This window comes from Balaenoptera physalus (genome assembly GCF_965194825.1).
Source record: "Balaenoptera physalus genome assembly, chromosome: 7".
NCBI classification, from domain to species: Eukaryota; Metazoa; Chordata; class Mammalia; order Artiodactyla; family Balaenopteridae; genus Balaenoptera; species Balaenoptera physalus.
Genome location: NC_138886.1, coordinates 13,303,360 through 13,447,538, shown reverse-complemented (window position 1 = coordinate 13,447,538; position 144,179 = coordinate 13,303,360). Strand labels below are relative to the sequence as shown.

The following is a 144,179-nucleotide window of genomic DNA, read 5'->3' as shown; positions in this document are numbered from 1 at the left end:
AGGTCTCCCTCTGCTGCTGAGTGGAGGGCCAGGAGACACTGGGCCTATTGGTACTTCTGGTAGAGTCAGCTGCCTACTCTTGCAGGTGCTGCTGGTGCAGGCAGAGCAGGCCAGCCAGGTACAGAGTGAAGATGGGGTTCCCCACCAGGTCTCAGCTGTGCTGCCTCTTTTCTGGGCCTTCAGCCAGAGAGAGCTGGCTTTTCCTAGAACTTTTAAAAATCTACACCTTCTGGTGGTTTGAGTTGTGGGCCTTCTTCAGTGCCCAGTCTGGGATATATGGGAGACAAAAAGAAATCTCAGGGATTATCTCACCACCATGTTGTTCCTCAAGTCCTAAGGTCCCTAGCCAGCCTGCTTCCTCTTTCCACTTTTCCGAGTCCTTTTATGGTTGTCTGTAATTATTTCCAGGATTTTATTTTATTTTGAGGGAAGTAAAAGGGAAAGTGAGTCTTTGTCATCTTGTCTAGGACCAGAAGTTGCAAAGAAAGTAGGCTATTTTATTTTATAGTTCATTTCCTAACATTTTATTATAAACAGCAAGAGGGAAGCTTAGAAATCTCCTTATCTACAAAACCAAGCTCATTAGGTACATGTTCCGTTTTCCACATAACTGAAGGGGGCAATGTTGTCATGCTTTCTGTCACTACATAACAAAGATCCCCCTTCCTACAGTTTCCAGTAACATCTTCCTCACTTCCTTTTGAGCTCTCACTGACAGCATCCTCAAAGTTCAGATTTCTACTAACAGTCCATTCAAAAAAATTTAGGCTCGCTCTATCATGAGTTGGAAAATCTTTCCAGGTTCCATTTACTGCCCAGTTCCAAAACCGCTCCCACAATTTTAGTATTTTTCATGGCATCACACCACTTTCAGGTATGGTATCTGTATTAGTTATCTATTGCTATGTAACAAATTACCCCAAAACTTAATGTCTTAAAGCAGCACATCTTTATTATCTCACAGTTTCTGTGGTTCAAGAATCTGGGCATGGGGCTTCCCTGGTGGCACAGTGGTTAAGCATCCGCCTGCCAATGCAGGGGACACGGCTTCCAGCCCTGGTTCAGGAAGATCCCACATGCCGCGGAGCAACTAAGCCCGTGTGCCACAAATACTGAGCCTGCGTGCCTGGAGCCTGTGCTCCGCAACAAGAGAAGCCACCGCAATGAGAAGCCCTCAGCAACTAGAGAAAGTCCACGCACAGCCATGGAAGACGCAACGCAGCCAATAAATAAATAAATAAAATAAATCTATTTTTTTTAAAAAAAAAGAATCTGGTCATGGTTTAGCTGGACCTTCTACTTCTGGGTCTCTCACAAGGCTGCAATCAAGGTGTTGGCTGGAGATAAGGTCTCATGTGAAGACTCAGCTGGGGAAAGATCTGCTTCTAAACTCACTTACATGGTTGTTGGCAGAATTCACTTCCTTGAGGGTTGTTGGACTGAGGGCCTCAGTTCCTTTTCTAGCTGTTGGCTGATGACTGCCCTCAGTTCCTTGCTATGAGGGCCTATCCAACATTTCAACTTGCTTCATCAAAGACAGCAAGAAAGAGCGTCTGCTAGTAAGATGGAAATCACAATCTTATGTAACCTGATCATGAAAGGGACACCCCATCATCTTTGTTATATTCTATAGATTGGAAGGAAATCACTACATTCAGCTCACAATGCAGCTGGACAGGTGGGGGGGGACTACACAAGGACATGAATACCAGGATATGGGGATCATTGGGGACCATCATAAGGTCTTCCTGCCACAGTCATCATCAATATTCCTTATAATTTTAGTGTTTTCAATAGCCAATAATCCTTATCTTTTATAGACTACTTACTAAGACTCAGTTTTTCTCCCAAAAGAGAGGATTAAACTAATAACTTATTTTGACATTAGAACCTCTAGCTCTTATAACTATGCTATAATGCCTCACTAGTTTATGGAAACATAGTGGATATGACTACATAAAGATTCTTATGAAGATGATTACTCCCCTTCCTGAACCACCATGCGTTTTAGCCGTGTCTTCCTTATGAGTTTTTGGCACTTTTAAACTTGTAAAATAGATATTTATGATTAGTTTTACCTCCCTTGCTAGATTGTAGGCTGCTTGAGGGCACATTATATATTTTTGAAACATTTTTTCTATCCCTGACTGCATCTAATATACTTACCATGGAATTCAGTAGATATCTAAATTTTTAAAATAAAATTCTTGCAGTATTAAAAAAAAATGAACTCAATATCTTTATAACAGTAAAAGTAAGATACATATTTCATAGAATGTCTTTAGTTCACTTAAATTCAGTCAGGCACTAGATAGACTGAATACTAATTGTGGAGATTAATCACGAGCAATATATATCCCAACACTAAAAAAACTGAGTAAATATTTGATGAGTGAGTTGATGAATATTTTTTCCCTTACACATATCCCTTTGATTATTTGTGTGTATATCTATCTGTCTATCTGTCTCTCTGTCTATCTACCTATGTACCTATTTATCTATCCATCTATCTATTATTATTTTTTGAACTACAGTCTGGATGTGTTTCTTCATGAAACATTCATTTTATGTCTTCAAAAGCATTTTTACATTATTTATAATATATATATCTATATTTTATATATAATAACATCACTATGCATTAACATTAAATTAATAACCATTTATTCTTAATCCAGCATAGGTAGATTTAGATGTTTCAAAATTGGAAGGAGAAAAACAATTTCTTTAGGAAGATTGCACATTTTTGTAAGTTTCTAAAACACTGAAAATTTTGAGTTTTATATTTGAGGAATTATTGTAGTGAACTTGTTAATCCACAAATCTAATAATAATACCATCAAACACTTTTTGACTGCCATGGTACCTTAACAGATTTAATTTGTGGAGGAGTTCTAAAACTTGAATCCCAATGGTATTCTGGTGATAATAATTTAGTGGGTTTCTTAATAAAAATATATTTGTTTAGGTGGTGTTCATATGTGCTGGTAAGTCTATTTTTGGTGTCTTGATTAGCTCCTTTCTCATATACTTTAAGGAGGTTTAAAACCTCCTGGACTGTGCCACCAAAAATTGCACTATGGTAATAGAAATCTTCCTCTTCAAAAGGGATGAAAGCTGCTGATTTACATCTTCTCTCATAAGGGAAAGTTTTACCTTTTTTAAAATACCACCATGCACTAAGTTGAGCTACAGATTTTCCCAGGGTTTCCACTCCAAAGTCATCCTTGAAGATCTGGTTTGCAGTCATAATGAAGAGAAAGTTGACTTCATGCTGGATGTGTGTTATGATGTAGTCAAGTAAGTTCTTCATGTATATGAAATGTAAGTCTTCCCATATATTTTCTTTGATCACCAAAAATACTTTAAATGTTCGAAGGGGACCTAACACTACGGGAGGCAGCTTGGAGAAGCTATCCAGCAAGATGTAAAAGATAACATTGTAGCCAACCATAAAGTACGTATTAGCAGATTGGATGAACTCTTGCAAGTTCCGAGCTGAAAACCTGTGGAACATGAAAAACAAACAAACAAATACACAACAGAAAAGACTTGTTTTGCTAAAAATCATCAGGAGGTTACCTGTCATTTAAACATGCTGTCTAACACGTGTCATTGTTGCTTAAGAACTATCAATAGGTAAGAGTAGAGCAGTTGGGTCTAGAACTTAACGGTAGTGGTTAGTGAAAGAGAATGTAGTGAGCTTGGGAGCCTGAGAAGAGCCATAGAGTTTGTTGCGAAAGCTAACTGGATACTAATGAAAAGATTCCCAAATAGTTTGAAGGACTCAGACGCAGCTGAAGAAAATAATCACTAAAAATAATTATACAGTCAGCCAGATATAATGGTTAGAGTTAAATGTGAACGGCTCTGTGAATGTAGAAAGGCTGTGGGTGCTCACCCACACGTCCCAAAATAAAAAAAGGATGGCTGTTAGTAGCACCTACTTTCTGGGAGCACATATTACAGCCAAGCCCATGGTAATGTTCAGCCTTTTGTAATATTTTTCCAGGACCTGTCTATTGTAAGTTCCTTCCCATAGGACTGGAGCAAGCCAGTCAGTTGTTGTTATTACATCAGGACGTTTTCTGCTGAACAGACAAGAAACAAGTTACGCAGCTACCACTTTATTATGACAGGAAAAGTTGTTGTCTAAGTGATAATAGCTAATGATTATCAAATACTTACTATGTTCCTGGCATGGTGATTAAGTGCTTTCCATTACTCATTTAATCCTTGCAGTGTCCTATAAGTATATTGTTATTATTTTTTAAAGTTCTACGATTTTTATTTATTTATTTATTTATTTATGGCCGTGCTGGGTCTTCGTTTCTGTGCGAGGGCTTTCTCCAGTTGTGGCAAGCGGGGGCCACTCTTCATCGCGGTGCGCGGGCCTCTCACTATCGCGGCCTCTCTTATTGCAGAGCACAGGCTCCAGACGCGCAGGCTCAGTAGTTGTGGCTCACGGGCCTAGTTGCTCCGCGGCATGTGGGAGCTTCCCAGACCAGGGCTCGAACCCGTGTCCCCTGCATTGGCAGGCAGATTCTCAACCACTGCGCCACCAAGGAAGCCCCTATAAGTACTATTATTATCCCTGTTTTTCATATGAGGAAATTTAGGTCACAGATTGGTTGAGTAAATTGCTTACTATCACACAGCTAATAAATGGCAGAGTCAGGGTTCAAGATCAGCCAGCTGGGCTTCAGAATCTATACTTTAGTCATTAAGACATACTGCCTTTTGAGCCCAGGGATTATTTTATTTGAGCTCTGACTGGAGCTTAAACTGAAGTAGCCTGGTGTCTGAACATTTCTCTGATTGTTGCCTAAAGCAGGCAGCACCACTGTCTCCTTGTATCTTCCTTTCTCCCCACCCCCCCCCCACTTCTCCTTTTCCTCTTTCTCCCTCCTCTTTTCCTAGAAGATCCAGAGTATCTCTTTTCACCTTCTCCTTAATGCTTTAGGCCCATCACTACAACCTGGAAGAAAACGTGATTAGTCCATAAAGGAAGAATGACATTAGATTTGCTTCTAATAATAACAAAATGACAGCAGAAGTAGCAGTGTTCATAATAATAAATAGTTTGGCTAGAGGAAGGGCGTTAAACTATTAAAGTCAATCAAGACCTTCATTTTGGAAGGAATTGAATACAAAGTGAGAAGCCATTTTGCTATTAGTGATCGCAGGTTTTAATCACAAATCCAGACCCAGACAAGTGTAGGATTTGGCAACACTTAATAGTATATTAATAATAATATGATAACAAATTCTTCTAAAGTGACCCTTTTACTGTTTTAGCTTATACATTTATTTATTTTTTATACATTTATTTTTAAACCCTCTCTGTTCTTGGAATTAATAGTCATGCACTTCTATTGGACTGTAAGTCCAAACTCTACCTTAAAACTGGCCAGATGTATCCTTGTCACAGTGATGATACTTAGAAATTAGGCATGCTACAGATGCAAATCAATATCTATTTAAGACAATGAAAGGGTTTGAAGATTATCTCTCTTTCCTCATTAGATCTGATTAAAGATTTGCTACCATAATGAAAGAAAAAGAGTCTCTGAAAGCAGAAAACAATTAAAAACCTGTGTTTAGAAATTGTTTGATAAAACAGAAGAGGAAGAAGTAAGAGCAGAGACTTAGAGTCATTAGATTTATACTCTAGGTATGAAACTCTTCGCCTGGGAGGTAAATCTGACCAGAGGATATCCTCTGCAAAGGTGGCTTTCAGTAGTCAGGTCGACAAGATGATCTACCCTCTGGATGTTAGCAAGATGCCTTGCTTAGCCTCCCTTGTGGCTGGCTTAGCGTCTATATACAAAGAGGCCCCAGCTACTTGGACTCTGGTGGAGATGATGATGGGCTCAATGACATGAATATCTCCCAGTGATGAGTGCCCAACCTGCCAACAGCAGGGGCCAACTCTGAGCCCACTATATGACACCATTTTTCAGGGACCAACAGCCAACTGATGGCTGCTTGATTATATTAGATTCCATGATGAAAGGGACAGCAGCTTTCCCTCAGGGAAATGTTTCATGTTCAGGATAGGGATTGGCTTTCCCAGCTTACAAATCTGTCAGCTTTGTTGACTTGCAGATATCTTATTCATTGCCATTATAGCACACGTAACATTGCCTCCACCTAAGGTATACATCTCAGGGTGAAATGACATTTGGCTCAATTCCATGAAGTTCTCTTGTCTGACTATGTGCCTCACTCTCTAGAGGCAGCTGGCCTGGTAGAAAGTGGAATGGCCAGGGAAAGTCTCAATTTCAGTGATAGTTTGGAGATAATTCCCTGAAAGGTTGAGGTACTATCCTATTGTATACCATTCATGTTTTGAATCAATGAGCGATATGAGATACCATTCCTTCCAAAGCTAAAATGCATGGTCCGAAAAGCAAGATGGGTGTGGAGATGTTCCAGCTCATGATTGCATCTAATAACTCACTTACAGAATGTTTACTTGCCATTGTTGTAACCTTGGGTTCAGTGAGTTTAGATCTCCTAGATCCCAAGGGAGGAGTTCTTCCTCTAGGAAATAAGTCGTGGTTCTATGAACCTGATAGCAGGTCACTTGGGGTTCTTCATGCTGCTTAGCTAAGAGGCAGAAAATGGCATTACTGCACTGGCTGGGGTGGCTGATCTTTATCACCAAGAGGATATTAAGATGTAGTTACACAATGATGGCAAGGAGGGCTGCATATAGATCCCAAGAGATTCTTTGGGGTGCCCAGTAGTACTCCCATTTCTAGTAATAATTGTCAATAGGAAATTGTGGCATCTCAATAAGTTGGTACCACTAAAGGACTCAGAATCTTCAGGAATGGAGGTTTGGGTCACCCTAACAGATAAGAAATCTGGCTGACCCAGGGGGTTAGCAGAGGATAAGGATACCATGGAGCAGTGATTATTAACTACGTCCTTTTATTACCAACATCCTGAACAGCTACAGAGGTGGGATTGTAGCCATGATTTATTATGTTAATTATATTTTTCCCTTTCTCTGCCACTTTATAAGAAGACCACTGGAGATGGCTGTTACAATTTAGGTTCCAGGTGGGAATATGGCTGAATTGCCATAACCTCACCTCTTGACAACACCTTGTAGCTGATGGGACTGTGTTTCTCCTGTTTGGGGAACATGAGCTTCTTCATCTAAGTGAAGGTTGAGAATTGATGCTAAGAGGCAAAAGGGGGGATTGTGCTAGTTATTTACCTTCTCCTTATTTATCCTTAGACCTTCTCTGCCCGGTGTTATGTCCTGGAAGCAGACCGGTCATCCAGTCCCCTGCTCTGTGGCTTCCAACTGGTTCTTCTAATGGGAGGCCCCAACACAAGATCAGAGGGCAGGAAGAGAGGTTACCTATTCTCCTCTCTTTCTTCCAGCTTTGTTGAGATCTTGACAGTGGCTGTATCCATATACAACTGCAACTTCTATTGGGTGACTCTTTCATGGTTTCAGGAATCCCTGGTCTCCAGGAACACCATTCCTTCCCTTGTCCCTTTAGGCTTAGGGTGGTCACAGCTTCCTGCTGTTGCAAGCCCCTGTGTGCCTCCATTTCCTTTGCTGTGCCCCAAATCTCTGCTAACAATCTCTTCATTAAAGTTTCTTCATGTCACTTGAGTTGCTTCTTTTATACCCTGATATATTCAGTATCTGAGAAGCTTAGACAACACCTCATGAGGCCTGAGCAGATAGTATTCAGCAGGACACAAAGTGACCTGCTCATGAAGTATATTGTTTACAATGAAAATTTCCAGAAACAAGATACACAGCTAAAATTCTGGTCTCATGGTACTATAGACTATCATAGGTGTAACATAGAAAGAAGCACAATGATGAGGGAGGGAAATAATATGTATGGCCTAAGATATTTACGTTCCTAGAAAAGAGAGAATAGGTATTAAAATGATTTTGATGCTAGAATGTGTCACTAAAATTTGATGAGATGTGAATCATGATAATAATATGGGAGGGAATAATTTGTTCAAAAAGTGTATCTGGAGAGAGAAGGTGGGGACTCTTTCTATAAGTCAAGGCTATATTGACCTATATCTAGTCCTAGGAAACTGAGTATAAGTCTAAAAGGAGTAAGAATCAGAAGTGATATATTGGAAATAAATTTACTATAAATGGATAGAATCATGATAGAATAGTACTAGAGAATTTCCACCTCTACTCCTGCTCTATCAGTATACAATTTCGCCACCTCCTGGCTGGATCACCATATTAGCAGCCTAGTTTGTGCTCTTTTCTTTTTTCCTCCATATTCACATAATTCTATAGATAATATGCATGTAATATACACATACACATAGATACACATATGTATCCAGGCTTTTAAAATCTTGTTTGCTTTACAATAATGAAATAATGCACATCTTTCTGCATCTTGTTTTTCTTACTCAATACAACCTTGTGAAAATCCTTCCAGGTTATCTGGACTAGTTCTTATTCATTTTTTAAAATGGCTGCATAATATTCCACAGTGTGGAGTTTAGCCACTTCCTTACGAATAGGTATTCATTTTATTTTTGGGATTTTTCTCACTATGAACAATTATACAATAAACTTTCTTAATCTTATGTCTTTGTGTACTGTTGCTGTTATTTTTATCAGCTAGTCCTAGAAGTAGGATTCCTTTTATGTATGTTCATTTTTAATAGATGTTACCCAATTACTTTTTTTTTTTTTTTTAAGTTTTAATTTTTTTTTTTTTGGCTGCACTGCATAGCTTGTGAGATCTTAGTTCTCTGACCAGGGATCGAACCCCGGCCCATGGCAGTGAAAGTGCTGAGTCTTAACCACTGACTGCCAGGGAATTCCTGGTCATTTCATTTTAAACTAAAATCCATGATGCTTAATAGTAAAGCACAAGCCCTCTAATGAAAGAATGCCTTCTACCACTATTATGTAATGGTATGTTATGTTATGAAAATGCTGTCATTTCGGTTAGTCAAAAGGTTTCATGTATTTATTTAATCTACAAATATTGAGCCTCTGCTATGTCTAGGATTCTTTTCTAGGCACTTTCTATTGGGAGAGGCAGATAATAAATGAATAAACAAGCAAATAAGTAGTATACCAGATGTTGATGAATGCAATGGAGAAAAATAAAACTGGGTGAGGGAAAAAGGGAATGGGAGGGGCCATTTTATATGGGTGGTTGGAGAAGGCTTCACTGATAAAATAACATTTGTGTGGAGTCTTGATGGAAGTGAGAGAATGAGCCATTTGACTATACAGAAGATGCATGGTTCATGCAGGAAAACAGAAGGTGCAAAGGCCCTGAGGTGAGAGCATGCTTGGTGTATCTGAGGAGTATCAAGGAGGCCAGTACGATTGGAGTGGAATGAGGGAGAAAAATGTTGAAGATGTTGGGCAGCTATTTTATCTATAATTTTTTTTCACCTTTTAAACTCTTTGAACTCTCTGGAAAGGCATCTTAAAAGAGCATTAGTTCTTAATGTTCATAGCAGCAAAAACCTAGAAACAGTTCAAGTGCCCTTTGATGAAGCAGTAGATGAACAAACTGTGGTATATTTCCACAGTCAATTATTATGCAGCCATCAAAATGAATGTCAGTGATATGCAATTTGGAGATGAATTTTAGCCATCTAATATTAAGGGAAAAAATAAACCCCTGAAGATTACATACATCATGATATCCTCTTTATAAAGTTACTGATATAAACAACTAAAATTTTAAAATAGACTTTTCCAGAATACACATGGAGGATATAAGTTTATACTTTAAAAAATACTGTATGCTAACACATATATATGGAATCTAAAAAAAAAAAAAAAGGTCATGAAGAACCTAGGGGCAGGACGGGAATAAAGATGCAGACCTACTAGAGAATGGACTTGAGGACACGGGGAGGGGGAAGGGTAAGCTGGGACAAAGTGAGAGAGTGGCATGGACGTATATACAGTACCAAATGTAAAATAGATAGCTAGTGGGAAGCAGCCGCATAGCACAGGGAGATCAGCTCCGTGCTTTGTGACCACCTAGAGGGGTGGGATAGGGAGGGTTGGAGGGAGGGAGACGCAAGAGGGAGGAGATATGGGGATGTATGTATATGTATAGCTGATTCACTTTGTTATAAAGCAGAAACTAACACACCATTGTAGAACAATTATACTCCAGTAAAGATGTTTAAAAACAATAAAAAATAAATAAATAAATAAAAATAAAAAAGAAAGCAAGGGGATGATGAACCAGGATTCAGGACTGTGGTTATTTCAGGGACTAGGGCAAGGAAACAGAGTGGGGGTATTGAAAAGAACACAAAGCTAGATGTTGACGTTATAGAAGGTTGTAATTTTTGCTTCATTAAAAATAAGCAAGAAAGCACACAAATAAATAAAATAAGTGGATTTTGCATGAACTAATGATGAGAGTAAGTCATGAAGCAAGGATTATTATTCATCTAATTCTCTGCACCTGCAGTCCATTAAAAAATATAAATATAAAAAAGAATTCTGATAAGATGAAATACAAATAAACAGTAAACATAGAGGATGCTCAAATTAAATAATAATTACAGAAATACAAATTGAATTGAGATATTTCAACTAAGTTTTTCAAGTAATAAAATGTTTGATACTACTAGAATAAAATGTAGATATATAAAACAAAAATTATTAACATTTATCCTCTGTAGATTAGAAAATAAATAGTATAATTGTTAAAGGGCAATTTAGCAGCCTGAAGCAATATTTAAAATGTTCACAACCTCTTAAACCAATGATGCCATAATGGGAATTTATATTACAGATAAATTCATGCAGCAGTTTACAAAACATATGTATAAGGCTCTTTGTTGAAATATTACTTACAGTAGCCCCCAAACTGCAAACAATACAAAACCAACAGTGAATGGCTAAAACTTAAATTATGGTATACAGCCATTATAAAGAATGAAATTCTCCCCCGAATGTTAATGCCAAAATCAAGAGGAGTCATTAATGGCATTTTTCAGGCTGTTACTAAAGAGATTTTTTCTTTCTCCTAATAAAACCAGGAATGTTAAACCAGAAAAAATCTTTCTCATTATGACCCTTAATTGCCTAATTCTTGATAAATAGGTCCTAGGATTGTATATAAAAGCCTTAAAAGTAAAAATTCCAAGTCCTGGAAACCTCCCAGGTTAGCTAAAATTTGATGATGAAAAAAAAATCTTCCCCATTCAAATAGAGTTATATTATTATTATTATTACTTTATGAGCAGAATTTTTGGTTCTTACTTAGGATTAAACCAGTCTGAGAGCTGAGGTTCTCCTGCTTCTTGATCCCTGGGTACAAAATGAAAATCATGTTACGTGTAATCTGCTCATTCAACAAATATATGTTGCACCCCTATAATATGACAGACACTATTTGGTGCTGGTTCTATAACTATGAACATTTAGATAGTCTCCTGTCCTCAGGAAGCTGATAGATGAGCAGGAAAGATGATATTAAATAGATAATTACAGTACAGAGTGATAAGTGCTAATAGGGAAAACAGAGCATATAAATGGGGCATCCAACCTAAATTTGGGGTTAAGGGAAACCACTTGGAGAAGAAATAGAAACTGAGTCTGGAACAATAAGGGCTACATTAGGGTGAAGAGGTTATGATCAAGGGCAGGAAGGCAAGGGACAGTATGGTTTCTTTTGCGGGGGGTGATATATTTTAAAAATTAACAGAGCCAGAAAATAATGTATATTCATAGAAAATACAGATTTAATTTATCAAACATTAGTAGCTTATTATGTGATAAATACTCTTATGTATTGAAATAAAGGGGTTGGAGTAGGGGTCCAGATATTCACCTTTGATTTCCACTTAAAGATAGGATGCACCTAAGGTTTTGTTGTACTTAGTTAATTACATAATTGACAAGGTTATGAGGGAACTTCCCTTTCATAAACTGGGGATTTTTGTAAAATAAGAATAACTTTAAGTGACTTGTGCTTCCAGAAAAATGGAATAGTCCTAATTTTTCCTATTCCTACCCCTAAGTATAGCTACAATCCCTGGACATTATATATAGAGCAAACAAAAGAAGACTCTGAAAGCAAAGAAGCCAGTTCAGGTAGGCACCTCAGAACTCATGGATCGACATGGCAGTGAGTTCCTTGGGTTTTCTGCCACATGTATCCCAGATTGAGTGCAAGAGAAGCCAGCAACCCAGAAATGCCAATGGGTATAGACACAAAAAGAACCCTGAGAAAAACCTGCTCTTTACAACTAAAGGACTAGGAAAAGGGCAGCCTACAAGGCAGAAAACTTTTAGGCACTACTCACTCTACTCCAGCCCAATACCACAGAAAACCTGTGACCCCATATCCATCCCTCCAGCAAAGACCAAGTGGAGAACTGAAACTTCCACCCTCACCAGCCTGTAATGAGGCTCCCCCGACCCTCCTCACTGGTGTGGAGTTGGAGGAGGTGAGTGGGGGTTAGAACCTTCACCACTGCTCAGCAGCTGTGGCCATCTCCCTGTGGTCAGTGTCAGTGGAGACCATGTGGGGAGCCTAAACTCTCATCCCCACTCATTAGTAACAAGGAGCCCCTCCCCACTAAGTTCCAATAGAGGCAGAGTTGAGAACCTGAAATTTCACCTCTCAACTGACAGTAATAGGGAGGTGCCAACGCATTTTCCAGCTGGAGCAGTATCAGAGGATGCCTGTGAAAACGCAAGATTTAGATAAGATCCAGAGTCTCCTAATACCCAAAATATTCAGGTTTCAATAAATAATCACTCATCATTCCAAGAATCAGGAAGACCTCAACTTGAATGAGAAAGGACGATATGCAGATGCCTTGATAACACAGATATTAGTTTTATCTGACAAGGATTGTAAAGCAGCCATTGTAAAAATGCCTCAGTGGGCAATTACAAATACTTGAAACATGAAGAAATAGAAAGTCACAGCAAAGAAGTTGAAAGTCAAAGATATAGAAAATCAAAGATATAGAAGATATAAAGAAGAACCAAATATAAATTTTAGAACTTAAAAATACAATTCCTGAAATAAAAACTCAATGGATAGGCTTCACAGTAGAATGAAGAGGATGGAGGAAAGAGTCAGTGAACTTGAAGACAGAAGAATAGAAACCACTCAAGCTGAACAACAGAGAGAAAAAAAACTGGAAAAAAAAAAGAGAAAAGAACAGCATCTCAGAGACAAGTGAGACTATAACAAAAACCCTAATATTCATTTAATTGGAGTCCCAGAGGGAAGAAAGAGGTGGGGCTGAAAATTATTTTTTAAATGGATGAACACTCCCTAACATTTGGCAAAAGACACAAACATACAGATACAAGAAGCTGGGTGAATTCCAAACAGGATAAACCTAAAGAAATACATGCTAAGGCACATGATAGTCAAATTTCTGAAAACTAAAGATGAAAAAATCTTAAAAGCAGTCAGAAATGATTCACCTATAAGGAAAAAATAATTTGAATGAAAGTGGATTTCTCATCCGAAACCCTGGACCCGAAAAGAAGTAGAACAGTATTTTTCATGTGCAGTAAGAACTATCAATCAAAATGTCCCTCAATAGGTGAATGCTTAAACAAACTTTGGTACATCCCTTCATGGAATACTACACAGCATGAAAAAGGAATGACCTATTAATATAAACAACAACCTGGCTGAATCTCAAGGCATTATTCTGAGTGAAAAAATCTCATCTCAATAGATCATATACTATATGATTCCATTCATAAAGCCTTCTCAAAGAGACAAAATTATAGAGATAAAAATAGATTAGTGGTCCTAGGGTTTAGGGAGAGTCAGGGAGAGGAACTGTGTGGGTCTACAAATGGTAGCTCAGAGGAGATCTTTATGGTGATGGAATAGTTTTGTATCTTGATTGCTGTGGTGGTTACAAGAATCTACACATGTGATAAAATGTCATATAATTATACACATACATTGTCCCAACATTGATTTCCTGTTTTCTTATTAGACTACCATTATGAAAGATATAACATTGAGGGAAATTTGGTGAAAGGTACATGTGACTTCTGTGTACTATCTTTGCAACTTCCTGTGAATCTATAATTATTTCAAAATCAAATATTAAATGTAAAACCTTTAAAAGTGTATCCTTTTTGACATTTCATAGATGATTTTAGCCAAAGATATTTCATTATAGGATTGCTCAATATGTGTGCTCTTTCAAAATCCAAATCACCCAACTTTATTAAAAATATATAATGACAAATGGAGAACTTAAAAAAAAGTTTTTTTTTTTAAGGTTGTTTTCACTAATTCTTGGGTTCTATACAATGGTCAATGGTAGAAAACATGGTTGACTAAAGAGGGCTATCAATCTAAAGAAAAATATCATCCTGGACAGAGATACTTAAACTATAGAAAATGTCAAAAACTTGTCTGGTATAAGCAAATAAGTGTGTCAAGTGAGCAAAATTGGGAGATGTCCATATAAACTCAAAATATTTCTGAACTGATAACCCAAGAAATTTGTCAGTGGTTGCCTCTAGAGAATTCAGTCTAGTTTTCTGTTCTTTCTGACTGCCATTGCCATTAGAATCCACCTGACTCCAGCCAGTTTGCCCTCCATACAGTTTGTAAAGTACTTACAGAACAAAGATTCTTACCAGCAGAGGTTAATCTTCTCTAGGTTCTTCTTTATTCTTTAGATACAAGAAAAAAAGGCATTTTAGTGTTAAATTTGAACAAATGCCTATTGCAATTGAATAACAAAAAATCTAGAATTAAGATCCATTCATTCACTCACTTGTTAGCCAGATAATTACTACAAAACTACTACATGCCAGGCACAATACTCCTGTTCTGGAATACATGGCATCTAGTTCTGATGTGACATTTCAATTCTGGAATCCAGGCCTGCAATGAGCTTACGATCTATTATTTCCTTTTCGACTAAGATAGCACATTATCTTCAAAAAGATGATATTAATACTGTTACAAGTGACCACGAGCCCTTTCTATTAAGGCACAACACCTCAGGAGGGCAAATAACATGTAGAACATGATACCAAAGCAATAGGGTTAATTTTAAAAGACATTAGCTCCCACAAATAGCTGACTTTCAAATAGTGCCAGTAGCATTGCATTGCTTATTTTAAAAAGATCAAAAAGGAAGGCATGGAAGCGGGAAGAATTTGAGTTTTTCTATGTGAGAGAATTTTAGCAGGTTAAAAAATTTGTTTCCCAGTATAGTTGTGTTTCTGTAGCAGGTTACTTTGAATCTTATTCCTATTAGATGGAACTTTGATGTAGTTTAAAATGTATCTGAAATAGCCCCCAATGCTCTATATCCTCTTATCATGTCCAATTTCTTTCTTCATAGTATTATTACATAAAATACAATGCTCCTGACATTATATTGAATATTTCTTTGCTTATCGCCCATCTTCTCCACCTAGAATGTAAAGCTTCATAAGAGTAGTCACTTTGTGTTATTCCTGTTTTCCCAGCACTTAGAACAGGGCCTAGCACCAAGAAGGTGCTCAATAAATATTTGTTGAATGTTGAAAAATGAAAGAATTAATATATTTATGATTCGATTTGTTCCCCAAAGGGGAAGTAATTTCTGATTACTTTAGGGAATATTTATTAATATTTTGGGGCAACACTTAGCATTTTAGATCAACTCTGCCAATCATTAAAGATAACTCATCAGTCTTTTGTATTTACTGAAAATGATGCTTAATCAACATCAAGGATAAAGCAAATGCCATCAATAACAGCATTTTCCATTTGGTATTCATTCCCTCCTAGAAAAAAAGAGGATAAAAAGTTTTGGGGGGAAGTAGAAAACAACCTTCTTGCCACCTTCTAATAACAGACTAATTTGTGGAAGCTTGGCCATCAATCCAAATGTCTGATTCCAGAATGCTCAGCCTTAGGAAGAAGGCAGACTTGAGTCAGGAGAACCACCTATTCTGTTTGAAGTACTGCAGAAATCTCCCTTAGGGTGGGCCCTTTAGGAGGGATCCATTTTAGATTAGGTGCAAAGTGTCTGTGATATTCTTTTTGTATTCCTTTATCAAATTCCACCCTGTTTGTGTAAAAGAAATTCAATAAAACTCATTCTATTTCACTTGGGCTTCTGTGACAATAAAATGGGGTACTAAGGGAGACATCATTATGCATTAAGATATATTCTGCCCCCAAAGTTGATTTATGTATCCCTATCTATCTATCTATATATTTTTTTCCTCACAAAGATATTAAGACTGATAATTTATTCAAAGTCTATAGGACCAGAAACCTAAGAATATATCAGCTCTTTCAAAGGTATAGCCTAGTAAACAGTGATTAAAAATATAAATTAAAGGCATTAAGCTCTAAAATGGAATATTTGTCTTCAGCCAATGACCAAGCTTGTGTTGAAGGTGTTAGGCAGGATTTTCGTTTACAAGCATAAACTGGTTTTCAGTAGGCATCATCCAAAAACAGGTCCTGCTTTTAGATTATATGTTGGAGGAAAATGGAGGTCTCTGATATTTACTTTTTGAACCCTCACTTAATGAGCAAGATGTTTTAGATCTGAACCTTCCAATATGGTGGCCACTAGCAACAAGTGACTAGTGAATACTTGAAATGTTGCTAGTCCAACAGTGGACTTTGAAGACTCACTATGAAAAAATAATGTGAGATATCTCATTAATAATTGTTTATATTCAATACATGTTGAAATGAAATTTTGGATATAGTGGGTTAAATGAAATATATTATTAAAATGAATTTCGTATTTCTTTTACATTTTTGCAGTGTAGCTCTTGGAATATTTAAAGTTACAAATGTGGCTTGCATTATATTTCTATCTTACAGTTCTTCTATAGATAATCCCACACTGGGAAGGCTTTAACTGGGCACAATTTTAGTGTCCTTGCAATGCGAAATGACCACCTTTTAAATTCAAGACCATTAGAAATGCCCTATGTATGTGGTAAGATTCCACTTAGCCAAATTATTTTCTGACAATCTGCCCTCAATGACATTATTTTTAAAGGTCAGGAGTATGTTGATGTGTCACCTATTTTGTACAATATATTTTTAAGGCCGAGGTTTGGGGATGATCCTTATCTGTGATTTTGCCAGATCATCCAAACTTGCATACAGTTCCTTCCTAAGAGCCTTACCTTTAGTTTTGGTGATATAAAGAGAAAAAGTCCTAGGATGTTTCCCAAGCATTATATTTTGGGGTCTCTGTAAAAAAAATCAGATATTGTTTAATACTTTCCTGGTGTTTGAGTCTTATACTAATGGTGATGTCACCACTCTTTTTGATGATGAGAACATAAGAAAGTCATAATGATACTGTCATAATGATACATTTGGTAGGACATTTTTCTCAGGCTACCAGATGGTAGAACTTTGTCTTATTTGAAAAACTAAAGGACTTAAAGAATGGTTTGCTTTTCCTTTCCTTTGTTGTACTTACATTTTTTTGGATGACTTTTGCTTATGGAAATAGATTTTGAGCGGTGTGTGTATATGAATGACAGAACAAGTGCAGCATCTTCTTTTAGGCATTGTCTAATTATCTCAGGTAAAGCTAATTTTTTCTTATGCTTTCTAAGAATATCTTAAAACTACTTATTTTTCTGATTATGGAAGTAACACATTTTCATGTTATAAAATTTTTCAAGTGCAGAAGAGCACAAAGAAGAAAATGATCAAATCATCTCACACTTCCTGAGATATTCACTCTTCGTTTGAGATAAGCATGCACCTTTATTTTGCCTTCTTTATAAATAGTTTTTCTTATTGAAACAGAAAGACACACATTCTAACAGAAAAAAAAGTTATATAATGTACACTAACTCTTCTTCTACCTCAGCATCTGATTTTTCCTATTATCCCATCCCCAGTGACAGCCACTATTCATAGTTTCTTGGGTTTTATTCCATAACTATTCTGTGCCCTGAAAGCATATATACATTTTTAAGTATATAGTTGCCCTTTTCACACAAATGTGAGCATACTAAAAATACTCTTCAGTACTTTCAAACTATCACTCATCAGTGTATTTTGAAGATCATTCCAGTACATCTCATACATTTGACTCATTCTTTTTCTGGTAAACTGTATTTTGTTATATGACTATATCATAATTTATTTCACCAGTTTTCTGTTGCTAGAGATTTTGGTTATTTATTGTCTTTGCTATTCTAAGAAATGCCACAGTGAAAATACTTGAACATGCTCTATGAGCACATGTTGAACTACACTGCAGGATAAATTCCTAGAAATGGAATTGTTGGGTCAAAAGTTAAACCCATTTAAAATTTAAATAAATGTTACTGAATTGTTTTTCATAGGGATTGTTCCAGTTTAACTTTGTACCATCAGTGGATAAAAGTAATCAGTTCCTTGCGCCCTCATCAATATAGTGTGTTGTTATAATTTTTAGTATTTGACAGTCTGAAATGTGGGAATTGTATCTCAGTGGAGTTTTAATTTGCATTTATTTTATTATGGTTGATGTTGAGCATCTTTCTGCATGCTTAAAAGCCATTGTAATTCCTTCTCTGTAAACTGTCCATACCTTTGTTCATTTTCTATTAGGTCTCTGAATTTTTATATTTTTAAATAAATTTTTTTATTTAGACATAATTTTAGATTTAAAGGTAATTAAGACCATATGGTTTTAAGATAGACAAAAAGATTACTGGGACAAGATCAAGAGTCCAGAAATAGATCTACACCTATGTGTACAAGTGATTTTGACAAATAGGAAAAAGCAATTCATTGGAGAAAGGATAGTCTTTTTTTTAAAAATGGCTCTAAAACAATTGGATATCCATATCCCAAAAGAAAAAAAAAAAAAGAGAAGAACTTTGATCAGCACTTTGCACCATACAAGAAAAATTAACTCAAAATGGATTACTGACCTAAATGTAAAATTTACAACAATAAAATGTATAGGAGAAAAAAACAGTTAAGACAATGAAAAGGAAACTGGAGATTGGGAGAAATACAATTAAAAATGGGCAAAATATTTGACCAGACATTTCACCACAAAATAAAACGAAACACACACAGAAGGCAAATAAGTATATGAAAAAACCGTATTAGTCTTTATCGTCATTAGTCTTTAGGCAAATGCAAATTAAAATCACAGTATTTACCACCACATACCTATTAGAATGGCTAGAATTTAAGAAAACTGACCACACCTAGTGTTGGTGAGGTTCCAAGAACTGGAACTCTCATAGGCTGTTGGGGGAAAAGTAAAATGGTACTACTCCGGAAAAGTCTGGCAGTTTCTTAGTAATTTAAACAAGCACTTACCATTCAATCTGGCAGTTCCTCTCCTAGACATTTACCCAAGAGAAACAGAAGCATATGGCCATGTAAAGACCTGTTCATGACTGTTCACAGTAGCTTTCTTGGTAGTAGCCAAAAGGTGGAAACACCCCAAATGTTCAACAACAAGTGAATGTATAAACAAACTGTGGCATAGAATGTCCATAGAATGGAATAGTATTCAGCAATAAAAAAAGAACAAAGTATTGATATATGCAACAACATAAATGGACCTCAAAATAGTTATACTGTGGAAGAAGCCAGACAAAAAAGAACATATATTATGTGATTCTACTTATATAATATCCTTAAATATGCAAAACATTCAAACCATACAATGCACATTTTTATATTTTGGCTGCCCAAAACCTGAACACCCATCATTTAGAGGGAATCCTAAATTCAAGAAACAAAAGCATCTTTCTGTCTAGTATGGAAACTGAAATAGGCAGAAATTTCCTTTCCCTGCCAGTTGCAGCTAAAACATGGGCACGTGATCTAAACAACCTGCCATGCTAATCAGATTCTGCTACCTGGAACTTTGAGACTTAAGGGAGTTCATTTTGAGATTATTTGTAATACAGTCAAGGATTAACATTATGGCAGATGTTTCCAAGGGTTTGGAGGTCAGCAGGGAGATAATAAGTGATGCGGTCAGGGTTGTTGCTCAAAGAGATTTATATCTATGGCATAATCTTATCTGTGCATTTCCTTCCTAAGTCCCTTTATACTTCTTCAGCTGCTGATTGCTAAGTACTGTGAACTGCTTCCTACCATTCTGTAGTAAACATTGCTATTACTCACTACGATCTAGTTCACTCCTCCTTCCCAGGCAGCTGGCATATAGCACTTCCTAGCCCTTTTGCACTTGGCAGGGGCATGCGATAAGTCCAGGCTGAGGCACTGAAAAGTCTCTCTTCCACTGACACTGTGACTAGCAATATCACAAATAGTGGACCCACTATCATTCTGGGTCCCCAAGTGACAATATGGAGCAGATTGCTTGGCTCCAACCCTCACTGGTAATGTATGGTGAGTAAGGAAGGTTTTTTTTTGTGTTAAGATCACTAAGATTTGAGGGTTCAACTTTCCTACCCAACATGCCATTCCATAATTTTTTTCTCTGTTTAGATGAATCAGAATCATTTTCAATGTCCTGACAAATTCAGGTACTGGTACAAGAAAGAGAGGTTGTAGGCAACATAAACTTGGGGAAACTGGGGGACTCTAGAATTGGTTATTAGGCCTTGCTTGGGGCTTAAAGGCAACTGAAAAATCACATTAGTATTCAGAGAGAGGTATGTGGCAGGCTATGAAATATGGCATTAAACAGCTAATTAAATTATCCCTGGACTCCCATGCGTGAGGTGCTCATTGATGACAAAGGCTTTGGGGAACAACAGTTCCTGCCATAAAAATATGACGGTGATGAAGATGATAACCGGTATAACACTGACTTACGGGCCAGGCACTACACTGCATACATGTATTAACTTATATAATGAAATGAAGGACATAAAGAGATCGAGGGCCAACTGGCAGGTTAAATGGCTATATCTAAAGGCACTAGAGAGCTTAAAGAAAAATCACAAAGCTGGAGTTAAAATCTCCTTTGTGAGTCCACCTTCCATCAGATAGCTGTGCCCTTCATAGTTGTAGGGGGTTCCAACTCTCCTGATGGCCCTGGTTTTGGGCCTTTAGTAAGACCACCTCCTTCTGGCTCTTGGGTTGGTCACAGCTTCTCAGTCACCTCACTGTCCCATTGAGCTCCCTAGCAATTCCTTCACCTGTGTAACCAAATCTTGAATTAAAATCCCTCATTTTAAAAACCCAGATTTTTCTGACTAGACCCTGATTGATATAGTTCCTAGTATGTACTTGGGGTACTCTGGCATCAAATAGCTTTTGCTGTATAAACACCCACCCCAAACCTTAATGGCTTAAAGCAACAATGCTTGATTTTTGCTCATGGGGCCATGCATCATTTTTGCTGATCTGGGCCAGGTTCAGCTGATCTCAACTGGGAAAGCACTCATGTATCTACAATACTCTGGTCGGTTGGTTTGGGGATTGCTGGTCTATATTCACGTATCTGGCTGTTCAATACATTAGCTAGAGCAATGCAAAAAGGCCATGGATACAGAGAGCGGATAATAATGTCCATTTTACAAACTATCTGCCAAAGACCCTAAGCAATTGTCTCTCAAAATGGGATTCTGGTATTGGGTTGCTCACCTATTTAAGTTTGACTACCATGAAACTGAAACCACTAGGTGGCATTTCAGGGGGCTCCAAGGAGCTCTGGTTCTTTATGTTTCAGGGCAGAAAGAATTCAGTGAGAGGCAAAGTGATAGATAAGAAGCGTTTTATTAGAATAAGACACATGTGAGGTTTACAAGCGGGCAGGTGAGAGGGTGCCATGCCCTGAGAACTTAGTGGGCTACAGTTTTATAGTCAAAGGAAAAGGGGGGAGGGGGAAAAGACCACTTCCTTCCTCATTCTTGAGTAGACGTCACACTTCCATCATCAGCTCCTGCTCCAGGTTGGGCAGGGGAGTTTTCTTGTCCCTGCATGGTCAAGCTAGGACTGTCATGGCACTATGGAAAAATTATTTCAGGTCTCAGTACAATGAGGGTCTTTCACTTTGAAATGTCACCTTTCCACAAATTATTGTTTTTTATGTGTGCAGAGAGCATGTCCTATGGGTCATTAACTTACTGAGCTCACTGGGCAAGATGTGGGTCTCATGCCACCATTGTTTTCTTGTTTTGGGGCATGTCTCATGCTTCTCTTGCATGGTTTTGTTGCTAAGCAAGCCTGCTTGGTTTTGTGGTTAAGAAAACCTGCTTTCTGGAGTGATCATTAACTTACATGGTTCTCCCATACTTTTTCTTTACTTACAGTCCCCTAGTGGGATTAAGTATTGAATTATCTACTTTGTCCCTTTACTCTGTCCCTATCAAAACCCTGTTCTACTTGTGGGTTACTAGAAATCTGTGTTATATAGTGGCATCACAATTATTTAAATTATAACCTATTATTGCTTGATAGGAAGTGTCAATCAAAGGGAAGACATTATGTAGCTGCTGTACTAGCCCTCATGGTTATAATGAGGACAAGGTCTATGGGATGAGATTGCTGCTTCTGACTGTTCTGGAGAGCTTAGAGAAATAAAATAATAAGTCTAGAAATTTAAACTCCCAGTTCAAGGCATGGGCACAGAATAAGATCACTCTTACGGTGTCATTTTGTGTGTGCGCATGTGTGCGTGTAAGTGGCCATCATGAGGATAAGGATCATGAGCTGAGGATAAGGCTCAAAATCGAATTGTGTGTCCCTATCAAGTTCACGGTTGAAATATTGATATTTAGCAACTGGCAGAATATTTACATCAGTCTCTGACACATGGTGTAAGGGCTACTGTGGTGAGCAGGGTCAAACGGAAGCCAACGTAAAAGGCTCTCCTACTAAATAATAGATCAGGTGGAGACTGTAAAGGTTAGTGCAACGATTAAGGACTTGAACATTAAAGGCTGTTTATCCCTATCACATCCTTGTTTAACTTGCTTCTTTGGCCAGTATAAAAGCCAGATGAATTTGGAGAATGCCTGTGGATCAATATAAAGTTAATTAAGTGGTGACTCCAATTACAGCTACTTTTCCAGGTGTTGCACCTTCTTCCTGGAGCGAATGAACATGGTCCCTGGTATTTGGTCTGTAGTTGACAGATGTTTTTCCTTATATCAATTATATGGATTATCAAAAGCAGCTTGCTTTTACCTGGCAGAGACATCGATAAACCTTAGAGCTATGTGAATTCTCCTGCATTGTCATAACATAATCCACAGGGTCCTTGGTCACCTGGGCAACTCACAGGATATCATTGTTAGCATCATGCTGAATATTTTGAGCAGAAAAAAGCAAGAATCCCAGATGTCATGCTAATACAAATGTATACCAGAAGGTGGAAGAAAAACCCCATCAAAGTTCAGTGGCTTGCCACACCACTGATGTTTCTGAAGAGCATGCAGGGTGTATCTGCTCTGAACAAGTTCCTGCTCATTGCACCACTTACCACCAAACCAGGGCCATCAAGCTCAGTGGGACTGTTTGGATATTGGAAGCAACATATATTGTATTTGAGTGCACTGCTCTGACCTATTTATTGAGAAATTGGTAACCCTGACAATTTTGAGTTATGCACAGGGCGAGAGAAGGCTCTATATAAGGTAGAATCTGCAGAGGACGCTTCTGTGCCCCTTAGCAGATTCAAGTGGAAAATACACTGTATGGAGCATTTTGCATAGCTCAGGTGGCAAATGAATGCTGGACACATGGGATTCTAAATGTGAGTTATGACCTTTCCTACCCACCATGAACTTAATGTTATCTGATCCAACAAACTAAAAGCTTAGCTCTATGCAGCTACAATCCATTATCAAATGGAAGTCATTTCTATGAGAATGTCCTTTAAAAACTGAAAATAGAGTTACCATATGATCCTGCAATCCCACTCCTGGGCATATATCTAGAGAAGACTCTAATTTGAAAAGATACATGCACCCCAGTATTCATAGCAGCACTATTTACAATAACCAAGACATGGAAGCGACCTAAGTGTCCATCGACAGACGAATGGATAAAGAAGATGTGAGATAGATAGATATATATATATATATATATATAGATAGATAGATAGATAGATAGATAGATATATAACTTATTTGCTCCTCAGCTCTTTTATCACCTATATGTCCAGTTCCCTGTGTTTAATTACCACTGTTTGAAATACCTAGAACAGTAGTTCTATTTTCCTAACTAGACCCTGACTACTGATAAAATGTGTATGCATGCAAGTACATGTGTAAGTATGTGATATAAGTCAATTTGTATAAAATAGTATATAAGCATATATGCACGTGCACCCACATATGTGTGTGTATATTCATGTGGTGGGCATATAAATGCATATAAATGCATATAAAGGATATAAAGGATATAAATGCATATAAATGCATATAAAGGATACATATATATATATATATAGGATACATCGAGTGATAGGTTTTCAAAGGGAGAGTACAGGAGGACTTTCAATTTTCTCTCTATATTTAAAATTTTCTTATCATTAGTTTTTACAACAAACAACTTTGCAGTTTCAAAACACATAGTTCTTTTTGAATGACTCAAAGTTTTCTAAGTAACTGTCTACCCCTCTGGTGGCAGCTTTAATGTCCTCAAAATTTTACAGAGAGAGTAGATTAGTATAGTTGCACTGATTTCCCTTATCCACACCTTTAGGCAATCCCTTTCCTTAAGCAATGTAAGAAATATATGTCTACTTGGATCAATGAAAATATTTCAGGTTTCATTTTCTCCTGACAGATTCTATTTTATCCAATGTGATCCAAAAATAATATTTCCTCAAAATTCACACAAAATATAAAAACACTATATTTCCATCTGATGTCAATACATTCATTCTGCAACTGCTATATCCCTTGTTATATGATTCAAAAAGAATGTGAGGAAAAGTATAAATATACTGTGTTGGTGAGCTTGTCATTCTGTTAGTGATTTTTTTTAGTGCTAAAATTTGTCAATACTAATTTTCTAAAGACAAGACAAAATGATGCTTTTAAATTTAGAAACACAAAGGAAGGGCTATAAAATTACAGTTTGTCTAAGATAGTCATAATTTTTAACAGCCCAACAGAGTTTGACAGTGTTAATCTCACTATTAATTCCAAACATATTCCAGCAGTATTCTGGTGACAAGACTTTAGTGGGTTTATGGAGAAAGAAGTACTTGTTTAAGTGACTTTCATCATGCCACACTGCTTCAATGCTATTTTTCTTGTCGTTCAAGATTCCTTTGAAGCATTCCCTGGCAATATTGAGAACCTGAATGGGAGTACCACCAAATACAGCAGCATGGTAATAAAAATTTCCCTTACCAATAGGTATATATGCTTCTGATAACTGACTTCTCTCATAAGGTAACTCTGTAGGACTTGTCTTATACCAATGAGCATGTAACTGAGCTCCTGACTCCCCCAGAGTTTCCAGTCCATATTTTCTTATGACGATTTGATCCACATCCATGCAGAAGAGGAAATCAACTTCATATTGGATGTGATCCACAGCATGTTCACTGATGGTCTTCATGCCCATCCTACTGATAGCTTGCCATCTCTTCTCTCGCTTTATTTCAAAAACTTCCACTGTACGGAGGGGACTCAGCTCTATCCAAGGCAACTTGGAGAAGTCATCTATCAGGACGTAAATTATGACTTTCTGGCCAGCCATAAAATATTTATCCTGATGATATAAATGTGTACAAATAACGGTCAGTGTATCTGTGAAGTAAATAAGAAGCAATTAAGTTCATATTCTTATAGTTTAGTGGAACACATATTATTTAAATTACACTGTAGTTTATCCAAAAATTCTACTAAGCAACCAAACATTAGATATGCTTTTTGAGTTGTATTTAAGTAGTACAAAAGTGAAATTATCTGCCTTTCCTCTCCTTGATGAGGTTTTATGGATTATAGGAGAGAAGAGGAATTCCTCATGAGAGAGAATGAAACTTGGTGAGATCAGGAAACTGCACAGAACCCAGCGCAAAACAAAAGCCAGAGTTTTCAGGGTTATCAGAACAGTGGGGGCTTGCTTTGGAGGATGTAGGCAGGAAAGGTCATGGGTCATTGCAAGAGCAGTTATTGATGTTTGTGGCTTGCTTTTATTTATTTATTTTTATTTATTTATTTTTTGGCTGCGTTGGGTCTTCGTTGTTGCGCGCGGGCTTTCTCTAGTTGCAGCGAGCAGGGGCTACTCTTCGTTGCCATATGCGGACTTCTCATTGTGGTGGCTTCTCTTGTTGTGGAGCACGGGCTCTAGGTGCACGGGCTTCAGTAGTTGTGGTATGTGGGCTCAGTAGTTGTGGCTCACGGGTTCTAGAGCGCAGGCTCAGTAGTTGTGGCACACGGGCTTAGTTGCTCCGTGGCATGTGGGGTCTTCCCGGACCAGGACTCTAACCTGTGTCCCCTGCATTAGCAGGTGATTCTTAACCACTGCACCACCAGGGAAGCCCATGGCTTGCTTTTAGAGTAGTTAGTTATGCATAAAAGGTCAGAGGTGACATGCTTTGTATCCACTGTCTGCACTGTCTTTCTTATTTTGCCATATTTTTGCTAAGATTGCTGGACTGGAAAACAAAACTTTCTCATTTCCAGTCTCTCCAGCCAGTTAAAGATTCTCATAGTAATAAATGGCCTCAGGTAAATTCAAAAAAGGAAAGGTAATATACGCAACTAGTTCAAATGATGTTCATATAATCATTAAAAATAAGATCTGGATATTGATCAGAGTTTTAAGAAATATAACAGATGGGGTCAGGAGAAACTTTCTAGTTTGGAATATCTAAAATTATTCGGTACATTATGAAAAATATCACTTAAAATATTGTATTGAGCTGGAAGCTAGCAACTCAAATCCAAAGTCCAATTTATCCATATTTCTTTTATGGTTAGTGCTTTTGTGTCATACTTCAGAAATCTTTGCCGCCTTAAGGTAGTGAAAATATCCTCCTACATTTTCTTCTAGTAGCTTTATTGTTTTATCTTTCATATTTAAGTCTATATCCATTTGAATTAATTTTTGTGTATAGTGTGATATAGGGCTGTTTTGTGTCCATCTCAGCCTATAGATGGTGATGCTATTGGCTAGGAATGCCTAGGGGCACTCACTTGAGTCCCTACTACTGGTGGTGAGACAACCCCGCTCCCCGCCAGACACTACGAGAGCCTACATTATGGCTGGACCAGCACTTATTCTTATTATAATTTCAAGATACACCTCAACAACAACCATCAGGGAACTTTGAGAAAATAAGCTTTATTAATCACAAATCCTGGCATGCGTGAGGCCACACAGGGAGGTCACAGTTTGGAGGGGGCGGAGAGAGAGAGAGAGAGAAACACGAGGTCCTGGGGTTCTGCCTTTATTGGGGTTGAGGGTGGGATGTCTAGGGTTTTGCAAGTTCACTCTTTATTGGCAAATTTTAAAGATAAGAGCAAAAGTTAAGGCAAGAGAGGGAAAAAGCGGGGTCATGCATGTGATCAGTTATGTAGATCAGATCACCCAGGGCTTTCTAAATGGGGAATTTCATGGGTGGGATGACCTGGCTGTTTATCTAGTTGTTTAGCTAGTAAGTGTGCCACACAGCTGGCAATATTTTTATTTGAGATAGATGTCTTTAAAATAGATGTCTCAGGGAAGTCCCTGGAGGTCCAGTGGTTAGGACTCCGCGCTTTCACAGCAGAGGGCCTGGGTTCCATCCGTGGTCAGGGAGCTAAGATCCCACAAGCCGCGAGGGGTGGCTGAAAATAAATAAATAAATAAAAGAAAATGGATATCTCAGCAATCAATCAAAAGCTTAATGTCAGGCATTTACTTTTTTTAAAAAAAAGCTTATTGTCACTACAATGGCAAACTTTTTTTTTCAACTTAAAAACTTTCTATTTTGGAATGCTATTAGATTTACAGAAAAGTTGCAGATATATTATAGAGTTCCCATCTATACTCTACCCACCTTCCCCTAATGTTAATATATTATATAACCATAGTACATGTGTCAAAACTAGGAAATTATCAGTGGTAAAATACTATTAGCTAAACCACAGATTTTATGTGGATTTCACCAGTTTCTCCCCTAATGGCCTTTTTAGTTTCCAGGATCCAATCCAGGACACACGCTGCATTTAGTCACTATGTCTCCTTAGTCTCTTCCACTCTGTCAATTTCTCTTCTTGTTGGTCATGACCCTGACCATGTTATTTTGTAGAGTGGCCCTCAATTTGGGTTTTTCTTAGGTAAAGTTAATTTTAATACAGTCAGACTTATCAACCTTTTCCTTTATGGTTAGTATTTTCCATGTCTTGATTAAGAAATCCTTTTCTAGCTTGAGTTCATCAAGGTATATTATACTTTTTCCTTTAACTTTTGGTCTTTAAACTAACTGGTATTTGATGTTTGTATATGTTTGTACATGATATGCTATAGAGGTACAATTTCAACTTTCCTGTGTTGACACTGACTTTCTCCAGCATCATTTATGGAAGTCTTTCCCTACAGGTCTACAATGTCATTGTCAATAAATAGAAAGTCTTTAACATTTGCATGGGGCTTTCTGTTTTATTATATTGGCTTATTTGTTCATCCCTGTAGCAGATATTCATGTTGAAATGTTCCATATAGATACTTTCAATCTATCCTCCCATTTTCAGTCCCACCTATATTCCTAATTTCAGGGGAACTTGATGCCATTATTCCTGAAACTTTGGGGGTTCTTTAACACAGAGAGGGGATTTCATGGTGAGGTGAATGAGGTTCTTGTTTCAGCACCCCTTCCCTTACAGAGGATCCTTCCAAGACTCAGTGTGTTCTATTGAGGGTGGGTGGGAAGGAAGCAGAAACTCCATCTGTGTCCTGAAGGTAGGAGCATTGCCCCAGCATGGGGTCACTCTCTATGCCCTGTTACAGATCCTGGGGCAGCAACTTGAAGGGATCAGAATGGGTCTAGCAAGGAGGTACGCGGGAAGCTTCTTCTGAAAGGATTCTTCCCTCCCTCCTCCCTTTCTTCCTTTTTCTTTCTGTGTGCTTCTTCTTTTTTCTTAACAATAAATTACTATCAGTATTTAATAACAAGTTACTGTAAGGTTGATAAACTTTATAATTTTAATGGGTGATATGTACATTGTTCAACTTAATACTTTTTGTACTTTCTTTGTATGGTTTTGATATCAAGGCAGCCCTTGCTTCATAAAATTATTTGGGAAGTGTTCCCTCCTATTCTCTTTTCTGAAAGAGATTGTGTAGAATTTATGTTAATTCTTCTTTAAATATTTGGTAGCATTCTCCAGTGAAACCATCAGGGCCTGGAGACTTTGGGAGTTTTTAAAATTATGAATTCTATTTCCTCAGTAGCTATAGGGCTATTCAAATGATCTATTTCATGTTGGGTGAGTTGTGGTTGTTTGTGCTTTTCAAGGTCCATTTCATTTAAGTTGTCAAATATATGTGTGTAGAGTATTTTATAGTGTTTCCTGATTATCCTTTTGACATCTGCAAGGTTTGAGGTGATATACCCTGCTTCTTTCCTGATATTGGTAATTTGCATTAATTTTTTTCTTTGCCAGTCTTCCTGGATGATTATGGATTTTATTGATTTTTTCCAAAGAACCAGCTTTTTGTTTCATTGATTTTTCTCTACTGCTTTTCTGTTTTCAATTTCATGGATTTCTGCTCTTACCTTTATTATTTCCTTACTTCTGATTTCTTTGGTTTTATTTTGCTCTACTTTTTATAAATTCTTGAGATGGAATTTATTGATAATCTCCCATTTTCTACAATAAAAAGCCTGAATGTAGAGGACATTTGGCAATATCTACCTTCCCACAGCAAACACAGTCAACCCCACAGTAATTTTATGACTCGCATAATAATTTTCCAGTGCCACTTCATTGTAAGTGCCATGCCACACAACTGGAGCTGACCAGTTGGTAGTATGTTTGAGAGATTTGATGCACTGTAAGGAAGACATAAGAACTATGAACAAAATACTTTTTAATAAAACTGTAGTAGATATTGCTAATGTATAAAGCCTGTGTCTGATTGCAGCATTTCCTTACTTCTAACCCAAAGCCTTGATGGTCATGATAAACTGAAGAAACAGTTTATCAGAAATGGCTAGATCATTACAAAAGTTCATGTACTGATTAGTTATAATGTGCTTCCAAGATCCTTCCTTGAGGACGCATAGTTGAAATGTTGCCCAAAGTCTAAAGTAACAATTTCTCTTATATTTGGACAAAATCTACTGTCTTAGGCTTTTGGACATTGATTATTTACAGAGGCCATATTTTTTTAAAATGAACTTCCCAGTTTTCATAATCTGAAATTCTACCAATGTTAATATTGCTGCATACTGTCAGAATCAACTTTGTCAGAACTTTGGAAGATAGCCAAAGGTTTAGAGCAGCCAAGCAAAAGTTATCTTAAAAAAAAAAAAAGACTCAACATCCTAGGAGTAGAAAAGCTTTGTGGTATTTTAACTTGCACCAACTCCTTTCCCAGTATAGCTGTGGTATTGAAAACATCAAACCATGTTCTCAGTGTATCTGATTCTGAGGAGAGAAGAGTAGATCTAATTCCCAAGGCATTATGTTTGTCTGTTTTGACCTATCTGAGAGTTCCTTGAAGGATTGACTCATAGTGCTTTCTTTTCTTTCACTTAACTCAGAACTCTCTCAGAATAGAAAAGTGGCTAAGTGGAGGGTATTCCTTGAAAACATTTTTAAAAAGAACAAGTCCCTGCCACCTGGGTCAAAAGATTACAGTTAGAATAAACACTAGATATGCTGAAAGCCTGGGGAGGAAACATTTGGAAGACAGTTCTTTGGAAAGTAAGGGCTTTGACAAGCTCCCATGCATAACAAGGAATTGAGAAATCCATGCACATGTTCAGGGCAGAATGCATGTTCAGTAAAGATCTTTGAAGATCCTAGGCTTTCTCCTCTGGCTGATATTTAGGCTCAAGGCACACAGGAAGTGAAGGCCAAGGCAGAGTTGTAAACAGCTGGGCTGTGTTGAAGGAGGGCCCAAACACAGAGCCAATCTTCACAGACTGTAAGTGTTTTTTTTCTTTTTATTTTCCTTTCTTTTCTTTTCTCTTTTCTTCTCCTTCTTCTTCTTTTCCTCTTTCTCCTCCTCCTTCATCTCCTCTTCCTCCTCCTTCTGCCCTCCAATACATCTCTCTCTCTCAGGCTTTAGGCACTTAAGGAAATCTCTGTCAGACCACTAGCTGACCACAAGCTAAGGGTACAGAGACTTCTGAGACCAAACAAGACAAAGAATACAGTCTTTAAAAATAGTTTAGAAAAGCCACTAAACAAACAAACAACCATAACCAACAGCAAACAAGAACAACAAACTCTGAGGAGGCAAAAGCATCTGATTTCCAGAGTGACTATATTATAATAATCAAAATGTCTAGTTTTTAACCAAAATTTAAGAGTTATGCAAATAAAGAAGAACGTACAGCCCATTCACAGGAAAAAAATTAACGAGAACTGTCCAGACATTGAGCTTTTCTAGAAAGACTTTAAATCAACTATTTAAAATAGGCTTAAAGAGCAAAAGGAAACCATGGACAAAGAACTAAAGGAAACCAAAAGAACAATGTCTCAACAAATAGGTAATATCAATAAAGAGATAAAAATTATAAAAACAAACTAAATAGCAATTCTGAAATTGAGAAGTGTATAGCTGAAATGAAAAAATTCACTTTAGGGTTTCAACAGCAGATCTGAGCAGGCAAAAGAAAGAATTAGACACACACAGAACACTTTACCCATCAACAGAATACATGTTCTTCTCAAATACACATGGAACATTTTCCAGGATACATCACATGTTAGGTCATAAAACAAATCTCAATGAACTTAAAATGACTGGAAATATGCAAACCATCTTTTCCAATGACAATCGAATGAAATTAGAAATCAGTAACATAAATAAATCTGGAACGTTCACAAATATCTGGAAATTAAACAACACACTCAGAAAACCAATGCACCAAAGAGAAAAATCATAAGGGAAAAAACAAAAGCAGAAAACCCCAAAAATCATAAGGGAAATTAGAAAATACATTGAGATGAATAAAAATGAACAGAAGGAAATATATAGCTGTAATCATCTATATTAAAAAAAGAAGAAAGAGCTTTTTAGGTTATTACCTAAACTTCTACCTTAAGGGAAAAAAAGGGAAAACTAGAAAAAACTAGGAAAAAAGGGGGGAGAAAACTAAAACCAAAGCAAGCAGAAGGAAGAAATAATAAAGATTGGAGCAGAGATAACTGAACAGAGGAAAAAAAATGATAGAATCAATGAAACCAAAAGTTGGTTCTTTGCAAAGATCAATGAAATTGACAAACTTTTAACTAGACTGACCAAGAAAAAATCAGACATGACTCAAATTATTAAAATCAAGAATGGAAGTGGGGACATTATTATAGACCTTACAGACATAAAAAGGATTATAAGAGAATACTATGAACAACTATACACCATATATTAGATAACTCGGATGAAATGGACAAATTCCTAGAAACACACAAACTACTAAAACTGGTTCAAGAAGAACTAGAAAATCTTATAGACCTATAACAAGTAAAGGCAATCAAAAATCTCCTAACAGGGCTTCCCTGGTGGCTCAGTGGTTGGGAATCTGCCTGCCAAAGCAGGGGACACGGGTTCGAGCCCTGGTCCGGGAAGATCCCACGTGCCGCGGAGCGGCTGGGCCCGTGAGCCACAACTGCTGAGCCTGCGCGTCTGGAGCCTGTGCTCCGCAACAAGAGAGGCCGCGATAGTGAGAGGCCCGCGCACCGCGATGAAGAGTGGCCCCCACTTGCCACAACTAGAGAAAGCCCTCGCACAGAAACGAAGACCCAACACAGCCATAAATAAATAAATAAATAAATAAAGACTAATATTTAAAAAAAAATCTCCTAACAAAGAAAGCACAGGGCCAGATGGCTTAACTGTTGAACTCTACCAAACACTTAAAGAATCAACACCAATTATTCTCAAAATCTTCCAAAGAAATAGAAGAATTTTCTAACTCAATTTATGAGGCCAGCATTCCTCTGATGCCAAAGCCAGTAAAAAACATTTTTACTTATGCAGAAGAGTCATTTGACAAAATCCCACACTCTTTCACTATAAAAATACCCAACATATTAGGAATAAAAAGGAACTCCCACAACATGGTAAAAGGCATCTTTGTAAAACTGACGGCTGACATCATACTTATTGTTGAGAGACTGAAAGCTTACCCTCTAAAGTCAGAAACAAGACAAGGATGTCTGTTTTATCCACTTCCATTCAGCATTGTACTGGAAATTTAGCCAGAGCAATTTAGCAAGAAAAAGAAATAAAAGGCATCCAAATTGGAAAGGCAGAAGTAAAACTATCTCTACTAGCAGAGAAAATTCTAAGAAATCTACAAAAATTTATTAGAACTAATAAATGTTGCAGGATACATGGTCAATATGCAAAAATCATTTGTGTTTCCATACACTAGAAATGAACAATCTGAAAATGAAATTAAGAAAATAATTTCATTTACAATAGGATCAAAAAGAATAAAATATTTAGGAATAAATGTAACCAAAGAGGTGCAAGACTTGTGCAATGAAAACTACAAAACATTTTTGAAAGAGATTAAAAAAGGCCATAAAAATGGAAAGACATCTGGTGTTTATGAATTGGAAGGCATAATATTGCTAAGATGGCAGTACACCCCAAAGTGATCTTCAGATTCAATGTAATCCTTACCTGTAGAAGGATTAAATAGTGTCCCTTCCAAATTAAAGTCCACTTGAAACATCAGAATGTTACCTTATTTGGAAATAGTGTCTTGCAGATGGAAATAATTATAATGAGGTCATTCTGAACTAGGTTGGGCCCTAAATCATGTGACAGGTGTCCTTATAAGAAGATTAAAGGACACATAGAAGAGAGACACAGAAAAAATCCTTGTGAAGACAGAGGCAGAGATTGGAGGATTCTCTCCTAGAACTTTCAGAGGAAGCACGGCCCTTGATTTTGGATTTTTGCCTTCCAGAACTGAGAGAAAACTGAGAGAAAATAAATTTCTATTGTTTTAAGCCACCCAGTTTGTGGTGGTTTGTTATGGCAGCCCTAGGAAATGAATACAATACCAATTTTCCAACTGCCTTTTTTTTTTTTTTTTTTGCAGAAATGGACAAGTTGAGCCTAAAATTCATAGGGATTGCAAGGGACCCCAAATAGCCAAAACAATCTTGTAAAAGAAGAACAAAGCTGGAGGATTCACACTTTTTGATTCAAAACTTACTACAAAGATACAGTAATGAAAAGAGTGTGGTTATTGGCATAAGGATAGACATGTATTAATCAATACATGTCTACATCAATACATCTATTGATCAATAGATCAATAGAATAGAATTGAGTCTGTAAATAAACCCATACAACTACTTTCAAATAAAAGTGCCAAGACCATTCAATGGAGGAAAGAATAGTCTTTTCAACAAATTATTCTGTGACAACTAGATATCCACATGAAAAAAAGGAAATTAGATCCTTATCTCATACCATATACAAAAATTAACTCAAAATTGATAAAAAATCTAAATGTAAAAGCAAAATTATAAAACTCTTAGAAGAAAACTACAGTAAATTTTCATGATCTTGGATTTGGCAATGGTTTCTTAGATATGACACCAAAAGCACAGTAATTGAAAGAGAAAAAAATAGATAAATTGGACTTCATCAAAACACAGAACATTGTGCATCTAAGGATACTAACAAGAAAGTGAAAAGACAGCCCATGGAATGGAAAAAATATTTGCAAATCCTTTATCTTATAAGAGTCTAATAACCAGAATATAACCAGAAGAACTCTTGCAGTACAACAATAAAAAGATAACCCAATTTAAAAATGAGCAAAGGATTTGAATAGACATTTCTGTCTATATACAAATGGTCAATAATCACATGAGAAGATACTCAACATCGTTAGTCATTAGAGAAATGTAAATCAGAACTATAATAAGATATCATTTCACACACACTAGGATGGCCATAACATAAGCAAAAACAAAAACAACCCCACAAAAGATAAAATAACTAGGGTTGGAAAGGATGTAGAGAAATTGGAACACTCATACTTTGTTGGTGGGAATGTAAAATGATGCAGCTGCGTGGAAAAGAGTTTGGTGGTTTCTCAAAAAGTTCAACATACAATTACCTTGTGACCCAGTAATTCCACTTATAGCTATATACCCAAGAGAAGTAAAAACAAGATTTCAAATTAAAACTTATACATGAATGCTCATAGCACCATTACTTATAATAGCCAAAAAGTGGAAACAACCCAATGTCCATTAACTGATGATTGGTTATGTGGAATAGCCATACAATGGAATATTATTCAGCTATAGAAAGGAATGAAATACTGATATATGCTACAACATAGATGAATCTTGAAAACATGCAAAGTGAAAGAAGCCAGACATAAAAAAACACATATTATACTCCATTCATATGAAATGTCCAGAACAGGCAAGTCCAGAGAGATGGAAAGCAGATTAGTGTTTGTCAGGGACTGGGGAGAGGGGAATGAGAAGTTACTTCTTAATGGGTACAGAGTTTCTTTTTGGTGTGATGAAGATATTCTGGAATTGGATAGCCTCTGAATTGTATATTTTTAAATTATTAAAATGGTGAATTTTATATTATATGAATTCAAATCTATAAGAAAAAAGAAAGACAATCCAGTGAGGGGTGGGGAGGGGAAGAGATATGAACTAGCATTTTACAAAAGTGAATATCCAACAGGCCGATATTCATATGAAGAGGTGTTCAACATTAATGGTCATCAAAGGGAAAAAATGAAAAATGCAATAGGAATTGATGTTCAATTGGAAGAAAAAGATTCTATTAGCTGTTTCAAAACTTGTTATAGACAAGTTATTTAGGTTATTACCTGAACTTCTACCTTAAGGGAAAAAAAGGGAAAACTAGAAAAAACTAGGAAAAAAAGGGGGAGAAAACTAAAACCAAAGCAAGCAGAAGGAAGAAATAATAAAGATTGGAGCAGAGATAACTGAACAGAGGAAAAAAAATGATAGAATCAATGAAACCAAAAGTTGGTTCTTTGCAAAGATCAATGAAATTGACAAACTTTTAACTAGACTGACCAAGAAAAAATCAGACATGACTCAAATTATTAAAATCAAGAATGGAAGTGGGGACATTATTATAGACCTTACAGACATAAAAAGGATTATAAGAGAATACTATGAACAACTGTACACCATATATTAGATAACTCGGATGAAATGGACAAATTCCTAGAAACACACAAACTACTAAAACTGGTTCAAGAAGAACTAGAAAATCTTATAGACCTATAACAAGTAAAGGCAATCAAAAATCTCCTAACAAAGAAAGCACAGGGCCAGATGGCTTAACTGTTGAACTCTACCAAACACTTAAAGAATCTGCCAGATGAGTTTAGATTCCCTTCATTAATCATTAATATTTACTGAATACTTATATTATCAAATTTAATCCACCACTATGAGATAAACTGAGGCACAGAGAGCTTTTATTATCTTGTCCATAGTTGCACAGTAGGTGGAAAGACAAGCAACCATGCCTGAGTCCTTACTCTTCCTCTTTCCTAAATACTCTAATAGCACCCTGGCTAGGACACCCTTAGAGAGCTGATCCTGGGCTGAGTTAATGAGGGGATGAGGCAGCTATGGAGCTGAGTTGTATGTCATGAGACTGTCTTTGTGCCTATGTACACAGATGGGAGTAACTGCTATGGCAGAGTATGGCTGAGACATGACATTCTACCAGGCACCAGCTTCCACTGATGGTGATGCCTTGGATAATGAGTATCACTATGCTAAGGCTATAGAATCCTGATGCTAAAGAGAACTAACATTAATAATAGAGAGAATGAGGGGCTTCCCTGGTGGCGCAGTGGTTGAGAGTCTGCCTGCCAGTGCAGGGGACACGGGTTCGAGCCCTGGTCTGGGAAGATCCCACATGCCACGGAGCAGCTGGGCCCGTGGGCCATAACTACTGAGCTTGTGCATCTGGAGCCTGTGCTCCACAACAAGAGAGGCCGCGATAGTGAGAGGCCCATGCACCGCGATGAAGAGTGGCCCCCGCTCGCCGCAACTGGAGAAAGCCCTCGTGCAGAAACGAGGACCCAACACAGCCAAAAAAAAAAAAAAAAAAAAAAGTCCCAATGCCCACCCATACCAACTGAATCAGAATTTCTGGGGTTGGAACCAGGCATCAATATTAGCTCTCCAGGTAATTCCAGAATGCAGCCAAGTTTGAGAACCAGAATGCAGCTTTATGTCTCCTACTACTAAAGGGACACATAACTCTTATGTGATGCTTTTCATTTTGGAGGCAGTGTCCCCACACATAAGGGTATCCAGCTACCTCCCACTTGTCTGATAAGTGTAAAAGCAGTGAGCTTCCAGTAGGACCTTGGACAAGAGAAAGCTCTCCAGCTGGTCCATGTTGCAGACAAGTTACCCTGCCACTGGACTCTTGTGACCAATCATATCTTACATAGCTAAAAGGGTCTGAAGTAGACTGGGATGATGGATGAAGACTGTTGCTAGCCTTGATAGAAAACTTAACAACAGAGGTCAACTGCTGAGGTCAACTGAATTCCAGAGTAAGGAAATGCCCCTTGAGCAGGTAACCATCATTCCCTCCTTTTATTTTTCATTTTTTTCCCCTCCTTTTAAGTAGGAGTTACTGTAACTTTCCCCCCTCTTCCTTCCTTGTCTCTCACTATTGACTCTTGTATATTTGGGTGTGAGCTAAATTTACCATTTATTTCACAGATTGCAGAATAGTCAGATGGGCTTTCTAAGGAACCAAAGGATAAATAGTTATTACCTGGAGATACTAGGCTCTGAGAGGCTTAGCCCTCTGACATTGGCTGTGGATTCTGTGGTCTGCTATTAGGAGAGGGGTCTGTGCTAGAGTTGTGCATAACGTTTTTGAATCATGGTAGCATGGAATATTTTAGATATGTGGAAAGAAGTGATTGACAGCCAGACAGCTATAAGTGAATGTTGTAGACACTTTTAGAGGCATCTACCGAGCTCACAACGGTATATCCTTCTCTGAGAACCTCCCCAGAGTGTAACCTACCCTCCAGTAAACCTACCCCATGGCGCAGCTGCTGGGAGCATGAGTGGATGCTGTGCCATATGGGTTTTCTTTTCCAGGAATTTAGAGTTTTGAAGGAAGAAATCTTGAGTCTGGAGATAGTTGGAGCTTGGTCATATTTGAAGACCTTTAGGGGAAGTTTACAATTTTCAACTGTTGAAGCCCTTGTACTTCCCTGGCTCTTGCTTATGGCCTGGTTGTAGTGATGTGCTAGTAAATTTTTACACAGTCACCTCCTTAGAAAGATGGAAAGGGAAGGGAAGGGAAGGGGATAGAACCCTGATTTCTAGTGTTTGCTGATTCCCATGGTGCAAACATTCCCACCATGGCCGACATCAAGCTACCACAGTGAAGTCACTGAACAGGGTTGGGAAGTGTTGTGCACAACACGTTCTCACAAGCAGGTACGAACCAGCTTCAGTATACCACTGTCTGGCCGTCAACTCTCCCTTGTATCTAGTAGAACTCTCCAGTAGCCTCGCAGTAATCTCCCTTTTGGGTTTATACAGCTCAAGGGGAATGTCTGTTCTTTGCAACCAAAGTATCTTTAACTAAAACACCTAGCTAGCATAACCACCTTTTATTCTGAACAGTTACAGCCAACTTACTAAAAGTGTGTTCTAACTTTGGCTGATTTTTAAATATTTATAGCTATATTCATTTATATGCAAAACTCATATCTATTTCTACAAATGTGCAGTCCTCGCCAGGTCCAGAAAAGACTTTTTAACCCTATTCGATGTTTTTATCCTAAGCAGTTGCTTAGGATAACAGTGTTGTCTTGGGAAATTCCTGCCCTCTGGTGTCCAGTATGGGGAACTACTTTTGTCTGAGCTGTGAAATGTTACAGGGGGACTAAGACCAGGTGAGTTCGAAGCTTTTGGCACCCATTAGGGACTATTCCCTGGGTATAGACAGGTGGGTATTATGCAGATTGGCTCCCCACGTTTCTTTCTTCATGAAGTTCAAGGGAGCTTTACACCAGGTTTCTCAATCTCATCACGATTGACATTTTGAGCCAGATGATTCTTTGATGTGGGGCCTGCCCTGTGCATTGTAGAATGTTTAGCAGCATCCCCGGCCTCTGCCCACTAGATTTGCATAGCAACTGCCCCCCCCCACAAGTTGTGACAACCAACAATATCTTGAGAGATTGCCAAATGTCCCTGGGGTCAGCGCAGGGGTGGGGCGTGGGCGCGCAGCAGTGGTGGTGGTTGTACAAAATCATCCTGGTTGAGAACGGCGGCTCTACTCTGATGGAGTAAGCTCGTCCCATGCATCACTGACCTTAAGCAGCATTGAACTCAGTAGGTTAGAGTACCCGGTTAGAGCCTAAAGCTCAGAGCTCAACTCGAGTTCCCATACTGATAGAAAAGCATCTGCTTTGTAGTAGGACACAGAGTCCACAGTCAAAAAAAATTTGTTTTTTAATTAAAAAAAGCACTTCTTATGAGGCATGACGGGAGTGGACGTAACGATTCATTCGTTCATTCACCTAGTAGATATTCGTTAAGCAGCGCCTCTGAGAGAGGTGATGTAATGGGTGCTGGAGCTGATGCAAAGGCAGACTATGGTCCTGCCTTTAAGGAACTCACAGTTCTAGAAGGGTTCAGTGGGGATATTTGCAGTTGTAAGAGAAACCCCGATTCCAAGTGACTTAATAATGGGATCTTATTGGCTCACGCATTCGAAAAGTCCACAGGCATTTCAGGCTTTAGGTAAGGCTGGAGCCCGTGGCTCAGGGGTTGTCATCAAGGACTGTGGTTCCTTCAGTGTCCCTGCTCCTCCTGTCCTATTGTCAGTTTCATCCTAAGGCTGACCTCCCTTGTGATCCCCAGAAGTGTTAGTGGCTTCTAATGTTACATGTGTCCGTATTTCCAGTAAAAGACCTGAGATTCAATTTGATTGCATTAGCTTACATCACCTGCCCACCCCCGAATCAGTCATTGCCACCAGGGGGAGGGAAAGTGTTGATTGGCTTAGTCTGGGTCACTTGGTCCAACTATGGCACTAGTTTCCATAGAAATCACACAGACTCCATAGAGGAGACCAGGCTTTGCTGGGGAGGGAGAAAGAGAGCCACAGATGCTGGGCGAATGTGCAGACCTCAAGCAGCCAAAGCCCTCGCAAGCTCTTTGCTGCTCTTCACACAGGCTCTGCTATGAGATTTCATCCAGTCCCAAGGCCTTGGCGCCGTCTGGGTGGGTCTCCGTGAAGGTCTCGTCACAGTCCTCTGTGCTTTGTGTCTGCTGCTTCTCCCTCTGAAACCTCACTCCACCTCCACTCCTCACAGTGACCCCCTTCTCTTCCCGCAAAGCTCAATTCAGAGGCAGCCCCTCTGAGGCTATTTCCACCTCCCAGACGTCCTCTCCTCCACTGTACCCCCTTGGCCCTTGAACTTTCCTGGGCCTCGTATTGCTCAGGTTCCATTTGACTTTCTCCAGCGTGGCTCCAGGCTGAGTTTAGACCTACCTTCTGCCTCTGAACAGTCTGGGTCTACTAAGTTCTCTCTAATTCCTAAGACAAGGATTGAGAGCTTTTGGTGGTGATTCCTTGCTGTCCAGATTTCAAAAACAAGATGGTTAAAGTGTGTGTGTGTGTGTGTGTGTGTGTGTGTGCACATACGTGAAAGAGAGAGTAAGGGAAGCTGTGGGAAGAGCAAAGGATTTGGAGTCAGACAGTCCTGGGTTTGAATCCTAGCTCTGCACCCTTACAGACCTGAGGCTTTGACCAATGGATCCCCACTTAATCCAGCTTTCTCACCTTAAAAGAAGTATGCATTGTATGTTATGCATTCATGCTTTCTATGATGTTTCGCACTTGTGAGTATGCTACCATGCCTGTGTTATTCATTTACATAAGGTACATTTAATTAACAGTGATTTAATAAATTCTTATAACTGTAAGTACTGCCATAGCTATCAGTAAATCACATAGTGACTTTGGCTGAGAGAGAGAAAATGAGTCATTACAAGAAGGACAAGAGAAGTCAGGCCCTTCTTGCCTTACAGAAACTTCTCCCCCTCCAGCTGCATGGAACCCCCAGAGTGGAAGGAGGAGGCATGGCTGTCCCTTCCACCCACCCCCTCACCCAGCTTTACCCTCTGAGGCACTTCCTTGGTATAACAGCTTATGAGTGCCCACTGGGCTTATGGCGGCCCTGCAGGCACAACATAAAGTTGAGAATGATCGCAGAGTCTTTTATTTATTTTTACATGATCCATTTTAACTAATTTAATGCACTTGGGGCAGGTTTCGTGCAGAAAAAGTGGGAAGTGGTACGGGCCTAGGAGCATACCTAGCTTTTAAAATATTACTTCTTATGGCAAAAATTCCCCTTTGATTCTTCTATAAAGCAGCATTTTCCTTGATAGGAAACATGGCCCTCCATATGCATGGTGTCAACACATGTATCCTCATCAGCTTCTCTGGTGTGAGTTTCAGCTCAGTTGCTTCCCAGCTGGGTGGCTTAACCTTTCTGAACCTCACTTTGCTCATCTACAAAATGGGAATAATTCTCTGCTATGAGGGAATCATGCCCTGTTGCATATCCCATGCACCACACTACATCAGGCTGTTCCACTTCAATTTTTGTATTTATTATAAATACACCCCCCCCCCCAAGTCTTGCTGGAAATTCAGCAAGTCTCTCCCAGCGCTCCCTTGGCCAGATATATTCCCCAGAGGTCAGGACTAGTAACCACCAGATATGGTTATGGCATTGTTTTCTCCCTCTGCCCTCGTGCCCCACCCAGACCTTCATGGGCAAGCCTTATTTTACTGGCACTTAATTACTTCAGCATATCACTTTGGGAAGCTCTATATAAGCATTCGTTGTTATAAAAGTTAGCGAATCTCAACCATGTTCTTCCTATCTTTGTAACAGTGGACAAATTTTTAGAAGGACACAAGGACTATTTGGAGTCTAAGTATTTCAAATTCTGCAACTGACAATTCTGAACATCTTTGGGAGAAAATGCACACTCCATGACTAGACCAGAATATACTGAGAAAATAATTTATTCAATTGTAAATCAGGAATTTTATTTATTTTTTTTAATACCGAACTATTAATAACATCTTGAGTTTGTCCATTTGGAATTTTAAGCGAATTAAAAAAAAAAATCAAGATTCCTTCAAAAGGAAACATCAGTCCTTTAATCTTTGAGGATAGATCATTTCTTTGCTTTGGGAATTAAACCATGAACTCTCCCTACTCCAGAATGGATCCCAGAAAACTTGAGTTATAGAGAAGCAAGAGTCCAAACTGACCTGCAATCTCCTTTTTCTTTTACAAGGGCACTTCTTCAGGATTTTTGTTGGTTTTGTTTTGTTTTGCTGGGTTGTGAACATTCTTGGCAAGAATTGAAGACTAGGAGGCACAGTGAAACAGTAGCGAAAATGGAGGTTTGATTTTATCAAAGAAGCCCATGGTGCTGAACATCAAGCCAGTGCAATGGCTCTTCAAGTAAATTGCTTGAAAATGGAAACCAGTGACCTAAACTGGAACACAAGCAAAATATAAACGTGCCTGCATATGTAAATGTTGCCTCCTAACTTCCTTTACATTGAATTGCTTAACTTTAAATAATATGTAAGATTTCATAGCTTCTCTTAGAGAAAGGAATTGAATGTTAAGCTGTTCAGTCACGAAGACTGGGTCTCCCATTGCCGTCCCCTCTACTTTTGATATAAAATCAATGAACTGTTTTATTATACACATCTGGTTGTTACACTTCAGTAGTGCAGATGGGGCAGGGGAAAACAAGAGGTTCCTTGATGTCAGCCCTCCAAGTTGGGGCATGATGGGCTGAGGGTTAGAGCAGGTGGTGGCAGGATTTGCTGATGACTGACTGTCATGAAGGCCAGGTCTGGGAAACGTGTAACCCCTTGCAAGCCTCTTCAATCCCCTGCAGGTCTTTGTCTACTCTGACACCACCCACTTCCTCTGGCCAAGGATTTGAAGACTCAAGTTCCAGAGCATGGTGGACCGAATATGACTTGGCCAAAACAAGAAGCATCTTCTAAGACAACACTTCTCTTGGTGTCATAACGGTTGAGGAGACTGGAGACCACCCACGTTGCCTCCCATTCAGCGCCTGGATCCATGCTGCTGTATTTATGTGCCAACCCCATGCCCTGTTCCCCTCAGAGGTGGCATTGCCCCCACAGTGATCAGTCCCCTGTCTTTCTACTCTCTCTTTGCTATTTCATGGCAAACTTACTTTGAGGCTTTGTTTTCGTTTCATGCTGAGCACCCACTGGCTCATCAGATTCCCTGTGACTCCCAACACTGGTCACTGTGATATCCACTGGGAGTCCTGGCCAGTCTTTGCACGGAGGCCAGACAACGTCCTGATGAGAAAAGGACGTGGACTACAAATGGCCTGAAGTACTCTGCTGTTGAAACCACTTGAGGGTTGCCAAGGTTAACTGTGTCCTACTAAGAGTTCTCCTGTTTGCAAAGCAACTCTGTTGCTTTAGACTCAGCAGAGACAGGAAGACACTGAAATCAAGAGGACAACCGCTCACAACTGTATCTTGTTGCCAAACACTTCCCTATGCATACTTTTCTATGGTAGGTCAACTGACGCATGTAGAGTGTTTCTGGCTTTTTCTTTGCCCGTGACAATTTTCTTTTTTTTTTTTTTTTGGTTTAGCTGATAGTGTATCCCCCCAACCCAGAATAGATAAGAAATCACTAGGAATTTACATCTGATTACCATAGGTTCATTCTCCCATATTACAAGGCTTGAAGTTGCAAGGAGGAATAATATGTACTTGCTGTGTTGGTGTTTTGTTAGTATTTTTTTTTTAAGTTAAAATTAAGTGTTACTTTTCTGAAGTAGCCAGAATAATACTCTCTCAAATTCAGAAACCTACCGGCACAATTTAAAGTCAGACGTTATTTCTAACCAAATTATATTCTTTTGTCTGCCAAGATATCTTGACAAGCTTAATATCTGAAGGCAGGCCTATATGATAATCCCAGCAGTATTCTGGGGATAAGATTTTAGTGGGTTTGTTGAGAAGGAAATACTTGTTTAGATGGCTTTCATCATGCCACTCGGCTTCTATGTCATTTTTCTTGTCCTGGAGGATTCCCTTGAAGCACTCCTGGGTGATGTTTAGGACCTGAGTGGGTGTTCCCCCAAAAATGGCCGCATGGTAATAAAAATCCCCCTGGCCAAACGGAATGTATGCTGCGGACTCTTTCCGCCTCTCGTAGGTGAACTCGTCAGGATCTGCCTTGTACCACCAGGCCTGTAGCTGAGCCACCGACTGGCCCAGGGTCTCCAGCCCAAAGGTGTCTTGGAAGACCTGGTCCACGTCCATGCAGAAGAGGAAGTCGACCTCATGCTGGATGTGGGCTACAATGTGCTCCCCGATGGTCTTCATGCGCATCATGCTGATGTCCTGCCACCTCTTCTCAGGCCTGATCTCAAACACTTTGAAGGAACGCAGAGGACCCAGCTCTATCAAAGGCATCCTGGATATATCATCCACCATGATGTAAAATATGACTCTGTGGCCAACCATGAAGTACTTATTAGCAGATGTTAAGAACTCCTCCAAGTAATGCTCAATGTATCTGAAACAAAGAAGAATGGGATAAATGTAACCTCTAGGACTTCTGCAGGAGGCGACATGCTATTCTCATCATCTTGTCTGTATTTTGCAGTTTAGGAAAGGAATTATTTTTTCCCCCATCCCAGACAAGTGCTTTCACACAGAAGGACATTCCTGGCCACTCTCCACCATTCAGTCACTCAACTCTGGGGAGGTGGAGTGACTTACTTGACTGATGATTCTAGAAGGGTGACTGGGCATGCCCAGCCCCGCCCCCTCCTCTCTCACTCTTGGAAGCCTGCCAGGTGGAAAGAACATGTGTTCTCAACTGCTCTGGGCCTTGTACTGGTAGCTTAGTGGTACAGGCCCTGCTCCCACAACAAGAGGCTTGCAGTTTCTTGTGCTGTAGGTGCCTGGATGCCCAAGTCTTTCTAATTCTGTGGTTCAACATTAGGAGGCCCAGGGCCTTCAGATATAAGCCACATTCTCCAGTATCAGCTTTAACTGTAATGAAGGTGATATTCACCACCACCTGCCTTACTTAGCCCCTTGTCTTATTTATCAGTTGATTCAGACTTTGGGTAGGCAGAGGGGGTACTAGTTCTTTTTTTTTCCCGCTTTATTGAGATATAATTGACATATGTCACTGTGTAAGTTTAACGTGTGCCAAGTGTTGATTTGGTACACAGATATTACAAAATGATTACCACTGTAGCATTAGTTAACACCTTCATCACATCACATAATTATCATTTCTTTTTTGTGGCAAGAAGATTTGAGATTTATTCTCTGAACAGTTTTCAAGTATATAATACAATATTATTAACAATAATCACCATGCTGTATGTTAGATCCCCAGAACTTATTCATCTGATAACTGCAGGTTTGTACCCTTCAATCAACATCAGGGGGCACTAGTTCTTAGGCCTCCTTTGAAAACCCCAACCTATACTCCAACGTTGCTATTGCCCTACCAGATGCAAGGGTGACGTGACCCTTGGGTCCTTTGGGGATGCATTAAGTCTAACCATCGCCACTCTCTTATCCTTCTCTGGGACCCAGAGAATGGGTTATGGGACATAGATATCCTTCCATATTACACATGCACCTTGTGAATTTCCCTCTGGTCACCCCAAACACCAATCCATTAACCAGATACCGCCATTATAAGACCCATCCCAATACCAGAGCAAACAAGCTCTGATTTAACCTTATTTTAACTATGTCATTTCCTTTTTGAAAAATAGATTTTATTTTTTAGAGCATGTTTAGGCTCACAGCAAAATTGAGCTGAAATTGCAGAGAGTTCCCATACAGCCCCCCGCTCCCCCGTCCCTCCCACAGCCTCCCCAATATCAACGTCCAGCACCAGGGTGGCACATGCATTGCAGTCGATGAACCCACATTGACACATCATTATCAGGCTAAGTCCACAGTTTACATTCTATGGGTTTGGACAAATATATAATGACAGGTATCTTCCATTATGTATGGTATTATACAGAGTATTTTCACTGCCCTAAAAATTCTGTATTATGCCTATTCATCCATTTCCCCACTCCAACCCTTGGTAACTACTGATCTTTTTACTTTCTCCATAGTTTTGCCTTTTCCAGAATGTCACATAGTTGAAATCGTACAGTATGTAGTCTTTTCAGATTGGTTTCTTTTACTTAGTAATGTGCATTTAAGGTTCCTCCATGTCTTCTTAAGCCTTGATAGTTTTTATTTTTTTTTTGCACTGATAATATTCCACCACCTGGATGTGCCACAGTTTATTGATCCATTCACCTACTAAAGGACACCTTAGTTACTTCCAAGTTTTGGCAATTATGAATAAAGCTGCTATAAATATCTGTATGCAAGTTTTTGTGTGGACATAAAGTTTCAACTTTTTTGGGTAAACGCCAAGGAGTGCAATTGCTGGACCGTATGATAAAAGTATGTTTAGTTTTGTAAGAATCTGCCAAACTGTCTTCCAAAGTGGCTGTACCATTTTGCACTCTCACCAGCAGTGAATAAGAGCTCCTCTTGCTCCACATTTTCGCCAGCAGTTGGTGTTGTCAGTTTTTTGGATTTGGGTCATTCTAATAGATATGCAGTGGTATTTTAGCTATTTACTTATTCATTCAAAAAACATCATGTTTGGGACTTCCCTGCTGGTGCAGTGGTTAAGAATCCGCCTGCCAATGCAGGGGACACGGGTTCGATCCCTGGTCTGGGAAGATCCCACATGCCGCGGGGCAACTAAGCCCGTGCGCCACAACTACTGAGCCTGCGCTCTAGAGCCTGTGAGCCACAACTACTGAAGCCCGTGCGCCTAGAGCCCGTGCTCCGCAACAAGAGAAGCCACCGCAATGAGAAGCCCGCGCACCACAACAAAGAGTAGCCCCCGCTCGCTGCAACTAGAGAAAGGCTGCACGCAGCACCAAAGACCCAGCGCAGCCAAAAATAAAATTAAATAAATAAATTAAAACAAAACAAAACAAAACATCATGTTCGTGTCTTCTGTAAGCCAAGCTACACGCTATCTTGTGAAGCCATGGTGATGATAGAGAAGGGGAAGAAGGAGTAGTTGGTTGGCTTAACACAACTCATGCCACCCCCAGACTCATGCTCAGTGAATGTGGAATGAGTGTAATTTGCTGACCACACTAACGGCCAATTATGGTGTTTCGTGAGTAATAATAACTGGCACTTCTTTTTGCTTTTTGGTTGCTGCTTGGATTCCCTTTCGTTACTACAGAAATAAACTGTGCTTTTAATATTGGTCTCTGGAAACCCCAGCGTTGACAGTATTGATTCTTTAAATGGAGAGAATATATCGGAGCAATATAAAGAGGGACTTCAACCTGGCTCTGGGGCTGGTGGTCAGGAAATTCTTCCATACTCTGGAACTTTAAGAACAATCTATTGCACCCTGAAGCCTGGGAGACAATCCCAGGGGAAGGGAGGGGGCCTTTGTGAGGTTTAACATTGTTTAGAGATTAAAGCACTGAGGTTGGCTCTGTGCATTGTTATTTGAAAACAAACCAAACATCATACCTCCTAATAGTCCAAATCCACTCTTGGGAGGATTTATTGCTGCTGAGTACAAACAGTCCTCTCATGCCCCCGAGCGGAGAGCACATGGATTTCACCAGGATATGCGATTTACAGTTTAGTTCTGAGAAGCTGCAAGGAGATGGCAGAAACCACTGTGGAGCCGCCGGCAACGTTCTGTTCTTTTTGGAAACATCAGGATTAAATCAGTCAGCAGTGTGGCTGGCTTGTCCCCTCTCGTACCAAAGGATAAGGGGAGCTGAGCATCTGCTCCCGACTCATAACAGTACAGATTCTTCTAGTAAAAATGTCAAAACTCCGGTCACCCTTCTCAATTAGAGATGCTGCCTAGGCCCCTGGGATCAGCACATTCAGTGACATTAGGACTTGATCAGTACGGTGATGGCGATGGCTTCTGGGCTCTGGGTTGGAGGTCTCGGGAGAACGCTCAGATCTTCACTCAGATCATCCTGGGCCTTCACCTCTCTTTGTACAGGCAAGAGGTCAACTTTCCATGTGGCTTTTGGAAAAGGTACAGATGGGAAGCCCCATAGAGGGGGCGGGGGGGTGGGGCAGAGGCTAATAGGAAAAGTGAACTTTTAATTTTGTTTTGGGAAAAAAAAAAAATCTTCAAAAGAACAAAATGGGTTATATTGTATTTTTTTTTTTATAAGTTTATTTATTTATTTATTTTTGGGTGTGTTGGGTCTTCGTTTCTGTGCAAGGGCTTTCTCTAGTTGCGGCGAGTGGGGGCCACTCTTCATCGCGGTGCGCGGGCCTCTCACTATCGCGGCCTCTCTTGTTGTGGAGCACAGGCTCCAGACGCGCAGGCTCAGTAGTTGTGGCTCACGGGCCGAGTTGCTCCGCGGCATGTGGGATCTTCCCAGACCAGGGCGCGAACCTGTGTCCCCTGCATTGGCAGGCAGATTCTCAACCACTGCGCCACCAGGGAAGCCCTGTATTTTAAACTAAGATTACAGCTACTATTTTTTTTTTTAATTTTTGGCTGCATTGGGTCTTCGTTGCTGCGCACGGGCTTTCTCTAGTTGTGGCGAGCGGGGCCTACTCTTCGTTGTGGTGCACGGGCTTCTCATTGCAGTGGCTTCTCTTGTTGTGGAGCACGGGCTCTAGGCGCGTGGGCTTCAGTAGTTGCAGCATGCAGGCTCAGTAGTTGTGGCACGCAGGCCCTAGAGTGCATGGGCTTCAGTAGTTGTGGCACACGGGCTCAGTAGCTGTGGCTCGCGGGCTCTAGAGCTCAGGCTCAGTAGTTGTGGCGCACGGGCTTAGTTGTTCCGTGGCATGTGGGATCTCCCCAGACCCGGGATCAAAGCCAGGTCCCCTGCATTGGCAGGCAGATTCTTAACCACTGTGCCACCAGGGAAGTCCTGCTACTACTTTTAATTAAGAATGATTGCAGTTTGGGGAGAAATGTTCTAAACAAGGAAATGGAAGCTGAAACAGGAACCTATCCAACCTCTGGAAGAGGAAGTTCTGACCAGCCAAATCTCCTGGGGCCAAAGTCTCCAGGACGAATGGGGCAGAAAGCAGCCCAGGAACCCATGGAGGAGTGGTGAGCCATGCTGATGTGGAAAACCACCGCACTTAGGTCACTCCTCTCCCTGGTCCTTGGTCCGGGGTCTTGGGAGTGTAGGAGAAACAATGACGCCCATTCGGGCTGTCTAACAGCTGGCATTTTTGGAATTTCCAGAGAGAGCTGTGGAGATCAGGGCAGAGGTGGCTGTGGGCGTGCTGTAGACTCCGGGCTCAGTGGGTGCAGCAGACATTCTTACCTGCAACCGAGGCCCTCAATGAGGTGGGAAGTTGTCGACTCCCCGATCACTGTCTTGTTCTCAGCCTTTTGGGGCCTCAGCAGAAATGAACCTGAAATGGTCCTATTACTCCATTCTCCTGTCTAATAATTCAGACACGTCACAAACAGCCTCCGTAAGCCCAGGGGGCCCCTCGCCAACCTTCTGACAGTGGAACAAGAAAAAGTTAAAGTCAGTTTTATTGGCAACACCTACCTTCCGACAGCAAAAACCGTCAAGCCCACGGTAATTTTCTGTTTGGCATAATAATTTTCTAGGATAGCTCTGTTGTAGGTGCCTTCCCACACCACCGGCGCCTTCCATCCGGTCATGGTCACAACCTCTGGGCGTTTACTGGTGACAAAACAGAGTGCATGAATCAGGATGGCTTTTAAGGTTGGGCAGAGACAGTCTGAGGGAAAACGGGTCAGCCATGGCTTATGGTGACTGTCCTTGAATCCCGACTGTAGTTTAACCTCAAACAGTCGGCTGGTGGTAGGACATTTGCATCATCTTCTGGGTGAGGGACAGGAGACCCTGGCCCAGGTGTCTCTGAGGGCTGCGTTGGGGGACCCTGTGGGGACCTTACCTGTACAACTCAAACCCTCTGTCCCCCCCCACCCTTCCTGCTTTCCTTGTCCTCATCTTCCTTCTAAATCTCTCCTGCTGTCTCCCCAGCCCCTTCCTAAGCTGCCAGTGGCATCTCTGGGTGTTCTTCATCCCTGTGGGTGCCATCTGACCCTGAGAAAGCCCTAGTGCTTGATGCAGGGGGACCAGAGAGTGCCATGAGAGCTGAAAGAGGAAGAAGCCGCTATTTCAATTTGCCTTTTGCTAGAAGGGGATCTCTGGGTTGGAACCTGGTTATAGGGCAAAAAGGGCCCCAGACTAAGGGGGTTCTGGTGTTTATCATTCATTTGACAAACAAGGAGACGGTCACCCAGGAAAGAAGGGACCCTGCAGGCTGGGGCTCTTGCTCCGACCTCTCTCAGACCACGTGGCCTCTTGACTAAAGGCACAAAGCAGGGGGAGGTGGGAGGGGAGGATGTCCTCTGCACTCAGAACTCTTGAAAGGGACTTGGCAAAGCCGACACAAACACCGGAAACAACGTAAGAGCAACGACGAAACACCAAACTGGGAAGAGTAAATGCAGAAAGGCTGAGTAGCAGCTGGGGCCCAGCCCGAGGCGGGGTCGGGGGATGGGAGGGGATGGCGGAGACTCAGCTCCGACCCCCATTTGCTCTGGAAGTGACTGCACTTGCCTGTTGGGAAGTAGCAACTGAAACACAGTCATTTAGACTCAACCCCCAGGGGCGAAGCTGAGTTTTTCCAGTGAGGCTGGGCAAGGCTGGGTCACCCCCTGCTCGCCCCAACCCCCAGCAGAGTCTCACTCATGCCTCCTGTCCCTCTGTCCCCAAGTTCTGCACTCCTATTCTGGAGCTGACTCAGCGCTCCCACCCCTGCCCTGTGCCCTGCTTCAGGGCTGCTTCCTTCCTCCCCACACAGTGAATCTCCTGCAGAGATGGCGAGGGACACTGCCAGGCTGCCCTCGCGGCCCTCCCCACCTTGTCTGGAGTCTCAAAGCCCACCCAGCTCTGCCCTCCCACCCGGGTCAGACCGCTGCACGGCTGCACAGGGGGAGCTGCTCTTGGTTTCCTTCCATCATGAAAGAAGCTATTTTGGACTCTGCACCAACCTGCGTGAGACACTTTCACATACACGTTCTCATGTAGTCCTTGCAAAAGCCCTGCCATGTATTATGTTCATGGTACAGATAAGAAAACCAAGGCTCAGAAAGGCTTGTTAACATGTCCGAGGCCAAACAGCTAATGATGTAACGAACACACACTGGACACTTCCTATGGGACCAGGCACAGTACCAAGGGCTTCACCCTTCAGAGGTAGGTGCTATTTTGAGTCCCATTTTATCAATGAGGAAACTGCAGCACGGAGCAGTTAAATAACTTGTCTGAGGTCACACAGCTAGTAAGGAGCCAAGCTGGGATTTGAGCCCAGATAACCTGACTCTGTAGTCTGTGCTCTGAACCACTATATCTATTGCTTCTTATACTGCATATTTATTTGCTAGGCTGATGAACTGGGGTTAAAACACAGGTTTGTCAGTCATTTCCACTCAACTTACTACTTCAGCATTTTTTATCAGTGCAGAATGAGAAATGATGAGTTTTTTTTGTTTTGTTTTTAGAAGCTTATGTGATGCTTTTAGTCACATAAAACTCCCAGCTTTGTTGAATGACTGGATTTCAAACCAACATACACACACACACACACACACACACACACGGCTTATCATTCTATAACCAATGTTTCTGAACACAAACCCTCCCATGCATTGTCACCTCATCCATTGTCTGTCAAGGATCTCTTAGCAGTTCTGTCCCAGCCCATCAGCTAAGCCATGCAGCCATGCGTGAGCTGAACATTTGGCAAGCTGGTAATATTATTTTTAAGAAAAGGAAGAGAAAGAGGAAGAGAAAAAGGAGGAAAGGACGGTATTCTTATTTAATACTTCGGGGTACAGGGGCTGCCCTTGACTTTCATTCTCTCATTGAATCCTCACAACTACCTTCTAGAGCGGGTGCTGTCCTCACCCGTTTCACAAATAAAGAAAGCAGGGGTAGGCGAGAAGGAGAAGGGAACTACACCTTTAGCCATTTAATCAACAGGAGGGGCCAGACCAGGGCCCTCAGCCCCACCATGCACATCTGCTAAGTCTCTGCTCTGTGCCAGGCCCAGGGCTGAGCACGGAGGTCAGAGGAATGAGACCCGTCCTACCCCTTGAGAGTCTCACAGTCCTGACAGGTGGTCAGCCTACCACATGCTCCTCCACTGCACGACCACTCAGTCTATACCTTCTAGAAAGACTGAGTCAAGACACCAGTGTCCAGTTTGTTTACTTGGCTGGGAAGAGTCCTTTGAGCAGGAAAAAAAAAAAAGCAGTAATATTAAAAATTAACGTTTCATTAAAAATTAAAATGTTCTATTTCCCAGCTGTTAATTATTAAATTCCACTGGCAATTCCAACATGTCAGCGACCCTGACTAGGAAGCCAGATGACAGGCTGAAAACGCAGGCCGTGGGGAGGAAGATGGGGTGGCAAGATGATCGAGATCAGCTTCCTGGATGAACCTCTGCTCAGACCCCACCCCACCCAACCCTGAAAAAAAAAAGACAAGTGACAGCAGGCAAACCACACATGTATAAGAGCAAAAGATGTCCAAGGTTACGAAGATGGGGCTCTAAAAGGAGGAAAAAGTACCAGGAAAGATGGGAAACTGCTCAAATGCCTTCTTTCCAAGCAGGGCACCCACTGTGTTACTTCAGCTTGTGGGGTTCCACCAGTACAGACTAAAGGTTTCCCACAAAATAAAAGGGCCTCCATAACCCAAACACACACCTAGCTAGGTAATTGGTAGCTTTTACATTTTATGTACTTATTTATGGGTACACTGTGGTCCCCAAGGGTGGGGAAGAGGAAGTGTTAAAGTTCTATGAATCATGCAGCAGTTCAAAACAGGTGTGGAATGCATACAATGTGTTATTTACTGTACTCCTTCCAGGCAGCAGCACGTAGACAAGAGCTGATGGTGACATGAACAAGGGTGGTGGCTGTGGGATGGCGAGAAGGAGATGATGTGGGAAGAATTTGGGGGGAAGAATTAACAGAACATGTAAATGAACTAGACTGTGGGATGGATGAAGGAAAGGATGAAGGAGGAATCAGAGAGGTCTCCTGGACTCTGGCTTGAGATGGGGAATGAGAAGAATGAGGGTGGGGTAGAATCAAGAACTCCATCTGGGTCACGTGAGACACACAGAGATGTCAGGCAGGCAGTCAGACACAAGCAGGGGATCAGGGAAAACCTTTGGACTAAAGATATAAATGTGGGTGTCATTCACCCATGGATGGTATCTAATGCCATGGAAATGGGTGAGAGCACATTGGAAGATGGTATAAAGAAATGAGATGAGGATACTGGACTCAGCCTCCAGAAACTAATATTTGATGGCTGGGAAGAGGGAGAGGCCCCAGTTAAGGAGACTGAGAAGGGAGATGGGAGAAGCAGGAGGAAAATTAAGAGGATGTGATGATACAGAGAGTAAGTGATACTGATGTAAAAATGTATACACAATATACTTAAGATGTTTCAGACAGTTTACAGAAAAGCATACATTTCTATAAATATATTTGTTTATTAATTCAATTGTTCATCTTTCATTCAGTTATACAAGAAATATACTTTAGTTCCTGAGAAGGCTTAGATTTGGTGTCACTACAAATCAATATTCTTTAAATATCTGCTCGCCAGTTGTTTGGAGGAGAAACTGAGCCGTGCGTGGGGGAGAGTGGAGAGAGTGACAGCTGGTGGCTGTGAGCTGTTCCTCTTCTCTGACCCCAGTAATTCAGCCCTGGCCCCGCCTCCCAAGTCCCACTCCGCAAAGCACAAGTACCACAGTAAAAGCGTGCCGCCCTCCTTTGAAGGGAGCTTGGCGACCATCTCTAGCTCATCTAGCTGGCCCTTGGCGCGGGGCACGGGGACAGGGGTGTCTCACCACCCCCCCCACACACACATCTAAGGAGCTTGTCAAAGCTACAGTGCCTCCATAATCTTCCATTTCCAGGAATGGTTTAGCATCTCATAGATGGCTACCCCATGTCATTGTCCAGCTCTTCAAATGACACATGGGAGGCCAAAATTCCCCATCCTTTCACACTGACATGGATCCCTTATCCCAAAACAATAAGAGAACTTGCCAGAACATGTTCAGTCTTTCCAGAGCCCAAGACCCCTCATGCTGGAATAGATACTACTCTCCCCTGGTCCTCCTCCTACCTCTACAGCCGCTCCTGCTCCTTTTCAGAGTTCTCTTCCTCCACTGGCCCTTTAAATGCTGATGTCAGACATCCACCTGGTGGCCTCATCCAGGCCTGCAGATCCCATCGCCACCTGCACTCTGATGGCTCCTCTTCCTACATCTCTACTGCATATCTTCTGCCACACTTATGGGCACTGCTATAAACTGACTATTGTGTCCCCCCAAAATTCATGTGTTGAAACCTAATCCCATACATGATGGTATTAGCGGGTGGGGCTTTAGGGAGGTGATTAGGTCATGAGGGTGGAACCCTCATGAATGGAATTAGTGCCCTTAGAAAAGAGACCTCAGAGAGTTCCCTCTTCCCTTCTACCATGTGAGAAAACAGTGAGAAGATGACCGTGTATACATTAGGAAGTGGGTCCTCATCAGACACCACATCTTCTGGGGACTTGATCTTGGACCTCCCAGCCTCCAGAACTGTACAAAATATATTTTTGTTGTTTATAAGCCATCCAGTCTATGGTATTTTGTTATAGCAGCCTGAATGACCAAGACAGGCACCCTGTGAATCTCTGTCCAGATGCCCCACAAGTACCTGAATCCACATACATCCCCAGTTGAGCTCATCGCCCCTCATGCCCCCACCACCACTCCTAGGCCCTTTCCTGGTCAATGGCACCACCACCCACCAGTCTCTCAGGCCTCATGGTCATCCCGGACAGCTCCTACCTCCTTACCCCCAAACCGCATCCTTCTAAGTCAGGTTGATCACACCTCCTTACCAATCATGGCAAATACTAGTTGCATACCTAGTGCCCCTACAGGACTGTGAACTTCTTGAATATAACCATACTGATTGATTTCTACTGTCTCCTGTGCCTAACACAATGTCTAGTACAGAATTTTTGACCATGACTCATAGTGAGAAATACATCTTCTGTCACAAACACATATGCACATACACATATATACGGAAGCAAAAATTCCACTAAACAATACCTATCCTTACTTCATGTGATACCTTCTGATTTTCCATTTGATTTTGATTTTTTAAAAAGCTGTTATTAACCCATTCAGCTAATTTCTGAACACATTAATGGGTAGTGACCAGTAGTTTGAAAAACACCAGCTAGCATATCATAGGTGTTTGATAAACATTTGTTGTATGCTGAAGAATGTGTGCATGGCCCTGTGAGATTCTGGATCATCATTGCCATGTTACAGATGAGTTAACCGAATCACAGAATTTTCTTGCTCTGACTCTAGATTCTGCGGCTTTCCACAACACCCCGTGGCCTGTAAGAACACTTCCAGCCCCAGTATTTTGTGATTCATTTGCTGCCACTGCTGTCAGAATCACTGTCGTTGTTGCTCAAGCATTTAAGTCAAAATATCCAGCCTCTCAGTTTCTCATCTAATCTGTTTTCAAGGTCTAATAGATGCTAAGACTCTGTCTCCTCAGTCAGGAACGTTCTCCACGGCACTGTTGCCTATGCAGCCCCCCACCACTGCTGAGCTATGGATTTACTGGACTTGGGGCGATGCTTCTTTTCTTACTGTGGATTAAACCAGTCCGATAGCTGAAGCTCTTCTTCGTCCTCCTTTCTTTGCTCCTTTGCTTTGTCTATGTCTTCTTCTTCTTCGTGGTAACTGTGGGTCCTACGTACAAAGGGAAAACAAGCTGAGGAAGGCAGGAAGGTGAATGAGGATCCTGCAAAAACGGGTGCCAAGGCAGAGAACATGTGCACCAAGTGAATGTCTGGAGAAAGGTTCATGATACTAAACGTTTATTCATAAAGACGTGCTTTTGATGCAAAGGTGCAGTACTCACCTTTCTTATTATCCTCCCAGGTCAGCACAGTGAGCAATTTAATGACCCAACAACCATCAGGCTATTTCAGGGGGAGGGAAACTTCATAAAACCATCCTCATGAAAACATTTTAGCGTATGACAGTCTTTCCTGCAATCCCAACTTTAGCCTGAATTTCACTCATCCTCAAGTTAAATGGGAAAAACCAAAAACATGAAAACCAAACTTAACGTCCCAGTCCCAACCATGAAATAGAGTCCTTGTGTGCTTCCAATAGGCCAGAAAGACAAGTGACTGAGTTTATGGCTGTGAAACCACTTTTTTTTTTTTAGTTTAAAGTTTTTTTTTTAACATCTTTACTGGAGTGTAATTGCTTTACAATGGTGTGTTAGTTTCTGCTTTATAACAAAGTGAATCAGCTCTACATATACAAATATCCCCATATGAAACCATTTTATTTGGACTCTATAGTGTCGGGTGGATAAACAGATCATCGTCTGACCGCCTTACCCATTGTTAAACCAGCTCGGAAACCACCAGCCCTTCTGAATGCTGCTGTCACCAACTTCTGGGTTTCTAAGAAATGAAAAAGATGACAAACGTTTTTAGAAAATGAGGCAGTCCCAAACTGGGGGGTTTCCAAACACTTTTTATGGCAGGTCACTTAAAAAATTTTTTTTTAAATCACTAATTCATAAAATGAACCGAAGCGACGCCGCTCTAGCTGAATGAGAGAGGATGGACCTGACACTCCCTGGATCTCCCCTCCCTTGGGCGTCCCCTGGCACTCAGCTCATCCAGGGAGCCCTAGCAGGGAGAGAAGGAGAGGAGAAGAATGACAAGATGTGGAGGTAACTAATACATAACTCTGGGTCCTGGATCTGCCACTTACTAGTTGTGTGACTGTGATCGGACATTTTCCCTCTCTGAAGCTTGATTTTCTCCTCTGAAAAGTTAGATGCTAATAATAACAACAACAAAAATAAATCTACCATGAAGGTGGCTTTGAAGACTAAACAAAATAGCATATGTAAAAGAGCTTTCTAAGTTGAAAATTACTGTAGCAAGTCGGTGTCTTTCAAGAAAACAGTGCACGTTTCCAAGAATGATGTCTTTTGCTAAACGAGGAGAATTTGAGTTGCTACAAAGGTCAGCAGTGACAGACTCAGGAAATCTGAGGGTCTCTAAACCAGAAAGAAGCTCAGCAATCTGTAATCAGAACCACTTTCACCACGCACATGCTGAAGTGTCCACATTCACTGTGAGAGTCTCTCCAAGGTGGGCACCTTCCGGAGGAGGGAAAAGAGGGGGAAGCCAGGGGATACAATGCCCTTCAGTTGGACAAATAAGGTGGTGAGGCATGAATGGGTATAAATAATAAGAAACCTATTTTAAAGCCCATCTACTTTCAAGAAGTGCTTGAGATGGTTTATGATTAAGAAGGTATGGTTACTTTTCTTTTCTTTTCCCCACTTGCATAAAATTAATAAATTTTCCAAAATTAAAAAAAAAATGGTATGGTTTCAATAAATAGGGAAACAATACAAGAATAAAGACAAAACTAAACAAACCAAACAAAAACAAAAGGAAACAGAGGAACATTTTAGTCACTCAGGTAGGTGTTTTCACATGATTTGGGTCATCTCAGCCACTCTGTGAGAATAAAAGTTTTACCTTTATTTTTATTTTATGGCTGAGATAGTGGTTGAGTGGGTTTGAGCAAATTGCCAAGATCCCATGGCATGTAAGCACAAAAGCCTGGATTTAACACCAGGGGAGAAATTATATCAGAAATGAAGGCCGAGGAAAGTACAAGTTAAGTTAAGCACAACACTTTGCTCTGAGCTTTTTGGCAACCAAGACAAAGACAGAAAAATGAAGGCTTACAGAGTCCTAACTGCCAATCTTCATCATCATCATCATCATCATCCTCCTCCTCCTCCTCCTACACACACTAGTTCATTGGGAAACCCAAACTGTTTTCCTGATCCTTTGTCTCAACAAAATTTCTTGCAGAGGTCTTTATACAACATGTAGTGGGTTGCATAATGGACAATACCTACCCTGATTATTTTTATGAGCAAGGCAGGAATGTCCTCCAGACAACACTACTTAAAGAGATAGACAGTTGATGAGAAGCAAGGACAAAACAAGAGTCATGGCTCTGTAAAGGCAAGACTAGGGGGCTGGAGGAGTACAGACCAGACCCCTGGGACCCCTCCCCTCCACCTGTGACCAGAGCTGCATCACCACCTGCCATGTTAAGAATGGACTGTAGGGGTGCCAGAGTGGACATGGGAGGCATCCCATAGATATCTAGAATTCAAAGCACTTACTTTGACTGGTTTATCCAGAACAAAGAGGCTTCTGGGCTAAAAGCAAATGAGAAATAAAAACATATCACGTTACTTTTAATTTGGAGAAAACCATTATCATTGAAGCCCTGGGCTGAGTTGAGAGCTTGGGTTTTGTCTACTCCCAGGTTTCCACCTTCCTTTGAGATAGAACCAATGATATCAAGGGACTTCAGTCACTTCTGGATTACTCAGAACAAGGGGTGGGAAGAAGGTCTCTGGAGAATCTCAAATCTCAGTTAAAAAAAAAAAAAGATGGCAGCTCTCCATTGTCCAGGGTGGCTTTGCTGAGGGAGAGGCTCCACAGACAGGTCGCCTCCTGCCACCTGCTCAGGAATCACCCAGGATTATCTTAAAACCAACGACTGCACAGCCAGCACACCACCAGCTCAGAGCCTTCTACAGAGCAGTCTCAAAGGGCATTTCTTTAGCTAACAAAGGCAGTGAGACCATCTGAAGGCACCTACAAGACTGGACCAGCGACTATATGACTCCTCTAGGGGCCCACCTCCCTTCATTCAACAAATACTTGCTGACAGTGTGTTACATGCCAAGTGCTGGGGATATGGTATTGGCTGAGACAGACACAGTCCCTATGCGTCCTTGTGATGCAGACAAGCTAGTGGGGAGAGCAGAAAAAAAAAAAGCATAAGTAACCAGGAGCACTTAACAGGAAGACCTGGAAGGCTTCCCAGAGGAGGGGATAATGTTTTAGCTGAGTTCTGAAGGATAAATAGGAGTCCAGGGGAAGAGGAACTGGGAAGAGTGTCCCTAACAGAGACAAAAATATGCAAAGGCCCTGAGAAAGGAAGGAGGCATTTAAATGTGCAAGGAAATAAACAGAGAAGTAGCCAGAGGTCCCCTCACTGGGGCCTGCTGGGGATTTTGCCCTTGAAGAGTTTTAGGCAGGAGACGAATAGGGTCCTATCTGTAGGCCTTGTGAGAGTAGATATGGGTGACTAGTCATGAGGTGCTGGCAGTGGTCCAGGCCCAGGTCAAGGCAGCCAAGGAGATGGAGGGAGAGAAGTGCACTGACTTGAGAAACATCTGGGGGGTAAAGGGACAGGACTTGTAGTACTAGATTCCTCCATTGTTTTGTGCACGGAAGCTGTGCCCAATGGCTAAACCTTACTTGCTCACTTCTCCTCCCTGTGAACAAAAGGGAGAGAGCCTGGTAGAAAGAGCTCTGGACCTGGGCTCAGGCACATGCCCTGGCTCAGCGCCTTTCTGGCCCCAGCTGCCCTCATCTCTGAAAAAAATAAATGATTAATATTTGTTTCAGACTCTGCCTTCTGCCCCTGCTGGAAGTCCACATCTCCTGGTAGGAGTAAAATGCATGCCCTCTTTCCACCTACGGTTTCCCCTCTGAGCTCAGTACTTGTGGACCAAGCTCTAACATCCCTTGTTTCTAAATCTGTTTATTGATCTGACAATATTCATAATAGCTAATACTTGGCCAGGGACTGTTCTAAGCAATTGACATGCATTAGCTCATTAAACCCTCACAACAATCAGTGAAGGAGGTTCTATTCTTCCTCAGAGGCACCGACACATTAAGTGGTTTTGTTCAAGGTCATACTGCTAGGAGAAGAAACAGTATTTGAACCTGGGGAATCTGACTCCACGCCCTACAAGAGGAGGAAGGGGACAGGAGGGGGCGGGCCCACTGCAACTCAGCACTCAGACCCCCACCTGGCACTCAGGGCGTCGATTTGTAGATTCAGATTCGCCACCTTGTCCCAACTTTTTAATTTGCCATCTTGCCCTTTGCACCCTCCTCTCCCAGAAGCCTTCGACATCTCAGGTCACAGCAACACCCACGCCGCAGTGTATGGTGTTGGACACATATTCATCCTTCAAGGCACAGCTCAAATGCCACCTCTTCTGTGCCTTCCTTGGTACAATCCTAGCACAGTGCCTGGCACATAGTAGGTGCTCAATAAATATTTGTAAATGAAGGCAAAAAAAATAGATCCCTCTCTAAGCCAAACATAATCTTTGTCTTCTTGAACTCTCATGGTCTCTTTTCTCTCCCTCTGATGTCCTTCCTCCACTTCACATTGTTGGTTATTTTTTTTAAAATTTAACTTTATCTAGGCTTTTGGTTTGATTTTCTAAATTTAACTTTAAAAAAATTATTTAGTTATTTATCGCTGCGTTGGGTCTTTGTTGCTGCGCACAGGCTTTCTCTAGTTGTGTCGAGCAGGGGCTACTCTTCGTCGCATTGCATGGGCTTCTCATTGCAGTGGCTTCTCTTGCTGTGGAGCACAGGTGCGCGGGCTTCAGTAGTTGTTGCACGCGGGCTCAGCAGTTGTGGCTCACGGGCTGTGGAGCACAGGCTCAGTAATTGTGGTGCACAGGCTTAGTTGCTCCACGGCATGTGGGATCTTCCCGGACCAGGGATCGAACCCGTGTCCCCTGCATTTGCATGCGGATTCTTAACCACTGTACCACCAGGGAAGTCCCACATTTTTGGTTTATTGGTGTGTATGTCTGCTTGCTCCATCCAAAGCATAACCCCTTGAGGGTAGGAATTCTCCTTGGCTCACACTGTATCCCTCGCAGCACTCGGCATGAACAACTAGCTCAAGAAGGAGCCCCAGACGATGAAATCAGATCTGAGTTCCAGTTAGAACTTGGACATAAATTCACTGTTAAGTCATTTCACCTATTTGGTCTCCGTTTTGTCACTTGAAAAATGGGAACTCTCAACTAAAGGAAGGGTTGTATCGTGGGCCGAGAATGGGCTGCAATCAGACAGCTCCGGACCTAAATCTTCCTGAAAATGTGATCTGGAACATTCACATTTAACATTGTGGAGACTCAGTGTTCCTCATCTGGAAATGCTGACTAATACTTACTTGCAGGCCTATTTTAAGAACTGGAGGGAATGCACAGTGCAGTTCCTGGCACCTGCAAATGCTCAATAACTAGTAGCTGCTATCGTCAAAATCACCCTCACTATCATTACTTTATTATAACTTTTAAAGTTTCTTCCATCTCTAAAATTCTAAGAATTTTTTTTTATCCAGCCTCAAATCAAACTTTCTTTCAGGATGCTCTACTGACAACAGTTCTCTTTCCTGATCAGTTGATGTGTTCGTTCGACTGAGTTATTTTACAACCCTTTTTAGCTACAGTGCTGCCCACCTGTCTAAGGTTGGTGCCCTCAGCTCACCTCAGATCATCACATGGCCAATTCACAGGGTGGCAAAGAATCTGCTGCCTTTTAAACCTCTTGCAGACGTTCAAATAGATTCCTCACATTGAAGAATTATGTGGCTGCAGTCTGGGTGCCAGACTATGGCCCTGAAGAGCAGCCAGAACCTGCTCCCGTTACTGTGCAGAGAAGTGTGTGCCCAGCACTGCAAAACAACCCTCTTTATGGGAGGCCAGTGCCAACATGCACATTTGGGCCTTTGGCTCCCATAATTTAATTTTGTGAAGTACCCAAAATATGGAAGTATGACTCTGGCTGCAATTCAAAACACCAAGGTTATCCAACCAAGCGTTCAGAGCTTGAAGGTTACCTACACAAGCATCTCAATTCAGGGGAGGAACCCAAAGGGTGCTTGCTCTTCTGTTGGATTCTTCCAACTGCTAGAGCTCTTCCTTCTATTATTTGTCAAAATCCCCTGTCCTATTCTGCCCTCTGAGCAGATGATGAGGATGGCGGTAATAATGATGATGATAATGGTGATAGCAGCTAGCATTTACTGAGTGTGTTGCCCTAAGTGCTTTATACACGATAACTTATTTAATCCAACAACCCTGTGAAGCAGGTACTACTGTCAAGCCCATTTAAAAAAGAAAAAAATCCAGGTTTACTAAAGCTTTTACAGGTATACAAACTGGTCTGCTCCACAAATACACTCACCAAGACAGGGAGAACAGCCCCCTATTCATCAGTCATTTCTTTTTTTTTTTTTTTACTTATTATTTTATATTGGAGTATAGTTGATTAACAACGTTGTGATAGTTTCGGGTGTACAGCACAGTGATTCAGTTATACATATACGTGTATCTATTGTTTTACAAATTCTTTTTCCATTTAGGTTGTTACATAATATTGAGCAGAGTTCCCTGTGCTAAACAGTAGGTCCTTGTTGGTTATCCATTTTAAATACAGCAGTGTGTACATGTCAATCCCAAACTCCCTAACTATCCCTCCCCCCACCCTTCTCCCTGGTAACCATAAGTTTGTTCTCCCATTTTTAAAGATAGGGAAACTGAGGAACAGAGTGGCTGAGTAACTTGCCCAAAGTCACAGAGGAGGTAAGTGGTGGCACAGGACCAGCCTCAGGCAGCCTAGCTCCAGACTCCAGAGAGGATATTTCCTCAGCTCTCAAGTATCTAAGGAAGCCCCAGGGTCCCTGCATCCAACACTGAGTCATCTTTTCTTTGGACTAAGTACCCACAGTTTCAATTCGAAAGACCTGGTTTATAGACCCCTTCAACAGGGTCACTCTCTAGCTTGTCTTGTTTTTCTTAAAATGAGTTGTTCAGAATGAAACAGGATAACACTCCAGAAGCGGTGAGGTCTATGCAGCACCCCAGGGAATAACAGCTCTGGAGTCTAGAGAATCCTCCTTCTACTGATGTACCTGAAGGTGCAGTTCCTTTATAAGTGGCCAAGACTGTCCTGCTGGCTCATCAAATCTTAGAATTTAAGAATTGAAAGAGACATTCTAATGTTCATCCAGGCCATCATCTTGAACTTGGGAGGCTTCTAAGACACTTCACCATGAAAATATCAATGGTGACGAGAGAGCTCTCCTGGCCCAGAATTGTAAGGTGGCCTTTTTGAAAGAAAGGCTGAGCTGCACCAATGCCTCTTAAGTCAAAACCATCGTGCATTTTTGTAGCCACTTGTGGAGACTCCTTTCTGTCAGAGGCCTCTGCAGCTGGAATCTCCGAGGCACTGGTAGTTTCCAAAAACACAGAAGCAGTTCAAATATTTGGGGTGAATCCACTGATGAACTTGAAAACTCAGAAATATTTAATTCATTTTGCTTTCCAGGGTTAAAAGAAAGACAAAATACCCAAAAGTTTTAGCCAGGCACAAATGAATCACCAGCAATTCAGAGTGTATTTTACACCAAAGTCAACAACCTTGAGTTGTTCCTTTAAACTCTGCAAATATTTTAGGACTGCAAAAATCAGGGTGGATTTCTCATGGAATTCCTGTCTGAAATTTCTTAAGATAATTTCCATATCTGGTCATATAAATAATTTAATATGATATTTTGCTCTTAATATGACCTTACTGTTTCTGGCTCTAGCCTACCCAGAACCGCAAAGGTATAAAAATCAAGACATTAGGAACATGGCAGGAAGGAAAATAATTAATTACTTAGAAGGTGCATGAAGATCTAATGATTTTAAAGACAGTCTAGGGCTCAGGGATACAGGAAGGATGGAATCCCTTCTTTATGGTGTCAGTTAATCCTAATTTTAATTCAACCTGCTGACTTGGCTGATACCTGGAGATTAGAGGAGACTTTCATTAACATTGCTTTATCATGTTTCATAATTACCTGTTGATATATTCCCAAAACACAACAATTACAGTTGAGACAACCAGCATTGACAGAATCACTTTTCCTTTGACATTCATTATTTTCTCCTGGGAAAAGAAAAGAAGAGGGGGAAAAATAGATTAAATATTGAGAATGGGATATGGTTTTTAAGAAATGCTTCTACCCATATCCTTTCTAAAAGGAAAAGTTGATGAATATTTAACGAGAGCTAAGGAGCATGTTCTACCCTAAACTGCATAGGCCTGTGATGGCAAATTAGCCAGTTCAATGAATTGACGGGGCTGCTTGGGTTGGGAAGGACGCTAAGGCCACTTTGAAGCTCAGAGGGAAAGTATCCTTATTGATCACAAGGTTCACCATGGACGTGGGAGAGTGGGGGGTTGTTTATTTATTTATTTACTTATTTTTATTGTAGTATAGTTGCTTTACAATGATGTGTTAGTTTCTGCTGTACAGCAAAGTGAATCAGTTATATGTATACATATATCCCCTCTTTTTTGGATTTCCTTCCCATTTAGGTCACCACAGAGCATTGAGTAGAGTTCCCTGTGCTATACAGTAGGTTCTCATTAGTTATACATAGTAGTGTATATATGTCAATCCCAATCTCCCACTTCATCCCATCCCCACTTCCCCCCTTGGTAACCATAAGTTTTTTCCCTACATCTGTGACTCTATTTCTGCTTTGCAAATAAGTTCATCCGTACCATTTTTCTAGAGTGAGGGTCTAGCTAATGTTTCCCATGGACGCCAGCTGCCTCTGACTCAGATCGCCCCACCTCTTGGCATGTGATTTCGGGGAACCATCCATTCCTGAGCTCTGCTGCCCTTGATATACTGCCTATATGCCCATCCTTAGAGGGCAAAACACCCTGGTCCTTTACAATCTAGACTCAACCACTTCCCAGCCAGCTTTTCTCCACCACACCCACACAGTCGACACACAGTAGGTATATAAATATTTCTTGAGTGCTGCATGAAATTGTGATTGAAGGGGGAAGGGGTGATGGGTGGGGAATAACGGTTTGGGAAGTACCTTAATTTGGGTAGTCCGGGAAGGCCTCACTGGGGAGGTGATTTTAAAGCTTCCCACGGGATGAAGATAGGATGGAAAAGGATGAAAAGTGCCATGAGAAAGGGTGAGAATATTTCGGAAACAGCATCTATACCAGGCTGACCGAGAAAAAGCTTCTTGTGTTTGGAATAAAACAAAAACAAAAAACCTGGACAAGAAAAAAGTAGTGAAGTTGTCCCACCTGAGCGGCTGGAACGAGGGCGGGGTGGTGGTAGGAGGCAGTCAGAGGGTGGGCAGGGGCAGTCAGAGCCTGGAAAGGCATGGAAAGTGGGTGGGGACCCACCAAAGCATCTGAAGCTGAAGAATCACTTCATCCAACTTCATTCAGAGAGATCCATCTGGGCGCTGGGTATGCAGAACGGATAAAAGGACAAGGGTAGACTATTTTAATGGCCACAAAGAGCAGGTGGCCTGCCTCAAAGGGTGGCTTCATTCAAAATATACTTTGGAGACAGAATTGATAGGATTTGGCTGGTAATTTAGTCATCAGGGATGAGGGAAGAAACAAGGTTTCTGCTTAAGCAGGTGGGTTGTAGCATTTCCTCAAATGGGTTGGAGGAGGAACGGGCTTGCAGGATAAGGATCATGAATTGCCTTTTGGATGTGTGTATTTCGAGGCGTGTGTGAACACCTGAATGGAGACGAGCAGGCAAGTGGACTTCCGAGTCTGAAGTTCATGGGAGAGATGTGGGCGGGCCGTGGCGCTGGAGGAGCTGTCCATGGACCCAGGACAGTATTTAACGTGAAGGGAATGAATTCGATTACCAAGGAGAGAATGTAGAGGGAAAAGAAGGAAGGAGGGCCCTGGGCTGAAGCTTGAAGATGCCGACACTTAGAGGTAGGATAGAGGAGGGGGCGAGAAGGAGAGGACCAGGAGGTGGAGAAAACACAGGAATGGACATGTGGGAGCCAATGTCATCGCCTTTGTGAAGCCACTTCCCACCTCCACCCTGACCACCGGCGAAGCCCCCTTTCTCTCCTCCAGCTCCCCCGTCACTTTATTTACGTTGCTGTACACATCACCTTGGGAGGCGGCTCATGTGGTAACATCCACATTTGGCTCTGTCTCCCCTAATCATTCGTTTGAGCTTCCTGAGGGCCGAAAGGATGTTTCTTCTTTTTTTTTTTTTTTTTGGCCGCACTACGTGGCACGTGGGGTCTTAGTTCCCTGACCAGGGATGGAACCCATGTCCCCTGCATTGGAAGCATGGAATCTTAAACACTGGACGGGTAGGCAAGTCCCAGGAAGGATGTCTTCTTATTCAACCCTGAATCCCCAGTGCCCCACAGACAGCAGAGGGGGCTGTCAATAAATGTCTGGTGAGCGCACGAAATAAAATGAGAATGGCACTGAGATGTGTCCTTTCAGGGGACAGGTTATTCTCCAATTCTTTTCAAAGAGCGTTCTGAGATGATTCCCGGCTTGGATCTCACATGCTCCATCACCTTTATTATTAAATCCAGTTAAAGAAGAAAAAGTATGGGATCAGCCATGACACTCTATTCCTTCTTGCTTAGAAGGTGCGTTGTTTGGAAATGGAAAAGCCAGGGCTGAACTCAAAGTCATAACTCAACCTCCAGCATTCAGATACAATTGTGATCGGTGGTGTTCCAGAGACCGTGAGAAGATGAGTCTGCTGGGTCACAGGGAAACCTCGGTCTCAAGCTTCTTCCCTGTGAATATGTCGTGAGCTGGCACAGACAGCCCGGGCCCACAGCAAAGTTACGAAATGCAAAGGGCTGCATGCAACTCGGCCCTGCTGCTGGAAAAAGCCACTTGATTTCTATGTCAACAGCATTAGCATTGAGTGCAAGGAAAGGCCTGGATGTGGAAGCAAACAGATCTGGATCGAGACTGTGGCCATCTCTCTCTGCCACTGTCTTCACTCCCAGAGAAGTGTGGATGGTGATAGAACGCAGGAGCTTGGGAATGAGGCGGGGATTTGAGACACATGAAAATGGGTGACTCCGAACATGTAAGCATCTTTTCAGACCCTCACCCAACTCCAAGCTCTGAAAACCAAAAGCCTGTTTACAATTCAATTGGCATCCAGGCCCTAACTGACATGAGGCTATTTATAATCTTTATCCCACTTAGTGAGACTGTTTAAATGTTTCTTTGCATAAATATTGATGTATTTTTTTATGTGCTTGCTGCTGCTGCACTGGGAGCATTACATAATAGGATAAATACTCTGCATCTAAAAAATTCTGAGTTCCAACATATCTGGCCCTAGGGATTCAGAAAAGGGATGGTGGACCTGTAATGGATCATGTAAGATGGGTTTCCTCGTCTTTAAAATGGGGTTAAAAATGATGACTGTAAGAGTTGGCATCCATAAAATATTTAGCATTGTGCCTGGCACCATGTAAATGCTCAAAAACTGCTAGTTCTTATTACTGGTATCCATAAAACAGGCTGTTGGGAGGATCCAGTGAAGATAGCACAGTGCCTGGTAGTTAGCAAGAGCTCAAAACATATTCGAGAGAAAAGAATAGGGTTTTGGAATAAGAACATGTTAAACAATAAAGCGCAAACTGATGCAAATTAGGGACTCTATAAAGATTTATCCATCTGTTCTGTGCTGCAGCCTGATTAAGAGCTCCTTGGCAATGCCAGGCGACTTTGATTTTCTTTGATCAAGCCCAGGCCATCCGAAGCTTTATCAACCCCACCTGCTGAGGATCAAACGCAAATTTTCTCCTGGTGTAAGAAACATTAAATGGAGAAACGCACAAGCTCTCATGGCAGAGAACATTGAGAGCCTGATATAAAATCAGACACACCCCCTAATCCCCTCTCCAAATGCAGCTGTTTGATTTTTTAATTTCAGAAATTAGCCTCAGAGGCAACTCTTGAAGCCCATTTCTTTCTGGACTCTATAAATGACTTGAATCTGCTTACTTTTTGCTGTGGCCAAGCATCACTCTTGTTGGAAACTTACAGTTGGAAGCTGTGCAAATGAGCCAATCTCACATCCTTTAGCAAAGCACTGGAAATGGGTGTATACACGCTTCCTGGAATCTGGAACCCAAGTCTCTGGGGACAGAAGGGTTGGCAGGGTGGCCAGCGGGTCTTTTAAAACATTTTTATTTTTCTCTCTGGATAAAATGAGGCATTTGGCAGCCAATGCGACCTAAAAGCCCTTCGCTGATGTGTTTGTCTCTCAGAATTTTCAAAACTGTGTCATTCTGAAGATTCGTGGTTGACTATCTTACCCACCAAGTAGGAAAGTTGGGGTTGCTTCCAAATATCCCATTCAAGGGGTTGAGCACAGAATTAAGACCTACGGAGTACTAACACCCTGCCTTATATGGGCGAGTGTAACTAGCTGAGTCACCTGGACCCCACCCCTCAGAGGATCATGTGAGCCCAGCCAGGCCCAGTCCCACCTGAGCCCTCCCAGCATCTCCCAGGCCCTCTTGTCATGGTGTTTGCGATTTCCCTCTGCATCCATACCACCACCAACACGGGCTGCTCCTGGGCCACTCCCAGAACTCAGCCCCTGCAACGGTTTCCACAGGAAACCGTCCCCACTCCTGGAACAGGTGCAGACTGTGCTAAAAACCTGGGTGCATTTCGCAAGGCAGAGTCACGCTGTAAGCCTGTCGTTCCTCTGCTGTCCTCGCCCCCTCCCCCCGCCTCCTTTTCCACTTCTGTTTGCCTGGAGTGTCAGACGTTTCCATGTGGCCCATAAATTAATTCTTCCACACAGAATGATACACACGCCCACGACTTCAGAGAATCTCATAGTTTCACCCCAACTGATCTAAGTCAAGGTATTCCTTTCAAACAGAATTCCTCTCTGAAAGGAATTCTAGTGGCCCTTGTTTTCTCCATCCCATGTCAGGGGAAAAGGTGAGCATCTCAGCTGAATCACAGAGCACTCAGAAGCCCTGGAAAAGCCATTATCTTGGGAGAGAATGGGAACACCAGCGGCAGAGGAAACCAAACCTTCCTGCAGGCTGAAGAATCTTCCTCTCTGCCCGTGATTCTTCCCCCTGCCCCTGGAACCCACAAGTGTTGCAAACAAAACAAAGCAGCTAAGGGGGTGGGGAGAGGGCTCAGGAGCTGACTGGGTATTAGTCACTCTGCACAAAACTCCTATCTTTAATCTTCCACATCCTCCATTGTAACATTTAGATCCAGCATTCCAGGCAGAAATTAGGCCGGCACTAAGAATGTGCAGCCCTATATGCACAACCCCGGGCAAGTTCTCTGGCTCTGAGCCTCTATTTACACAGACAAAATGGAGCTTCAAACACCCTCCTCTAGGGTTTTTGAAAGCACAAAAGGAGACATGTTTCCACAGCACATTGTGCCTGGTGGTCAGTAAATGCTCCACAAATGGCAGCGGTAACAAGGATGATGCTTTTTTAGGGGAGAGATTCAGAAATGCGTGGCTCTGAGGGCAGAGCTGTGGTTCCCTCTGAGAGGAGTCTTAGCCCTCCAGGGCAGCACCACACAGAAGAGTCAAGTGAGAGCCCTCCACGCCACACTGTGACTGCTGTGACAGTAGCTCGGCTCCCCACCGCCCCCCAGCGCAGGGTCCCGCTGCGCATCGCCTTTGCCCCCATGGCTCGCCATGGGCAGGGAAGGAAGGGGAGGCTCAAACGTCACCCCAGCTCCCACACAGAGCGGCTTTGTGAACCAGGGTCACGGGTTCCTCTGGCCTCAGTCTCCCCATCCTTGAAACAAGTCCTGTGGACTTAACTTTCCATGACAGGCTTTCCTGATTGACCTAGGACCTGGATGAGAAATCAGCCACAGGGCTGGAAGTCCCATTTTAGGAGGACAAGTTCACTCAGGCACATGGAGCTCGTCTTGCTGCAATGGCCCGCGGATTCCTGGAAGTAACGATCACGAGAGAGGATGGCCAACCAACTCATGTTGAGCCCACAGGCCAACTGATCCAGAAGCTTATGAAACCTCTGAGTCAGGACCCCCGGCAAGACTGGGCCTGCTCTCCCACTGGGGTGGAGAGTGGGGAAGGCCCAAATGCTGCCCCGAGGCGAGGCGCTGCTCCTGCCTGGGGGAATCGCTCCAGCCTGGGTGCCTGTCCCAGAGCTGCAGGTGGGGCCTGAATACTGACTGACCCCACCCCCTGCAGACCTACCTGGGTCCCAGTAACAACCTGCCCCAGGTAGGCCTTGCTGAGCTCCCAGAAGCCTCCCACTTTGATCCACAAGAGAAGAAGGTGAACTCGCTGCTGCTCTGCTCCCTGCTCAGGGGTCCCAGTGATCCAGACCTCACAGCCACCTGGTACCCACACCCCCGTCCCGCCATCCAGGATCGAAGAGCTGACTTCTTCAGAGATCTGGCTGGAGCCGCCTGAGCAGGAAACTGCCAAAAGATTCACAGCCGTGGCATCACCGATAACAAGTTGTAAAGCTGAAAGAAACTTCTAAACTCGCAGTTATAAAAAGCAACCATTGACTAACCATGCTAGAGGCAAAACTGATTTGTCTTCCTTTTGTCTCTATTAAAAATGATACTACAAAATCAGCAGACAAAGAGGCGATCCAGGAGTATGCAGCCAAAATATGACAGGTGCATCAGACAGCTGAGTAATACTAATCATTTTTATATTACTTTCACATTTTATTAGGATGTTTTCTGGATTTTGTCCTATGTAGAGTATTTGTCAGTTTTTGTTATTTGTTGGGATGTCTCCTCACATACTAAATAGTTTTCCATAACCATGGGTTTCACATCCACGGATTCAACTAACCACGGATTGAAAATGTTAAAAAACAAAAAATTCCAGAAAGCTCCAAAAAGCAAAACTTGAATTTGCTGCGTACATGCAACTATTTACATAGCATTTACATCATACTCAGTATTGTAAGTGATCTCCAGGTGATTTAAAGTAAACAGGAGGATGTGTGTAGGTTATATGCAAATACTATGCCGTTTTATGTAAGGGACTTGAGTATCTTCAGATTTTGGTATCTGTGAGGTCCTGGAACCAATCCCCTGTGGATACCGAGGGACGACTGCATTCACTTCCACCCTAATATTATATTTGCAACTTTGCATTCTTTTTCTTAAACTGGACCCTGAAAATTGAATAAGCTTCTGGCCCTGCAACACTTGGATGCCCCCCAACTGAACCAGGCCAGGCCCCGGGCTAAATGCTTTACCAGCAATCTCTCAGGTAAGCCTCACAACAACCCTGTGAAGTCACTCTAGTATTATCCTCATTTTACGGTTATGAAAATGGAGGCTCGGAAAGGTGAAGTGACTTGCCCAGTGCCACACAGCATAAAGTGGTGGAGCCAGGATTCAGGTCCAGAGAGTTGGCCTCCAGTGCCCACCCTTTTAACTCTTTTGTTCTCAGTAAACATGCAGGCTTACCCATGGACTAACCACCCATGTCTCTTTGCGACATCCTCTCATTTTGCCTTTCATGATTACCACTTAGCAATTGACCCAAAGCCAGCTAATCATAGGCTAGACTCACTGAGGGGCTAGCTTCTCCTTGGACCAGCTGGTGAGCATTGGCTCAACTCCTCTGCCATTTCCAGGTGCCTCCTGTGTGCCTGGTGTGGGAGCCTTCTACACTCACCCCATCCTGTTCATCCCTCATCCTGGTCAGTGCAGCGGCTTTTAGCTGAGGAAACTGAGCTTCAGCAAAGGCTGAGATCACTGGGCTCACCCACAAGGTGGGTGGTGTGTTTGAAAAGCAGACCCTCTGCCTCCCAGGCCCAGCTCTTGGCAGGGGGCTGGTGCTGGGGTTGAGGAGGGAGAATGCTGCTTTATCCTAAAACCTCTCTAAATTGGTGGGCATTACGGGGAAATGCTCCCTGTTGGAAGAAACATGTTATAATTCGTGGGGGAAAAAAAGTGCATGGAGGGCTGTTTCCAGTTATGTTTTTCATTATAAGGGTCAAAGTAAACACAGACGGAGGAAAATAAGAGACAAGCTTCAGACTAAATATACAACTAGCTGTCGCTCCAGCCATCACAGATGGAATAACCTGTTCTCGGAGGGACGTCTTGTAGTGCCCTTTCTTGAATCCCCTTCAGGAAATCTGAAGCCTGGATCCAGCCAGCTTTTCCTTGCCGCCTGGCCCCGAAATCAGTGTGCAAGAGTTTTTCCAAGAGAAATAAGGGGAGGTAAATGAAGGGTCGGCGCTGCCCTGCATCCACCCGCAACGCAGGTCCTGGGCCCCGAGACTCGCCCTCCTGCCCCCGCCATGGCACTTTGAGTCCTGCACAGAAAACCCCAGGCTGCAGCCACGCCCTGTGAGGTCCTGCCAGGGGCAGCAAACTAACAGGGACTGGACCAGCATCCCGCCAGCACCCACTTCTTGATCCGACGCCGGGGAGAGGAGGACGCTATCTTCTTCTAGAACTACCGAGGGGACCAGCGAGCAGTTAGGGGGAGAGCGGGGTTCCTCCCCCAGGGGCATCCACGCCGCAGCCGGCTCACAAAACCCCCAGTGACCCCGACAAGGCAGAGGTAAATCATTTCAACATGTCACGTACCTCATCATCTGCTTCTCTCCCCCCAGAGTAAAAGGCAAAACAACGAAGTTCTATTGAGCTCCGTTCTGCAGAAGGAGGCCGGGCTGGGAGGAAGGGAAGGTGCTCCGTTCCAACTCCTGTCAAAAGAATAAACAGCTGTTTCAGGAAGAGGGGGGCAGACGGATCCCGCAGCAGCAGTCAGGGCTTTGTTCCTTGCTGGCCCTGGGAAGTGGGCCGTTTATCAGGCCTGTTGACTCAGAGCTGCATGCCAAGGCAGAGACGTTCCTCTCTGGGCCCGGGAACGGCCCGGCCTCCCTCACCAAGCGAAACTACAGGTCCAAACTAGGGCTGGTGTTGCAGGAGGGAAGGCCACCACCCTTGGGAGAGACGTACAGGCCACCTGCGTCACCCGCTCCTGGGCGAAAATGAGAACTGTTCCGAACCCAAACAACCCCAAGTGACAGCTACCAGGAACAGCCGATGGAGGATTAAAAAGGAAGGAAAAAAAATGGAGAGGGGTGCCTGAAGGAGAGAGTCCTCAAGACTCCTGTTAAAATGCTACCTAAACATTCCTCCACATCGAGCCTCTCATCCACATCCTTTAGGCTTCGGAAGTTGTTTTGTTTGAGCGCTATTTTTATAGAATGTTCTGAGATCGCCCGCATTGCAAGCCGAGCTATAAGAACTTTAAAAGGTCACTGAGGCCCAACCCTGCTCTTTGGCTGAATAATGCTTAACCCTTCCCACACCCACCTCCTGCTCCCAAAATAGAACTTCCCAGCTGGAAGGGACCTCACAGCGGTGGATTTTCAAATGTTGAAACAGCAAAAGCTTTAAAAAAGAAAGCACATGAAGTCATTCTCAGAACCCCTATGTGAAACAGAGGACACAGGGAGCTGTGGCTGATGCAGGGAAATGAAGCTTAAAGCCCCCGTACCCATCCCTCCCAGGTGGCCCTGGACACCTCCTTGGGAGTACAGACTGGAAACCCCAGACAGACCAAGGAGATGGGACCAAAACCAGACAGAAAGGGGCCAAGGACTGCCCCCAGCCTCCAAGGGGTGCCTAATCCAGCCTCTTCCTCTTGTTCTCCAGAGGAGATTTCACGGGCCCCTCCTCTGGGGGCATGAGCTAGTCGACCACAATCTTCAGGGTCTGGAAGTCCTGCTTAACTACTTACTTAAATCCTTCCTGCCGGCATCTACTACAGCTAAACCAGCCACATCTTACAACCCAGTTATTCCACCCAGGTCTATACCCCAAAGAAAGTACACATAAGCTCACCCAGAGACACGGACTGGGACATTCACAGTGCACCAAAAACTGGCAACGACCCCAAGGCCCACCATCAGACAGATGGGGTGTGATCGAGCGTGGGAGCCCACGTACATCAGCGAGAAGTAACCAGCTACAGCCCCTGACATCAGCAGGATGAATCTCACACACACTTCTTTCTCACTGAGCGAAAGAAGGCCTGGATGATTCCATTCATTGAGCGTTCAAAAATAGGCAAAACCAACCTGTGGTGCTAGAAGTCAGAGAAGGGGGTGGTAGAGACTGGGAAGGGGCCCCGGGGGAGTTCCATGTTGTTTCCTGAGCCAGGTAGTGGTTACACAGGTGTGTCCACTTTGTGAAAATTCATCACAAATGTGCCTTCTCTGTGTGTATGTTAAGAGCAAAAGTGAACAGAAACCCTCCTGCTGGAACCTGCATTCTCTGGGGCATTCTGTCTTTCCCTGACTCTGGCTCTCAGGACACAGGGTCACGGATAGACCCTGCTTTTTTCCTTCTCTTGGGGTGGACACCCCAATACCGAGTACCACGGAGCACCTCACTATGGGCTCAGGGAAGATCTGTTGCATTAAATGATCCAGGCATCTGTACTGTGGTCAACAGGGAAGGGAAAGATGACAGCATTCGGAGGCTAAGGAGCTGCGCTAAGATAAACTGGTCCCCCAACAAGCAAGCACCGATTACATGGGTCTTCCGTTTCACAGTTTACAAAGCAGCCTCTCTCCTTCATCTCAGTGAATCCGCAGGCTCACCCACCCAGTGCTCAGGGAAGGAGGGAGGCTCTGAGAGCCTCTGTGACTTGCTCGAGGTCACCAGCTGGTGGGTCTCATGCTACCCTTCCTCCTGAGCTGCCCCCGGGGGACACTCTACAGGTTAGTGGAATCAGAAGGTCCAGGTTGGTTAACCACAGCTCGACAGAGCATGCAAACCTGGAAGGCAGAAAATTCAACTTCCAGAGGATCCAACATGAAATTCCTCCTTCCCTGAAGCACAGACTCTCAAAACAAGGGAGCACATACTTGTGGTCAGTTTTTAATTGAGAGGCGGGGAACTGGAGCAAGGGAGCCTCAGGCCATGCTGTTCTGCTGATCAAAGGAGGCCAGAGGCTGTCCAGGTTAAGAGCCTGGCATCCCAGCCAGGCTGACTAATCTCATCACTCGATGGTCACCAAGGTCCCTTCCAGCCCTAACAGTCCACGGGCCTGTCAGATGACAGCCAGCGTTCAGCGCCTGTCCGTCTGCCACCCCCGAGTTAGAGGATCGCACAGCCTCAGAGCTGCAGCCAAGGTAGCTGTAGCCCAGGTGTGGAGGTGCCCTGGCTTCACATCCCAGACCCCTTCCGGCCGGAATCACGAAGGATCAGATTCCCACCCTGCTTACCTCCGTGGAAGTGTGGGGATTAAGTGTTCTTGGCACAGAATGCTACAGACACAGGAGTTTCAGGCTGCCACTGTTTGCTGAATCCTGAATGTGTTCAGGGCAATTATAAAAGACATTCTCGCTGATGCTCGTGAGTGACGGAGCAATTTGGTTGGTTTCCTCTTCTCTGTGTTGGGGATAATCATAATCCCCACCTCTCAGGGTAGGCAAGGAGCTTAGAGCACGGTGGTTCTGAATTTGGACTCTGGGCCCAGGCTGCCTGGGTTTGAGTCCTGGCTCTGCCCCGTATGCTGTGCAATCCTGGGCAATTTACTTAACTTCTCTGTGTCTCTGTTTCTACAGCTATAAAATGGGGATAATAGTACTTGTATGGTAGCTGGCACACGGTAAGGGTATAGAGATACATATTAGCCATTATTGCAAGAATTAAGGAGATACTCCTTGAAAAGTGCTTGAGGTTCTCAATCACTGATAGTCTCTAGTGTTCAATTAATCCAAGGTTGCTGTTCCCTCGGTTTTACCTTGGTGTATGAAATAAAAATTTTGATCATGTATTCCTCCAGGTTGGGGAAACGTGGGGAAGGAGAGGTTCCGGCCAGTGTTTCCATTACCATTAAGTATTGCCACACACCTGTGAGCATAAGTGCTGAAATGATCTTGGCGAAAGCCCAAGCAGTAAATAACTGCACTCAGGAGAGTTTGCACCTCTAAGTCTATTTCCTTGAGAAGAGCTGGAAAAATGAAATCATGATGACTCTTTCCAAGCAACACATAGCAAACCTTCTTGAGATGTGCCTCCATCCCACCTAACTCCAGGATAGACTCCACCAAAGCCATGCTGGAGCGCTCCCCTTGCTTCCACAAGCTTCCGTCCTGAGCCTCAGCCACACCCCTTGTACCAGGAAGTCCCTCCCTGGGGCTAACCTTGGTTCTTCATGCTGTAGGTCAGACTCTTTCTGGAGAAGGAAGATGCTGGCTTTGTTGACAGCTTGGAAGGTATGAGGAGCTCCCACCAAGCAGCAAGGACTGGGTTCTGATGACAGCCTGGGCTTGAGCCCCCAATACAGGTGGCTGGATTTCCCCAATCGAGGAGTCTCCCCTCCCCCTCTACCCTCCCCTGGTTCCTCTCACCGCTTCCTCAGGCTGATGGCCCCAGATGGAGGTGAAGAAGAGGCACCTGGTTGTTCTTATCACAATTGGGCGGTGGGTGCCCGGGGGTGCCCTCGACTCCCCTAGAATTCTCACCCTTCCCTGAATGGAGAGAGGCTTGAAGCCAGTAGGCCAGTGCCCTGCCTCAGAGCAGAACTGCTTCCTGAACAGGTGAGAAGCTCAGCGTCCCTCAAGGTCACAATCATGCCCTGTTTAGAGCCCACTGCTGTCTACAACGACCCATATACTTTTACACAACCCTAGGAGGGTAAGTAGGGTGAAGAGTACAGTCCCAAGTTATAAGGAAGGGAACTGAAGATAAAGTAAGAACCTTACAGAAGTGTATGGTCTGAGTCATTAACCCTGGAATGGAAGACAAGTTTAGGGTTTTTCCATGATTCTATCCCACCTTAACCTCTTATACCCCCGATGGTGGTGAAGCCAGACCAAACTGGGGATGCTAATGGATGTAGAAGAAGGCAGGGGCTGTGAACCAAATGCCACTGGAACCCAAGCGCTATTGGGGGGCGGGGGGTGCTTGTCTTCCATCTTGGTCACTTCTGGGTTTTCCCAGTACCTGGAACAGTACCTGGCATCTGTTAGATGCTCAATAGATATATGTTGAATGAATGCTGAGTGAAAGCCAGGAGCCAGGTGGGCAGCAGAATTGTGTGAATTTGACCAGGTATAATCCAATAGGGAGTGATGGAGTCTGTGGTAAACTGGGGAACTTCTGCCCAAATCAGATCGAAATCAGATTTTAAAAAGAGACAAAAAGAAATTGGGAATTCCCTGGTGGTCCAATGGTTAGAACTCTGCGCTTCCACTACAGGGGGCCTGTGTTCAATCCCTGGTCGGGGAACTAAGATCCCGCAAGCTGCCCAGTGCGGCCAAAAATAAAAAAATAATAATAATAAGAGAAAAATAACTGCACCTAAACAGCACTTCTCTGATTACGGAATGTGACATATTGGCCACAGATGACTCCTTTTTTAAGGGAAATCGTTTTGTACCAGAAACTAAAAGTACTATTTGAACCCCTGCTCCGTTATCACCAGCCTGTGTGATGCAGGCATGTCCAGTTCCCTTCTCTGTGCCTCTGTTTTCTCATCTGTGGAGTGGAGGGTCCCTCCCAATTCCACTCTGCCCTGCCTGAGCCTGAATCTGGGGGTGCAGCTGTGAATCGGGCTCCTATAAAAATCTGACCAGGGGCATCTCAGAAGCCTTCATGGAGGAGGTGATGTGACTGGACCTTTTCAGGTGGGCTTCTCCTGCCTCCCAGGGACCTGGCACGTCTGTCTGCACCGGCCCTCACCCCTCTCTTCCTTCTCACTAAAGACAGGCTGGCAGGCAGCCCCGCCCTTCAGGATTTGTAAATCCTCTTCTGCTCAGGCCGGGTCCCCTCAGGAGGTCCTGTGGGGTCATCTTATGAACCAACCAGCTTTGGCTTTTGGAGGCAGGGGCCAGGATGCCACAGAACCTCCAAGGCACTCAGGAGCCCCACTGAACCCTCCCAAAGGAGGCCCCAAACACACCGGTGAAAGAAAAGAGGAAATGGGGCACAATTCTGGCCCCAAAACAGAGAAACTCAGCCAAGCAAAGAGAGGGGAAACCAGCTTTTTGAGAGGGGGGACTCCGAGTCTGGCAGAGCCACAGAGAACTTCCTCCCACCCTGGCTCACTGCAAGGCCGGGGTGCGGACTCCAGCAACCGAGCAGATACGGAGGATAGGCAGGCCTGCCCCGCTCAGCCCAGCCCAGCCCAGCCCCAGAAGCATTTCTTTCCAAAGAGCCTGTGGAAGGGGGTGGATTGCAGTGAAGAAAATGTTTTAAAAATTGAAGTCAAGACTAACAATACAACCAGATAAAAGAAAGCCCAAGAAAGTGCTTTCTAAATCCAATGACCTGCTTCCACAGGCCATGTGGCTCCAGGCACATTCTTTTCCCCATCTGGGCCTTACACCCCATGTGGGCGCTGACCAAGCTGAAGCAGAACTTTCCCAGGATCCCTATGGCTCCTTGGCGGGGACCCACATGGGCTCGGTGGCTGTGAAGGGCCTGTTCTCACTTGCTCTGCAAACCTGGCTGATGAATGTGCAGCTTTCAGAGCTCACCGCCACCTCCTCCGAGATCTGCTTCCCGGCGGGAGCTGATTCTCTCTCCCAAATTCCCGCTGCCCTTGTGCTGCCTGCTTGGAGCACAGGTTGCTGAGCAAGTGTCCATCTCGCCCTCCATGTGCAAGCTCTCAAGGGCAGCAGGGAGCTCGGCTTTAACTCCAGGTCCCTGGTGGTCCTCACACAGGGTCCAGTACAGAGGCGGTCCTGAGGATCGGTGGACGGATGGACAGATGGATGGTATATTGGCTTGCTAGGGTTTCCGTAAGAAAGTACCACAAACTGGGTGGCTTAACACAACAGAAGTTGATTCTCTCACAATTCTGGAGGCCAGAAGTCCAAAGTCAAGGTGTTGGCAGAGCTGGTTCCTTCTGAAGGTCATGAGAGAGAACCCATCACGCCTCTCTCCTAGCTTCTGGTGGTTGCCAGCACCCTTTGGCGCGTTCCTTGTGACAGCATAACCCAACGCTCTCTACATCATCACACAGTGTTCATGTGTGTCTGTGTCCAAGTTTCCCTCTTCTTATAAGGACACCAGTCACTGGATTGGAGCCCACCCAAATCCAGTATGACCTCATCTTAGCTTGAGTCATCTGCAAAGAATCTATTTCCAAAAAAACTCATATTCATAGGCACTGGGAGTTAGGACTTGAACACATCTTTTTGGTAGATAAAATTCTACCCACTAGAGACAGTTATCCAAATAGCTATTGGTTGGGAGCCTGTAAACACTCGCAGAACCACCTGCGTATAATTACAGAGTCGAACGCAAAAGGTTGGAGGTGGGTGGGGAAGTGGAGGTGGTCTTGAGAGAGAGGAAAGTGGATGGAATCCTTAGAGCATCTCTATTTGATCAGGATTATAGGAAGAGGAGAAATGCCTCCCTGAGACAGGCTCTGTGGGATGCCCAGTAGAGATGCTGCAGGTCAGCCAATATTCAGCTCTGGGCAACATAGAGATGTGAGTGGATAAGATCACCCTAGGAGGGGAAGGATGTGAAAGAAGAGGGGGCCCCCGGGGCAGCTGGCATCAAAAACCCATGGAAGCCTGGAGCCGGGTACCAGATTGCAGTGTCGAGGAAAGAACCTCAGGCGAGGAAGTGACGTCAGCTGAGTGCAAGGACCTCTTGCCAGCAACTTGCCTTGGGAAGGGTTGGAGAGAGGGTCCAGTTAGAGAAGCCATGGAGAAAAAGGGAAATACTCCTGAGTACACTGCTGACGATGGGAAACTCCTGATGAGACAGAGCCATGGAGAGGAGGGTTTGAAGGTTCAGAGGAGGGAAAGGACAGGTGCTGAAGAGCATCCCTTCAGGGAGGATGGGGGTGGGGATGCCACCAAGACAGGCAGAAGGTGCTTCCCCTTGTGCAAAACGTGAGGAGACAGGGGACTTCCCTGGTGGTGCAGTGGTTAAGAATCCGCCTGCCAATGCAGGGGACACGGGTTCGAGCCCTGGTCCGGGAAGATCCCACATGCCGCAGAGCAACTAAGCCCGTGCACCACAACTACTGAGCCTGCGCTCTAGAGCCCACGAGCCACAACTACTGAAGCTCGCGCGCCTAGAGCCCGTGCTCTGCAACAAGAGAAGCCACCGCAAGAAGCCCGCGCACCACAACGAAGAGTAGCCCCCGCTCGCCGCAACTAGAGAAAGCCCGCGCGCAGCAACGAAGACCCAACGCGGCCAAAAATAAAAATTAATTAATTAATTAATGACTTTAAAAAAGTGAGAAGACGGGATGGGTGAGTTGGTAACGCGGGGGGATAAAGTGGGAAGTTGACAAGCTCCAATCCAGAGCAGCTGAAGTGGGGTTGGGGGAGGGGGACAGAGAAGCTGCAGGGCTGTGCAGAATCCTGTCACCCCGCGCCTTGTACCTGAGGAATCTGCATTTCCTCCTGAAGGTGCTGGGGAATCTCTAAGCAAAGAGAGTTACATGATTCGCTCTTTAGAAGAATTCCTTGGCTGCAGGGTGAGGGTGGGTGGGAGAAGTTAAATCTCCAGCCAGGGGGCCCAGCCAGGAGGCTGCTGGCCAATGTCCAGGGGAAAGAGTAGAGACCTGACACCACGGGGTGAGCTGGAAGACAAGAAAGAAGTGGCATCTTGAGATCTTGGGTTACAGGAACTAAATTCTCTTTCAAAATTTGCTTCACTGTCACCTTCTTGGAGAGACTGTCCCGGATTTAAAATTACTTTCGTTTTGTATCAAAGTGTGGATCAAACAACCAGCAGCACCAGCATCACTTGGGAGCTTGTTAGAAATGCGGAGCCTCAGGCCCACCCAGCCCTAATGAATCAGGATGCCCAGGGTGTGGCCCAGGAATCTGTCTGCAAGAGGCCTGCCGGTGATCTGGAAACCGAGCTGGTTCCCAGGTTTCTGGTGGAAGTAGGAGAGTGGATGGTTGACTGAAAAATAAAGTGGAGGGGTTGGGAGGAGGGGAGGCTGGTGAGTTCTGTTCTAGAAGCGTTGAGTTTGAAGAACCTGCAGAAGCCAGCTCAGTAATGTTGTCCTAGACAGAGAGCCTGGGCAGAGCCCGATTTGGGAGCTGCCAGCGTCAGGCAAGAGCGGGCAGGTCTGCTGTGCGCCGAGGGAGGGGAGCATGGAGAACAGAGCAGGGCATCCTTAACGGACACCGCCCTGAAACCTGAGGGGCAGAGCAGAGAGGCAGGAGGAGAGCCAGGCTCAAAAGTTGTCAACAATGCTGGAAGTGAGAGAGTGGCATGGACATATACACTACCAAATGCAAAACAGATAGCTAGTGGGAAGCAGCCGCATGGCACAGGGAGATCAGCTCGGTGCTTTGTGACCACGTAGGGGGTGGGATAGGGAGGGTGGGAGGGAGACACGAGAGGGAGGTGATGTGGGGATGTACGTATATGTATAGCTGATTCACTTTGTTATACAGCGGAAACTAACACACCATTGTAAAGCAATTATGCTCCAATAAAGATGTTAAAAAAAAAAAAAGAATGCTGAGATTAGCCCCATCTGAATTCTCAGCTCAACTCCACCGCCGACACTCCTCTGGCTGCCTCTGGCCTCACTTGCCCCCGGAAGAGGGAAGGCTGTGGAGGGAGGGTCGTGTTCCCCGGGCAAGGGTGCTGCTGCCTGAGAATCCCAAGGAGTGGGATTGCCAGGCAAACGAGGGGTGGCAACAGACAGAGGTCCTGTCCCCCGCTGTGCCTCCAACTCTGAGCAACTCGCTGTGTGTGCCTCGCTGTTTCCCACCCCCCTCCCCAATCAGATGAAAAGGTGGGGCTGGTGTCTCAGACTCTGCATGGCATGCCAGCTCTGGGGGCTCACGGCACCCCTCACGCCCAGCCACGGGCTCTCAGCGAATAACCCCCACAGAGGAGCAGTTGGTGCGTTCAGAGCATGTGATGCGGCTCCAGAAACCAGAGTCAGAGAGGAGATCACAGCCTTTGGGTGGAGGGAGGGCACTCTGGGGAGGGAGCCGGGAGCCCGAGCCAACAGGCGTGCTGAATCCAAAGCTCTACCTGGTTCCCATCAGAACAGCTGAGCAGTCAAGGTCTAAAGAAGACTCCTTCCCCCTCAGCCAAAATAGGAGGCCCTGGAACCAGCAAGGGGCCGTTTCATGTGGGAAGAAGTGAAAGTTTTCAGGGACCCCTGCCTGTTTCCTGTTCTCCCTCCTAGAAGGAGATCCCCCCTCTCAAGGGGCCAGCTCCCAGTCACAGCCTGTTGCCCCCGTTTGCTCCCCTGGCTGGCCGACAGCACAGTCTTCCAGGTGACATGAGCAGTGGCATAAACAAGTCACTCTCATCCAAAGGAGTTCAAGTCCCTCAGGCTTTTACGCCAGTGGTAATCTGTCAGCTCTCCTCTCCCGCTGTCCTGCTAGCCCAACCTCCCTCCTAAAGGTGGTCACACCATTTACAGCATCCATGGCGGACAGCCTCTGCCTGAAGCCTTCTACTGAGGGGGAACTCACCACCCACCCGAGTAGTCTGGTTCATCTCTGGACTTTTCTGATTGTAAGACACATCTTTTCAGTGTGGAACTGAGCTCTGCTTCCCAGAATGTTATTATCAATAATAAGGACTGCCTTTCATTTACATACACCATCTCATTTAATCCTTTCTACAATCACTAATGAGCCCTCCATTCCCCAGACAGGGAATCTGAGGCTCCGAGGTTGAGTCACACAGACCAGCAGACAGCAGAACCAGTAAGTTCTACCTGTCCGTGTAGCCTTACCTTTCCCATTCACCCTAACGGCTCCTCAGAGATAGGACCCCTGACTCTTTCCTCTCCAAGCAAAACATCATCTTCCCTGGCACACTTCAGGAAAGCCGTGCCCACAAGCATTTATTCCATCAGTAAACACTTGGAGGACATTTACTCAGTCCTGGGACTGTTGGGACTGGGGTGGGCACAGAATGAATCACATCCACTGCCTGCGCTTGTCAAGCCCAAGTCTGGTGAGAGGGACATGTGTGCCCACAAATGCCAAGTGCTCTCTGCGGACCTCGGCTACTGCCATTGTGTTAACCAGGCTGGGGCTGGCACAGAGCCAGGGCTGCATAGGTGTCCCCTGGCGGAAGTCACTGCTCCTCTCTACCCCTTGTCTTGTTCTTCTGTTTTGTTTTACCATCCTCCTGTTTTTGACATCTGGGCTTTGCCTTTTCACAGCAACCCTTCCTGGTGTGGGTAGTTTCTCAGAGCCTGTAAAATCAAGGTGCTTTCCCTAGGACAGTTCTGATTTATGCTTGTCGTGGATCAGTTTTCAGGTCAATGTTTTAGTGCCCCCTTTCACTCTCAAAGGTGTGTAGGTCTGGGGGATAAATCATAGGGTCACGCTATGTAAAAACTGTTCAATAAAATAAAGAGGGTTCAATGAAGTCCCCTCGGACCCTCTAGGATGCAGAGCTTGTGTTTACTATCAACCGGTGCCTTAGGATACCCGCTTCAGCAGCCAGACTCTTTTCTGAGGCCGCTTGTGGTACAAGAGGTGGTACAAGCCCAGTCCCTCCAGACGCATTTCTGCCCCCACCCCCAACTTGTCCCCCTTAGCGCCTGCAGCTGGGATCATCTCAGCTCACCCTGCTTCCCCTGTGTAGGCTAGGAGGTATTAAGAGTCTAAGAATTTACTGAAAAATCCTGAGGTTGTTTTTGTCTCGGGCTTCTTTTTTTTCCCCTCCACTAGATATTTTTCTTGTAATAAGTTGAGCGTAAAAGGCCTTCCAAGAAATAATCTCTAATGATGACATTCTAGGAACCTAAAGTGGGAAGCTAAAAAAAAAACAACAACAGCTACAAAACCAAAAAACAACCTCTTAATGGAGCCCACAATGGAGATGACTTTTTCTCTGCCTGTTCTTGGGATGAGCCAGGCCTGAGTTCAAATTCCAGCCCCGCTCCCTACTTTCTTGCTGTGTGGCCCTGGAAATGTCACTTCACATTCTGAGCCTTGGTTTACTCACCTGTAAAATAGGGATAATAATTCCTTACTCCTTGAGTTGTTAAAAGGATGAACAGTAACATCTGTAAAGTTCCTGGTACCTCATAGGTACTTAGGAAAAGGCAACTTGTATTATTATCACTGGTTCCTAAGAGACAAGCACTGTCCCCGCCTCATCATAGCAGCAGGAGGCCGTACAGCACAGAGGTTAGAGCCTGCACTTGAGTGAGCCCAGCCTGGGCATTGACTAAGTGTGTGGCCTTGGGTGAGTCACTTGACCTCCTGGGACTTGATTTCTCTCCTCTGTAAAATGAGAATAACAATGTCCCTCTTAGACCATCTTAAATGAGATAGTGCACATCAAGCGCTTGGCATAAGGCCTGATGTTGGAGCAAGTGCCCAATAGACGGTAGCTACTCAATTCCTAATGATGATTATTCCAGAACTCTCCACCTCACAGGCTCCAGCACCACCTGCTCTGTGTCAAACAAGGACTTGTCCTCATGTCCTAAAAACAACCAGCTCTTCCTTTGCACGGGGCATTTAGGAGGCCTCCCGCTTGCTGGAGCCTCTGACACAGCCCGTGAGGCAGGGTGGGTCCCTGCATACAGAGGGAGGCTGGTGACTTGCCCAAGGTGGGAAGCTGGGTTTGGGTAGAGCCCAGAATTTCTTCAACCTCCTCCTGTCCCCAAGGAAGTCTGCAAATCACTGACTCAGAGTTGAAGGGAATGATGTGTTCGTTTGTTCATTCGTTCATTAAGCAAATACTTATTTAATGTCAACATTGGCACCTACCAAGTGCTAGGCACTGCCCAGGCTGCTAGGTCGACAAGGATTAGCCAATACGGCCTCCCTCGCACGGAGCTCGGTGTAGTGGGAAGTGGAGCCCAGAATCCAACTCTCATGCCACCACATACATCCTGCAACCGAGGTGAGTGTCCTGTGACAGCAATGAGTCACCCCCTTACTCCAGGCTCCACGGACTTCTGGCGGACTCAGAGAGCAATCTCACCTGCCTCTTCGCCCATGTGGCTGCAGGAACACCCCCGCCACCCAGGGTCACTCTCCTTTCAAGCCTGGCCTCAGTCTTCTGAGCTGCTTCATTTTATAGATGAGAAAACTGAGGCACCAAGGCAGGGAAATAACTTATCCAGGGCCACTCAGCAATGAAGTGAGGAGGCTGGGGCTAGTACCCAGGTGTCCGGCATCTCTCCAGGACGAGGACGAGAAGCCTCTTAACTACAGCATAGGAAATCAAGAACTCAGGGAAGGGGCTGAGGGCTGCAGTCAGTAGTCTTCTCCCAGAGTTTCCTTATTTATGCCCAAGAAAATCCCAAAAGCCTCTGCCAGGGATGGCCATGTCTCTGTCCTTCCCTCTCCCTTCTACCCTCACTGCTCTTGAATGATTTTGGATGCCACGATGGGACACAGAAATGCAACTGGGAAAAGGTGAGCTTCATAGGGAAAAGGTGAGCATCATGTGTGGACTGGAGACAAGTGAGGCATCCAATTCAGAAAGAACATCCCTCTCATAAACATCAAATAGCTCAGAAACGGAGGGAGAACGCCTAAATATGTGCCACACTTACAAAACGTCATATGGGTCTGTGATGAAGAATGTGGTTTGCGAACCCCAGTTCAATACCATTGCCTCTGCCTTCCCTGTGCGTTTAGCACCTGGAGCTCCCAGCAGGTATCACCTGCCCTCTTCAGGGCTGCTGCCTTCTTCACTGAGCTTCTGCTTTTTATTCCCCCAGAGAGGCTGGCAGCTGCATGTGCCTTTTTGTTCTGCTTAGCACTTGGGGCTAAGAAGTGCCTTTGGGGTTTTTCCTCTCTGGGTGTGGTTTCCTAGCACTCACAAAGTACAGCCTACAGCCCACTCTGTCTGTGCCACCCGCCTGGTTATCTCAGCTTGCAGAGTTGACTTAGCACACTAAGCAAAGAAAGGAGTAGCCCACCTGGGGTACTGGTTAATGCTGTTCTACTAAATATTTCCTGCTCTCCACCTTCATGGTAGGCTTTCATTTCCTCGTCCCCTTGTGATTGAGTAGGGCCATGTGACTAGTCCGATCAATAAGATGTGAGATGGCCCAAGCATTTAATTGCCAGTGGAAGACCCTCTAGGGCTCTCTTTCTCAGTGCCATGAAGTACATTCAAGGAGGTAACTGCTCCATCAGCCTGATTCCTTGAATGAGGAACACAGCCCCCAGCTGACCCAAGATGCTCATATTAACTAGAGTAAGAAATAAACCTTTAGGGAATTCCCTGGTGGTCCAGTGGTTAGAACTCTGTGCTCTCACTGCTGAGGGTCCAGGTTCAATCTCTGGTTGGGGAACTAAGATCCCACAAGCTGGGAGGCACAGCCAAAAAAAAAAAAAGACAAACCACCTTTATGGGTTTGGCCCCTAAGAGTCAAGGGTTGTTTGTTACTGCAGCACACCGTACTCCATCCTTACTGATACACTGCCCATCTCACACAGAGTAGGATATTCTCTAGATAATAGTCTGCCCTCTTCCCTATAAAAATCTTTACCCTCCTCTTCAATGAGAGCCTTGCATAAACAAAGGAAAATGAAGTGGAGGCAAGAGCGTCTCTCCAGTGTCCTGTAGAAATTTTTTCCTCCTTAGGTTTCAAAGATGGGTGAAGATTCAGCTCCATTTGAAAGGAATGAGAAGGAAGTTCAGCGTGTTGTCTTCTGTGGCTTCCCTTTCCTATGAGACAGGACGCTAGGTCACTCATGAAAACGTCTTGCAGGCTTGCCACGTGACAGCCACCCAGGTTAGGAGCAGATGCCTTGGGCACTGGGAGAGAACACTGACCAGGAATGAGGACATAGGGTGCCAAGCAGCTCTGCAACCCTGCTGGGGTTGTAACCGAGCCAGCCACACCAGCCCAAGGACAGTGGCAGGGATGGCAACTGGCTGAATTCCTCCCCAGTTAGGGACTGTCTGGCCGGGGTGGGCAGCGGTGAGGGTGGCTAGAAAGACAAGGAGGGGATGTGGTTCAAGGAAATGAAGGATGTGTGATTTAACTGGCTGATCATGGGAGGGAAGGAGGTGGCGCTCACAGCATCCCTGTAGATTCTACTGGTATTCCCATTTTACAGGGAGGGAAACCAAGGCTCAGAAAGGTGATATCTCTTGCTCAAGCTAAGGATCAGAGCCAGAACTAATCCAAGCCTGGCTGACACAAAAGCTTAGCCGCCACCCAGCACTCTTTCAGCCGGAAGACATTTCACTCCCTCTGAGCTCCCCTTAGCCCCTTGTCAGGCTTCTTTTCTGCACCTTTACGTCTACCTTTAATTACTTACATATAATTATATATATCTCAGTCCAGACTGTGAGTTCCTGAAGAGCAGGAATCTGTACCTTATATAATAATAATAATAACAACAGCAACAAAGCAGGAACAGCAGCATATGCTACTATTTCTTGAATGCTGAGCTGGGTTCTAAGCACTTTACACTCATTATTCAATTCTCACTAAGCTCTCTGAGAGATAGGTACTGGAATCATCCCCATTTTACAGATGAGGAAGCACCTCAGTTTGGTTGAGCTGAAATTCAATCCCTAATATTAATATTGGGTTGGCCAAAAAGTTCGTACGGGTTTTCCGTAAGATGGTATGGAAAAACTTTTTGGCCAACCCAATATTTTAATAACTATAGTTCAATTTGAGTCTTTCTCTCTCTAATCCTATTCATTTTATTTTTCACATTTAAAACCTTCCCAGAAGGAGTCTATAGGCTCCCCCAGATGCCAAAGGAGTCCATAAAGGAGCACGATAAAGGTTAAGAACCCCTGCAGAGGCAGATGCCAGGATTCCAGAGGCTGAGTTCTGTCCCGCATTGTCCCATAGAACCCAGAGTTCCTGGCTGGGATGGGGTAAGAGACCCTATACCATCTTCATGCAACAGTGGGGAGTGAATAGAAGTTACTTTATCCCATCCCCACAGCATAAATACATAAATAACCTAACTACTTTGATTTCAGCAGTGTGAGCCCGTGTACAACATTCATCATAATAAACAAAGCACCTGTTTCCCCAATTTAAAAAAAACTATTTTTAGCATCCCACGTGCTAATTAGAAAAGCATCAGTTGTTGATCACAAATTAGGACAACAGGAGGGCTTGTAGCAGCCAGCTCTGGATAGAATGCTGGCTGGCTCCGCCCCCAGACAGTCCCTATTAGGTTTGCTTTCTTAGCTTCTGAGCACTGGCTTGGTCCAAGCAGCACTCACATAATTTCCCATGTTGTATATGTTGAAGTTTTATATTTTATAAAACTTTTTGAAACTAGAATTTACTGAATTCCAGGCATCCAAACATGTACACTGAATCATAAGCAAGGCAGAGCTCTCTGGATTTCCGAAAACCAGGGCTATTATGGGAGTCAGGGATAAGGTAGTTCATGGGGCCAGTGCTCAGTGCTGAGCCTCAGGACACCCGGGTGGCAGTCTGGCACTGCCCCAATGGGATGTATGACCTTCCATAAATTGCAGGCTCTATCTGGGCCTCGGTTTTCTTATCCTCCAAATATGGGGCTGTACTAGATCCAAGTCCAGCCAATAAACAATAACAAAGCACCCACTCTGTGCTTGGTACTGTGGGGAATGCAGAGATTATACAAACTCCCTAAGGAGCTGACATTCTAGTCAGGGAGCCAGGCCTGGAAGCAATTAGCTATTATGCACGACAGAAAGATATAAGTGTGAGTGGCTGAGTGGGGATGGAAGCCCCGTGTTGTGTTCTGGGGCCACAGAGGAAGGACTAAGCCATGGTGTACGGGCTGTGTGGCAAGGCTTCAAAGAGGAAAAGGCTACGTTTGAAGTGGGCCTCAGAGGGTGAGTAGGAGTCTGGTGGGTGGGGAAGGGCACTTGGGTCGAAGAGCCAGCATCTGCAAATGCAGGGGCTGGAAGGCGAAGACCCCCAATGGAGCCCAGTGTGGACTGTGGAGCTGGGTTTCCAGTCCTGGTCTCTCCATACATCTACTGCTTTGGAGTCTGGAAGGAAGAGCCCTGGGAACCTGTATTTTTAACAAGCTCCCCAAGTGATACTGACATGCATGCAGCAGGTGTTAAGGGTTGAGAAAAAATATGAATGAATGAAATGAATGAATGAATGAATTAAAAAATGAACTTGACCTCAGCCAAGTCCCTTCCTCTCTCCAGATGCCTACCCTTTGTTAAAATAAAGGTGCTGGATCAGCCTGGTGGTTTTCAAACTGTGTTCCAAAAAAACCCCAGAATCTCCCAGAGTCCCTCAGAGACACAGAGAGGAGCTGGAAAGGCTGAGAGAACAGCACTCTGAGCCCCAGCCACCCTTCTCTAGATCATCTCTCCTTTTATCTCTTTGCTGTTTTGTTTGCAGTAAAGGTTCCTTGGCTTCAAAGAACTTTTAAAACCACTGAATTGGATGATCCCCAAGAATCCCCAAGGCGAAATTTAAAAAGTTCTTGAGGGCAGCAACTTATCTTTGGTGACTATTTCTTGAACAAGTACGAACAGAACATAAGGCTGTTTATCAGAAGCAAGTTATTTATTTTATCATTATATTTTAAAATCTTTTGCTGTGGCCCAGAAATCAATGAGTGGAGAAAAAGGAAATGTGGTATAACAACACAGTGGAATATTATGCAACCTTCAGAAAACGTCGTTGAGGAATAGTTGATACAATGGAAAATGAAGTGAGAAAATCAGATACAAAATTGCACAGAGACTATGATTTACACTACGGATCTTATACATCAGAATTACTGGACATGTAGGGCAGTTCCTCAAAAAATTAAACACAGAGTTACCATATGACTCAGCAGTCCTACTTCTGGTTATATACCAAAAGAACTGAAAGCAGGGACTCAAAGAGATACCCGTACACCGATGTTCAAGCAGCATTATTCACAATAGCCAAAAGGATGGAAACGACTCAGATGTCCATCCATGAGTGAATGGATAAACAAATGTGGTCTAGACACACAGTGGAATGTTATTTGGCCTTAAAAAGGGATGAAATTCTGACACACGCTTCAACATGGACAAAACTTGAAAACATTATGCTAAGTGAAATAAGCCAGACACAAAAGGACAAATATTCTATGATTTTACTTAGATGAGGTACCTAGAGTAGTTGAATTCATAGAGACAGAAAGTAGAATAGCAGTTACCAGGGGCTGCAAGGAGTGGGAATTGGGAAATTATTTGCTTAATTGGTTTGAGATGATGGAAAAGTTCTGGAGATGGACACTGGTGATGGTTGTCCAACTTGTAAATGTACTCAGTGCTACTGAATTGTACACTCAAAAAGTGTTAAAATGGTTTATGTTCTATTTTACCACAAAAACAAAACCTAGCTTCACGTGGTAAAAGCGGTGAATTCTGTGCAATGAGATTGTGGCAAAGTGATTACTTTATTCTTTCCACTTCTCTGCATTTTTCAAATGTTCTACAATGAGAATACGTTACTTTTAAAACCAGACAAAAAGAGGGGACTTCCCTGGCAGTCCAGTGGTTAAGACTCCACGCTTCCACTGCAGAGGGGACGGGTTCGATCCCTGGCGGAACACTGCCCGGGGAACTAAGATCCTGCATGCCGAGCGGTGAGGCCCCCCATAAAAAAACCAAAAACAAAAAAAACAAAGCCAGATGAAGAGCGATTTAATTAAATAAAACTAGTGGTTCTCTGGTACTTTCCCAAGATGCATTGCTGTCTTTTATGTAAATGTAAGCAATACTTTCTGTACTTAATTAATAAAAGCAGCCAAGTTCAAGGATGCCATCTAAAGAATACACCAAGCTGCTCAGTCAAAATAAACGACAGGCACAGCAGTCCCCCTTTCTAAGGCTAGTTGTTCTTGTCTATATTTAAATAAATTTCAAATAAAAAAGGAACCAAAACAAATCCTCTAACGAGCCTCCCAAGAAGCTGTCTGGCTTGGAAAAGCTCAAACGCAAACTGAAGAGAGAAAGAAAAATGGGGAACAGCTGGTGTTTTTTTAGGACATTAACTCACTGCAGCTGGGAAAGTGACTTTGTCAGTGAATTTCTATCCCTTCTGCTTCTGGAAAACGTTCTCGTGTAGAATGAATTCAGAATCCAGGAGAAGCTCACCATCTGCATTCACTGCAAATCCACTTCCTCCAGCACCTCTCACCCCAGATAAATGTCGAACAAAGTTATAAAGACTATTGGTTTGAAGGGCAGCCAATGTGTCTGCCGGCCAGGGTGCCCTCTGCCCTGGGCCGCGTGGGTCCACCTTCCTGGTGCCTGGGCCCTCTGCTCCGGGCTGGCTCAAGGGCAGACAGACCAGAAGGTAGCCTCCAAGATGAGCAGGCTGGGGCTGCCCCTGGAGTGGCCCTTCCCTGGCTATGTGACCTTAGGCAGTGTCCTTCCCCAGCCAATGGGCAGAAGGGCACCCACCTTGCAGGGCTGCTGGGAGGGTTAAGCAGTGCTGCTTGTGTGGAGTGTCTACTGAGATGCTGGATGCACAACAGGTGTTCCCAAGCTTCCTCCTTCATTTCCTATAAGTTCACTGTCCAAGACACATATGTGTCTTGGTGGGGCATTGGTACCATATGTGATTAATGCTGACTGGTGGATTATAGGATTACAGTCAAATGATGGGGTGGAGAGAGGCTCCTTCAGACCTGGGGCCCAGGGCCGGCCCTGGAGGAGACGCAGGAGGGGAACCAGCAGTCCCGCTGTCCTGGGTCTCCCTCCCACATTGACTGGCCAGCACGGAGCCCTTTCACAAGAAGTCTGTGTGGGGTCCACAGAGCAGGTAGGTGGGCTCCATATTACAAATGGAGAAACAGGGGCTCAAAGAGGCTAACTGTCTTAGTCAAGGTCCCACAGTTCGTAAACAGCCAGTCTGAGGGTTTTCTAAAATTCCCTTGGCGTGAAAGCAGAGGGGGGTGGGTCCCAGTACTTTCAGCTCTGTCACTGACTCACTTGTTTAGTTAGTTGTTTATCTTCTGTCTCTTTCCTTTAAAAAAGTTTTAAAGAACTTGGGGGTGGGGGAAGAGAAAGATTCTCTGGGGCACTAACCTAGATCCGTCTCCAATCTCTGGGCTTCGGTTTTTTCATTTATAAAATGAGGCACTTCCTGCCTCGGGACCTTTGTACGTGCTCTTCCTTCTGCCTGGGACACCTTTTCCCACCCCCCTCACACCCGTTTACCCCCTCCCTCCCTGTCCTTTAAGTCTCAGCTCCAATGTCACTTCCTAAGGGAAGAGTCTTATTCTCCTTGTAGCTTCCCTTTCTTTTCCTTGAGGGCAGTGAACACTCTTTGGACATATATGCATGATTATTCGATTAATATCCACCTCCCCACCAGATGGAAAGTTCCTTGTTAATCAGCATCAGGCTGAGAGGTGGCATTCAATGGTATTTGTTGTACGTTGATTCAAAAAACAGTTCTCCTCAGGGCTCTGCCAGCAGCCAGCTCAGGATCTTAAGAAAGTACTCTAAAAAGAGGGGATATATGTATTATATATGTATAACTGAGTCACTTTGCTGTACAGCAGAAACACAACATTGTAAATCAACTGTAATCCAATAAAAATTAATTTAAAAAATTATATTTGATTGCCCAAAAAGTTCATTTGTGTTTTTCTGTAAGATGTTATGGAAAAACCCAAACGAACCTTTTGGCCAACCCAATAGTTTCTTAAGTGGCCCAAATTTTCAACAATAAAGTAATTACTAAATATATTATGAAAACATTTATCCAATAAAGCATTACACAGTTAAGAAAAAAAAAAGAAAGTACTCTTCCATCCCCGCCCACCTCCACCCCAGTCTCACGTTCTCACCTAAGCAACCTGGAGAGGTGAACTGGGGCACCGACTAAATAGATCTCTGCCAGCTCAGCTCACACATTCTATGATTGCATTGTCTCAAAAAGAAAAAACAAAACAAAACAAAAAAACCTAAGCCAAACCAAACCCTAAAACCAAAAACCAAAAGCCAGGGTGATTCCAGCATCCTCTATGACCTAGGCCAGGTTCTTTCATCTGGGGGGCCTCAGTGTCCCTATCTACAAAATGAAGCATTTAGGCAAAATCTTCCAGCTCTTTCCACCTCCAACTATTCTAATTCCCGAAAGGAAGGCCCCGCCCTCCCCTTGCCCTTCACCATGGACTCTACCTCAATCCAGGCTCACAAACAGGAAATGTGACATCCAGGAGCGGATGGGCCGCTTGTTTCTCTACAGCATGGGGGGCTGGCGGGGGAGCAAAGAGTCTCTGAACTTTTCCAACTAACGCCGGGACTCCATGCCCAAGACCTTTCTCAAGCAGTGTAGGCAGAGGGCACTGTTGGGGTCTGGCTGGGCCTCCCATGCCCTCCCCGCCCCGGCGTATCCACAGGGGGCCCCCGCAGCACAGAACCAGCAGATGAGCCCTCTTGGCGGTGTTACCTTGTAATTGTTACTCTGATGCTTGACCCAAGGTGGTAAAACCTCAGGACAGAGCCGAAGGTGGCGTGTAGGACTCCTGGGCTCCAGCGCAGGCCCTGTGTGACCTTAGGGAAGTCCCCACCCCTCTCTGGGCCTGGGTTTCCCCATCCATTGAGGGAGAGGGCTGGATTGGGGGCTATGCCAGCTCCCTGCTTGCTCTGACATCTTCTTTATGAAGGCTGTGCGCGGCCCTGATGAAGGGCCCCATCATCTCACCCGTATCTGAGTCCCAGATCTCTCCCCTACCATGTGGCCCTGGGAAATTGCTAAATCTTTCTGTGCTTCCTTGCCTCATTTATGAAACGGCTTTCTGGGTGATGAAAAGGCAGGGCTCCTGTAAAGCTACTAGAACAGCGTCTGGAGTAAGTGCCCAGTAAGCGTTGAGTTGTCCCTGTTTGATGAAATCTCTGGTTTCTGAATCGCTCCCCTTCCCAGTTTGCCGACTGTAGAAGGGGCAGGCAGAGCCCAGAGAGCCCTACTTGCCCGGAGTGGCAGTCCACGTCCGAGCCCCGTCCCTCAGGGAAAGCGAATCTGAACCTCAGTGTGAGCCAAGCACCGTAGGAAAAGGGAACTCTGCAGGGAAAGGCAGAAAAACCTACGATGCTGCCCCAGAGCAGATGGACTGGGGGCATCGGCTGCTCCCTGGGGTTGCTGGGCACCAGAGAAGGCCTCCAGCTGCACCCAGAGTCGGTAGTAGAGGGACGGTCCCGGCCCATCTCCACCTTGCCCTGGAGGGGGACGACCTTGTGGAGGAGGGCGGTGAGATGCAGAAGAAGATGCGGATTGGGTTTATCTGTTCCTACTTCTGCCCGGAACCTCCCAGGGAAGAGGAGGCTGGATTCAGTCATCTCAGCCTCAAGGGGAACAGGGAACAGAGAAGGGGTGAGGATGACTCCCTCGGACAGCGCGGCGCTGGTGGCCTCTCCCCTTGGGGACATGGAGGTGTGGGCCTCACCATCTCCCTCCACTCCTCAGGGACCCAGGGAGGGTCCTGAACCCCGCCTGGCCTCAGTGTTCTCACCTGCAAAGGGAGGAGACTCCAACACCTGTTTCCACCAGCCGCTGTGAGTCTCAAAGTGGGGCTGCAGACAGATGCTGTTTGTTCCTCCACAAGAGGGACAGAAATTGAGAGTAATTCACGTTTACGGTATTTTACCAAAGGACCGGTCCACGGGAGACCAGAAATAAAGGAAGAAAGAAGGGACCGGTCTTTTACCTCACTGTCCTAAGATGTAAAACATGATGCAGGAGACACGTAGGGTCCCTGTTCTGCCTCCCTCCTAGGGCTGCCCCACTTGGCTCCAGTGGGCTCTGTGTTCCAGGTGGAGCTATGGGCGCCCATCCTGCTGGAACGACTCACCCAGGCAGACTTCCCTCCTTCACCCTAGAGCATTTCACCCAGCTGCAAATGCCACAGGCCTCAAAATATCTGCTGCCCCTGAACAGGCAAGGCCTGGCTCTCTCTCTGCACAGCCCAGAAGGCTGGGCTGGATGGGGCCAGTCATGGCAGCTGAAGGGAACCATGTTGCACTCAGTGTTGAAAGCTGTCCTCGGAGGAAAAGAGTAAAACCGACGGTCCTAACAACCAGTGCACTGGCTTTTCCCCTTGAGGATGCTCAGTTGAGAATCCCTGTTTGGCTGCACTGTGGGGAAGGGATGCCTTTATCAGGTACAGAGACTTTTTATAGCTGAAGGGAACCCTAGGGGTCTCTGCTCAAACTCTTTTCTTTTACAGATGAAGAGGCTCAAGGAAACATGCACCCTTTTGGGATTAACATACACACACTGCTGTATGTAAAACAGAAAACCGACAAGGACCTGCTGAATAGCACAGGGAACTATATGCAGTATCTTGCAACAACTTATAAGGAAAAAGAACATATATATATATCTGAATCACTTTGCTGTACACCTGAAACTAACACAATTGTAAATCAACTATACTTCAATTAAAAAAAAAAAAAAAGATGCACTTCATAGCAGAGGCAGGATTTGAACCCTCAAAGGGTCCTAGCCCTATCTCTTGCTCGTGCAGTTGATCCATGGTTATTGAGGGTCAACTACACACATGCAGTGTTCTAAGCACCGGGGATTTGGCGACGAACCACCCAGGAAAGTCTTCTGTTCTCACAGAACTCACATTCTAGTTGGTAAACAAATACACAAAATCAATAATTATAATTAACAAGTCATTAAAGACATAATTTCAGGTGGGGAAAAGGGTAATAAAGCCAATAAAAAGGCTGGCATGTTAGAGGCTGCCTGAGGGTAGGGGAAGCTGCTGTTTGGGGAGATGGCCTACTTTCACTGGGTCCTCTGGGGTCCCCAAGGACCTCCCAAGCCAGTTGCATCCTGGAGCTGGCTCATGCTGGCTTGCAAGAGCCAGTTGTTAAATTTTCAGGAACTTGGCGAGCAAGTTGTTAAACACAGCCATTATTAAAAATTAAATTCTATAAACTCACAACTAAGTGAATTACAGTAAGATCAAAGGTAATCATCAAAACTCATCACTTCCTAATTGTTTTACTACATGCTGTACCCTTGAGGTTATTTACGTCTGCTGTAGCTAGACATAGTGGAAAGTACTCTACAGCAGCACACTCCCAGTTCCTCCAGTGGTGGCTTGAAACTGGTCACAGTGGAAATATTTATACTATGGGAATTGGCAAATACCACGTATCAGGGCTTTCTTTTTTCTTTTTTTTTTTTTTGGCCTGGCCATGCGGCTTGCAGGAATCTTAGTTCCCTGACCAGGGATCAAACCTGTGCCCCCTGCAGTGGAAGTGTAGAGTCCTAACCACGGGACCACCAGGGAAGTCCCTGGGCTGGTCATGAAACATTTACCAGCATACCACGGGCTCCAGCTCTAATCCAGGCCTTCTGTGTTTGTGGGAGTCTGTTTTTCTGGAGAGAGTGTACGGTGGTACAGCCCAACCCTCCTGGGGCTGTGTGTGAGCGCGGTGGCTACAGTCCTGTGGCCATGAACTTCCCTCTTCCTTTTTTAAGGTTTCCACAGCGAGGAAGCGAGTCTGGGATCTCTAAACAGATCTGTCAATTCCTGCAAAAGAACTGCTCTCTTCAACAGTATTTAACGAGGGTCTGTAAGATGGTGATTCATTCATTCCTCTGGTTTATTTTTGATAAGTTAAATCCTATCCTAAGTATACTGGGGAGGTAAAAATTTAAAGGAACACCCTGCAGAGAATCTGTTTGTGTAAATGTGTGTGGTCACTTCTGAATTCCTCTAGATTTTCGTACGTTGGGTTTCTTCCTTCGAGAACATAACTGTTCTGATAACGGCGGAGTGAAGTTACTATTCTACCAATAATAATGATAACAGTAGCTGCCATTTACTACCACCATGTCAGGCACTAGACACATAGGTTATCTCTTACATCCACACCAACCCATTTTACACATGAGAATGTTGAGGTTCAGGGGTTCAATAACTTGACTAAGGCCAGGCTGCCCCTCTGGAAGTTCCCCAGAACACTTCTCCCTCCCATAGCTGTGGTCCTGTGACTCTCCTTAGACCTGCAGGATTCTGTGACACTACTGGACCCCCTATCTCTGGTGACTTTGGAGGATTTTGTGACTTCTCAGCTTAGCGTCAGGAACCCTCTTCCACCACCAGAGGAGAACGAACCAAACACTCGCCCTGGTCATTCATCTGCACCTGGAATGCAGGAGAGTGACCCAGGCCTGGTCACTTAGCAGCTTTGCGTCATAAAGAAGTAGCGCTAAGGTTCAGATGGCAGTGAAATGTTACAGCAGCTCCAGTGGCAGCAAAAGCTACAATTAGCTCCTGTTGGGAGACCCTCACTGTGCTGTCTGATGTCCAACCTCTACTGGTTCTGCGCAGCTTGCTTTTCCAGCTTCCCCAGGGATACTGTGAGCAACAACAAAAAATTCTTCCCATGCATGCCTCCTCTGCCTCACTGAGCTATAATCTCCCTTGGCTGCTTGCAGCCATGACTTCTGACCGGTACCTCTTCTCAGGTGCTTCTTAACATACCAGCCGCAAGCCTTTTCATGCCAGGGAATGAATTCCTAAGCACTCAATTTGCACATGAGAATATTAATTCCCCCTTCCTCTGCACAGCTCTGGTTAACATATGAAAATAGAGTTTGCGATAAAAATACCAATCTACAGACAACCATCGATCAACCGAGAGCAAATCCAGACCCAGTCCCTGCTCTCCGGGAGCCATATTCCCCTTAAAGAAAACCCCGCCCTTGATTTTGCAAAGTGTCTTGTCGTTCCCCACGGATGCCAGGCAAGTTCCTCTCAGAGACAGCTGGCCGGCCACTTGAGGGCTCGTGGTTTCCCTGACGGAGGAGAAAGGACAGCTGTGCTTCTGCACGCAGATGTGACCAAACACAACCTCACCCCGCTGGGCAGCTGACCCATTGCCCCAGGCTCGCTCCCTCCTCGGTGTCGCTGCAGACACCAGGGCCATCTGGATTCTGGAACAGCCATGGGGAAGATCAGGATGATTGCTTCTCAAAGCCTCTTCCCTGTGCCTGAAATACTCTTCCCTCTTCAGCCTCTAACTCCTGCAGGCTGCAGTTTGAAGGTCACTTCCTCAGGGAAGCCCTTCCTGACTGCTTGCTCCGACAGCTACAGGCCCCTGTGACCCTCCACCCTGTACTTCTCCTTCTTGGCTCTCTCTGTGCACTTGGTTGTTTAATGACTGTCTCCCAAGCTAAATTCTACCTCTGCACAGGCAGGGATTGTCCCTCTCTGTTCACTGCTAATCTCAGGTGTCTAGCAGGGCACATAGCAGACGCTCAATAAATTCTGGATGCTTTAACAATGAGTGAATGAAGTTCTGGCAGCTCAATGAATGTTGAATGAATATGTGATTCAAAGCACGAGTCTTGGCAAGAGGTGTATCTTTTAGAACCACAGTTCCTGGTACCCAAACTCACAAATGGGGGCTCAAAACTTGATCCCTCTGCCCAAAGCAGCTGCTTCTCCCTCGCACATTTTTAGTTTGAATGTTCATTTCCTGTCGGTTTGGACTTGTCTGCGTTTTGTTTAACAGCAGATATTGCTCAGAGAGAAGTTTGCCAGATCATAGCCTTGTATCATTTTGTTGACAGAGAAACTGAGGCTCCGACAGCTCCTGCTGCTGGCAGCACCAGCTTCAGTGGGGCGAGACCAGCTCACCTTCAGCCCAAAGCTCTTTTTAGTGTCCCTCCCACCCCCCCATATGGGGCCAAGTCCAGGGCACGTGAAGCAAGTCTACAGAAGACAAGAACACCCAGACTGGGATGGAGTTTGAAACTTTTATTAAGAACTAATCATAAGGGACTTCCCTGGTGGTCCAGACTCCGCGCTCCCAATGCAGGGGGCCCGGGTTCGATCCCTGGTCGGGGAACTAGATCCCACACGCATGCCGCAGCTAAGACTTCGCACGCTGCCACTAAGAGTCTGCATGCCACAGCTAAGACCCGGCACAGCCAAATAAATAAATAAATAAAACTAATTACAAGACCTTACCGCTCTCCAACCTCTTGCAGCTGCTACTTTTCACTCTCTCTGGCTAATTTCGGGCTGAGCCAGGCAGGAGCCCTCAGCTGGGCTGGGCATGGAGCTGTACCCCAGCACCCTGGCCCCCCTTCAGAATCACCTTCACTCCCCCTGCCCGCAGCCCACCAGAGTCTCCAAGCCAAACTAGGTTTGGAGTCAAGATTGGGCTTTCATGCCTCAGTTCTGCCACTTCGTTCTTGAGAGACTTTGGCCAAAAGATCAAAACTCTAAGCCTCAGTTTCCCCACATGTAAAATGGGGAATAATTCCTGCTTTGCCGATTTCACAGGGTTTCTGTGAGCCTCAAGCAAGGTGGATATACGATCTCACTTGTCTAACTGTCCGCTAGTGTACGGACCTCTAGTAAGAACAACTCTACAGTATTTTTCCGTTCCCTCCAGGGTCTTGCGATAAACCCACAGCCAGCCGACCTCTTCCAGGGCCCAATCCTCTATCCATCCTCTCAGCCATGCAACCCTCTTGACCACATCCTTCTAGAAATCCTTTCTCCCTCTGCCTTCCCAGATGTGCTCCTTCTGTCTCAGATCACTCACTCTTCAGTTAGGACCTGGCCCAAGCAGCAGCCCCATGCTTTCTCCTGCCCTTCACATCTGCCCACCACACACGGCCTGAGACAGGCACTGCAGGAAGGACAGGCCCTACACCAGCTCCCTGGAGAACGCCTGGGTGCGGTTTCCCCCGGGACACAAAATGTAAGCACACTGCCTCGGGTCCCCACCCTGCTGCCCACGCCACCTCTCCTTTAGGAGACTCTGTTTGGCAATAAAGCCAGAGCCCAAGTCCTGGCAAGAGCTGCAGCCTGACCGTAGGCAGCTGAGGTCTGTGGCAGGGTTGAGACAAGGTGAGCAGATTAGTTCCTTGGCTGGAGATTTCGATGACATATTTTTACTTCCCCTTTTTAGAACGGCAAGGACTTTTATTTATTTATTTATTTATTTAGATTTTTTTTGATGTGGACCATTTTCAAAGTCTTTATTGAATTTGTTACAGTATTGCTTCTGTTTTCTTTTTTTTTCTTCTTATTGCTTCTGTTTTATGTTTTGGTTTTTTGGCCGTGAGGCATGTGGGATCTTAGCTCCCCAACCAGGGATCAAACCCGCACCCTCTGCATTGGAAGACGAAGTCTTAACCACTGGACTGCGAGGGAAGTCCCTGCAAGGCCTTTTATAAATAATTCTGAGTTAAGTATACTAAATGATGACCCCTTTGCCGTCAGTCCACAGTCCAAATGTACATTACTTTTTGATTTCCCAGACTGGCTTACATGTCCTCCCTCTCACAGGACTGAGGGTGAAGCTTTTATCAGCAGACCTTTCAGCCCAGGCTGAGAGGGGAGGTATTTTGCCCTGGGTCTGACAGGCATTAAGGGTGCAAACTCAGGCAGTGGGCCTCCAGAGGCCACTCTTAGCCGGCAGCGTGGGTCAGGTAAAGAGCACTGTGGTCATGTGTACAGTGTGCTCCAGCAGCTTATAGTCAAGGAGCGGAGGAATGATGACATGCGACAGAAGGTATCTGGGGTGTGTACTGCAGGATGCCCAGAGACCTGGGGGGAGGAAGGGGAATGCCTAATTCATGGGGGGCAGGATGAAGAGATTGCCATCTCAGAGAGGGTGATGGTTAAGCTGGGTCTTGAGGGATGAGTGGGAGTCTGTGAGTAGGTTTGTGGGGCTCTTGAAGGATGAGTAGGAGTCTGTGAGTGGGCTTGCGGGGGAGGCGGGGAGGGTGTTCTAAGCAGAGGGAGCAGCATGGGGAAAAGCCCAGAGCGGGGTTTCAGGAATTGCAGTGGTTCCCTCAGGCTGGAGCAGAAGTTCCAAGGGGTGGGGTGGTGAAGGATGAGAATTTCAAAGACCTTGGATGTCACCTAAAGGGATATGTGCTTTATCCTGAGAGCAGAGGGGAGCCTTGGAAAGATGGAAAATGCCAATCAATTTGGTGTCTAGAAAGTGGACTTGGGCTGCAGGGAGAGGGTGTGCGGGAGGGTGCGAGTCTGGAGCAGAGAACAGGGAGCACACAGCAGCAGGGTCCGGGTTGAAAGAGCTGCACGCCAACTCAGCAGGGGCAGTTGGGTTGGGGGCGGGGGGGATGATGATGCTTAGAGGGATATAGAGACTTGAAAGGCCATTGCCATGCTTGAGGAAAGGGGAACAATGGTACCAAAGAGCAGTGTGATGGGGATTAGTTTGGAGAGATAAAGATAGGTGGGGACCTGTGTGAGGGAGTTTCTAACAAATATATGTGGTCAACTGGATTGCTGTTCCCAAGTATCCACTCCAGGCCAATAGGTAGAGGACATATATCTCTGTCCCATTGACTTTGGACTTGGTCATATGACTGGCTTTGACCAAAGGAATATGGGTAGAAGTGATCATGAGCCAGTTCAGAGACTTTAAGAAGCATCACATCATCTCTTTCTTCCTCCAGCTCTCACCATAAAATAACATGTACCAGGTAGAAGCAGCAGCTTCAGCCTGGGTCCTGGGAGGAGAAGATACAGGGAGCAGATATTCTGTCTGGCTGACACCCAGAGCAGATCTACAAAACCATGCAGTTGCAACTGCCCTCCAGTTGATGTGTAGTGTGAGTAATAAATAAATCTTTTTGGTCATAAACTACGAGTTGGGGGGATGTTTGTTATACAGCAAAAGCTAACTGATATACACTATATATATGAGATGAGAAGGAAGCAGGTGGTGAAGAACCTCACACCTCATGATTAGGAGTTGTCCACATGGAGAGTCAACAGAGAATTTTGTAGTTGATGAAGCTTCTCCATCTTTTTTCAAAGCCAACCCTCCCCACTCCCTCCTACTCCTCCCAGCACCTTGCTGTATTGGCCACCCCTTCCCTCTCCTGGACTAAATCCTTCACCTGAGCCTATATCTCACTTATCTTTTCCATCCTAAAATCCTTTTCTTCACTGTCTTCCTCCAACTATAGCTCAATCCTTCCTCTGACTTTCTCAAACAAACTTCTTCAAAGAGTTGACTCTACTCACCATCTCCAGTTCTTTCTCTTTCACCTACCAGCAACCTAGCTTACCTGCCCTCCACTCCACCAAAACCACTCGCAGTATATTTCAGTAATCTCCTAACTGCCCAGTGCAATCCAGTCCTTATCTTCCTAGACTGCTCCACACCATTTAGCTTGGAACTAAATTCAGTATCTCCCTGCCCAACCTCAGACATTCCTCTTTCCATATTCTCTCAGCTAGTGGCACCATCCAATGACCCACGACAAAAAGCCAACAGGAGATAATGAATTCTGTTCTGGATTTGTCCAGTCTGCCGTGCCTTTGAGACATCCAAGAAGAGATACCCAAAAGGCAGTTAAAACATGTGACTTGGGAGCCTACAACAGAGATCTGAACTGGAGATAAAGATGATTGCTATACAGGTAGCATTTAAAGCCATGAGCATGAGTCAGCTTGTGTATTTATAGAGTACAAGAACCAGATCTTTAGATCTCAGTTGATATATAGAGAGCTCTCCCGAGCTCATAAATTCCTGTTCCTAAGGTCACAACTCCAGCCACCATTTGGTTCCTTCCCTCCGGAGTCATGGTCATTGTGGCCTCCACATCACCATCTTATTTCATATTCTTTGCCCCGATCATGTTGTGTTCCTCAAGAACTCTTATAATTCCATCATAAAAACAGAAGGTATAAGACACCATTACCCAGGCACTAAAACGGCTAAAACAAAAAAGACAGACAATACCAAATATTGTCAAGGATGTGGAATAATTATATCTTATACATTGCTGTGGGGATGTAAAATGGTATACTCTATGACCCAACAATTTCACTTCTAAGTGATAACAAATGACCACAAAAGATTTCTACGAGAAATAATAGCCCAGGGACTTCCCTGGTGGCACAGTGGTTAAGAATCCGCCTGCAGGCTTTCCTGGTGGCACAGTGGTTAAGAATCCGCCTGCTAATGCAGGGGACACGGGTTCGAGCCCTGCTCCAGGAAGATCCCACATGCCACGGAGCAACTAAGCCCGTGTGCTGCAACTACTGAGCCTGTGCTCTGGAGCCCGCGAGCCACAATTACTGAGCCCGTGCGCCACAACTACTGAAGCCCGCGCGCCTAGAGCCCGTGCTCCGCAACAAGAGAAGCCACCGCAATGAGAAGCCCGCGCACAGCAACAAAGAGTAGCCCTTCCTCCCCGCAACTAGAGAAAGCCCGCACGCAGCAACGAAGACCCAACGCAGCCAAAAAATAAATAAAACATAAATAAATTTATAAAAAAAAAAAAAAAAAAAGAATCCGCCTGCCAATGCAGGGGACACGGGTTTGATCCCTGGTCTGGGAAGATCCCACATGCCGCGGAGCAACTAAGCCCGTGCGCTACGACTACTGACCCCGCGTGTCTAGAGCCCGTGCTCCGCAACAAGAGAAGACACTGCAGCGAGAAGCCTCAATGAAGAGTAGTCCCTGCTCGACAAAACTAGAGAAAGCCTGCACGCAGCAACGAAGACCCAGTGCAGCCAAAAACAAAAAAGAAAGAAAGAAAGAAATAATAGCCCAGATTGGATATAACCCAAATATTCATCAACAGGAGAATAAATATGCAAATGATAGTATATCCATAAAATGGAATACTACTCAGCACTAAAAAGGAACAAACTACTCATATACACAATAACACAGGTGAATTTAACAAACATCACGTTGAGTGAAATAAGCCAGACGTGAAAGAGACACATAGTATGATTCCATTTATGTGAAGTCCAGGAGCAGGCAAAATTAATCAATGGTGAGGAAAATCAGAAAATGGTTGCTTGGAAGGGCAGAAGGAAAATTCATTGGAAATGGGAACTTCCTAAGATGATGCAAATATTTCATATCTCATTTTGGGTGGTGGTTACATAGGTGCAAACAACTTTCAAAACTTGTTGAACCCAATACTTACCATCTGTGGACTTTATCATATGGAAATTATACTTCAGTTAAAAATTAGGAAAAGAGGGCTTCCCTGGTGGCGCAGTGGTTGAGAATCTGCCTGCCAATGCAGGGGACATGGGTTCGAGCCCTGGTCTGGGAAGATCCCACATGCCGCGGAGCAACTGGGCCCATGAGCCACAACTACTGAGCCTGCACGTCTGGAGCCTGTGCTCCTCAACAAGAGAGGCCGCAATAGTGAGAGGCCCGTGCACCGCGATGAAGAGTGGCCCTCGTTCGCTGCAACTAGAGGAAGCCCTCGCACAGAAACGAAGACCCAACACAGCCAAAAATAAATAAATAAATAAATAAATAAAAAATAAAAAAAATAAAAAATTAGGAAAAGAATAATTCTAAAGTGTCTAGAAAATAAAAGCTAAAATAAAGACAATGTACAGGGCAGAAAACACATTCAGTTCAAATATATCAATAATTATATTTACGTTGTGAATGCACTTACATTAATGTCCAGCCTCCCCCTTAACCCAGCCCCCCTTTCAGCCATTCTCCCCTCACTGTTGCCCCCATCTCAATGACATCTGTCCATTAGCCGTTTTCTAGCCATCATGAGAGATGATGTAATGCAAAGAGCAGAAGCCTTAGAGCCAGACAGAGCTGCTTTCAAATCCCGGCTGCAATTTAGGAGCTGAGTGTCCACGAGCAAGTTACTTGGCCTCTCTGCACCTTCATTTCCCCAACTATAAAGGAGGTTGACGATACTTGTTGGGCTGGGCTAAGAAAGGGGCAGTGTGCTGATTAGTTTCTGGGGAACCTAATTCTTTTGACCTCAGCCTGTGAAACCAACTTGCATGTGAAAGGCCCACTGAAGGCCTGGAAAAGCTCAGAGGATGAGACTCCTGGGCTTCTTCTCCCTCAAGGGTAGGAAGGCGGCCCCGGGGCCCTGGAGTGAGGGTCTAGGCTGGTTGGTGCTAAGAGGTGAGCCGGTGGCTCAGAGCCACCAGGGCCAGGAAAAGGCGTTGCTGACCTAGGACTAAGGAGACAGGTTTCCTTGGCTAGGCGTGGCCACTGGCGGATCTTGCCCAAATCACTCTGCACACCTCTAGATTTAGTTTCTCCACCAAAGATGGCCAGATCAGACTGGATCCGAAGAATCTGATACCAAAAACAGCCTCTGGGGTTTCCTAATATATAGAAGAGGCAAAGGCAGAACTGAACCGGTTCTCTCTGAAAGAGAGAAGGGAAGGACCAGAGCCCTGCCGCCTAGGCTCCCCTCCCCCGCCATGGTGCCCCTTGAGCCAGGACCCTAGGCTTCTCAGGAGCAAAGTTTGAAATCTCCCTGACCAGGTAAACCCTAGGGACTTTTTCAGCTCTGTCTTATTCAGTCATTGCGCACCTGTTACATGTAACAATAACTGGGAATCTGCACCTGCCCCCCAGCCTGGTAGGGGAGGCAAGGTACATCCAGAATTCACTCCGAGCAAGGTAGAAAGTGCTGAGTGTAGCCAAAGAAGCGCAGAAGTACAACAGAATATCCACATCCTTCCCCTACGTACACACGCGCGCGCCCACACACACGCACATACACAGCCCCTTGCCACTTGGCATTTCCTTACTCACTGCAGTATCTCTATTTCGTGGTTATGGAAACTGAGGCTCTCCCTGGGAAATGGTTTCCCAGCTAGGAGGCAGCGAGTCCAGGGCTCCCCCAACCCTCACCCCGTACTTCCTGTCCCCGAGACCCACCTATTTCTAAGTAAATGAAGGAGGCAGCAAGGCCTGCTCAGCGGCCAGAAGGAACGCAAACGACAAGCAGAGCTACAAACGCAGCCGCCGGGGTCTCGGGTCTCTCCTGGGGGAGGAGCGCGCTCGCTGACAGCCTCCGCGCCTCCCTCCCTCCCTGGCCCTCGGGAAGACTGGGGAATCTCAAGTCGCTCTGCTTTCTCTCTTCGCGCGCTGACATTTTTTTCCACTTTACTGTTTCTTGGACGCCTTTCAAGAGTTTGTGCAATCATTCTGTTTAGCTGTTTTTCTGCCATTTTCAAACGCGGAGTGGTGTCCCTTTGAGTGGGAACGTGGTGGTTTGAAGACCTGAAGGGCCCCCTTCGCCTCCCATCACCCCGATGCAGCAGGCCTCGTAGCTGCCAAAGTTACAACGTTTGAAACTTTCCCAGTGCTGGGCGTTGGGTTGATCCTCGTCTCTCTGAGCTCCCCGACCTCTCCCGCTCCGTGCCCCGGCTCTCGGGGGTTCCTGCGCCCCTCACTTCACCCTCCCAGGCTTCCCCTTCCCGGAGGCATCGTCTTCCCATCTGGTCCTGGGCTATGGAGCCCTTCCCCCATCCTGCTCCATACACGGGGGCAGAACCCTCTCTCCTTTCGAGACTTCCTCGGTGGTCCAGCCCCGAGCCCCCTGAGCCTGCCCTCTCCCGCCTCCACCTCGCGAACCCCGTGGGAAGCCCACCCCGCGGCCCTTCCGGCCCGAGTCTGGAAGGCTGGGCAGAGGCAGCGACAGGGACAGGATGGGAACAGAGACGGGGTCGGAGTTGGGCGCAGTGGTAGCGACAAGAACAAAAGCGGGGACACAGGCAGGGCAGCAACAGGGCAGGGCCGGCGCGGTGGCCCATCCTCTCCCCGCGGCGCCCTCACTCGGCGCCCGCCGCCCCGGGCCGGGCCGGGCTCGCGGCCTCTGGGGGGCTCGGGCGGCGCCCCGCGGGACCCACCTGATCCGCAGAAGCTGGGCGCGCTCGGGGCTGGCCTGCGCCTCGGCTCCCGGCCCCGGCGTCGTCCTCGGCTGCCCGAACAGTCGGCGCGCTGCCTCTGCCCGAGCCCTGCTGGGCGTGCCGGGGCGGGGTGTGCCGCCTGCGCTCGGGCCGGCCGGCCGCCGGGCGCTCCTCCGGGGCGGCGGGCAGCGCGCGGCGGGCAGGGGCGCGAGGAAGCGGGTGGGCGCTGGGCAGCGGGCGGCGCGCTCCCCGCTCGGCCCGGCCCGCGGCTGTTTGTGCAGAGAGGGTCCCGCCCCGGACACCGCGGCTGGGAGGCCGGGCGCGCGAGTGCGCGACTGCCGGTGTGCGTGTGTGTCTGGTGGCGGGGAGGCGCAGGGGGTGTTTGTTTCATTTTCACTCAGGCAGAAAAAAGCCTGAAACCAGCAAAAAAAGAAAAGAAAATCCCTGGTGACGGTGGCTGGGCCTCTTTGCCTTCCCGGGCTTGCACGTGGTGGGGGAGGGGTGGCGGGGACCCGGAGCATCGGAGGGCGGGGTGGGGTCTGTCTCTCCGTACCGCAGGGAGGGGCCCCGGTGCCCTGGCGCCCGGCCAAACACGTGGGGAGCGGAGAGCCTGGGAGGTCTGATCCACCATTTGTTTCCTGGGGAAGGAAGGGCGCAGAGGTAGACAGCGACAGGCCTGCGGGCTGGAGCTGCTCTCGCGAGAGCCCCCCACCCCTCCATCCAAGTTCTGAGCTCCCCCCGACCCAAGTCCTCCAAGTCCTGAGCTCCGGACTGGAGGGGCTGGTCACTGGGCACCTAGCGCGGCCCCTGCCCGGGTTTGTTCGAAGACTTAGTGGTTTTTGGGCCCAGAGTTTCTCAAACAGAACTCTACACACACCCTGGGGTTCTCTACTAGAATTATTTTAGAAGGGAAATAAAGAAAAAAAAAAAATCTATTTCAGAGTTTGTGCTTCTGTGGCCAGTATGACAACGATTTACTTTGGTGAGTTGATGCAGGTACATCGGCTCACTTAGTCCTACACTGGTAACCATGACTGTCACCTCACTTCTTGGGATCCCAGACCATCTATTTTGCTGGTGCAAAACTCAAAATTTTCTTTTGCCAGGGTCATTTGCCATTGAACTTCAGTTTCAGAGACTAAGAAATTAGCTTCTCAAGTATTTTAATGCATTGGAACTATGATTTGACACCATGAAAATGGCACAGAGCCTGGGTGTGATGTATAATTTTAATTGTTTTGTGCTAATGAGAAAAGAACAGAGGCCTGATTGAATACTTGAAGGATACACAGAGGCTGCAGGGGGCCAGGTGAGGTCTTGGAGCTTGGGAGAACAAAGTTTCCTGATGGGCTCAGTGGAGTAAACAGTGGGAGAATTGAATCTTCAACCCCACACAGTGGCTCAGGAAGGAGGAGTTCCACGACAATCAGTACAATAAATACTTTGCAAAAGCATAAAATGCTCCATTATTGTCTTTGGAGAAGTCACTTGTAAATAGTTCATTAGTGGTGAGTATCACAGTAAATATACAATGAGTGATGTTATACCAAGCGCATTATTTCCCAATTTTCATTATTGCATTTGAGGATGCATTGTCTAAATCGCTCAGCCCATCAAACTGGATAATAAATGAGTTTTTGTGTTTTTTTTTTAAAGAAAACTATGACAGTAATTCTAATCCTAAAGAAGATGCTACCAGAAAACTACTAGAGCTAATCAATGAATTTGGTAAAGTAGCAGGATACAAAATTAATGCACAGAAATCTCTTGCATTCCTATACACTAATGATGAAAAATCTGAAAGAGAAATTAAGGAAACACTCCCATTTACCACTGCAACAAAAAGAACGAAATACCTAGGAATAAACCTACCGAAGGACACAAAAGACCTGTATGCAGAAAACTATAAGACACTGATGAAAGAAATTAAAGATGATACAAATAGATGGAGAGATATATCATGTTCTTGGATCGGAAGAATCAACATTGTGAAAATGACTATACTACCCAAAGCAATCTACAGATTCAATGTAATCCCTATCAAACTACCAACGGCATTTTTCACAGAACTAGAGCAAAAAATTTCACAATTTGTATGGAAACACAAAAGACCCTGAACAGCCAAAGCAATCTTGAAAAAGAAAAACAGAGCTGGAGGAATCAGGCTCCCTGACTTCAGACTAGACTACAAGGCTACAGTAATCAAGAGAGTACGGTACTGGCACAAAAACAGACATATATATCAATGGAACAGGATAGAAAGCCCAGAGATAAAACTACGCACATATAGTCAACTTATCTTTGATAAAGGAGGCAAGAATATACAATGGAGAAAAGACAGCCTCTTCAATAAGTGGTGCTGGGAAAACTGGACAGCTACATGTAAAAGAATGAAATTAGAGCACTCCCTAACACCATGCACAAAAATAAACTCAAAATGGATTAAAGACCTAAATGTAAAGCCAGACACTATAAGACTCTTAGAGGAAAACTTAGGCAGAACACTCTATGACATAAATCACAGCACAATCCTTTTTGACCCACCTCCTAGAGAAATGGAAATAAAAACAAAAATAAACAAATGGGACCTAATGAAACTTAAAGTCTTTTGCACAGCAGAGGAAACCATAAACAAGACAAAAAGACAACTCTCAGAATGGGAGAAAATATTTGCCAACGAAGCAACTGATGAAGGTTTAATCTCCAAAATTTACAAGCAGCTCATGCAGCTCAATATCAAAAAAACAAACAACCCAATCCAAAAATGGGCAGAAGACCTAAATAGACATTTCTCCGAAGAAGATATACAGATTGCCAACAAACACATGAAAGGATGCTCAACATCACTGATCATTAGAGAAATGCAAATCAAAACTACAATGAGGTATCACCTCACACTGGTCTGAATGGCCATCATCAAAAAATCTGCAAACAATAAATGCTGGAGAGGGTGTGGAGAAAAGGGAATCCTCTTGCACTGTTGGTGGGAATGTAAATTGATACAGCCACTATGGAGAACAGTTTGGAGGTTCCTTAGAAAACTAAAAATAGAAGTACCATATGACCCAGCAATCCCACTGCTGGGCATATACCCTGAGAAAACCATAATTCAACAAGTCATGTACCACAATGTTCATTGGAGCACTATTTACAATAGCCAGGACAGGGAAGCAACCTAAGTGTCCATCGACAGATGAATGGATAAAGAAGATGTGGCACATATATACAATGGACTATTACTCAGCCATAAAAAGAAACGAAATTGAGTTATTTGTAGTGACGTGGATGGACCTAGAGACTGTCATACAGAGTGAAGACTGTCATACAGAGTGAAGTAAGTTAGAAAGAGAAAAACAAATATCGTATGCTAACACATATATATGGAACCTAAAAAAAAAAAAAAGGTTCTGAAGAACCTAGGACAGGAATAAAGAGGCAGATGTAGAGAATGGATTTGAGGACATGGTGAGGGGGAAGGGTAAGCTGGGACGAAGTGAGAGAGTGGCATGGACATATATACACTGCCAAATGTAAAATAGATAGCTAGTGGGAAGCAGCCGCATGGCACAGGGAGATCAGCTCGGTGCTTTGTGACCACCTAGAGGGGTGGGATATGGAGGGTGGGAGGGAGACGCAAGAGGGAGGGGATACGGGGATATATGTATACGTATAGCTGATTCACTTTGTTATACGGCAGCAACTAACACAACAATGTAAAGCAATTATACTCCAATGAAGATGTTAAAAAAAAAAGATGATGACACAGGAGATGAAACATGTAAAAACATCACTCTGCTACCATTAAACTCGATGCAAGAGATTTGATTTCAGCAACACATCATCAGTCACATTAATTTAATTGCTGTTAGTTTGGATTTTATTGGTCTTGAGGTTGTGTTTGTATCTAATAAGAAATTTTGTTTTGGTTTCATGGTTTGTTTATAGAGCTCTGAGCATGAGGACTTCCTGCTTAATTTTAGGTTTATACCTATTTCAGTAACAATAAAATAAAAATAATTTAAGTCAATACTACGGATCTGGAAGGGTTTTTTGTTGTTGCTGTTGTTGTTGTTTGGTCTTGTTTTGTTTTGGGAGGAGCTATACATAGTTCTCAAAATCTAACTGGCAATTCCACTGACTGGATCGCTGAGCTGGAAAACACCTTCAAGATTACATACGTTAGCTTTGGGATCAGGACTTCTAGGTTTAAGGCCTTAGATGAGTAATTCTTCCCGTCTGAGACTCCTTTGCATCATATACTGAACGGGAATAAGATGACTAGTTCACGGGAGGGGCAAAATCAAAATGGGATAACTGTTGGAGAAAAGGCTGTAGAGCCTACAGGATCATGACAGGAGTTCGAGGAGTTCACGGAGGGGAATGGCGGGGCAGGTAAACACAGGTAGCTCTGATCACTTGCTAGGCTTTGCTCCAAGCGCCTCGAACACACCTGAGCTCACTTCATCCTCTGCACACCCTAATCACATCCCCATTTTCCAGGGAAGAAAGCCGAGGCACAGGCAAGTTAAGTAATTTTGTTCAACCTTCTCTCTAGGTATGACCAAAGTGCTCTGGGGCCAGAAGACCTTCCTCCCTTACCTCCTTCATTCTTTTAACAAATACTTATTGGGACCCTACTATCTGTTCAGCCCCTGTTCTTCAAGCTGAGGACACCCAGGCAAACAAGCGAGACAGCTTTATAGCCCTGGAGGAGTCTGCAGCCCAGGCATTAAACCAAGACCCGCCCAATCAATGATTTCAGGACCATTGTGATCAGGGCTCTGAGGGATAAATACAGGGTGCAGAGGACCCTGAGACCAGGAGAAGGAGGAGTTCACTAGGTGAAGACCTGGGGGAGAGTGACCCAAGCAGAGCCATGTGCAAAAGTCTTTAGGTGGGAGGAAAAAGAGCCATGAGTATGTGCTGGAAAGCTTCAGCATCACAAAGATAAGCCATTCTCCGAAAATCAACCTATACACTCAAAACAAATACCAACAGGGTTTTTGTGGAACTTGACGAGGAGCAGCTCTTAAAATCTGAATGGAAGAGCAAAGGTCCAAGTGTAACCAAGACAGTCTTGGCAATGCAGGGAGGGGAGAGAAGGGCTCTTGCTTGACCAGATATCAAGACATACCATGAAACTCTAACAGTATAGGGTTGGTGCCAGGATGGATTATTGGACCAAGGGAACAGCATAAGGAGCACGGAAAGAGACCCACACACATGTGGAAACTCAGTGTCGACCAGAAGTGGGACTGCAGATCAGCAGGGGAAGAACAGACTTCAGAAAGTGTTGCTGGACCCAAAAGAATTGGAAAAGGTGTGCAAACAAAAATTTGTACAGGAATGTTCATAGCATCGCTATTTACAGTAGCAGAAAAGTGGAAACAACCCAAGTGTCCTTCAAGCAATGACTGGATAAATAAAATGTGGTACATCCATGCAATGGAATATTATTCGGCATAAAAAGGAATGAAATACTGATTCACACTACCACATGGATGAACCTTGAAAACATTATGCTAAGTGAAAGAAGCCAGACACAAAAGGCCATATATTGTGTGACAGTTTATAGGAAATATCCAAAAGAGGCAAATTTACAGAGACAGAAAGCAAGTAAGTGGTTGCCGGGAGCTGGGGAGGGAGAGTGGGAGTGACTGCTGAATGAGTACTGGTTTCCTCCTGGACTCTGAAACTAGATAGTAGTGAAGGTGGCGAATTCAACACGGTGAATGCGTTAAATGCCACTGACCTGAGCATGTAAACATGGCTTACCCATTTTAAATGTGAATTTTATGTTATATACATTTTATCACAATTTTAAAAAGTGTTTCTGAGCAACTGGCTATGAAGACAAAAAGTAAAATAAAATCGGATTCCTAACACACACACACACGCCACCTAACAGAGGGGTAACTGATCTAAAAGAAAAGAGAAACTTTAAAACTTTTAGAGGAAAGTATCATTATTACCTCAGATAGGTAAGAGTTTATTTAAACACACACACACACGCACACACACACACACACACACACACACACACACACACACACAGTGTGCTGACCTTAAAGTATAATATGGATACATGAGTACATTAAAATACAAAACATACAGGAAAGATACCACAATGAATTAACGGGCAAACCAGAGACTGGGAGAAGACGTTTGCAACATAGAAAACAAAAAAGGATTGGTATCCAGAGTCTACAAGGAACCCCCGCAAATAAACAGAAAAAGACACATCTTCTTCTTCAATTTTTACACCTGGTTAAGGTCCTGAGTGAAATGTCACTGAGTCAGGGTTCCCAGGTGTCCCCTTCGTGGCACTTATCATCACTGGATGGACAGAACTTTCCATTTGGCTGCATGCCCCATCCGTCCCTGGCCACATCTATCCTGTGACATCGTACCCCCAGCACATACCTGGCACACAAGACACGTGTGATGGGCACGTGCTGACTGAGTGGAGAGACAGGTGCCCAGATGGGTGAAGAACACTTAACTAGAGTCTTCATACGCTGCCTCATCCACACGGTCAGGTCAGCAAGCCTCCCTTCTGTCACCCTGGCCTCCCCTCTTACCAAGGTCCCTTTCCTCCTCAGATTCTCCGTGTCAGAAACACGGAGGTGAGGTGACCTCTGGCAGGCAGGGTTTGGAATGTGAATCCAGAAGGTTCTCGGTGGAAGGAAAATTGCCTCCTTGAGGGGTTTGTGGGGACGAGCCTATCAGCGAGGGTGGTCTGGTGGGGAGGACCTGGGTCTGCAGTTTGGTGAGACCTTCCCACAGGAATCCCGGCTCAAGGAAATGTGAAGCTTCCTCAGAACCAGAGACACCCAGGGCCCTGGCGCCCCAGGAGATGGCCAGTCACACCCCTCAATTTACAGATGAGGAAATGAGATTCAGATGGGGGAGCGACTTCCTCAAAATCACTAAGTAGAACTTTTCAGAGCTGGGTTTCATTCCTAATTCTCTCACATGCTCCTCAGCCCGACAGGAGGGAAAACTCCCAGGGCCAGAGGGGGAAAATGTTTTAAAGCAGCTTCCAGAAGTGGTTGAGCTGGTCAGGAGAAGTAGGTGACTCTGAGCACGGAGGAAGCGGGGATGCGGGACGGCAGCTGGGAGGAGAGCGGCTCGTGCAAAGGTCAGAGGGCGGGACAGGCAAGGTCTTCCCTGGGGGCCACGGGGCCACCAGCCTGGGGCTGAGGAACCGAAGCAGAGGAGCTTGGAAGGGGAAGACCAGGGATTCGCCTTTTATCCTTTCCTTAGAAGGCAGCCTCTGGAGTGTCCCTGGGAAGGGAGGTGGCATGATGGAGGTTGTCTCTGAAGGGACAGTCCCACCAGTGCTGTCACAGTCACTGAAAAATAAGGTCACAAGGGAAGGAAGGAGAGAGCAGGAGCCAGAAAGGAAGGAGGGAAGGAAGGGAGGAAGGAAGGAAGGAAGGGAGGAAGGAAGGGAGGAAGGAAGGAAGGGAGGAAGGGAGGGAGGGAGGGAGGAAAAAAGGAAGGAAGGAAGGAAGTTAGTTAAGGTAATCAGAATACGCCACCCTCAAAAATATGCCACTTTGGCATAAAGATTATTTTGAGCTGAAGGCAAGTGAGAAGCAGCAGACACAGGAAGAACTCTCTGCCACCACCTCCCCCCTTACCTTTCTGCCTAAAAGCAGGGCATAAATTTCCCTTCGTAAAGGTGACATGAATTCTCCTTGTGAGGTACCCCACCTCCCCACCTCCCACTCATACCAGGAGGAGGAGAACAAGCTTTATCAGCAGAGATCAAGGTGAGTCTGCATAAACAAACCTGATTGAAATTACCCTTACCTTCTGTTAACTTCTCCCAGATATTGGATATTTACCTTCCCGAAGTTTACCGCCCTTAGTAGCCCCAACTCCTTTTCTTTTGTCTAGTCACTTCACCACCATTTATTGCCCTGTGTTAAAATGGTGGATAAGCCCCCCAAGTCTAACCATCTCTTTGGGTTTTCACTTTTTTTCCTGTGAAGGCCCCACACACGTAAAAATATTAGCATCAATGAAGGAACATATGCCTTTTTCTCCTGTTAATCTGTCATTGTCAGTTTAATTTGCAGGCTGTACTAACAGCTCATAAGAGGGTAAAGGAAAAGTGTTTTCCTCCCCTATTGAGGGAAGGAAGGGGGCGGGGGAGGGAGGAGGGAGGGAGAGAGGGAAGGAAAGAAAGGCTTTCTGACTTGGAACTGGCATCAGATAATTGCTTTCCTTCCAGTTTGACAATAAATAAGATGGGAGGAATTGACAATAAATAAGGTGGGAGGAATTGACAAGCCCAGGAGAGCAGAGGCTGACTTGGCTCCTTACAGGCCCATCAGCTTCTCCATCCTTTATTGATCCAAGGAAATACTATTAAAAATCATCATCTCCAGGAGTGGAAATATCCTTTTTCCTTCGTTTTATACTTGGAAATCATTTGTTTTCTAATGATATTAAATTCCACCTCTGGCATTTACATACATCTAATTTCAAAAGGCAGAAACAGGGAGAAAGCCAAATATTTTAAGGCTCTTGGGTTCATTTTGGAAAAATGTTAGTGCTTCCAGGGCCAAAGAATTCTACCAGTTGAAATAAAATTTTACCTTTGCAACCAAAACTTATAAAGCTACGTTCCACCAGTGTTAAAAGTGTGTTCCTCTCAACCTTCGAAAAAGATCAAAGAAATAATCCACTTGAGCAAAGGGCTGGGGGTGGGAGGACACTTTTACTGTAAACCCTTTTATACTTCTGGATTGTTATTCCCTGGGAATGTCTTTGGCACACCATGGCATGCAGGATCTTAGTTCCCCAACCAAAGATAGAACCCGTGCCCCCTACAGTGGGAGCACAGATTCCTAACCGCTGGACTACCAGGGAATTCTCCTCTATTTTTAAAAATTAAGCACATAAATGAAATAAAAACACAACTTAAAGAAGCTAATGTCCTGGGTCTTCTCAAGGGTTTGAGTGTTATCTTCTGGGCGTTAGAAATAAAATTTGTAGGGACTTCCCTGGTGGTCCAGTGGCTAAGACTCCGCGCTCCCAATGCAGGGGGCCTGGGTTCGATCCCTGGTCAGGGAATTAGATCCCGCATGCTGCAACTAAGACCCAGAGCAGCCAAAATAAATTAAAAAATAAAATTTGTAGTAGAACAAGCCTGGGATCAGCTCAGGTTCAAGCTTTGTTCCTGCAATTCCACAAGCCAGGTGACCTTGAGGGGAAAAAAAAAATCACTTAAACTTCCTGAGCCTCAGTTATCTTATCTATAAAATGGGGGTAATTATCTCTACCTCCCAGGGGTATGTTAAGATAAAAAATGAGATAAAGTGTGTTCTTGCAAAAGAGGTTCGAAATATAATAAGGCACCAAAGAAATGTGAGCTCCTATCTTCAATTATATAAAGTTTTTCTTTGAATTCTTGGATCACTAAACCCAGTGGGAATGAGGTCCCCCCACCCCCTCCCCGGTCATGCTATTCCCTCTGCACCTTGTTAACCCCTCCTCACCCTGTAGATCTCAGCTCGGGCACAACCTGGCTGCCTGGTCCCGAACCTCCCACCACTCTTCTTGGGCCCCCTAGGCTCCAGCCACAATCTCCTCTGTGCTGTTCCTCAAACAGGTCAAGTACAATCCATACCTGGGCCTTTGCACCTGCTGTTCCCTCTGCCTGGGATACTCCCCCCACCCACAGTCACTTCACTGCTTATTGTAAGCATGGACTTCTGAGATTTTTTTTTTTTATTAAAAACCAAACACAGGGCTTCCCTGGTGGCGCAGTGGTTGAGAATCTGCCTGCCAATGCAGGGGATACGGGTTCGAGCCCTGGTCTGGGAAGATCCCACATGCCGCGGAGCAACTAGGCCCGTGAGCCACAGTTACTGAGCCTGCGCGTCTGGAGCCTGTGCTCCGCAACAAGAGAGACCGCGATAGTGAGAGGCCTGCGCACCGCGATGAAGAGTGGCCCCCGCTTGCCGCAACTAGAGAAAGCCCTCACACAGAAACGAAGACCCAACACAGCCATAAAAAAATAAATAAAATAAATTAAAAAAAAAAAAAGAATGAATGAAGAAAATATTAAAAAAAAACAAAAAACAAAAAACACAAACCCTTCTTTAGCTAAAAAAGTTGATTAAAATCTGTCTCCATTGGTCCTGGCTTTTGATCTATGGCTGTCAAAGAAAGATGCACTGGGAACCTGGTTTGTTTTTCTGATTTGCAACCCTGTCAGGAGGTCCCTGCCCTGAGGCTCTGTGCCTGGTTCTGTATGTCCCCATTAGGCAGCTTCCTAGTTCCTCCCGTGCTTCACCTTCTGTCTTACCAGTCTTCATGCCCCCAGACCCACACACACCTGGAGGCATCCCACATGAATGTTCCATGCCACCCTACTGCTAGAGGCAGAAGTCATACCCAGGAGGACCCCAAGTTACCAGTGGCTGCCCCAGTAAAGAGAGAAACTCCTGAATTCTAACAAACCTGGGCCCCCATCTTGGCTTGACCATTACTAGCTGGGGTCTTTGGTCAAGATGCAGCCCTTTTCAGGGCCTCAGTCTCTGTATTTGTGTAATGAGGAATCCTCCCTCCCAGGATCCAATGAGATGAGGTATGTGAGGCACCTGGCAGTGTATGATGGCTGTGATGGTTATCAGGACACAGAGGAATGAACCTTAAATGGTGGAATGTCAGGAATTAGAAGGGGCGATTGGGAAGATACAAGGGGTGGATGGGCATTCTTGGGTCATCTCAAATCATAACTGTAGGCAAAACCAAGGTACCCAAGAATCCAGTCCTGTGTCTCTTTTTGCACAGAAGGTGGGGGGATGACCTCCTTTTTTTTTTCTGGCCGAGCTTTGCAGCACATCGGATCATACCAGCGCCGCCTGCAGTGAAGCGTGGAGTCTTAACCCCTGGACCACCAGGGAAGTCCCTCATTTTGAATGCTCACTACGGCAACTGGTCTCTCCCCATGCTGTACACTGCACTTGCTGGGGTCCTGGACAAAACTGAACGGCTGCCTTGACCATGGATCATTTCTAGAGGATGTCAATGCTTTCGTCCAGCCTGGAGTTGACTATAACTATGGCTTTCTTCTTTCTGTAAAGTGGAACTCTCCATCTTGGAGAGTCCTGGCTTTGTTGAATGTCAGCACTGGAACTCTCCCTGAAAGAGACTCTGCTGCTGTCTTACTGTGTGACCTGAGGAAGTCCCTTCCCCTAGACTCCAGATGCCCCGTCTGTACAGTGACCCCATGGATTGGGACAGTCTCCCCAGGCCCTCTCTGCTCTAGCGTCCTGCCTATGGAGCATTTATGAGTCAAGGTAATGCCTTCTCTGAATTTGGCAGCCATTATTACTAGTTATGTGATCTTGAGCAAGTGATGTCACCTCTGTGCCTCAGCTGCCTCATCTGCAAAATGTGAGTAATAATTTACTAAAGAGTGTAGAACAGAGCCCGGCATGAAGTAGATACTATATGTGAGTTGATACCCACATCACCACCACTAATACCATCATCATCATTATCACCATCATCACCATCACCATTATCAGCATCACTAGCATCAACATCACCATCATCAACATCACCATTATCAACATCACCATCATCACCATCACCACCATCATCCTCATCATCCAGCCTCATTAGACTGTTGGTTGGTATGCCTGGTGTGAGGAAAATTGCTCAGAACAGGATACAGAGACACCTGGGTACAAGCCCTTGCTTAAGCAAAGTTTCAGCATCTTCCACAGCCTCAATCCTTTCTTCCTAAGGTGAGGGGATTGGGTCTGATAGTTGGGGCAAAGGGTGTACCCTGTGGCCAAAGATTAGATCCTTTTCTCGTCCTTCTAGCTTTCCAACCAAATTCTTCAAACTTTGGGTTCCAGGACAGATATTACTTTTTTTTTCCCCGGGATGTCATCAGCATCTGGCCCTACCCTCAGCTAAAAGCAGTCAGGTTGATCTGAGCAAAAAAAAGGTTTGGCAAAGTGTCTACCAACAGACTAATGGATAAAGAAGATGTAGTGTGTGTGTGTGTGTGTGTGTGTGTGTGTGTGTGTGTGTGTGTGTGTGTGTGTGTGTGTGATGGAATATTACTCAGCCATAAAAAAGAATGAAATATTGCTATTTGTAGCAGCATGGATGGACCTAGAGGTTGTCATTGTGAAGATTGTCTAGATTGTGAAGTGGGTCAGACAGAGAAAGACAAATATATGGTATCACTTGTACGTGGGCTCTAAAAAAATGATACAAATGAATTTATTTACAGAACAGAAACAGACTCACAGACATAGAAAACAAACTTACAGTTACCAAAGGGGAGAGGGAGGGGGAGAGATAGATCAGGAGTTTAGGATTAACATATAAACATTACTATATACAAAATAGATAATCAACTAGGACCTACTGTATAGCACAGGGAACTATAGTCAATATCTTGTTATAACCTAAAATGCAAAAGAATCTGAAAAAAATGTATGTATAACTGAATCACTTTGCTGTACACCTGAAACTAACACAGTATTGTAAATCAACTATACTTCAGTAAAAAAAAGAAAGAAAAAGTGTTGGAGCAACGCAAGGGAAGAAAGAGATCCAAGCCGACAGATTTTCAGGTTGAATTTCTTATAACTGTAACGGGTGTAGCCACCCATCTCCTGACTAAAATAGGAGACAGACTTTGGGAGAAGATAGAAGGAGAGGAGGCATGAAAGGGGAAGGGAGAGCAGGAAAGGGAGAAAGGATGAGGGAAGGGGCGGCAGGAAGAGGCCACCAAGGCAAGACATCTCAAGAAACAACACCCCTTGTTATTTTCACTCACTGAGAAATCAAACTGTGTGTGGCCAATTATATCTCAATAAAGCTGGGGAAAAAAAAAACCTGGTTGTGTGCCTGGAGAGCAGTTGTGTGTATTTGTTGTCTCCGTGTGTGTGAGTGTGCACATAAGTGTCTGTCTTTGAGACTGTGTGTATGCTTGAGTATGCATGTGTATGTGCACGGATACGTTTGCACGTGTGCCTGTGAGTCCGTGTCTCCGCATGCCTAGGCAGTGCCGGGCACACGTTAACTGCTCTCTGGTTCTGATCATTGAACAAATATGCACGAGAATACATGTGTGACTCCTTGAGTGACTCTGATAGTCAGGCGCGTGTGGCTGCATGTGCATTCCTGTATGTCCTTCTGAACGTGCCTGTTCGTGCCTGTGATGGAGGTGAGGCAGGGATGCATATTGGTGTCTGGATGTGTGTTGTAACTGTGTGTCTGCACACATAATTGTGTGGGTGCCTTTGAAGGGTGAGTGTGTGTTTCAGTGTGTGTGGCTGCAGGGCTGAGTGTCAGGGAGTGTGTGCTTGTGTGCGGTCCTGAGCTTGCCTGCAAGGGTGGTGCCTGGGCAAGCCGTCTTGGTGTGTGGCTGTGTGTGCATGTGCATGCGTGTGTGCTGTGAGGGGGTGTGCACCTAGGCACCCACGTGTACAGGGAGCCTGGTAGCCCTGGGCTTGATTTCCCTCCCCCAGTCAGGAAACGCCTGTGGTTTGTACCATCAGTCGGTTCCCTTTTCATTTCAGTGGGGGCTCAGGGTAGCCTCTGAGCAGCTCTCACTCACCTGCCTGTTTGGACTTCCTTTGTGGGAACCAGAAGGGGTGAGCTTGCAAGAGCTCCACTGAGGCTGGTTGACACCCTGAGGCTGAGGGTCTGGAGGAAACACCATGGCTCTTGCCCCAAGGAGGGAGTCCCTGTTCTGCCCCATCCCGTGGCACTCCCAGATCTCCCTGCTGACCAGTCCCTCCCCCCGCCAGGGGAGCCTCAGCATCCGGAGCAGGATTGAACAGGGCAAGAGATTTGGAGGCAGACAACCTGGGTTCAAGTTCAGCTTCCACCCTTGGCTGAACTGGGAGGCTTTGGACAAGTTCCTGAAAGTCTCCAAGCTTCCACTTCCTTGATGGCACAATGGGACACCTGACATCAAGGTTGACCCCTTCTGGTCCCAGTGACCATGAATATGTAGAGTGGAGGCTTCCGGAGCCCACCCAGATCTCCTTCTGCTGGTGCACCTGTCCCCAGCCTCTGTGAGTACTGGCTTCTAAGTCTCAGCTGCCCTCTTCTTGTCCTCGGCCAAATGCAAGCTGCTTGCCTGGGAGGTCACATGCCCCTCAGAGCACCCAGCACCCAATGACTCCTGACTCCTATGAGCTACAGAAAGTTAGTCCTCTTGTCTCAAGATGCAACCAGCTCCACGATACAATTCACTCTCTAGAGGTCCCCAAAGGGAACAGGTTAAGATAATCACCAGTCAAGACCATACTCTTCCATCACTTTCTTTCTCTGCCCCACCTGTGTCCTTCAACCCCCTTTTCCTGAGAACATGCCCCTAATAAATCACTTTCACAAGAAGCCCTTCCCAGGCTCTGCTTCTAGGAAACCTAGCTGAGGGCAGTATGAAAGCATTTTTACACACAATCACCCCAATGTTTGGGGCATGCGTAGTATCATCCTATTTTTAAGATGAGAAGATGAAAGCTGATGGAGGAAAAAATGAAATAATGGAGGGGAAAAGTGCTTAGAGCGACATCCACAAATGTCTCTTGAGCCAGTTGTCAATGCGGGCCTCTCAGACAACAGCCAGCGCACCGCTCCATCGCAGGTTCCCCAGCCCTCAAGCTTCTTGGGATCAAAGGGGACCTGAAAGCTCATCTGGGACATGCATCTCATGCTTGACTCCTCTCTACACAAACGTCCTCTCCAGGCAAACGTCCAGTTGTATTTGAATGCTCCTGATGTTGGAGAGCTCACTCCCTCCAAAGAAGCATCTTCTGCTTTTAGAGGGTGCAACTATTCATCTCCTTTCCTTCATCCAGCAAACATTCTTTAAAAAAAAAAAAAAAATTTATTTGCTTGCCCCAAGTCTTAGTTGCAGCAGGCTAGTTGTGGCACGTGGGCTCCTTAGTTGCGGCAGGCAGGCTCCTTAGTTGCAGCTCAGTGGCTCCTTAGTTGTGGCATGCATGTGGGGTCTAGTTCCCTGACCAGGGATCAAACCCGGGCCGCCTGCATTGGGAGCATGGAGTCTTAACCACTGCGCCACCAGGGAAGTACCTCAGCAAATATTCTTTAAGCACCTACTGTGTGCCAGGCACTATACAAAGCACTGAGGATGCAGGGATGAGCTAAAGCCAGCTCCGTTCCTGTCCTCATGGAGCTTATGGACCGGCGGGAGAGAAAACCAAGGAGAAACAACTGCAGGGATAAACACTGCAACCCTACAAGGTGTGGGAACAGAGGTACAGGGTGTGAGAGAGGGTCCGGGGTGCCCTTGAGGGCTTCACAGTGGGGAAATCCAGATGTGCGTCGGGAGGACAGGGAATGCTTTCCTGAGGATGTGATGACCCAGCTGGATTCTGAAGGATGAGTAGAAAGTAACAAGGGGATGAGAGAGGGAAAAGTGTTAAAGAAGGAGGGAGCAGCATAGGCAAAGGCCAGTGGTGGGCAGGAAAGAAGAATGGCACACCAGTGGCCTGAAAGGGAGACAATGTGATGGGTGGGAAGATGGGGGTGGGGTGTGGCCCTGAGAGCAGAGGAGGCCTGAGGGTTTTAGGCAGGGCCCTCCTCATTCAGATCATCAGTCTCGTCCTCCAATTCTTCTCATGAGAAAAGGACTCCTTTCCACCTGGTTGCGACATCCCCTCTACCACCGGGATTCCTCCACCAGCTCCGGCAGGCCCCTTGCAGGCTCTCCTCACCACCCCTGCGTGACTCAGAGCACAGGCATTTCGAGATCTCAGAGAGACACACCTAGAAATGACTGTTGCCACCATAAGCTGCATCAAAGGCCAGGGTCTCTTCAACAGCCTGAAGGAGACCAGGGTGATGCAGGGCCTGGGAACACAAAAGCAAGTTTCCGGGAGTCAGAAGAACCCACCTGAGAAGCCTGGGGTTCTCCTCTTGGGCGCCCTGTCTGTCTCTCCATGACCCACCTCCCATGTGAAAGCATAGACACACAGAAGGCCTGGGTTTTAACTGACCCACCACGTGGCCTGCCCTGGCCCCGTCTCTGCTGAGGCCACGGGGGAAGGAGGCCCACTGGACGCGAATGGAACCAGGAAAACCCTCACATCAGCCCCACCTGCTCTGCGTTCTCCCACTCCCCCCTCCTGCCTTCCCACTGCCTGGGTGTAAAACACAGACTCCTGAGCCTGTGATTCTACCCATGTCTGCAGCCGGGCCCAGGAGTCTGCAACGCCACGAGGTGTGGAAGCAGAATCCCAGCCCCTGACGACATCCACGTCTGAAGCCCCGAAGCTGTGAGTGTGTTACATCACATGGCAAAGGAATGGCGGTTGTAAAAATAAATATGGCTTGGCAAAAATAATTTGAAAATCATAAACTCACTATAAAATGAAAACAGACCCCCCTCAAATGCATGCAACATATCTGACAAAGAAAGAAAGAAACAAAAACTCTAAGAGTAAAGGTAAAGGAAAGCCAATCTGCATGGGTTTATCATTTAAGATCTTTTACAACCTAGTTTTAGATTTATAGAAAATTTTCATTTATTTTTACAGTCTCATTTTCAGCTTTCACAGCAGATCCTCAACTCACTTCTTGTGGCTTAACAACTTTTTTCCTTCTGATTTCTGGGAAATGTCACATAAGGGTTTATGTAAAGATTATATTTTCTTAGTAAGACAATGTAATAATTTTATTTGGGGAGATGGGCATTTTTTAAAGTATAAATCTATCTATAATCTTTGACTCTCTCGAAGTTTATTTCTAATTAGGTTCCTAGCAGAGTAATTCCATTTGTCTCAAGCAAAATTTCAATAAAATTCTATCATACCAAAAAAAAAAAAAAGAAAAGAAAAGGGGGGAACAGAGGTAGTGAATGGAATTAGAGTTGCTAATCAGCTGATCTTAAAAATAAAATGTAAAAATTCTGGACTATCTGGGTGAGCCCAAGACAAGAATATTTAAAAGTGGAAGAAAGAGGCAGAGGAGGAGGCTGAGGAGGAAGCAGAGGTTGGGGTGATGAGATGCAAGGATTCAAACCCTCATCTCTGATCTGAGGGTGGAAAGAGGCCACAAGCCAAGGGATGACAGCAGCCTCTGGAACTGGAGAAGGCAAGGAAACAGATTGTCCCCTAGAGCTTCTGGAAAGCAACACAGTCTTGCCGATGCCTTGATCTTAACCCAGTGAGACCTGCGTCAGATATTGGACATCAGGACCATAGGATAATAGATGTGTGTGTTTTAAGCCAGTAAGTGTTTGGTGATTGTTTCAACAGCAGTAGAAAACAAACCCACAAGAGCCCTGATAACGCTGGAGCAGTGCCCAGCCCAGCTTGGCTGTAGCAATACACCTCTCCAGCCCAGGCAGGGGAAGGATTGGTGAAAGAGGCCTCTGGTTTTGAAGAGGCACTGCTCTAGGGGCCCCGAATGGACATAGGCCCGTCCCAGGAGTACTTGCATCCTATAAGGGCAATGTCCACACCCATTAATGCTGGTAGGTACTGATCACGGCATTGCCCTTAAGATTTCAGAGACATGGTGGTGAAGAAGCGAGGGCCCCAGCTTTTGAAGAGCTTCTAGGCAGGAGGAGAAACAGATGTGAACAAGCTGGGAATCAAACCCCATTAAGACCCAGAACAATGAAGTCCTAATGGCAGAATATCAGGCAGTGGAGCCAAATGCATGAGAGACCTCCCTGGTTTCGTCATCAACCACATGGCCTCCTTGGGACAGGACTATCCCTGGGCAGCTGGGCTTCCCTTCCCGGGGCTTGGATTCCCCACATGTAGGGTGGGCTCCTCCCTCTTCCTTCTGCCTGGAGGCACAGGAGACAGATGTGACAGTCCCAACAGTTATTCATCCACAAATGCCTCTAAGCACTTATAATGTGCTGACCCCCAGTCGGAGTTGTCACATACACGTTTTCTTTTCTTTTTCTTTTTTCTTTTAAAGCTAATTAGCCAGTTCTATTCTTTTTTTTCCCCCTAAATATTTATTTATTTATTTATTTATTTATTTATTTATTTATCTGGTTGTGCTGGGCCTTAGTTGTGGCATGCAATCTCTTAGTTGCGGCATGAGACCTCTTAGTTGCGGCATGCATGTGGGATCTAGTTCCCTGACCAAGGATAGAACCCAGGCCCCCTGTGTTGGGAGCGTGGAGTCTAAACCACTTTGCCACCAGCGAAGTCCCACACACATAGTTTTCAATGATCTCTCAAAACACCCTAAAGGAGTTAAGTGAAATAAGCTAGATGCAGAGGACAAATACTGTATGATTCTACTTATATAAAGTACCCAGAGGAGTCAAATTCACAGAGGGAGAAAGTAGAATGGTGGTTACCAGGGGGTGACAGGAAGGGGGAATGAGAATTATTATTTAATGGGTACAGAGTTTGGGATGATGAAAAAGTTCCAGAGATAGAGGATAGAGATGGTTGTACAACAGTGTGAATGTACTAATGTCAATGAATTGTACACTTAAAAATGGCTAAAATGGTAAATTTGTGTTACATATATTTTACCACAATACAAAAATTTAAATACCCTAAAGCAGAGATGATTCACCCCATTTTACAGATGAGGAAGCTGAGGCTCAAAGAGATTGATTGACTTACCCAGTGTCACACAGCTAGAGAATAGCAGAGTTGGGATTTGAACCCAGTTCTGACTCTAAATCCAGGGTCCTTTTCTTCTAATATCTTCCCTCCTTTCTTTCCAAAGGTCCTTCTACTCTGAGGTAGACCCTGCACTAGGAACAGTGAAGAGGGTGGTAGAGAAATGAGGCGGAGGTGGTCTCAGAGGAGCATTTCTGAGGAAATGAGGAACAGGCACTTAGCTTTGCAGGTAAAAAGAGGAGGCTGGCTTCTGGCCCTATCATCCCCACGCCCCACAACTTGGCTACTTCCCTGAGCTTCCCTTGATAATCCTTGCTTTCCGTGGCAAGAGTGGAAGCTGGTGGCCCAGGAGACCAGTGAACCAGGGAGAAGCTGTGGACACTCGTGTGCTCTCTGTTGCAACGGTAACGAGAGAGCGGTCAGGCAATCCTGCCACCCAGAGGGAGGGAGCTGGATGGAGGGCACCCAGCACTACACAGCAAACCTGCAGAGGTTTTCAGAATTAGCACCCTCCCACCACCCAACTCTGGGCTGGGCTGTCACCCTCCATCAAAGTAGGATGCCCCAGAGTCAGAGGCTGGCAGAGACAGACCATGTTGGATAGACAGGTTCTGACCCTGCCCCAGAAGAGCCCAGAAAATAGAGGGACAGATGGCTAGAGAACTGCTCTGATGACGGCAAGCAAAGTAGAAGACCAAGGGCCATCAGTGTTGGAAAGGGACAGAAAAAGCCATTGGATTGGTTATCTATTGTTGCTTAAAAATTATCCCAACATTTAGTGGCTTAAAATGACAAACATTAATTATCTCACAGTTTCTAGACCCAGAAAGCCAGGAGCAGCTTAACTGGTGCCTCTGGCTCAGATCTCTCTGGAGGCTGGAATCGAGGTGTTGGCTGGGGCTGCCGTCCCTACTGGGAGAGCGATGGAAGCCACAGGTGTTTTGAAATCTAATCTCAGATGAACATCCATCACTTTTTCCATATTCTGGTCACTAGAAGCGAGTTCCTAGGTGCAGCTCACACTCAGAGGGAGGATTACATGAGGAAATGGATACTAGAGGTGGGAATTCTTGGGGGTCATCTTAGAGGCTGTCTGCTGCAGCCATCTAATCGTTGCTGCTGAAATATTTCTTCGGGATGGAGCTGAGACGGGGTGTAAAGAGGGCAATGGGCTCAGCTCGCTGGGGGCAGCCATCTTGGAAGGGGACAGGGCAGACCCGAGCGAGAGAGGGGTGGCTGCGGAGGGGTGTACACCTGCCTCTTACACCTTCATTGTATAGAGAAGGCAACTGACTTGTCCAAGCTTGGTGGTGGCAGAGTCAGGGAGAACCCAGAGCTCAGGGCCCTTGACCCATGTCTGGCTGGGACCTACAGAGCATCTCACACCTAAGTTGTCCTGTGCTGTGGACAGGAGATAACACAGGCACGTGGAACATCCCAATCTCTGCCCCCTGAAGCTTCTGACATGGGCATGTTGGCCTGAGCGATCTCTCAATCCAACCTCCTGCCTTCAGTTATTGGGACTGGCTCCCAGACATGGGGACAATATTAGAAGTTGAGACAGTTTTGGACAAGCCCACTCCTAAGAGTTGTGGAGCTGGGCCAGGAATACCAATGAAGGTCCCCAGCCCTCGCCCCTCCTCCTCTCCCTACCTATGGCTCCATCCCTACCACGACAGGGGCCTTGCCTACCTGCACGTGCGTCCTCAGTTGGTCTCAGCCGTGTCCGCACCTGCTCCCTGCACAGCCACCGCGGGCCTAGGCCTGTGCGCGCTGGCACATGGGCTAGTGTGTTCTGCCCTCAGGGGGACCACTGGGCAGAGAATTCCAGGGTTCCAGGTACCCAGGATATGTTTCCAAGAAGAGGACGATGCAAGCTCTGAGAGGGTGTGTCCCCTTGGCCTCAGGGACTCCTCACCCCACAGAGAGGGCACAGCTGGAGGAGAGCCAGCACAAAATATGGAATCTGCCCCGGGTCTAAGAGCACCTCCTTGAAGGTCATTTAGCAATCCCCTCCCCTTGCCCCTTCCTCACCGCTCTCTTCCTTTCCACCACCATGGTTTCCAAATTTCAAATTGGGTTCACATTTTTGCCTTGCACAGCGTCCCCAGCCAGCCCTGTGGCCCCCTTCCTGCCAGCTCTGCCAGCCAGAGCTATGGTTCCTCAATTTCCTGTGTTTGCACAAGTGAGCAAAAGGGCATCTGCATACCCACGCGACACTGAATTGATGAAAAGGACTGACAAAAGTAGAAGTTCTAGAACAGGTTGGACATTCAACCTTTGTTTCTGTGTCACTGTCAATGTCAATGCCCAAGTGGAAAGAATTCTGTGTCTAAAACAATTCTTTAAAATCGTTACTACCAAAAAAACTACCAAACATGAAAATACCAAAAAAAAGTTTAAAAATACATATACTCATTTTTGTGTAATTCTGCATATATCCTTTGTTTTTGTTCTTTTTCTAATTTGCATTGCACATGTTACACAGACGAAAACATACATCACATTATGAAGTCATGAAGCATCGCAACGAAGCAAATGTCTGTCCTTCAACCACGTGCATGAGACCCTAGAAGTTGCTGATACTGTCAGTGCCACCTGTGTGCTCCCCCATCCCAGCCCCCAGCTTCCTCCCCACCCCCCTGTAACCACTACCTAAAGTTGTGTTTCTCATACCTTTGCTTTTCAAAAATAGCTTTTCCACAGATGTGTCCATCCCTAAACAATACATTCTTTGGTTTTGCTTCATGTTGAAACTTTTATACACATGGTATCATGTTGTATGCCTTCTGTGATTCTTCTTTCCCCTTTGATATTATGTTTCTAAGTCTCATCCATGCTGCTGTTTCCAGTTGTAATTCCTTCATATTCACTGCTTTATGATAGTCCATTGTGGGAACAGAAACTGGATACATAAGTTATGTTTTCTTCCGTTTTGCTTTTTTCCCTCCTTGGTATATGATTGATAAATCTTCTCCTGGGAAAACCTATGTGTATGTTCTTCCTCCCTTGTTTGGTGTTAAACTTATGTTGATACCAAGAATAATGTTTTGAATTTTATGAGACCCGGAGCTTGGGTCTGCGGGTCCTCAGCGTCCTCAGCGTCCTCATCGTTCAGTCGTCCCACCTCTGCTAGAATCCTGTGGGGCCAGGTACCCACTATAACCTGAAGGCATCTGGGCTCTCGAAAGTTCTTCCTTGAGTTGAAGGAGAATCTGCCTCCCCATGGCTTTCTCCCATTGGTTCCACCTCCTCCCCACCCCCTGGGTGCTGTAGAATGTCTGCACCTTCTATACCGAGAGAGCCATGGTTCTCCCCCACCCCTACCCCAACCTATGTATCTGCTTTCCCTCCCCAGGGGCCACCAAATCCTACCTCCTCCTCCCGCACCCAAGACGTGAGTTCCTGTTCTCTCCCCATCTGATTGCTATCCTTTCACCACCTCCGTCCTTATTTTAGTGTAACCCAGTGTTCCCAGATCTTGCCAACTCTGGGTATGAGCAATGTCCCACTAACAGTAAACCTTCAATTCTGCAAGCTGGAAGCCTTCTACCTGCTCACACAGGAGCTCCAGTCCCAAGGAGTGTGATACAGTCACCTAAGAGTTAGTCCTGGCTGCCAGGACTAACCATGTCACCGCCACGGCCAAGGCTCTCGGAGGTAGAAAGTGACTAATGCCGATGGCGACACTGCCACTAGCTGAGCGGAAGGCATCCCTGACACAGCCACCCCTATCCTCTCCAGGGCTCCGCCACCACGAGTCAGCCTGTAGCACTGCCGCCCACACTCACAGACCTCACAGTGCCACCACAGCTGGTCACGTGGCTGTAACAGAGAAGGCTCTTTCCTCTCTGGGCTGCACACTGTCTCAGAGACCCACAGCAGGGCTGCTTGGGCCCTCACGTGTTACAGAGTTTAGAGAGGCAGCTCCTACATTCCCACCAGGACCACTAGGATGAGGGCAGTTTCCAACAGCAGCCACTAAATCCCCTGTGTCCCCCTCCCTGGCCTTGGGGCTGAGTCGGCTACAGCACACCAGATCCCTTGCCCTTGAGGGCCTTGCCAGCCGGTCCCTCCCTCCTCCTCCCCGTTCTGCCACACATACCCGACACGTCTGAACTCTGATTGTGAACACAGATATCCCTCCCAGGTTGCTCCTCAACCCTGTGTCAATCAGTGGGTACAATAGCATGAGGCTGGATGGAGGGTGTTGCCTAAGTGGGCGCACGTACTGAGGTGTCTGAATCCCAGCTCTGATCGGTCAGGACCCCCAGCACACAGGGCTGATGGTCTCCCTATCCCATCCCCTGTTAATAACCAGATTCACCCACACTTTTAGGTAAATGAAAACAAGGAAAGAAAAGACAATTTTTGAAACCTCTGTTTGTTAAGTATAAACCCCTAAGATTTTTTTTTTTTTGTCTCCTTCTGATAAAGAGAGAACCAGCAGTTTTCAAGTCAATCCAAGAAGCAACTGCTATTTAGTCAACACTGGAAGGGGAAGTACAGCAGAAATGCGGTCTAAGAAAGTCATATTCTAGCTGAGGAAATGCACTATCTTGCCAGCTCTCCTCCTGTTGTTCTGACCACTCTTTGCCTTGAAGTCCTTCTTCAGGTGAGAGAAATAACTCTTATGTACCTATGAGCCCCTGGGGGGCAAGACCCATGTCTTACCCTCTCTGTTTCTCTCCCAGGACCCAGCCTGGGGCTTGGGTCATAATAAACATATAATCATAGGAATCAAGAACGTTAGGGAGGGGAAGAACATCTGGAAACTGGCCACGTCACTTCCCTGCTCAAAAAACCCCCATGGCTCCTCATTAACGGCAGGAAAAATTGCAAGCCCCTTGCCCAGACATTCATGCCTTTCAGCTCCCGGGGCTCCAGCCCGCCTCTCTATCCTCATTTCCCATCACTCCCTCTGCTCCCATGTTGCCGGTTCTCCAGCCCCCAGTCACACAGGACTCAGTGAATCAGTCTGGGTCCATTGGGAGAAGAACCACTAGGTGTGGGAGAGAATTAGGATATCTTACAGGGAGCTGACTTGATGCGATTATGGGAGTGTAACAGCACATAAATTGTTTATGCATAGCTGTGGTCACTGCATCTAGTGCTGCATCAGAGGCCAGCAGGGCAGGCAATAGAGAGGGAAAATGGTCAGGAGTTGGGGAGAGCAAGGGCAAGCTGGTGCTCACGGGAATGAACGGAAACCCACACTGTCTCTCCTTGTGTCCGAACATGTAGCTTCCATCAAGGGGTTGACCGGCAGAAGTGGAGCCTTCATTGAAGAAATTGACCCAAGAGATGAAGAAGAAATGGAAGGAAAACAACAAGGTCCTACTGTATAGCACAGAGAACTATATCCAATATCCTATGATAAACCATAATGGAAAAGAATATATTAAAAAAGGATGTATATATATGTGTATAACTGAATCACTTTGCTGTATAGCAGTAATTAACACAACATTGTAAATCAACTATACTTCAATTTTTTTAAAAAAAGAAAAGAAAAAAAAAAAAGAAGAAAATTTTCACTCTATGTCCTGGTTGTAGTTTCTTAGCTAAATCACAAAAGTGACTCTGAGATAACCTGCTTTCAATTACCTCCTAAGAAAATAAATAAGAACCCCCCAAAAAACCAAACCAAAAAACAAACAAAAAAAAAAAAACAAAAAACAAGAAGAAAAAGAAACTGAAGGAGGAAATCCAATGGGAGCTGAAGCAGGTGCAGGTCTGGCTGCTACATCACACCAAAAAAAAAAAAAAAGAGAGAAGGAGACCCTGTAGAGGTATGCCAGCATGCACGAGCTGCAACAGCGTCTGTCCTCATCATCTGACCATAAACACCACGGCCGCTTCCAACATTCACTTCCACTTTCCAAGCCTCATGCGGATTTTTCTTATGGCCAACTCCAACCCAGAGGTAATTCCAGAAATGTAGTTCCAGCTCAGCTGAATTTGACCAGACACATAATTCCCCAGCCTGTTTCCTCTGCTGAGAATGTTCTTCTCCATTCTCCTGCTGAGTAACTCCTACTTATCTATCAAGGCCCCACCCAAATGGCTCTCCATCCCTCAAGTGTCTCCTGTCACCCATGGGTCGACTTCATCAACCCCTCCTCGTGCCCCAGGAACACTGAGTACCAGCCTCCATCAGCCACCTCACATCTATTCGATGCTCACGTGTGAGGCTGGATCTGTATCATCTCTGTGACCCGAGGGACTAGATGCTACTAAACATCATCTCGGTCAATCTTCACACCAACCCTTTGAAGCAAAATGCTTTTATTGTCTCTATTTTACAATAATGGAGGAAACTAAGACTCCAGGAAGAGCGGTCTCTTGCCCAGTGATGCACAGCTCATAAGGGGCAGAGGCAGGACTCAATCCTGGTCCATCTGACTCCAGAGACTGAAGTCTTAATCACTAAGCAATTCTTTTTTTTTTTTTTATTTGCAAAATAGCAGTATTCTAACTTTAATAACTGTAAGTACCAGGTACAGTTGAATGAATGAATGAAAAAATGAATGAATGAGCAAATTCTACATTATCATACTTTCCACTAGTTTTTTTTTTTTCAAGAAAGCAGTTGGGCTTTATTTTTAAAAATCTTCCAAAATTATTCTGAATTTATTATAATTCACCTCAATTTTTTTTTTTTAAACCATGCTGCACCATTTACTGTACACCATTCCTATTTCAGAGAATTTAAAATGTGGGAAAAAGTGCATGTTAGAATTCATAAAATATGGTAAGTTAAATAATTTGGAAAAACTCCACAACAAACTGACAATCATGACCAAATATACAGATGACTATTCACAAACACTGAGACCTAGCAAAACCTATAGGCAGAGATCCAAGAGAAATTCACGCGTACAAGAATACTTATTATAGAAATTGGAACCAACATAATGCTCATGAGTAGGAAAGAAGATGATGAACAAAATTTGGAATATTCACATAATGGAATATTACATAGCAGTCAAAATTGATAAACAACAGTGTAAACAAAAGTTTGGATGAAGTAAAGAATATAATATTAAATGATAAAAATGCTCCAAAATTACTTACAGCATGATATTCTTCTTATAAAGTTATAGGTAATTAAAACAACACTATACATTCATTGTTTGGAATAGATAATGATGTAACAAAACTAAATAAACAGGAATAAATTAGGCAAGAAGGACATGATATTCAGGATGGTGGTTAGCTTGGGTTGGAAGAAGCAGGGAGTTGGGTAAAGGGAAGAAAATATGGCTAGCTGTAGGTTAAATTCAAAGTTTTTGTTCTTTTTAAAGGGTGGTTAGTTCATGGGTGTATTGCATTATAACATAATTAAAGAATTAACTGAATAAAGGAAAGTCATGAATTAATCAATGATAATACGTTAGGAACCAGGGATTATCCATTTCTGTGCAGCTGAGGTCCAAGTAAAAGAATCAATATGTGAGCCAAGTGGATTTCTAAGTGCCAGCATTTGATCATTATAATAAAAATGTATGTTGCTTGTTATTAATTTATAGGATGTTTTTAATTCAAACAGAAAGTCACAAAAATTATAATCATCCTCATCAGTTCACTCAGTCCCATGTAATTTTTTTTTTATCTTGATCTTTTGCTAGCACTTTTATGAGTTCATCAGTTTTTCATTAGAGTTCTGAAAATGCTTATTCATTCAGTTCAGCAGTACAGTCAGTTACCAGAAACCTGTACTTGTCAGAGTCTTTTCCATGAATTCCTTGAAGATGAAACCCTTTTATAGGAACATATTTGCAAAAACATCAGAGTACACCCAGAACTGTCTGTAAATGACAAAAGACTTAAAAATGACCATGGTTAAAGATTTGATGAAAGTTCATAATAATGCAATTGAGAAGGAAATTTAGTTATTTCTGAGATACACATTTTAAAGTAATAACTAGACTTACGAATTATAACATTATACTAGAACATATAAGATTTTTAGAAATTTCATGTAATGTCTGAAACATTTATATTAACATATCTCCATACAAATAACCCAATGAAAGTTTAGTATTAGTTGTTTTGTTTGTTTTTTTTTTTATACTGCAGGTTCTTATTAGTCATCAATTTTATACACATCAGTGTATACATGTCAATCCCAATTGCCCAATTCATCACACCACCATTCCCACCCCACCGCAGTTTTCCCCCCTTGGTGACCATATGTCTGTTCTCTACATCTGTGTCTCAACTTCTGCCCTGCAAACCTGCTCATCTGTACCATTTTTCTAGGTTCCACATACATGCGTTAATATACGATATTTGTTTTTCTCTTTCTGACTTACTTCACTCTGTATGACAGTCTCTAGATCCATCCACATCTCAACAAATGACTCAATTTCGTTCCTTTTTATGGCTGAGTAATATTCCATTGTATATATGTACCACAACTTCTTTATCCATTCGTCTGTCGATGGGCATTTAGGTTGCTTCCATGACCTGGCTATTGTAAATAGTGCTGCAATGAACATTGGGGTGCATGTGTCTTTTTGAATTATCGTTTTCTCTGGGCATACGCTCAGTAGTGGGATTGCTGGATCATATGGTAAATCTATTTTTAGTTTTTTAAGGAACCTCCATACTGTTCTCCATAGTGGCTGTATCAATTTACATTCCCACCAACAGTGCAAGAGGGTTCCCTTTTCTCCACACCCTCTCCAGCATTTGTTGTTTGTAGATTTTCTGATGATGCCCATTCTAACCGGTGTGAGGTGATACCTCATTGTAGTTTTGATTTGCATTTCTCTAATAATTAATGATGTTGAGCATCTTTTCATGTGCTTCTTGGCCATCTGTATGTCTTCTTTGGAGAAATGTCTATTTACGTCTTCTGCCCATTTTTGGATTGGGTTGTTTGTTTCTTTAATATTGAGCTGAATGAGCTGTTTATATATTTTGGAGATTAATCCTTTGTCCGTTGATTCGTTTGCAAATATTTTCTCCCATTCTGAGGGTTGTCTTTTCATCTTGTTTATGGTTTCCTTTGCTGTGCAAAAGCTTTGAAGTTTCATTAGGTCCCATTTGTTTACTTTTGTTTTTATTTCCATTACTCTATGAGGTGGATCAAAAAAGATCTTGCTGTGATTTATGTCAAAGAGTGTTCTTCCTATGTTTTCCTCTAAGAGTTTTATAGTGTCCGGTCTTACATTTAGGTCTCTAATCCATTTTGAGTTTATTTTTGTGTATGGTGTTAGGGAGTGTTCTAATTTCATTCTTTTACATGTAGCTGTCCAGTTTTCCCAGCACCACTTATTGAAGAGACTGTCTTTTCTCCATTGTATATCTTTGCCTCCTTTGTCATAGATTAGTTGACCATAGGTGCATGGGTTTATCTCTGGGCTTTCTATCTTGTTCCATTGATCTATGTTTCTGTTTTTGTGCCAGTACCATATTGTCTTGATTACTGTAGCTTTGTAGTATAGTCTGAAGTCAGGGAGTCTGATTCCTCCAGCTCCGTTTTTTTCCCTCAAGACTGCTTTGGCATCACTAACTAAGCAATTCTTAAGGTAGAAAATATTAAAGGTGACCGTGGGGTGACCGACCTCCCGGTTTGCCTAGGACTGAGCGGGGGTTCTTGGAATGCTAGCTTTTCAGTTTGAAAACCGGGGTAAGTCCCAGGCAAACTGAGATGCATTGGTAACCTTTGGCAAAGTGCTCTGGCTGTTTAAAGGTGGGAGAGGCACTGGGAAGCCAGGGAGGGGACATCCTGAAGCACTGAACTTATGCTACTCCCCAAGACCAGAATAAGAAGAAAGTTTTTGGATTGGCTTTATTTGTCTAATTTCTTCCTTCCTCAGGAACTCAGCCCTCTGGGTTATTTGGAAAGCAATTTGGGGCCAGCAGAGCTCGGGGGTTGCTGGCTGCACATAGAACGGTGGTAGGAGGAAGTGTGAGGTCAGGGGTGGCAGGGAATACCGTTTCCTCTCCTACAAAGTCCATCACAAGCCTGCAACCTGGGGTCGAAACTGGGAGCCACAGAGCCTGCAAAAGGCGAGGGAGTCTCTGGGCTAAAGAAGCATCAGCAGAGTCGACAGAGGTAGAATCCTGGCCTGCTAAACATCAGTGCTGGGAGGAACTGCTCAGTCCAGCCCGACTGGTTCAACTCTGGAAAGGGATGCAGCCAAGGTCACAGAGCAAACAGAAGAGCTGGAGCTGAGACCCAGGTTTCTAGGCTTCTGCCCCCAGGTGGGGACCTGGGCAGGAGAGAGCAGCCCAGCCCACCGCTGACTTCAGGCAAGTGGCTTCTCTGTGTCTGATGCTCACTTTCTTTATCTGTGAAATGGGGAGAACTTCCAGGTCAAATAAGAAACGTCAAGCCCTAGGACTGTGCAGAGCACCTAAGAAATGTCAGGGCCCTTCTTTAGCCACACGTAGCCCACAGCCAGCAGTCCTAGAGTAAAGTCTATTGGCCAAGTGGGGAGTCTATTACTTATCAGCTCTTTAATTAAGCAAGTTATTTCCTTCTCTTGGTGTCAGACGTCAGTTCATGAGGGGTTACTGGAAATGTGAACAAAGCTCTTATCTTAAGAGCTGGGAACTGTCTTTGGGGAAAATACCTTGCTTAACTTCTTGGAGAGACTCATGAGGCTGGGTGTGATAAGACACAAGGGAAGGCTTTGTTTGGGGTGGGAGTTCCTGAAAGGGAGAATAAGAGATGGGGTGGGGGAAGGGAGAGGAAGGGGCAGGCAGAAGACCCAGCAAGATGGAGAAAGCCAGCACCAAGGAGGGGGGACCAGCCAGACTTCCAGGCAAGCAGGAGTGGCCGAAGGAGAGTTGTAGAATGACGATGCTTCTCCAATCTTCCCCAGAAGTTGTTTGTAACACCGTCCCCTCTCTACCTACAAATCACCAGTAACATCTGCCAGTCCCACGAGTGCTTGATACAAGGAGTGTGTGTGTGTGTGTGTGTGTGTGTGTGTGTGTGTGTGTGTTTAACTCAGAGAGAGCTAAGTTTCCTGTTTGAGGCAAGGCAGTACAAAACAGAGATCATATGCGAGGAAGAAAAAGCTAAGGATCTGAGAAAGCTTGGTTTGGCGGAGACCACTGGGTCCACAGACATTCACTCTCTCCTTTCCTGAGCTCACAGCTCGCTACATTCCCCAGCCTCCTCGAGGTTAGATTTGGCCAAATGATGGCGTTGGAGCCGGTAGGATGTGATGAGTGCCACTTCCAGGCCTGACCCCGAAAACCTCCCATCCCAGGCCCTCCCTGCTCATCCCCTTCCTGTGTGTGGGATGACCTTGGGGGCCCTGTGTTGACAATGGCAGATCCATCATCAGCCTGGGCCCCCTGTCCATCCCACCAACCTGGAACAAACCTCCTAGATCTCATCATGAGAGAAAAATAAACTTCCATTGTGTTAGGTCACTACATTCTGGGTCTAATGGCTAAAGAAGTTTAGCCTACTCAAAACAGTAAGCTTGCAGGAGGTTTAGACCTCCAGGCACTACGAAATCGGGGTGGAGAGTTGGGGTAGAGGGCGCTGGACACATTTTCACAGATCTCCAGGATGGGCAGTGCCATCTGAGATGTGGGTCACACGTGTGAGGTGTTTCTTGGGCACTTGGCAAGTGACAGCCTTTCTGCTTATGATGAAGTCCATTATGGAAAAGCTGGTCTCTCTCTGAAGTGGATTCATAAACCCCACCTCTAGGCGGGGTGTGGGGACTGGCCATGGGCTGTGGATGCCATCGTTGGCATGAAGACCATAGGGAGACCTTAACTTGAACTTTGTTTTCGCCAGGCCGGGGAGAGAAGTCTCCTTCGCAGAGCTGAGATGAGCTGCTGTGTGTGATGGGAGGAGAGATTATTTGGCTCAGGAAGGAGTGAGAGGAGGCCACACCCTCAGCAAGGCCTGAACACCTTCCCTTGTAGGGAGAGTACATAAGTTCGGTGCATTTCCAAGTCCCTGGCCCTCCTGATAAGTCTCCTGAAGCCCTGTAACAGAGAAAGGGACAGAACATGCCCTTAATCTTTCTAGAGGGTGAGAAGGAAGGTACCCTCCCTCCGGGTGGGCTCCTGGGGCTGGGGAGGAGGATGGGGGGCAGGGCACCAAGAGGTGCAGAAGCTTGGGCCCCCCTCTGGCTGCCCAGAGGCCTTTGGGCCAGTGGCTGAGCTCACCACAGTAGGGGTGAAATTGCCGGCTCAGCACCCCAACTTTGGGAGGGTCACGGTGACCTGAACCAGAAACCCGGGGAACATGGGGAAGCCCGAGTGGACAGACATGAGACCAGCACCCTAGCAGCACCATGCAGCAGTGCGTTGGCACTGTGACAAGCCATCCACAGTATCCCCAGACTTCCCCAGCAATTCCAGAGTGTGATACAGGACTTCCTGTCAACGGAGGGTAAGAGGGGGTGCAGCTGGGCTTCACTAAATTTGAAGAAGGGAGATGGGATAGGATTTGCTTCCAGAGAGAGTGGAAGAGTCCATATTTGTCACCAGAACTTAGAAGGAGAGAGGGTACTGGTCCCTGGGGATGCCTGGGGGGATCGGGGCGGGTTGTATCCACCGGCCCAAGCCAAGCACTTTCCTTTGCCCACTTCTGCTCCAGGTGTGGCTCTCAACATCCAGGGGCATCAGGAAACTCAGAGCCCTGACTCTCCAGTGAGCAAACCAGCTCCAGGCAAGCAGGAGGCCTTGGAGCAGGGCTCAGCTCGACACCAGTGTCCTGGGGCTCCGGAGCAAGGACACAGAGGGGGCGGGATGGTGAGGCAAAGCAAGAGTGGAAGGAAATGAGCTGCCTGCGTTCTGTGAAGGCTCAAAGTGACTTATTATGGGAAGATCTTGGCGGAGGTGGAGGGGGGAGGTTGGGAACAGCATCGCCAAGACAACCAGAGGTTCAACTGTCTACAAAGTCTATTCATCTTGCAGATGGCCCATTTCTCCCACGTTGGAGATTCAGAACGGCAAGAAAAGATATTAGAGGAGACAGAGTTCTGTACGGAGAATCTTAGAATGGAAAATCGTCATCTTTTGGGTGCATAGTTCCTTGCCTTCCAGAGACCACAGCCAGTATTCTCGGTGCCCTTCGCTCCCAGGCCCCGTAGGTTTTCTGTCGCTGGAAAAACACAGACGCTGGAGTCAGGCCAGCCAGGGTTTGAGTCCCAGCTCCAGCACTTGCTAGCACTGCTTGAGCAAATCACTTCACGTCTCTGAGCCTCAGTTTCCCCATCTGTGAAATGGGGATTATAAAACTTGCCAGCTAGGGCTGTGGTGAGGAATAAGCAGACATAGAATGTAAAGCAATTTGTCACAATCATCCTCACTGTGACTTAATGAATTAGCATTTGCTCGACGCTGGGTCCTTTTCCTGACTTTTCGCATTCAGTCCTCACTATGACCCCTCTCGACAGATGAGACAGGCAGAGCCCAGAGAGGCAGAGTGATTTTCCCAGGGTTGCTCAGCTTGAAGATGGCTGAGCCTGGCCTGGAACCCAGGTGGTCTGACCTCAGAGTCCAGGCTCTGGGCCCCTCCCTGTACGTGTGATTCAGAGCAGGCTACGTATCAACGGCGCTCAAAGGGAGGCTGAAACGTAAGTGGGAGCGTGAAGCAAGGAAGCATCATTCTGAGGAAGGTTCTTGGAGGCGGAAGGATTTGAGGGGAAATTTTCCGAAAAAAAGCTGGATATCAGCAGGAGGGAAGGGGTGAAGGGGAGGCATTGCCAGGCAGCGGCTGCAGTGGAAGCAAAGTCGGGGAAGTGGAGACACACGAGGTGGGTCGGAGAACAAACCCATGTGGCTGCAGCTGAGGCCCCGAGGCAGAGAACTGAGCCGGGGCTTCACCGGTGGAGCTGTTTCCTTACGGAAAGGAGCAGTCATTCTTTCTCTCGGTCCCCTTCACAAACACATCAGACTGTGAGCTCCGTGAGGGCGAGGACCAGGTGAGTCTCCTGCCCTACTGCAGCCCCCGCGCCCAGCCTGGCACCTGAACCGTGCACCGTAGGCACTGGGCAAACAGTTGCTGGATGAACGGAAAGGGGGGGGGGGTGTATTCTCATCCGTCTCTCTCTCTTTTTTTTTTTTTTTTCCAGCAGCGCCATGCGGCTTGCGGGGATCTTAGTTCCCTGACCAGGGATTGAACCCGGGCCACGGCAGCGAAAGTGCTGAGTCCTAACCACTGGACCGCCAGGGAATTCCTGCATCCATCTCTTACTTTGTTAGAACTGCACCTGAATTATCATATAACCCCCTTTCCTCCTGCAAAGGAGGTATACTGTAACAGGGAGTGGGGGAGGGAGGTTAAGGAGAGAAATGTGTGGAACCAAGCCCCCCTGACAAGCATTTATCTCAGGATACTGACTCCAGGGAACAGAAACCACAGCCGTCCCCTCTTCCCCACACCTGTTCACCCGGGATATTTTAGGAGACGAATCTCCATGGGTTTCTCAAACCTTGCAAGCAGAGACACTGACAACTTGTTTGTTCTAGACTATCTTTTTTTTTTTTTTTAATTTATTTATTTATTTTTGGCTGTGTTGGGTCTTTGTTGCTGCGCACGGGCTTTCTCTAGTTGCGGTGAGCAGGGGCTACTCTTCATTGCGGTGCGCGGGCTTACCGCAGAGGCTTCTCTTGTTGCAGAGCACGGGCTCTAGGCGCACGGGCTTCAGTAGTTGTGGCACATGGGCTCCAGTAGTTGTGGCTCGTGGGCTCTAGAGCACAGGCTCAGTAGTTGTGGCGCTCGGGCTTAGTCGCTCCGCAGCATGTGGGATCTTCCCGGACCAGGGTTCGAACCTATGTCCCCGGCATTGGCAGGCAGATTCTTAACCACTGCGCCACCAGGGAAGCCCTAGACTATCTTTTCAAGAATGTTTGTATAGCGAACAGCCTTGGAAGATGAAGAGAGTCTTTCTCTCTGAATCGAAGGGCAGGCATGCTTACTGCCCACTATAAAAGCTTGGTGTTCATCTCTTGTATTGCAACCCACTGCATGTGAGGCATCCAGCTGGACCCATCTATGTCATCCTTGTGTAGACTTGCCTATTAAAATATAAGACACCCTTGTAAGTTTGAGTTTCAAATAAACAATGACTACTTTTTTTTTTAATTAAAAAAAAATTTTTTTTTTCTTGGCCATGCGGTGAGGCTTGTGGGATCTTAGTTCCCTGACCAGGGATCAAACTCAGGCCCTCGGCAGTAAAAGCATGTAGTCCTAACCACTGGACCACCAGGGAATTCCCAATGACTACTTTTTTAGTATAAGTATGTCCCATGCAATATTTGAGACATACTAAAGAAAGGTATTTATCATTTATCTAAAATTCAAATTTAACCAGGTGCCCTCTGTTTATTTTTTAAAGCAGGCAGCCTTACTGCCGTGGGACTCGGGGGCCAGAGGAACTGGGGCAAATATGCTGATGTTTATGCCATTTGCCATGCCGTGAGTAATAAAGTTCTTTGTCTCTGACCCAAGGCTCTTGTGTTTTCTGCGGGCACCCAAGTTAGCTCACAAGTAGGGCAAAATCTCATACTTTTCCCCGTTCTTGATAGGTATCCCCAGCCTAAGCTTGAAATCTGGCCTAGAGTTGGCAGCTCACAGCACCTGTGGGATGAATGATTGTCAATCCATAGGAATTACTGCCAAGCACACAGAATTCCTCAGGGATTTAGAATGGGTTCCTGGTGGTGTAGCAACTTTACATTTCACTAATGCATTGTTGTTACCATGGTTACTATAACTATACAGGACTGCATAGCTTCCAAAGAGCATTTGCACGCATTATCTTGTTCAACTTCCCAATGACTTGCTGCAATATGCATGATCATTCTTACCTTAAGAATTAGAAAACTGAAGTTCAGGGTCAAGAAGTCCATTGCACTGGCTCGCTGCCTGTTGTACAGTGGCGATAATGTTTCCCAAAGATGTCAATGCTGCCGTTACCACCATCAAGACCAAGCATACCATCCAGTTTGTGGACCGGTGCCCCACTGGCTTCAAAGTTGGCATTAATTACTAGCCTCCCACTGTGGTACCTGGTGGAGACCTGGCCAAAGTACAGCGAGCTGTGTGCATGCCGAGCAACACCGCAGCCGTCGCTGAGGCCTGGGCTCGCCTGGACCACAAGTTTGACCTGATGTATGCCGAGCGTGCCTTTGTTCACTGGTACGTGGGTGAGGGCGTGGAGGAAGGAGAGTTTTCTGAGGCCCGTGAGGATATGGCTGCCCTTGAGAAGGATTATGAGGAGGTTGGAGCCGACAGCGCTGAGGGAGAAGACGAGGGTGAAGAATATTAACCTGTCTGCTGCAATTTTACACTGTTGTCTTGGGACTGTCTTATTTGTGTTCTGTGGAGCTGCCCATTGTGGCCCTATCTTGTCAATAAAAGTGATATTTCTATTTTCAATGTCAAAAAAAAAAAAAAAAAAAAGTCCATTGCACAAGGACACACAGCCAGTCAGTAGCGTAGCTGGGATCACTCAACCAAAGAGGACTTATGAGACCTACTGTGTGCCTAGCACTGGCCTAAGCTCATCACATACTTTATCTAGTACTAGTCTGATAATGTGGGCATAATTAAGACCCCAAAAGGGGTCTTATAACACCCGAGTTCGCATGGCTGGGCAGTGGCAGAGTCAAAATGAGAACCCATTTCTGTTTAATGCCAAAGCTTGAGCAAAAAGGTACAGTAGATCATAGGGGATAGGGTGGGGGGAGGGGGGAGGGGCAGAGCCCAGCTTAGAACAGAAGTCTATGGAGTCATACCCTTTATAGCAGTTTCCTGATAGTCCCATTCAGGCTGGGCGCTACAGCACTAAGTAGGGAACTGAGGCATCTCAGCCACACAGACTGGACCAGCTGAGCAGCCGCTCATACTAGAATTCAACAAATCCTACAGTTTATTCCAGGACCCATGGTCTGGTGGGCTGGGCTGTCTCAGGGATGGAACAGTGCTTCAAGCTGAGAGGGACGCGATGGGGACAAGGATGGTTTCTACACATCCTTGAGGAAAGTTGACTTTTTGGGGGAAAACGCATTCTTACGCCAGAGTTTCCCAATGTGTTTCCTGAAACGTTAGTTTCAAAAAAGAGGGAAGAGGAAATTCTATAGTGAAACAAGTTTGAGAAATGCCATAGCCCCTCTCTTCCTCTTGGATTTAGAGTCTTCAGTACATGAAAGGCTCTGATAAGTCCTGTAGCAGAGGACTCTGCTCCATTTTATTTAACCTGGAATTTCCTGAAAAGACCTGATCAGGGCATTTCTCTCTTGTTTTTTTTTTCCAAATAATTTTTTCGGTACTAATTTTCATTAAGACCTTTTGAAAAATGCAGGAATTGCAAGAATTTGGAGGCCACAGCGTTTCTTAAAATTCTCCCTTTTCCTCATTTTCAGCAGAACTAAGCCTTCATTTTTTTTTTTAAACATCTTTATTGAAGTATAATTGCTTTACAATGGTGTGTTAGTTTCTGCTTTATAACAAAGTGAATCAGTTATACATATACATATGTTCCCATATCTCTTCCCTCTTGCATCTCCCTCCCTCCCACCCTCCCCATCCCACCCCTCTAGGTGGTCACAAAGCACTGAGCTGATCTCCCTGTGCTATGCAGCTGCTTCCCACTAGCTATCTATTTTACATTTGGTAGTGTATATATGTCCATGACACTCTCTCACCCTGTCACATCTCTCACCCCTCCCCCTCCCCATATCCTCAAGTCCATTCTCTAGTAGGTCTGTGTCTTTATTCCTGTCTTGCCACTAGGTTCTTTATGGCCTTTTTTTTTTTTTTTTTCCTTAGATTCCGTATATATGTGTTAGCATACTGTATTTGTTTTTCTCTTTCTGACTTACTTCACTCTGTATGACAGACTCTAACTCCATCCACCTCATTACAAATACCTCCATTTCATTTCTTTTTATGGCTGAGTAATATTCCACTGTATATATGTGCCACATCTTCTTTATCCATTCATCTGTCGATGGACATTTAGGTTTAAGCCTTCATTTTTGGCTCAGGAAATGGAAGCAGGGCTTCCGGGGACTCTACCAGCATGGAGGCCAGCGGAGCAGCATTCTTAGTACTTCATGTACAATCTTTTTTTTTTAACAGATCTTTATTGGAGTCTAATTGCTTCTTTCTACATGAACAGAGCCTCAGGAGTTATGTGAGGCAGCGGCCCTGGGCAGCATTTATCATCAAAAAGAGGTGTCCTGAGAGAGCCCCCTTAGCTCTGGGACCTTTGTGCATTTCCTGTACTGCCTTGCCAGGGGACATTTTCTAATAGTAGGTACAAGTGAAACCACATTTAGCACTTGCCTCTTGAGCCAAAGGAAATGCAGCTGAGACCAAGCTCCCTCACCCCGTGTAGAAAAGGGATCATCTGCTTCTCGAACCAGCCACAGAAGCAACATTGACTGAGTGTGACACACAGGGGGCCAGGCAGGTCCTGCTGCCCTGACCTACTCTCCTGACAGCTCTTCCAGGGCCAGAAGTCTTCACTGTCAGAGTCACCCTTTTGGTCCATGGATGGTTTCCAGGCTGCGAGCCTCTTTGATCCTAAGAAGAAAGACCCTCTTGGGGCACATTGCCTCTGAAAACCCAAGGGTGACGCTACTTAAGGTGTGGCCCAAAGAATTAATACATGGGATGTGAAGAATGTTGCAAGAACAAAACCAGTTGCGTGCTAACATAAGTTCAGGCAAGTCGACATCCTCTGTGGAAAATCACAGAGCCCAGTACAGACCTGAGTAGCCATGACGGAGAAAGGCTTTGACTGGCCTGCGAGTAGAACAGCTATTTATATTCACCAGGAATGGGAAATGCCCGGCACGGGAGATTTGGTCAACGATCTGTTAAGAACCAGGCTTACAGGAATGCGCCACAGGGACAGGGAGAAATGTTTGCCAAGTGCATGACCACGTGCACCCAGACGTCAGACAGCTAAGAGTTCAAGTCTTGCT

At 44.8% G+C, this 144,179-nt stretch overlaps 2 protein-coding genes, 1 long non-coding RNA gene and 1 pseudogene across 12 annotated transcripts; 1 reads left to right on the top strand and 3 right to left on the bottom strand.

Annotated features, from left to right (window-relative positions):
- Nucleotides 1–1,065: 1,065 nt before the first annotated feature.
- On the bottom strand, nucleotides 1,066–23,962 carry LOC309663665 (N-acetyllactosaminide alpha-1,3-galactosyltransferase-like 1). The gene is made up of 5 exons (XM_082467906.1): nucleotides 15,702–23,962; nucleotides 14,639–14,674; nucleotides 11,267–11,314; nucleotides 3,948–4,088; nucleotides 1,066–3,506 (listed from the first exon to the last, which is right to left on the bottom strand). The coding sequence occupies exons 1-5, from the start codon at nucleotides 15,773–15,775 to the stop codon at nucleotides 2,840–2,842; spliced, it is 966 nt and encodes a 321-aa protein (XP_082324032.1). The 5' UTR covers nucleotides 15,776–23,962; the 3' UTR covers nucleotides 1,066–2,839.
- A 77-nt stretch (nucleotides 23,963–24,039) lies between these two features.
- Nucleotides 24,040–32,049, bottom strand: LOC309663662 (N-acetyllactosaminide alpha-1,3-galactosyltransferase pseudogene; annotated as a pseudogene). The gene has a single exon. The product of its transcript is annotated as an N-acetyllactosaminide alpha-1,3-galactosyltransferase pseudogene (transcript).
- Nucleotides 32,050–42,159: 10,110 nt separating this feature from the next.
- On the bottom strand, nucleotides 42,160–107,015 carry GGTA1 (glycoprotein alpha-galactosyltransferase 1 (inactive)). 8 transcript variants are annotated; one of them, XM_082467871.1, is made up of 8 exons: nucleotides 106,630–107,015; nucleotides 72,674–72,789; nucleotides 64,104–64,192; nucleotides 58,549–58,584; nucleotides 56,723–56,788; nucleotides 55,959–56,060; nucleotides 49,778–49,915; nucleotides 42,160–44,733 (listed from the first exon to the last, which is right to left on the bottom strand). In XM_082467871.1, exons 3-8 carry the CDS (start codon nucleotides 64,181–64,183, stop codon nucleotides 44,040–44,042), a joined length of 1,116 nt encoding a protein of 371 aa, XP_082323997.1. In that variant the 5' UTR covers nucleotides 64,184–64,192; nucleotides 72,674–72,789; nucleotides 106,630–107,015; the 3' UTR covers nucleotides 42,160–44,039. The 8 variants fall into 8 exon arrangements, with proteins under 8 accessions (XP_082323997.1, XP_082323999.1, XP_082324001.1 ...); XM_082467873.1 differs by lacking the exon at nucleotides 106,630–107,015 and adding an exon at nucleotides 65,363–65,526; XM_082467875.1 differs by lacking the exon at nucleotides 106,630–107,015 and adding an exon at nucleotides 65,465–65,526.
- Nucleotides 107,016–113,685: 6,670 nt separating this feature from the next.
- On the top strand, nucleotides 113,686–118,532 carry LOC309663874. Of its 2 annotated transcripts, none has more exons than XR_014265509.1 (3): nucleotides 113,686–113,770; nucleotides 114,317–114,407; nucleotides 116,394–118,532. It is a non-coding gene; the product is annotated as an uncharacterized lncRNA (long non-coding RNA). The 2 variants fall into 2 exon arrangements; XR_014265510.1 differs by lacking the exon at nucleotides 116,394–118,532 and adding an exon at nucleotides 114,966–115,055.
- The last annotated feature ends 25,647 nt before the right edge of the window (nucleotides 118,533–144,179 follow it).

Coding starts and splice junctions, on each gene's coding strand:
- GGTA1 (XM_082467873.1), bottom strand. CDS start 65,443: ATGCCTTTCCAGGCTCTGACTGCCCCTGCCCACCCTCTGACTGCCTCC. Junction 58,585..64,103: donor TTTTGGGAATATATCAACAG/GTAATTATGAAA, acceptor ATTTGCTTTTAG/CCCAGAAGCCTCTTTGTTCT. Junction 44,734..49,777: donor ACGGTTTTTGCTGTCGGAAG/GTAGGTGTTGCC, acceptor TCTTTGTTTCAG/ATACATTGAGCATTACTTGG.
- LOC309663665 (XM_082467906.1), bottom strand. CDS start 15,775: ATGAATACCAAATGGAAAATGCTGTTATTGATGGCATTTGCTTTATCC. Junction 14,675..15,701: donor TTGATTAAGCATCATTTTCA/GTAAATACAAAA, acceptor TTGTATCTAAAG/AATAAAGAAGAACCTAGAGA. Junction 3,507..3,947: donor GTAATATGTGCTCCCAGAAA/GTAGGTGCTACT, acceptor CATGTTCCACAG/GTTTTCAGCTCGGAACTTGC.